This window comes from Poecilia reticulata, chromosome 8 (genome assembly GCF_904066995.2).
Source record: "Poecilia reticulata chromosome 8, P_reticulata-male-v2, whole genome shotgun sequence".
NCBI lineage: Eukaryota > Metazoa > Chordata > Actinopteri > Cyprinodontiformes > Poeciliidae > Poecilia > Poecilia reticulata.
This window is the reverse complement of record NC_088837.1, coordinates 15637086-15778998: the sequence shown is the minus strand read 5'-3', so window position 1 is coordinate 15778998 and position 141913 is coordinate 15637086. Positions and strand designations below refer to the sequence as shown.

The 141913-nt window shown below is 38.9% G+C and overlaps 9 protein-coding genes and 2 long non-coding RNA genes across 19 annotated transcripts; 3 read left to right on the top strand and 8 right to left on the bottom strand.

Annotated features, from left to right (window-relative positions):
- Nucleotides 1–12933: 12933 nt before the first annotated feature.
- Nucleotides 12934–14388, bottom strand: socs3a (suppressor of cytokine signaling 3a). The gene is made up of 2 exons (XM_008403660.3): nt 14221–14388; nt 12934–13828 (listed from the first exon to the last, which is right to left on the bottom strand). The coding sequence occupies exon 2, from the start codon at nt 13743–13745 to the stop codon at nt 13140–13142; it is 606 nt and encodes a 201-aa protein (XP_008401882.2). The 5' UTR covers nt 13746–13828; nt 14221–14388; the 3' UTR covers nt 12934–13139.
- A 12842-nt stretch (nt 14389–27230) lies between these two features.
- Nucleotides 27231–32599, top strand: LOC145552565 (uncharacterized). Its single transcript, XR_014088652.1, has 2 exons — nt 27231–27447; nt 30978–32599. It is a non-coding gene; the product is annotated as an uncharacterized LOC145552565 (long non-coding RNA).
- A 1189-nt stretch (nt 32600–33788) lies between these two features.
- On the bottom strand, nt 33789–71883 carry cyth1a (cytohesin 1a). Of its 4 annotated transcripts, none has more exons than XM_008416204.3 (13): nt 71547–71883; nt 47190–47272; nt 44481–44545; nt 43001–43067; nt 42801–42919; nt 41454–41534; nt 41208–41320; nt 40156–40304; nt 39953–40065; nt 36520–36598; nt 36369–36437; nt 36083–36237; nt 33789–35733 (listed from the first exon to the last, which is right to left on the bottom strand). In XM_008416204.3, exons 1-13 carry the CDS (start codon nt 71563–71565, stop codon nt 35655–35657), a joined length of 1191 nt encoding a protein of 396 aa, XP_008414426.1. In that variant the 5' UTR covers nt 71566–71883; the 3' UTR covers nt 33789–35654. The 4 variants fall into 4 exon arrangements, with proteins under 4 accessions (XP_008414426.1, XP_017161850.2, XP_008414425.1 ...); XM_017306361.2 differs by lacking the exon at nt 71547–71883 and adding an exon at nt 66806–67264 and having other exon boundaries at nt 36520–36596; nt 39954–40065; XM_008416203.3 differs by lacking the exon at nt 71547–71883 and adding an exon at nt 58979–59273.
- On the top strand, nt 66116–67131 carry LOC145552564 (uncharacterized). The gene is made up of 2 exons (XR_014088651.1): nt 66116–66579; nt 66670–67131. It is a non-coding gene; the product is annotated as an uncharacterized LOC145552564 (long non-coding RNA).
- A 727-nt stretch (nt 71884–72610) lies between the features above and the next one.
- usp36 (ubiquitin specific peptidase 36) lies at nt 72611–87893 on the bottom strand. The gene is made up of 20 exons (XM_008416206.3): nt 87739–87893; nt 82773–83038; nt 82442–82663; nt 82196–82306; nt 80810–80912; nt 80662–80729; nt 80432–80502; nt 80258–80340; nt 80019–80130; nt 79758–79898; nt 79567–79667; nt 79348–79486; nt 78894–79259; nt 77424–77648; nt 76970–77094; nt 76251–76880; nt 75720–75925; nt 74907–75095; nt 74713–74828; nt 72611–74500 (listed from the first exon to the last, which is right to left on the bottom strand). The coding sequence occupies exons 2-20, from the start codon at nt 83023–83025 to the stop codon at nt 74369–74371; spliced, it is 3393 nt and encodes a 1130-aa protein (XP_008414428.2). The 5' UTR covers nt 83026–83038; nt 87739–87893; the 3' UTR covers nt 72611–74368.
- A 1862-nt stretch (nt 87894–89755) lies between these two features.
- On the bottom strand, nt 89756–99269 carry timp2b (TIMP metallopeptidase inhibitor 2b). Its single transcript, XM_081610059.1, has 5 exons — nt 98863–99269; nt 91412–91512; nt 91219–91327; nt 90972–91096; nt 89756–90885 (listed from the first exon to the last, which is right to left on the bottom strand). The coding sequence occupies exons 1-5, from the start codon at nt 98990–98992 to the stop codon at nt 90688–90690; spliced, it is 663 nt and encodes a 220-aa protein (XP_081466185.1). The 5' UTR covers nt 98993–99269; the 3' UTR covers nt 89756–90687.
- A 7997-nt stretch (nt 99270–107266) lies between these two features.
- LOC145552563 (galectin-3-binding protein A-like) lies at nt 107267–111604 on the bottom strand. The gene is made up of 6 exons (XM_081610058.1): nt 111336–111604; nt 110579–110679; nt 110289–110492; nt 109973–110107; nt 108841–109120; nt 107267–108754 (listed from the first exon to the last, which is right to left on the bottom strand). The coding sequence occupies exons 2-6, from the start codon at nt 110655–110657 to the stop codon at nt 107680–107682; spliced, it is 1773 nt and encodes a 590-aa protein (XP_081466184.1). The 5' UTR covers nt 110658–110679; nt 111336–111604; the 3' UTR covers nt 107267–107679.
- A 1755-nt stretch (nt 111605–113359) lies between these two features.
- LOC103468848 (galectin-3-binding protein B) lies at nt 113360–116438 on the bottom strand. Of its 2 annotated transcripts, none has more exons than XM_008416215.3 (6): nt 116283–116438; nt 116059–116149; nt 115638–115841; nt 115327–115461; nt 114747–115035; nt 113360–114658 (listed from the first exon to the last, which is right to left on the bottom strand). In XM_008416215.3, exons 2-6 carry the CDS (start codon nt 116144–116146, stop codon nt 113569–113571), a joined length of 1806 nt encoding a protein of 601 aa, XP_008414437.2. In that variant the 5' UTR covers nt 116147–116149; nt 116283–116438; the 3' UTR covers nt 113360–113568. The 2 variants fall into 2 exon arrangements, with proteins under 2 accessions (XP_008414437.2, XP_008414436.2); XM_008416214.3 differs by having other exon boundaries at nt 114747–115032.
- Nucleotides 116439–116544: 106 nt separating this feature from the next.
- On the bottom strand, nt 116545–124475 carry cant1a (calcium activated nucleotidase 1a). Of its 4 annotated transcripts, none has more exons than XM_008416211.3 (4): nt 124318–124475; nt 118720–119382; nt 117555–117758; nt 116545–117472 (listed from the first exon to the last, which is right to left on the bottom strand). In XM_008416211.3, the coding sequence occupies exons 2-4, from the start codon at nt 119357–119359 to the stop codon at nt 117102–117104; spliced, it is 1215 nt and encodes a 404-aa protein (XP_008414433.2). In that variant the 5' UTR covers nt 119360–119382; nt 124318–124475; the 3' UTR covers nt 116545–117101. The 4 variants fall into 4 exon arrangements, with proteins under 4 accessions (XP_008414433.2, XP_008414435.2, XP_008414432.2 ...); XM_008416213.3 differs by lacking the exon at nt 124318–124475 and adding an exon at nt 124143–124310; XM_008416210.2 differs by lacking the exon at nt 124318–124475 and adding an exon at nt 121694–123349.
- Nucleotides 124476–126138: 1663 nt separating this feature from the next.
- On the bottom strand, nt 126139–131294 carry syngr2a (synaptogyrin 2a). The gene is made up of 4 exons (XM_008416217.3): nt 131065–131294; nt 128752–128989; nt 127550–127683; nt 126139–127461 (listed from the first exon to the last, which is right to left on the bottom strand). The coding sequence occupies exons 1-4, from the start codon at nt 131161–131163 to the stop codon at nt 127279–127281; spliced, it is 654 nt and encodes a 217-aa protein (XP_008414439.1). The 5' UTR covers nt 131164–131294; the 3' UTR covers nt 126139–127278.
- A 1169-nt stretch (nt 131295–132463) lies between these two features.
- On the top strand, nt 132464–141528 carry tmc6a (transmembrane channel-like 6a). 2 transcript variants are annotated; one of them, XM_008416218.3, is made up of 20 exons: nt 132466–132911; nt 133221–133345; nt 133419–133541; nt 133621–133770; nt 133870–134020; nt 134813–134900; nt 134991–135242; nt 135334–135491; nt 135580–135724; nt 137073–137216; nt 137621–137775; nt 138651–138741; nt 138921–139018; nt 139113–139208; nt 139287–139362; nt 139459–139592; nt 140302–140478; nt 140584–140662; nt 141085–141167; nt 141289–141528. In XM_008416218.3, exons 1-20 carry the CDS (start codon nt 132856–132858, stop codon nt 141296–141298), a joined length of 2391 nt encoding a protein of 796 aa, XP_008414440.2. In that variant the 5' UTR covers nt 132466–132855; the 3' UTR covers nt 141299–141528. The 2 variants fall into 2 exon arrangements, with proteins under 2 accessions (XP_081466183.1, XP_008414440.2); XM_081610057.1 differs by lacking the exon at nt 141289–141528 and having other exon boundaries at nt 132464–132911; nt 141085–141171.
- The last annotated feature ends 385 nt before the right edge of the window (nt 141529–141913 follow it).

Genomic DNA, 141913 nt, shown 5'->3' with positions numbered 1-141913 from the left:
CCCTCTTCCAGTTAGGCATAAATGGCAGACGGCCATATAAAAATATTATATGATAAGCAAATATTAGTTTAATTTTATAATATTCCCCATTAAATCTCATTGACACTTAAGCTCAACTGTCAGTATTGTTAGTGGTCCTGCTGCTCAGTCCCTTAAAAGCTTCGTCACTTTAACTACAGCAAAAAGTTACTCACACTTCTTTAAAGCTCCTGATGTCAGTAACTTTTACATCAAATTTCATTCAAATTCACTGGAATTTCTGATTGTTGCATAGAAAAAAAATGTGAAAAATTAGAAGGATACGATTGCTTTTGTGATCATATCCTGGTCGAGAACGAGAAAAAGCGTTCTCGACCACTTTTTCTATTTTTAGAAAAAGTCAGTGTCCCGGTAGCGACTGGACTCTATTACAGCACTGTAGCACATGACAGGTTAGACAGGTTAATCTCAGGTAATTTAATTTTCTTCCCAGAGATCAGCTTTCACTTTTTGAGTCTCTATTATTAAGCTGTCTGCTACTCTGAAACTTCGAAGTCTTCTTCTTTTTTTTTTTTGCCTCATGTCCCAGTCTTTAAAGTGAACTTTCTCACAATAATGCTTAAAAAAACATCAAGATTTAATGCTTCTCAAAAGCTTCTTGAATTAGTTCCATGTTTCCACGTGCTTCTCTTGATGTGGATTTAACTATTCACTCCTTCCACATGCACAACCTTTGCTAGACAAAGTTGAATATGACCTTCCAATAAACACTCCTTTGTCTCGGAAAGCTTGATAGGCGGGAATACTTTTCTGATACTGGAAATCTGCATGAGCACTACCGGGTTATTATTACAGTTACAAGGAAGTTACAGGAAAGATAATTTTACTGATAAGAAGTTGGAATGTCCACATGACTTTACTACATGTCGTATACAGAGATAAAGGTGCCTTGAAGCGCCAATAAAGAGCAGGTGTTCAGTCCAGCCAGCTTAATAAATCAAAGATTTCTTGAAAGCCTGGATGCATCGGCCAGATGGCTTTCTTTGCAGATATGTGCGTTCTTTTACAACAACAGAGATGTTTGCTTAGCTCAGCATGAGGATCGGTACATAAGAGGGTGTTTCGAAGCTCAGCAGATGTAAATGAGATTATATCTACTAAGCAGGGTGCGCGCAAATTTTTCAAACTTAGTTAATGTGGCAGCTGAAGGCCCAGCGAGAAGACATGTGTCTAGTCATCTACTATGAGACGTACCGGCTTTGATGAGGGGTCGAGAAAACTCAGAGGAAATTTCTGAGGAACAAGGTTGTTACTTCACATGTGATGACTGTCTGCCTGCCAGCTGCTGCTCTCTATTTGATATAGTACACCGCTGCCAGACAGACTGGGTGTTTTGGGTTTTCCTTTTGCTTGTGGGTTGTGTGGGTGAAGCTGAATGTTAAACAGCTCTTAATTGAGCCCTGCTCTTAATTATACAGTACTTGGCCTTGTTATAGGAAAAAAAGTAGGAAGTACTTTTTTTTTCATTTGAAAACCATTCAGTCTCTTCAAACCGCTCCACCAGCTTGGCAAGAATTTAAAAAAGTTCACTTCTTTATACATTAGCTGTTGATGATAAACTTGGATTCACTGCCAATGTAAAGGAGCAGCTCACATACTTGACTCAGCACATGCTCGGTTGCCCTGGTGATTTATGCTGTCAGCTCCTAATGAATGGAGCTGACATGAGTGTTCTCCACTATACACGTCACTATCCTGATGTGTAAAAAGTCACACCCCGTTCCAAAACGAGACAATCACAGGAACATTGCGCAATTCTTGAAGTATCCCACTTTTGGCGAGAGACTGTGGAATATGGGACATTTCATAAAACAATTCTGGGAAAGAAATTGTATCAGTGTAAAAACAAACATGCCAATGCCAAATTAGATATGGCGATATCACAAGACCCAAACAGTTGCTAGAAAACATCTATTTAGGTTGATGGATGTAGATGTTTTTTTTTTTGTTTGTTTGTTTTTCTTAATTATCTTAAATTATTTAGCAAAAAGCAATAAAGAAGTAGTAATTTTCATATCTTTTTACAAAAGAAATCACTGTGATTATGCAATAGCAATAAGTGTAAACACCATCACAAATGGTTGATGGTAAAATACATCAAACATAGAAAATGAAATTTATCCTGTACCTTTTATCAAGCAAGCCGTGAGAGGAAAAACAAAATACGTAATAATAATTTTGTAAACTATTAAACTAACTCTTTGTTGAAGCCTTATCTGATTCAATTTAAACCTTCGGTTTGTTTTAGGGCTCTATTGTCATCCCACATCCTGACTTGGCAATATTTATCCACATTATCTTGTAAAAGTTCTCCAAATCTCTCACATGGTTAGGGGTAGCTCTCCTTTCTCAGCCACAACGTATCTGTAAAAGTACGTTCTGGGTTCTGGTTAAAACACTCCAAATGTTTTAACTGAGGCTGGATGTTTTCTTTGGAAGAAAGCAATTCTGTCTTGCAACTTTACTCCTTAGTCCTGTCATAAAGCTATCATGGGACGTAGGCATCACATATTGAGCACAACGTTGCTGTTGTCCTTCACTGTTGCTGTCAACCTCTTAGCAGACCCCCCCCCAATACAATCTTTTTTCTTAGCTTTCTAGAAATTTCTACCTTTTGTAATGTCCCTGTAATTCCAACTTTTGTTTTTTTTCCCCCCAATTGAATACAGAGTATATTTAATTCAGTGGAACTTTGTATTTTTCTACTGAATGATACTTTTGTACAATGGAATTCCTTTATCCTCTTTACTATCTACATTTAACCATGCTGTTCACTGAAGCTAACAGTATCAAAGCAGAAAAATCCTAAGCAGTTAGGCAATCTAACTATACTTTTTCTGATAAGCCTATTCACAAAGATTACGCAATAGACTTCTGAGGAGCGTACTGACGTATCGGTTGTTCCCTTTTACTAATGCTGTGTCATTTCACTCTGCTTCGTTTAGCTGTGACTCAGAGGGTGTTTCCCAGCAAAAGGAGTGGCAGGGATTTCTTTTCAGCTGGCGTTGTTTACATGCGCTTGATGGCAGCTACGAATAACCAATATCTGCCATGCGGAAATATGCGAGAGAAAGAAACCATTTCAGTGGCTTATGTGTTCCAGTAACTTGGTGTCTTTTATTAAATGAAACCAAAACAAACAAAAGGTCATTTATAGTAAATGACTTTTTTTGGGGGGCTGGGGGGATGAACACATGTTATGTTACATATCTGTTGAATCCAAATCCTGCTTCAATGAACCAAACCAACAATCACTGGCTAGACACTTTATGTTTACTTTCTCTGATGTTATACAGACCTTTTTGAACTGTGGCTACAAAGGATTAAAAAAACTACTCTGTAGTACTTTGAATCAAAAGTACACTCTTTGAATTTGCTCACGTTTTATCATGTTATAACCGCAAAGTTCAATGCCTTATGTTGGATTTTTATGAGGCAAACCAAAACAATGTGTTGAACAATTGTGAAGAAAAATGGCAGCAATTATTTGCATCCAGCCCTGCATTATTAATTAAACAACCACAGCTGACACACCGTGCTGTACACACAAACACCCAGCAAGAAGAAAATTCCTTACATTGTACATCCATGTCATTTAAAAACTGAGTCATTGTCATCCGGTTAGTTCCCTCCTCTTTTCAGTGCTTAATCTGTAATGTTTTCCCCCTGAGTGGTTTCCCTAGTTGAATTTTAATCAGACCAATCAGCAAACAGAGGAAGAATTTGTGAACGATGACAATGATTTTCTGCACTGTTTTAGAATTGTAGTCTGCCTTTAGTTTAGCAATGGCAGTGGTAGAAGTGACAGCAGCGATGGTCTCTGTTGACCATACTTCCAATTATTGAACTAACATTAACAGTCATCTCATTCGGTTCTGCGTTTCTCTCTGCACAGTTGGGAAAGGTTGTTTGCACTGCAGGCAACAGCCGAGGGTTCAGACTCTGTACAAAGTAAAGCGCATTATTCAAACCAGTTTGAATAACATTTAATGATACTTTAAACATAATTGTCAGAAAAGAGTTTGGACAACCAAAAAAAAAAAAAAACACTGTTAAATAAATATTTGCAGAACCAAGCATAAAGGGAAAGAAATAATGAGATCCAATTTAGGTTTCCTGCAGTGAGTCATCACTTCTGCCAGCTATACAACCAGAGCTTATCCTTTATATAAATGTCCTATGAAAGATGTGATGAGATTGAAAAGGCTGCTCCCATTTTTGGAGCAGTTCATACGGCTTTACCACTCATCACAGGCAATGCTTTACAAGCAGTCTCTACTTTTGCAGCATTCTCTCATCTGTTTATCTCCCCTTCTTGGAAACCAATAATTCCCAGTATAAAGCTTTAAGTTTCAATATCATTTAGCTGAAAGATGCTGAGGTAACCGAGGATTCAGCATCAAAGAAAACCGTAAATACAAGAGTACGTATTTATGGGGTTACAGTGACCAGGAACGGAGAGGAGAATTAATTGTAAACTTGAAGACCCATAAGAAGAACAGGACGAGTGTGTGCGAGAAGAGGCTTAAAGGGAGGGATTTGCGGGTTGCGATGACTCACAGCCTCTCCCTGGTTGGCTCAGATATCTGGCATCTGGAGCTCATTGACTACAGGCTCCATGGTAACCAGCGGTTGCGGAATTGTAAACAGACTGAGAGACTGGAAAGACGAACGGGAACCAGACTTTTAGTGTTTATTCGCAGCGTAGTCAAGGGCTCCGGAAGGGCAATCAGTGTTCTGCATACGCATGGGCTGAGGTCAAAAAGAGCAAATGAGGGAAAATGCAACAAAAACAGACATATCACGCACTACAGATTCTTCTTTATGGCTACTTTTATGGGTTAGAGAATGATGGTGTCCCATAGGAGGGATATAGCCCAAGAAAAGAAACTTTCAACCAGTAAAATCCCATATGAAGCAGCAAAGCAACACTGATTTGACTAAATTTAGAAAAAGAAGACATTTTCCAGGCTGGCACACATGACAAAGACAAACGGTAGACAAATAGAGAACAACTTAAAGTTCAACTGAAACTCAAAAAAATAACCAAATAAATCCAGAACGTAGTAGTTTTTAAGTACAGCTCTTCATGTGGGTTTGAGTTTTGGTTGATTGACTTCTTTGTCTCTTCAACCACAGAAAGTTTCTGTCTTCACATCTGAGCAGAACTAGGGATGGTCTATGAATCTCTGCTTATGAAGTCTTATTAAGTTGTTGTCTGGTGTTGATACTCTTGCCACCATCTGTGATATAAATGTGTGTGCCTGGTCTCAAATGTACGCGTTTACTTGACTGCTGAACACATGGATGCAGACGTGGTCTTTGACACATCAGATGTCATTGTAAGTCAGCATTTTCTAACACTTCAAAGTAACGACTGTAAATCTTCAAACATGTTAAGCTATGTTTAATAAGGGTTTTAATAAACATAAAGTCAGGTTGATGGTTACAGCAACAGGCCCCATGCAAATAAAAAAGTCCCTAAAATCATGCCGTCTTCCTTTTTGCCCAATTCTTTGTAGATGTCTGCTGAGAGCTGTTCTTTTTTTGTGTGTGTAAAAGACTGCTTAATCACAAGCAGTGATTAAGCAAATGTGGAAAATTAAAGAGAATAAGGAACAAAAGACATAGAGTTGCAAGTATAAAACAGGAAATTCAACGAACAATTAGAGCTCAACAAAAATAATAGCCAAAAGTCGAACAACAATATGTTCTGTTTTCATCGTGTTCCAGGAACCTACTTTGCATTGGTAAAAATAGAGCTGGTTTAACGGTAAGCTTCCGTTCCTGCTCAGTAATTCAATAATCAGAAATAACTAACGCAAGAGCAGTTACTGGGTGGCAACATTTTTTCTAAGTACTTTCTAGTCTTTTGAGATGTTGAATAACCCAAATTAAACAGCACTATTCTTAGATTTAATTCAACATTTTGTATAATAGGTGTACTGTGGTGTTGCAAGGGCAAAGCACAACCCGTAGTCCTCAACACGGCTGTCAGAGGCCTCATGACTTTCACCGCATGTCTCCTCCCTCTCTCATTCTCGAATTAGCACTTATGTCCTTTTGTTTTCAAGGTATTTGGTATTGCTGAGGCTGACACTGAATAGTAATCTTGTCAAATTTCTTTGACAGACAAATATAAATAAATAGGATGACTGCATGGTGTGACACTTTGGACCAAGTAATCTCAGTGCTTGTTACAATAAAGCTTACAAAATAATGTGTGAGCGCTCCAGAGGAAATACAATTTGGTCCTTTTCTACTTGCCTCAGGATCTCCCATTGCACTGCAAATAAAAAAATAAAAAAAAACTTTTACTCCAGAATCTATCCAGATGTCAGTAGCTAGTTTATTTCATGAGATTATGACCAAAGAAGCAATTAGATTAACAAATATTCAATAACATATGTGATAATGACAAATCTTAGACTTTTACCGAACAAGATCTGACCTTCTTCGACCAGACCACTGATACAGCAAAATTACCAATTTCGGGTAAACTTGAAAATAAAATAAGTTGTAATTTAAGCAATTGTATTTTTGGCTTACCATGGTCGTATGCACTACCACCATCTCTGACTTCCACAAAATTGAGTAGTCAGTTCCTGCAGTACTAGCTTGAAGTCAGTAGTTGAATCATTTGACTTCACTCGTGTATCTAAAGCAACCACAGAACCAGTCACACTCTTTCTCTAACCCAGTTTGCAATAATAGCTATTTTGAGTTTATCCATCACAATAAATCACAATAAAAGTTATGGTTATTACATGACAAAATATACAAAAAGCTAGAGGGAATTAATACTTAATTCAAAGAGTGATGTAAACCTGAAAACCTGCATAATTTGCTATTTGGTGTAAAGTTTCAGGTTGAGAAATCTGGAAAATATTCTGGTCTGATATTCGTTGTGGAAGAGGAGGCCTTAAGTTTAATTGGCGCGGCATGATCGCAAAATTGTTTCGCAAACTCAAAGCTCCATATTTGGTGCTCTCTCACAGCAAGATCTCCTTTGTTTTTATCATAAATCCAAGCAGCCACATCTCATGACTCGAGTAAGGAAAAGTGAGGTTTTTTTCCTTGAACGGTCAACTCTGATTTATTGCCCTGACTCACACAGAGGAACACTAGGTGTTGTGGAGCTGTGCTCACATAAAGACCCTGAGGTGGCTAGACCTATTTTTACATCTACCCTGTTTTGTTTCTGTTAGGACTTGACTAAATAGGCTTTGACTTGGCCGTGAAACTAAGAAAACCATCAAAACAGTCCAACCTCCGCACACCCAGTCAACACCAAGAGGTATTTTTCTTTTTAGCACTTCTCTTGAACCTCTTTGTACAGACTTGTTTAATAACAACACTAAAATTAGCTCATGTATTTATCTCTTTGCTTCTGCTGGAGAGCTGGTGGCGTAACCATGCAAATTATTCTGTATTCCTGTTCATCTTACTTGCCTCAAACTTCAACTTAAATTACCTGTAATAACTGATATCACCTGTACATGCAGAACCTTTCACAGCTGTGTCTTCTAAAGAAAGAAATGATAATAAATTAAAGCAAACATGTCACCACTTGCCCCTAATGGTTTCATTAGTACTTCTGTGGGAGTGCCGGTTTAAACTGGTACATCAAGGCTCTAAGTTTTGTAATTACAACTAAGTCGCTGTTATGGATGGATTTTCCCAGCCTCGGGCTCACATTTGCCATCTCTTTTTGTGTGACAAACTCATTGTTCTGTCATAATGTAAGCCAGACAAAACTCTAGGAACATCAATCAATTCTATCGGTGATAAAAAGTCCTAATTTTTTAACATGTCAAATTATGACATAAAAATAAAAGTACTGTATGTGCAATCAGAGGATTTTAAACGTGTCAGACTGTCAACAAGATTACTGAACAATTACTAGAACCTGTTTCTGCCCTGAAACACTCCTGCAAGTAATTTCACAAACTGGAAGAGTAAATTGCAGATGAATGCTTTATTTTAACCTAACTTATTTGGAAGAAAGACAATAATGAAAAAGGAATTCTTCCTTTATTAGGTCTTTGTTGTGGGTCAACTGTGTTGCACGTTTAACTGCAGCTGCAGAGGGCATGTGGGTACTTCCTAAGAAAAAAACATAGGAACTGTGATGGTTTCAGATTGCCATCTCAGACGCCTGCAAAAGGCTCAGGGTGTAACAATAACATATTTGTGAATTGTGTAATATGACACAACAGACCTCTGGGCTTTTTCTATGGAACTACAAGATCGCGCTCTACCAGAGAATTTCTCCTGATAAACGAGCAAAGTCAGCAGCATTCATTGCTGTTCCACAGAAGGCAAACCGGTTTAAAACTCTGAAAGTGGATCTGTGTTACATACAAAAAGAATATATGCAGTGGTTTGCAAACGTCTGCACATTCTGCCACGACACAACCTCAATGTGCTGTGTACTGGGAATATACATATGACAGACTAACCCAAAGTGGTGCATAGTGGTGAAGTGAAAGGAGCAGGAAACACATTTTGCTTTAACGCTTTTCACATAAATCTGAAAAATGTGGCATGATTTTTATTTTTTTTCAGTTCTTTTTTCTCTGTTATACAAAACTTTAGGAACTTCTTGATTTCGTTTGGTCCAACGAGACCACATCTGCACAAATTATGTTTAATATGCAATGTGGTGGAAACTAGCAATGCACATCAAATTGTTGTAGGGATGATTTTCTTCAAGAGGAACAGGAAAGCTTGTCAGAGTTTATGGGAGGATACATGGAGCTAAATATGTTGGTTCCGAGAGAAAACATGGAGGCTACAAAAGATTTGAGAGTGGAGAAGATGTTCACCTCCAAAAGTACAGTAACCCTAAATATATATATCCAATGGAAGGTGTCACACAAATGTTGACTGATATCCTCCATCCGATCTGGTTGAATTTGCGCTTTCTTATAAAGGAGAATAGGTAAAATATCTAACTGCAATGGTCTTTTGAGACATACCCACAATACTTTTTAGCTGAAACAAATGCAGTAAAGAATGCTCTATACATTCTTTTGAATCAACTGGGACTAATGTCGTAAATGTTCCATATTTATGACATTTCACTATTTAATTTTTTTTTCATTTGGGAAAAAAAGTTAAAATGCATGTTTTCCTTTCCATTCCAGAAATATGCTCTACTTTCTGCTTCTCTGTCATATACGACCTTGAGGAAATACATTCCTGTTTTGTAGCTGTAATATGTCAGAATGTGGAAAAGTTCAGGATGTCTGAATACATTTTCAAGACGCTGTGGCATTGAACTCTTTGCTAATCTTATGAAAACTTTTCACGAAGACGTACAACTGAATCAGTCATGTTTTGTTTTTTTTATGGTAACTGCTCTTAGTTCTCTTTTGTGTTTTGCCTGCATGGACCTTAGCCATAATCACAGTCTAAGGATTTATGTCCTTACCCTTTCCAAGAAAATCATTATATGGGCTATTTCCTGATAAGAGAAACCAAATGAGTAACAAAACAGTTTAACTGAAGAGAAAAAAGCTTAAGTCTTGCTTTTTGTAATATAAATTTTTTTATAGGGAGTAGTGATGCTTTTAGCTTGTTTATCATTTTAACAACTAACAGTAAAGTTAATGTTTTACTTTGTGCAGTCTTGTGTAATGAGTATATGGGTGTTCAGCTGAGTAATAAAAACAGACTGGAATCACAACTTGTGATGGGAAAAACTGTTTATCTGAATGTTATCAATCTCTAAGATCAGGACATTAATGCTGCAGTACGTAGCTTTTACAAAAATATGTTTTTTACATATTTGTTAAAAGTGCCACTAAGTATTCACATTATAATATGAGCCAGATAAAATATGAAAAGACCACGCTCCTCTGCCTCCAGCCACTGCTACTATTGTCTTCTAACGAAATGCATTGCTTTCAGTCAAAAACAACCAATCAGAGCCAGGAGGAAGGGACTAATGCTGTCAATCAATCTCAGTTATGCACTGCTCAATGTGTCAATCGTGGAGAAACAACTTACCATTATAGAAAAACTCTTTATCCGTTCATTTTGGTGGCCACGTTAACTAGCCTGAGCATTCATCGCAAGATCTGTTGCAGTGAACCAGAAACAGGGGGACAGTCTGAGCAGCTCATACACAAGGGTGATTGACAGCAATCAGAGCCAGGAGGGGGAAGATGCCCCTCCTGGCTCTGATTGGTTGTTGATGACCGAGCATGCTATTTTTAATATTTGGACAATATTATTCTGTTTTTATGTACATTTGCTTTATTTGCATGATCTCTTATTCATATTTTTTGCTTTTACTATTTCACTATGCTGTCAGTACACCTGAATTTCCCCACTGGGGCACAATAAGGAAATTATTTTTCTATTTATGCAAAGATGGGAAGCATGTGCTTTTGCTCAGTTAGAAATTACAATGATGTATCTCTTGCAACAAAATATAGTAGAAATACAATTCTAACAGATTCATCATTGTGAGGGATATTATAGGCTTTCTGATCAAGAATAGGGTTAGAATGTACACCAGATGAGAGAATCAAAATAAATAGGCTGCACTTTAAGTAAGTAAAAAGTGTAGGACAGATAAGTAGTTTATGAAAATAAGGTGAAAGTATGCATTTAAGGTCAATCAGAAAACGTGTAGCTCTCACTTTAAATAGTACATTTTAATAAACTTTATATATATGGGGAATGTGAGGAAATAGGTGTTTTGTAACATGGGAAAATCAACTAATACTGGGAACCTAAACAAAAGTGAACTTAACCATTAAACCATTAAAAATGGGAAAGCTAATTGCAAAACTTGGCATGAAGGAAACTGTCTTAGCAAATTCTTTCTTAGTTATTTTGTCTGCTTGCACACCACATTCTGTACTTCCTTACGATGCTGCGTTGCTCAGGTGTACATGACGGCATGTGCTGCAGATTGTCTTTAGTGATAGCACACATCGTCCATAGAAGCGAGCAGCTCTGCAGCTTCATTCCTGCTCATGTTGCACAACATGAAAACAATACACCCTTCTGAGGGTCGAAGTTCCATCGAACTGACGTGTCTGTGTTTGCATATTTTTGAAGTCTGCTGAATGGTGTGCGAGGTGGTGGACATTCTCAGAACCGGAGTACTGCTATCATAATTTTAGACTACTATCAGACGGTAGTGCCACTACGCTTGTGCTTGCACTAGCATGTCAGGTTATGGCAACACCTACAAAGAAACCAGTGAGTCACATAAGAACAAAGAACACGCCTTCCCCTTCTCTAGAAAACTAGATCATAGCCTGAAAGTTCTTGGGTATTTTGACAGAGATCAACATCTTTAGTAATTCTAATTGTTCTCCTAGTTATAAAGGACATTTATAACTAAGAGAACAATTTATATCTTGATCCAGTTTGTGATAAGAGAGAGGTGTTTGCCAAGCGTCACTGAAAGTACAGCAACACGTTGCTGTGGTTTTCTTTAATTCTTTAAGGGTTAAGGTATTGCTTAATTTAACATAAGGGGGGGTGAGAGGGAAGTCACAAATTCAGAAGAGCAAACTTGTGGCTTTGTTTCTGTGGCAAGGAAAGTTCAGCTGAAAATGACGTAAACGTAGTTGCAGGTCGGGTTGAGATTCTAAGAGTAGGATGACTTCAAGTCAAAAAGTTCCATAGAATAAATACAAAGATGTGAAACTGTTCCTCCTGCTGCCAGCGCTACAGTTCTGTGGCATTTATTTGTATTTTTCTTCTCATCATAGACTCATGACAGAAAAAATGCACTTTACAAATGTTCTAAAACTAATAAAACACCTGCTTAGATTTAGTAAAGGCAGTCCTTACAGCTAAAAGGTATAGTGCAGCAGATAGGGGAAGGAGGAAGCTGCTGGGAAAATAATCTTTTCACTACATTGCTTTTTCTTGCACCTCACTTAGTATTTAACCACAGGGATAGTGGTTAAATACTTCATATATTTACTTTACTGATTTAAAAACTTAATGCCTTAGATTCCCATCATGAAACCTGTAACTGCAGACTGTCTGTCTGTCACTCAAGAGCATCCCTTTAATTTATATAATTTTGGTCATTTTCATGAGAGCACAAAATATAGATAAACAATGAGAACTTGTTTTAACAAAAATATGACTTTATTATAAATTAATATAGTTAGACAAATATAAATACGTGCAAAGTTGTATTAATCTGCTTGCTTTGTCAAACTTCTCAGATATCTTCAAGCATCCACAGCCATAATTTAGCTGACAAAAATACATCTTTAAAAAAAAGATCACACACACACACACACACACACCCACAAATAAAACACAAAATATACAATTTCCTTGTGTAAACATGGTATAGAGAAAAGTAAATACTTGATCTACTCCCCTTATATAAAAACATGATAACCAATGTTATAGTTCATCTACAGGCACTGGATATGTTCTTCTCTGTGCCACACACAAAAAAAATCTCTTAGAACAGAGTTGTTCATCTCTACTCTCTTGTAGGATACTGTCTGAGTCAGTCGTTTTCCAACACGCTTCCATGTTGTTCTGGCAATTTTTTTGGCATAATCTCCCATCCCCCTGAAGCAACACACAGACCTCACATTAACATTTTTGTTTAATCCTGACCCATGAACAAAAACCACAAGCATCCACAGTATCTGTTAAGCTCTTAGGCTTCCGATGTCTGGGAACCTTCAGCTGCAGATCTACGGGTTTGCTTAGAGCAAGTCCGGCCTCGGTTGAAGGGATCGTCTGCTAAGGCTTTTGTTCATGATCTTGTCAGTCTTTCAGGGTGCTGATTAGCATCAGCAGCAGGGCAGGAAAGTTTGTGTCATCACATACTAGACAGCTGACTGTGAACTTCACTCGAGTTCTTAGTGAGTTGTATGTCATCAGTGAGGCAGAGGAGGATGGCATGGCTTATCTCTCTTTTCATATCACCAGATCACAATGCTGCTTTTCTCATTCTCCTCGTTGTGTCTTCTAAGAAACTGGAGAGGATCTGCACTTTCTTTTGCTCCTCTGGGCCCGATTCAGTCATCTCTGCTACATCATACATGGGTGTCCTCCCATAGCTGTACTGGCATCATCCCGTTTTCATTGGCGTCAGTCTAGAGAGCAATCTGGTATTTATCAAGGTAGTCTTGAACTTTGCCAGGAAGCTTCTCTTTTATGCCTGAAATGTCCAAGTCTTTGTTAATTTTCTTCCTGCAAAGGTGTTTCAAAGGTGAAATGGATAGGTAGAGTGGTTTGACGAGCATAAGAGGCATCCTCTCCCCTCCAGCGTTGATGTAGTAGACAAAACCCGATGTCCCTAGTCGGATATAGAAATCGACTAGCTTGAGCACACAGTTGAAACGGGGAGCTTTTTCCACATTCCCGGGATCCGTCTGCAAGTGGAAGGAGTCTTCCTCGCAGACTATGCGCAGATTTTTGGTGCCGGTGTTTGTCTTGACGCTGAGGGTGAAGAGGTGCTGTCTGTCGGAGCTCTCCCGGATCAGGAAAGTACCGGGCGCCTGCCTGGACAGGACAATGCCGGCCTCCTTCCCAGTGATGGCGCTCCAGTAAAAGTCACTCTCTCTGAGACCACGTAACGTCTCCAGAACCATCAGAAACTGATCCTCTGAGACGAAAGTCTTGTAGTGGTATTGCTTCTGCATCTTGGCAACCATAAAGCAGTCGTCGTTGACAGCAGGGTTCTTGCTGAACGTTACCATCTCTCAGAGGGTGGAACAAGGAGGTGAGGCGAACTGGGGTCCAGAAGTTTGCTGGATTTTGTGTATGTAGAGGAATGAAGAACCTGAATTTTAAAAAAAAGAGAGAGAACAGTTGTTTTAAATTTCAAAAATAATAAAATGTCTAACTTTGTAGGAACCTCAAGCCTAATTATTTATATTTTAATTATTTCTTAATAAACAATTAAAAGATATGTTTCAAACCTGACCTGAAATAATAAAAAGCCACCTTTAGATTTAAATAACTTTTGGGTAATCTGTTCGCTGTGATCTGCCTTCAGGATCGAGCCATCTCGGTCAGTTCCAGTAAAGTCAATGAAATCCCCACTGCGCAATTTGCATGCCGCTGCCGGCTTCTCTAAACACTCAGACCCGGTCAGGTAAACAGCCAAGACATGATATAAGGCTTGTTTAAAAATCCAGATCCGAAGTCCTAATAACAAAGAACGATCCTCACCTTAAAACTGGTTCTCCAGACGTCGTTATTTTATAATCCAAGAGATTTGGCGAATGCTCTTCGAAGTTCTCTTGCACTTTATTGGCTTCTTTAAAGTTTTTTTCTCTCTCTCTCTCTAACATCCAGCTTCTGCAGTTGCCTTTTGTTCTACAGAGCGAAGGGCTGAGTGAAGCAGAAAGGTGAAGAGGGACTCATTTATAAACAGTTCTCTCTGGTAAGGCTCCGCCTCCTCTTCCAGTAAACTCTTCTTGGCAGATTGACAGGAAGCTTTTTTTGTTTTTTCTCTTTTAGGATTCCAGCTCTGAGAAGTGCCCTCCCCCTGCCTGTTCACGCTTTAGGAGGAGCTGCAAGCAGCAATCTATTTACTTAGAGTAATCTAAACTCGGGAGGGGGGGGTGGAGGAGTTGTACACAGATCATTTAAGATTTCAAAACCTTCTAAATTAAAAGAAATACACATTAAAGGTGATTAGATAGCTTTTGTTCGGGTTTTTTTTTTTTTTTTGCTTCTAGTTTGGGTTCTGCTTATTATCTTTAGAGTGAGGTAATGATTCACTCCTGCAGTTTTGTGTAATCGGTTTCTGAGAAATTCGTGGTAACGATGGCTCACACCTGCAAACATGAATGTGCCCTGTAGGGGGCAGACTTTATGGGAAATTAAACCAGCCAGGGACGGGTAGGGTTAGTGTTTATTCAGTGTTGCCAGGTTGATTTTCAACTGCTTTCCCTGCATTGTTTCGGCAGATTTAAATGACGTTAAAGTTTCCGTAACTTTTAGAAATGACTCTCACGATTTCCCAATTTAACTGTTCAACCAAAATGAAAACATGGATGTTTTTTGCAAGTTCTCTTCCAAATAGATAAATATATGAGACAGGAATCAATTAGGCTTGACAGTGTGACGACTGACAAGTGAAGTGAATAGTAATATTTCTTCATGGCACCTGTCAGTAATTTTGGCTGCAAGTGATCATTTAGTTTTTAAAACTTCAATTTGCTTAAGAGGTTCATGCTGGTTCTTGTTGAAAAGGAAATAGAATTTACTGTGCATTACAGTTTTGTGTGTGTTTGGATAAGAGCAGATTATTGGGTTGTGCTGGTCATAATGGGGTTTTTTTTATTATCAATGCACATATGGTTAGATTGGTTTAGTTTTGAGGTTGAACACATTTAACAGAATTGAAAATATAGACATTATGGATCTGTTTTTAATTGATAAACAAAATACTATGTCAAAAAATACTTATACCCATATATGTATTTAGTGGTAAAATCTTTATTGGTATTACAGCAATCAGACCCCTCTTTGAATGACTGAAAAGCTTTTTGAAAGTAGATCATTGAACTTCCACGCTGGGCAACTCCAAAACTTTAATATTACTCCTAGTCAGAAGCAACATTTTTGGTGAACTTATACAAACTGACTGCAAAACTTAATGTTGGTGTTGCCCAAAGTAGTTTGGCCAAGTTGACAAAAGGGATTTTCTTGAGAATTGAAACATCATCAGTACATGCAAACAAAGGAAATATATTTGCTTTTCCTTTTTTATTGACTCTTCGGTACTCAAACTGCACATGCCAGTTCTGGGAATCTCCGCCCTTGCTGGTAACCTTAATTTAAATTTTGACATTAATCTGTCCACAAAGCTTCCTTTATTGCCACTTCCCTATATTTACTCTTTTTTGTACTCTTTTTTTGTACTCCTTTATGAACGAAGCAGTTTTTGAAATGAGGCTTGGTTTGACAATGTAAGTGTGACTGAAAGTGTGCTCATACATTGCTTTTTTTCCCGTCCAGCTGACTCAACCATGACAACCATAAGTCTCAGGTGATGACTGTAAAACAGATCGCCCTCCCCAGACTGCTGCCTGTGGCATTGTTTGATCAAACAGACAAAGACCTGGTAGGGAAGCCTTGGCAAAAAGTGTGGGAATTCCCAACGCAGCAGATACAGGACAGCTTTTGACGTTTTGTTTTTTTTCGTTTTTTTATCATAAAATCCAGCGATTGTAAGTCAACACTTGCCAGACGGTGTATCTACATAAGTGAGTCAGGTGTTCAGACCCAGTTGGATGGGGGGAGAGGAGGGAAGTGAGCCGTGATAAGCTTCTAACAGCTCGCATGTTTCCAGAAAATCAACTGTGTCATCAATGTGAGGCATCTATTTGGCATCAAAGGCCTCCCTCTGGGTGCTGGAGTCAATGGAAAGAAAAGGAGCAGTTAGTCTGCTTGAGCCGGGAAAAAGAATCCTCCATGCTATGTCTTAGCTCATCGCATGGCCACGGAAACCACTATGGGTTGTATTACAGTATGCTGACTTGGCTTGTAGTACGCGCTGTGCTGTAAAGTACACTTCTCATTGAGCAGAGAAGAGAGACTAAGTGGAGCAAAGACGAAGGTTGTGTGTTGAGTATGTCCTCATGTCCAAGCTTGGAGGCAGACACAGACCATCACGTTACTGGTCAGACAATCAATATTTGTGACTGAGAGTCCTGGTAGTGACTTGATTCCTAGATTCTTATTCTAACTGTTTGGAAAAGTAATAAATCCAAATCTTGCAACTGCATTCAAGGTTTGTGATTGTTTTCTGTCGTGCGTGGCAACAGGATTTCGCCTAAGCTGGAGCTTGCACGACAGCTTGCTGGTGTAAACCGCTGTTTGGTGGAAAAAGCAGCTGTTTAGGTTTTCCCACATTGACTCAGAATTTACTCTTGCTAATGATTCCCAAAACCCCGTTGGGGATGAGGGACCAAAAGCACGTCTTATGACAGGAAAGGGCCATGCAAAACATGAAAATGTCCAACCAAACAGTTTTGAACTGGATGGTCAAGCAGAAGGGGGATTTCTGTGGCGCTGACAAAAGGTTTGCTTGTGTTTGAACAGCTGCTGATGGAAATTCTGAGTTAAGTTTAAGTCAACAGTTTATAAATATCTAATTTTGCTGGACTAAATTAAGAAGGAAATATTTTTTGCATAAAATTCTAACCAAGCGAGCCACTTACAACACAGAGGAAATACAGTTTCTCCCACGTTACTCCGACATGTTCAGTTACAGAGCTGTCACTGATGAGCCAGCATGTGCCAGGAAGTTCCTGCCGTATCAGTCGATCTAATTCCTGTTAACTCTGCTTGATCAGAGCACTTCCTGCTTCTACCTGCGCTTGTGTGCTAATATCAGAATGTGTCTGCTTTAGAGCATTTCCCCATTCATGTCTGCGTCACTCTGAAACTTCCTTGTTTGTTCGGCAAGACCACTTCTTCCACTTAGTCAGTGTTGGTTTCCTGTTAAGGTTTTGTCCTACTGTATATTCTGTCTTTCGCTTTGTGTTTCTCTCCAACATCTATTTCAGTTGTCATGTCTTAACTCCTCAGATGAGAATGCCACAGCGTTCGCACGAAGCCCAACCCAGTTCTTCAGGGGGAGATCATGGAAACACAGCATGACTTATTACACATCAAATGACTGCTAAAATAATTTGGGTTTTCCTTTCTTTGTGAAAAAAATATGTATAAATGTATATATACATAAATATATCTGAATCACATCTAGAGTTATTAGATAGAAGAAACCAAGGGTGAAATGACCATTTTAGATATGTTCCAGTAACACCATGTTAGTGATTATTGAAAATGATTTGTTTAAAGTTGTTTTGATTTTATCTTAGACCAAAAATGTAATCTAAATTTATTTTGTGGCGCTCATTTCGCAGGAAGTATGTTCTCAGTGTCACATGTTTTTCACGTGGCACTCTACTTACGCTATACATTTGTCAGGGCTGGCTTCCAACTCATCGTCCAGACAACTTATTTTCCAAAGAAGCCAACCATACACCCATTAGCAACAAAGGTAGGCTCAAAGCTTACATATCAATAAAGCAAGACTATCTTTTTTTTTTTTCTGAAGACATGACACAAAATACATGACCCGCATTTTGTGTCCATGTTGAGCTTTTTGTGCAGCCCATGTGGATTCCATTACCAGCTTGAAAGTGGTTCCCTCGTAAAACTATTTTTATCCCCTGTCTTTCATCTCCTTTAAAAATATAAGCATAAAAGCTACAATCAAACCTCATCATCTCAGCTTTAAATCATCTCGAATAGTTGTCTTCACATGGAGAAAACTCAGGCCTGTGGAAAAGTCGCTACCATTGACTTTTTTATATGAAATAATCATTTCCTTTTTATAATGGAGAAAGCATCAAAACTAACATGGCCCAGTGTAAAAATGTTAATTCCCCTTTGTTAAATCATAAATTAGTTTTGATTAACATATATCCATAAAAAGGGCCAAAGTTACTTCTAAGGCTTTGGCAGTGAGCCACAGTGAAAAACATGCACAAATGGAACAACATGGAACAGTAGTGAACCTCTCCAAGCAAAACTACCCTAAAAAGTGCACTGAGGTCACAATACAACCAAGAACAACATCCCAGGCAGCACAGGTCAACCTTGTCTCAGTTAATGTCTACGTTCATGATTAAACAACAGTGGAAGGAACATGGCGGACATCGTATCCCTGGGAGAGTTTGAACATTAAAAGTACTGGTGCCCAAAAAGACCACAAAGCCTTGATGATCCCCAGGATTTTTGGAAAAGTACGGAAACAACATTGGAAATTTTTTTGGTTCCAGTTACATCTTCCATAAGTTTGAAACATTTGAGGAATAAAATACACCAAACCTACAGACAAAGATATTCTTCTGTTATTATTCTGAGGCTACTTTGATGCTTCTGGATTATTTGCCATAACTGATGGAACTATGAAGTTTTCTCTTTTCCAAAAAATCCAGGGAGAGAATGTCTGGTCATCAGTTTGTAAGCTTAACTCAAGAACTTTTGGTTCATACAACAAGACAAGGATTGAAAGAACAACAGCAAGTCCACCATTAGATATATTTTAATGATTTAAAATAGAAACTAAATTAAGGTTTTTTGGCTGGTTCTAGACCCCTGCCATACTGAAATCTTATAATTCTGCAAAGAACAGTGGAAAAAAACATTATTTTATATCTACTCAACTTGTTTTTCTCCTAAAATTAAACTTTACTTGATGTTATGAATCATGTAGGTGTGACCCAAAACAAAAAAGCAGAAAAGACATATTTAACGAAGCAAATACTTTGTTTCAGCATTGGAAGTTCTTAAACATATCATTTACTGTCTTACACCATGTTCTTGCTTTGCTTGTTGTTTGTCGCTGCTGCATTTAGTAATTTCGGGCCAAGTTTCCATACTGTTAGCAAATGCAGCGCTCGCCATTCGTCTTACATATCATCTGGTGTCTATTTGTGGCTGCAACAGCTGTCTTCTGGGAAGTGCCAAAAGCAGAACAGAGAGCAGATCTGCTTTGCAGTCGCAAAATTATTCTAATATTTAACTGCAGCCTTTGCAGGGAGGGGACTTGACAAAATTACCCTCAAAAGTTAGTTTTTTTTCTTCTTTTTTTTAATTCTCTTACATATAAAGTGGTTAACCACAGAAACACTTTCAACACAATTTCTAAGAATATTTTGAGAAGTAATTTTATAAGTTTTATTCCGATATTTCCTGGTTTACTTTTAATTGTTGGCGCAGTCTTGCCAAACATTCCAACCGCATGAGCTTCTCTAGAACTGAACTGCATCGCATAATAGCCCCTTTGTAAAGACTGGAGCTAAAAGATCTTTTTGTTAAAGATAGCTTTAGCATAGAAAGCCTTCTTGTACGAATGCCTTTAGTTAAAGCAACAACACAACAAAATGGTAAAAAAAGTTTAAACTATTGTGGTGAGATGCATTTCAAAACGCAGTTGCCTTTGTTACTATTTTAGCCACATGACAGAGTTATGAACTTCAGATGGAGTTAGATCTGTTAATAAGCTTGGACTCAAAGCTGTAATTTCTCAGAAAGACATTATTGAGTTTCTCCAGCCTTTAGTCTATCGACAGATTTATTTTTTTATTTTTTCCCAACCACATGTACAAATGGAATTTCTGGAATAGGAACATGTGACACTGACAAAGAAGTTAACTAATGCAAATGTAGCCAAATAGAGCTTGGCTTGGCATCGACTATGTCATTATTTCCCTACGCAAGGAACATTGTGTTCTGCACACAACCTCTGTCTTTACAGGAAAAAAAATACTTCACTCTAATGTTACCAAAAAAGGTGAAATTCATCTAAACATTCACCTAAACTGCACAAAAAGATTAGCTAAAAGTTTACCTAAGGTATGTTGTCTAACATATTATCAGGCAAATAAGAGAAGGGAAATGTTGAACTGCTTTTACTGCGTAGAAAGATTGTAGTATAAAGTTGCATAAATTAATAACCCTGGCTCTTTTTAAAAACTTTGTCTGCAGCCATATTCTTCCTAATTGGACTTCATTTGACTGATAATAAGCATACCATTTGTAGTTCAAGACCTAAAGTTGCCAGACAATAGGTTATTGAAAAGAGGAAGATTAGAAGTTATCACAACTTTCAAGATTTTGGGGCATCAGTTGTCCTGTTTCCTTTGCAGACAATGCCTCGGAATGTTAGCATTCCATATTTCTGATCCATAGCTCTGATCACACAGCATTGCTCTGCTGTTTGAGAGTGCAGTTCCTCAAGGTAAAGCACAAACTAACCTTATCGGTGCTACCAAAACTCTCACTACTGATTAACAAACATGAATTACGACGGAATTGCACCTTATCCACCAAATCATAATGATCCACTTCACTGGTGAAATATGACTGAATACAACTAGAAGACCTGGAAAAAAAAGGCAAACTGGAATCAAATCATGCGCAAAGTGCATAATCTGATTAAGATTTTTTATTTTTTTTTGCAGTTTACCATAGTATATCTTCTCAAAATACACATGTCAAATCCTATAATCGTAAACTAAGGAGCCTGTGCAGACTGTAGATACAGTTTAATTGACACCCTGTCAGGAATCATTACATTCGGAAATGAAGTCTGAACTGCTTCTGAGCACTTTATTATCCGAACATGTGATCGCATCACCATAATGGTTCAGAGGGCGTCTCCACAGAGTGCACATCTGCTGCGATCCCCAAAGCAACAGGGGTTCAGATCATGATGACAAACATTCTGATTGCATCAGTGCAGATAATAGAGCTGGCCTACTTCTGCCTGCCTGTCTCTGTTTGCATATTTCTGCCAGCAGTGACTGGTTATCTGCATCAGATCCATTGGAGGCAACAAGAGCCAATGGCATAATTGAAATCTTAAAACTGGACTTTGAGCCGCACAAATCCCCAACATACTCTTTTTTTTATTAAGCCAGTTGTAAGAAATCCGTTTAGCCCAACAGTGTGGAAACATGCAGGCAAAAAAACAAGACAAATGTGTAATGGAATTATATTCCAGCTATCAATTTGCATAAACATATGCAAATACAGAAACATACACACTTCCTCTGCAACATAGTGATCGTAATTTGAGCCTGCCTTTTGCCAGTAAGCGTGATATTTTCCAGATAGAGTTAGTGTGTATGGGCTGGATCCTCTCTGCAGTTCCAGATAAGGGTGGTGATGCCAGCTCACAACGTTTGCTTCCTGCAGTACTTTGACCAAAAGGTCAATTAGATGGGACTCACTCAAAAAACGTCCAGCAACACTTAAAAAAAAAACCTAAAAATAGAAATAGTTTGCCTTTAAATCCTGATTGGGAAATCTTTCCTTCATGTCCAACGTTGTGTGAAGTTGCTTAGATACTTTAGTCGCCAAAACATCTGTCCTCCTAGCTCCTCTCTCTAAATGACTTCAAATGTGATATGATTCAGTCTTCACTGACCTTTCCCATGATCTCACTGCAGAGACAATGAAGTTGTTTCCATGGAAGGAAACAACTTAAATTGTTTAAATTTCTGGAGTTCTGCTATTTGATTGAGTAATAAAAGGGCACTATGTGCCTGGAAAATACATAATGCATCACTTTATGAACATTAAAGTGACTGTTGGGGCAGTTAGTGCTTTTGTTTTCCCACTTATTGACATGAGCAATCTCATCTCTCTTTAACCATCTTAGCTACAGATTCAACAGTTGATATGAATGAATATCAACTGTGTAATCTTAGACCAGCCCTTTCTTTGCCCTCAGGATGTGTGCAGTTCCACACAACAAGGACAACATTCTTTGTCAGAAAATCCTGTGTAACTTGCTGGAACAGAACAGAAAGTTCTTTTACATTATGTCTCTAACACTTAAAGTCTAAAGTATGCATAAATAGTTTTTTTTTAAGACCCAAAATCACGCTGAGAATTAGTCATCAACCTTTAGCAGCTACGGCATTTTGTCTGCTCATGGAAACGTGCAGACGCACACACATCTCTGGCAGTCTGTACTGTATGATGAAAAATGATTGTTAATCATACATAGAACCAGGAAAAAAAAACTATTGTTAAATGTCCAACAATCTTTAGCATGTGGCATCATGTAAATGCAGTATTAAGGCAAAGAAGACAGATTTCTACCTCTCAACTTATTTGGAGAGACAGATATCCTGTGCTGCTCCTCATCTGCAGCCACTAATTATGTGGTCTCAGTCACAAATTCAACTGTGAGAAATCCTGACTCAGCTGGAGTTTTCTTCAGCGTCCTATTAAGACGAGAGGTTGACTTTTTGAGAAGAAATTTGAAAAATCTCTCATTCAGCCGCACTGTAAAAAATTTTTTTTTCTGATTTATGGTAAGATGTCATCATTCTATCAAGAGTAAAGATAGGCTGGTCTCTCTAAGAAGACATCAACATCAAGGTGAACTTTATTGTCCCATCAGAAAATATGTTGATGGTCCACTATTGCACATCTCATATTATTAAAACAGATTTTAATAATCTGTAATACATGATAGACAGTAGACATTTAAGACTTGGATTGTAGTGGAATCCATGTAACTGACTTTGACTCCGAATACATGATCGATAGAAACTGACTATATTTCTGTATGAAAGAAAACACGAACCCCACCAGAAGTAATGTTGGCAGAGTTACATCCATGTGTGGCCTTGCTTTGTCTAACTCAGACTGCCATAAATAAAGAATGCACTCAAGACATCCTCCAGAAGCATTTATTATTATTATTATTATTATTATTATTATTATTATTATTATTATTATTATTATTATTATTATTATTATTATTATTATTAATTTCTTTTATTTTTTTACCAATAATCCAAGTGCAGTTTTTGTGATTTGCAATCATTTTCCAGGATAATGGTAGCCTGGCAACTGCTTTCCTGTGCAGTTGTGGTCAAAAAAAGTTCTGGCTTTCAGCACAGTCTCCTCTTGATTTAGATCATCTCCAGTCGATTTTTGACTGGACCAATCAACAAACTAGAAAGACTAGTCGTGAACGATAACATAAATTTTCCACACTGCTTTAGAATTGTAGTCCGCCTATAGTTTTAGCAACGGCAGCAGAGGAAGTGAAGTGAACGGAGCCAATGGGACCATGTCGGCCACGCTTTCAAATATTGCACTAACATTGACAGCGGAGGATGGTTGTTTACAGCGTAGGCAATTTCCGGTAAGCTTCTTAGCGTTGTAAAATTTCAAACTTCAACACAATCCATGCCTCCGGGAAGCAATCGCTTCTCAATAGCCGAGAGCCCAGAGCCTCTGTTCGGGACAAAGTGTAATACACAGGGCTGCTTTTTACCAGGCGAGCATAATGGAGCATTTGTTGCAAAGCAAAAGTGTCTCCAGAGTCCATAGACATTGTTGGTTCATGGTCAGGATACCCAAGACAAAAAAAAACCAAATACCACTGAGATCCTATTTTAGTGAAGTTATCTGTGAAAAGGTGGGGCAATACCAACATCTAAATTAAGAATGGCGTCTGACAGTTAGTTCTTCAGAACAAAGTTTGATATCTGTTGTCACTTCCTCCAGTCAATCTACTTCTCATGAAACATTTTGTGTACGCTGACTCTGTTTCAGCTACCAAAATACACTCTTGTTATATGGAAATCACTTAAAATTACTGCTCCTGGTTACACTTAAAACATAGTGCTGCCAGGTGTCTGCTGGCATGCTTTTGCAATGAGAGAGAGGGCTACCTGTGACCTTAAACAAATGGGAGAATTTTCCCCATTGAGAGATTTTCCCAGTTAGATCTTTATCAGCATGAAGCATCTTCATTTGTTGTGATGGAGCACGACTGCTGGATTGAGTTTCAGTCAAGAGCATTCCTTCGAAAACCTCAGTTTCACTGTTTCACTTTCCCTCCTGTCAGATAGTTTCCTTGTTCTTTCAGGTGCGCCGTGTGAAGTGTCACGTTTAGTAACCTCACTGTGGAAAATGTCACAAAGCTCACAAGAGGCACACCGCAGTTCTTGAGAAAGAAATGCAGCAACGTCGGAACAGCACATTATGTTTTGTGTTTTTTTACAGTTTGTTCCTGTAGCTCTAATAATATGCTATGACTGATCCTATGTTATATTCCTCAACGAAAGAAGTCAGATATAATTGGAGTGGCGACAATGTGAGCAGTCATTACTACAGCAATCAAGCCGTTAAGCAATCAAGCTTAACGGTTGAGTGTTTGTAAGGATTTTGTCAGCAAATTTTAAGTTGGGTTCAATCAATTTTTTTCATCACAATGTTTATTCAGATTTACATTTTAGTCAACTAAAATATACATTTATAGATCAGCGTATCTCAACCCTTGGCCCTCAGGTTTCGCTTTAGACACATTTAAAACATGAAGAGTTGCCAGGATTCAGAAAAACTTCCAGGAAATAGTTTTTCTACACTGGGGTAAAAATATTCATCCCAGGAAATAATTTTTTTTAATTTGAAACTGTTTGAATTTGCTTTTTCAGTAAAAGGTTAAGACAATTGCAAGCAGGACCTGCATTTTATGCAAAGACAAAGTCTAAATTGGTTCTTTTTCCAGCTTGTTTCACCTTTGTCTCATTTTTATCAGTTGATGAAATGTCAGTCATTTTGGCCATGCTTCTAGTCATTCAATTGAGACTAAAATAAAATGTTGTTGTGCTTTGGGACAATGACACTAAAGGCATTCTGATTCTGAGTCCTATTCAATTTTCATCTTGTTTTGCTTGGCAAAAAAAGTTAGCTTTTCCGTCGACAAAAGACACATTGATCTAATCTAAGATTCTTGACACTTCAAATTATGATTTCCATGTGGACTCCATGGCCGTCTGAAGACACTGGATTGTGGGAAATTAGGAAAACCTCAGCTTCTACTTTGTACTTACAAGATAAGGTTTTACCTTTTGCTTCTCCTGGCTCTCCTAACACAATGTCAGCTTTAATCAACATCACATCTGCGGTGTGATATATGACCGACTTTGTATATGTGTCCATATGTGTCCAGTTTCTGATCCTCTACCATCAGTTTCAGCATCGCTTGCCAGTCACATTGAAGATTTAAAGTTTGAAGCAAGGTTTTTTTTTGTACAAGATTATTGAAAAATATTACCTCACAAGACATTTTTTTTGTGTGTTTTTTTTTTCTCCTTCTCCTTCCTCAGTTATTAATCTTTGACAGGTTGACAGGAATATTTTGCATATAAACTGCTGCTTGAAGAACTACTTCCTTCTGCCTCCCTGCAAGCAGCACAGTTCAGCCTGCTGCTTGCAATTTGAAGATGTTTACACTTTTCTTAAGTCTATGAGCCCAGAGCATATCTGTTTCTTAGTGCAAAAGATTAGAGTAGTAGAGACACATTATATATAGAAGTCACGCCTTTAAATTGCTTCAGAATACATTTCCCTGAAGTCTGCCAGTCCATTTTGGGTGTGATGAGCTCATAGACGTGGCACGAAGCAAATACACTTCAGGCCTTCAGGTCCCAACACACTTTCATGTCAACGTTAAGAAAATAAACTCGTTCGTCTTAATGAGGCTTATCGTCTTGTGGTGACAGAACCCTAAATCTGCAGTTGACATCAAAATAGAGCGAGCCTTCATGGGTGTAGTATTTCCATGACAACTGCCTCACCCATAGGGTTGCAACTGCTGTAGCTTTCCCGCTGTTGTTTGGAATTTCCAATAGATCGCATGCACTAAGATTCACAATAACCAAAGGATTCCGGCAATCCTAAAAATCGCATGTGAAAAAAAAAAAAAGAAAAAAGAAGCTGAGCAAAACACTGAGGCTACACAATGTTTTTTTTGTGTGTGTTTCTAGGAGATCAAATGCCTCGCATTCCCTTCCTATTACTTTGAAAAGTTTGACTTTGCAGCTGTGAGCTCCTCTCCAGAAATATATCGTTCCACATCTATGATGCTGTGCTTGTTCGTACTGACGTTTATGTTAATCCTGAAGGGTTTTCATTGTGAAGCTGCTCATTATCCTATGCAGGCTATACGCTTTAAACCGTATTAACTTTAGGCTGTCCCCGAAATATCACCTCTCAGAACATGTGACTCAGCTAGTTCTGTTATCTAAATGCAGCAAGTTAATACAAAAGAATATGAGCACACCACACTTCACAAGAAAGTGTCTGTTCAGAATCAGAAGTGAGAAAACTAGTTTACCGACAAGAAAATCAGCCGTTTGGGAATGCTTTGGATTCTACGGAATAGAGCAAAGAGAAATTCCTTCAGATGCTAACATTAGCTGTCAGTTACCTGGTCCTAAAGCAGGTAGGGCCAGACAGCTGGTCCTAGAGCAGAGGTTAACTAAAGCAGAGATCAGGTTTGACAATGAGGCATGCTGGGAGAGGAATTCTTTTGGTTGGAGACACAAAGCATCACTATGTGGAAACATCGCCGTTTCCAGCGAAACAACACAAAGAAAGCTGTGGAGCAGCTGTGAATCCAAAACAAATTCTATCTGCACATGCGGTTTGCATCATATCTGCTCTATGTTTTTGTTTGCTTGGCAGAGCTGATTAAGGAGCAGAGTATTTTGACATCCAGGCACTTGGAAACAGAGTGCGTACCGGGGAATAAACCAGTAGATTAACTTGAACCCACGAAAGACTTTGTTAAACAGCCCAGTCCAAGTATGCTGTAAAAAAGACCCTGACAAGCTTTGTCTCTGGATGGAAAAATGTCTGCAGACTTTAAATGAAATCGTAGGAGGGCGGAGGAGGGGTCGCAACTGCTGTAGCTTTTCCTCTAAGTTCAGAGGGGGGAGGGGAGCATGCAGCTGGATGCAATCTGCAACTTTGCTGTCGTGTCCAATTTAACCGAGGACATCAGCAGAAACATGTGTGTCTAAAAACATTGCACAACACACCGCATGCAGACTCAAGGTAAGCTCGTTAACACGCTGATGGGAACATTCTTTTCACGCAGGTAATTGTTACTAAAAATGGCGCAAGGTGATGTCACCGCTATGGTTTGCCTGCAGATCTGCCGCATTTCCCATAAGGGACTGAAGTTCAGATAAACATTACAACACCCAGGTCGCATCGCTGCAGACAAAGATATTATCATGGTACTGCTATGTTTTGTTTTTTTTTGTTTGTTTTTTGTTTTTTTGCTAATACCTATTCATCCGCATCGGATGCTTGGAGATGAGAAAAGCACACGGTATATAATTGGAATGTTAAGAACAGACTCTGATTCCTACAAAGCAGCTTTCAATTGAGCCAGCTGTAATAAATCTGTCACGGAGATGAGCGCAGGTTCGCTGAGAGGTGCCATTTACCGAAAACAACTGGTCAAAAAGCACGGGAAGTGGAGGAGGGAGAGGGGGAGAGGGGGGGAAACATGGAGTCGGAGCAAGAGCGAGTGGTCGTGTGCATGTGGGCCCCGCAAGGAATCATGTTCTGGTTATCTATTTGCACAAAAGCACATGCAGATGTTGACATATGCGCTTCCTCTGCAAGATGGTGGTTGTAACGTAAGCCTCATGTGTGCCAGTAACCGCGCTGAGCTTTCCTGCGTGTTTATGGTCACTGATAAGGAGGCTTATAACAACTTGCGACAGGTACTGGACGGGACTGTTAGCTGGATCAGAGGGGATTCACCTGAAAAATAGTTTCATTTTCACTCCCTGATAATAATAATAATAATAATAAAAAGAAAAAAAGCGTCATTCCTTCATGCCCCACACTGGCAGAATTTCCTGACTCGGTTACATGCGCTTGAGGATACCAGCTCGCTTTGATCCTTATAGGCCCTCCCTGTCTGGCTGAGCGACTCCACATGTGAGGGCTGAGTCCTCAGTGACCTTGCACAAGATCTCCCTCGCTGCAGATGCCAATGAAGTCATACCGGCGCGTATTGTTACTCGTGCAGGTGTCCTCCGTTTCTGAGCTTTGCTTGAGTGAATTGTTCTTTTTCTCTCCTCTGTCATCGCCTATGAGTATCTGTTTCCTCTGCTCTAATAAGATGCCAGCTGTATCCTGTTTCTTTGGGTTCCTTCTTGGCTTGTTGACGCCGGTCGCTTTTGTTTCGACTTTGCGACTGGAAAAGACGTGGTGACAAATGCGCCATGATGCCGTCATGTGCTTCCAAGTTGCGGATATGGTTCACAGCTGATGGAAACTCAAAATGCAGTTTCTAATCAAATTCAGATAATACATAAACCCAAAGAAAGAAAGAAGACAGCAATTATCCGTATTGCTTCTGCATCTTTTTTTTTTTTCATCACATTTTTTCCCTTTCACTAAACTTTCCATTGATCTCCTTGGGCATTATGTGAATAACCAGCAAATAACATTTCCTGCTTTAATGTTTTTCAAATATTCTACAGTACTTCAGACTTATCAACTCATCAGTTTTAGCTCACAAAAAAAAGAAAGGTAGCTGGTTCTAAAGTAGAGATTAGAAAGGAACTCTGCAGTCCCCACGCCCTGCTTCTTTCTGAAAGGCATTTCCTTTGTCCCTCCTCTAACCCGGCACTCCCTGTAGACAGGAAATTCATCTGGAGTCGCTCCAGAGTGCTGCCTCTCTTCATCCCATTTTTTACCCCCAATCTTAACTTCACAATCTTTGGAAGGAAGGCACAGCTTGTCCCCAGCCCTCCGTCTCCTGCATGTAAACAAACACTGTGCCTGCTCTAGAAGTCTCCCGTAGCTTATCCACATCCACGCTGTTCCCATCTAGGTTTTCGTGCAATTAAGATGTACGAGAAGCAACAGCGAGCAAAAAGATAACAAACAGGATGGTTCACCAGGACGTTGAGATAAAGATGCAAAACCACTTGAGTGGTACAAAATGTGCTTCTTTGTCACACGCACACACAAAAAGGATTTCCCAGAACGAGAGCCACCCACATTCCTCATTTTCCCACTGGGACAAACAAGCTTCTGTCTTTTTTTATTTTTTTATTTTCCGCCCGGTTGCCACATTTTTTTCTGTATCAGCAACTCAACAACCGCAAAATGTGAACAAGTAAAAGACAGATCCGTCTTTTGCTTCTGCAAATCAAATCAACGCTGCACACAGACAGCGTCTAGCTCCCAACTCGATTCTGCTCAGTAAAATCCAATTTTTTTTTTTTTTTTTTTTGCACCGATTCCAGTCAGGAACAAACATTAGCATGACTGACAGAGGCTGAATTACTTCTCAGCTATAATCGTGCAGTTACCGGTAACTGAAGTTATATGCGCCGTGTGTGTGTGTGTTTGTTAAATTATTTACAAGGTCCTGTAATTAGCTGCAAAGGGTGGTTTACAACTGCTCATAAAGTCTCTTATTTTGGTCGCTGTGGCTGTAAAAGAAGAGAAAAGAGAACTCTTTAACAGCACAATGTCTTATCTCTCCGCTCTAGCATCTGGGTCACGGTGTCACAGAATGAACAACAATTACAGCTTCTGGGAAGCTATCAAGAAAGAAAAGTAGTCTTTTACTGCGAAAATACCTCCCATTTGTTCATTTGCATTGCTGTGTTGTATGAAAAATGAACAATTTATTTCATTGACTGAAAAAAGCAGTTGTGACTTTTTTTCTCTCTCTCTTGAAGCTAAAAACGTGTAGATATTTTGTTATCCTCGAACCTCACTTAGATTGACGCATATGAAAAATGCTGACATTGTTCCACTGTCTTTTCTTTTTGTAACCGTAAACTGCACGTGCATGCGAAAGTCACAGCATTGTAATCCATGTACAGTCGTGTGTGAGGCAGAGATAAAGGTAACATGGGGGGGGTTTGTGGGAGGAGGAGGTAAATACGAGACTTTGTTGTGGCTGCTTCAAAACGCCCTTTCTCAGAAGTCCTGCCCTGTGGATAAAACTCGGTGTCCCCTAGCCGAGCGGGAGGATTCCTGAAATGATCTGAGAAGGATTTTGTTTCCAGTAAAGCAACAACACACCCGCCGGCACCGCAGAGCGTGGAATGCATCCACGACGTGATGCATATCTGAAAATAAAGAAGATTTTTTTTTAAAAATAGGAGCTGAAAACTGCTACCTTAATTTGTCTGCTTAATGTTTGGCTGTGCATTAAGCTGGCTGATATTTGAACTCGTAGCATGTGTGAGCAATGACTCACCTGCCAAACTCAAAACATCACGTACGGACCTGAAATCCAAAAGACCTGTAACAGCAAGTTCTGTGCCGATATGAGCTGGATTGTATGGAAACACTCAATAGTCGGTGCTGCATGACAGAGAGCATATATGTGCAAGCTTTTGTGTGTGTGTGTGTGTGTGTGTGGGTTGCATTCTTTGTCCCAGTGTTTGAGAGAAGAATGGCCAGCTAAGGCCACGGTGGGGTGCCCCTTTCCCCTGCAGGGGTGGGCTTAGAGGCAGGGGGGGGAGGAGGGATTCAGAGCTTCTGGGAAACAGTCTGGGCATAATTGGAACCTGACTGTTCTCACATGTCTTCACTTACAGGAGGAGCTGGTGAATCCTGTTGCCTGACCTCCAAGAGCTGCAGCAGGCCCAGTCCTGAGTACTGAGATTCTGACTGTTTTCAAAGGAAGGAGCTCAGGTGACCTGGGCCGGTTTACCTTTGTGCATCCACCCGGGTACTGTTTGTTCCCGTGGGTTTTATTTCAGCACAGCACGAGCTCGCTCCTGCCATTGTTCGTTCCACTCGTTTGGTGCAAGTCTGAGCTTCTGTCACGTTCCCGTTCACACAAAGACCTTAACCACAAAAGGAAGATGAGTGCTTTCGCGTGCAGAATGAGAAAAACAAAGACTTCCCCGCTTCTGCAGCTTCTTCGCAACCACCACCCATTCTCACTCTTTTGTGTTTTATTTGTCTCTCTCTTCCTGCAGCAGCGTGCCTCTCATTTCCCATCAGCCGCAGTCACCTCCTAAACCCTGATCTGTAATTCTCATAAACATCACTTTCATCCTGTTTTACAGCAAGAGATGCAAAATATTGTTGAAAAGCGGCTATGCAAAGATGAATTACGGGTAATCATTGGACTTGTTTTTTGTTGTTTTTTTTCAGAAATTGTGTTTAAAAAGCTTCAGTTTCATTTGAAAACTACATGCACAAATGCAAATGAGGAATCTTGGTCTTTTCAATGCACATCTGGAACAAATTGCTTTATAATTTGCACCCATGTTCTCGCTAAAAGCTGAAGGCAATGGACCATAGTGAAATATTATACAAACAAACAGTGATCCATTTAGGCTCTTTGTGGGCATGGTTTGGTTTTGCTGCCTGCTGATGCTCAGTCACAAGGTGTTTAAAGGACTTTTTTTTTTTTTAGATAAAACAACATCAAATGGAAGTGCAAAAAAACTCACAGAAAACAAAATTTGATGTTTAAATACAGACTTTCATAAGCAGCTTTTGATTTCTGCAGCATGCATTCCTGCAAGTGCTGACTGGGAGGTTTTCAGATCCAGTCAAGACTTTGTGGAGGATTTTTTTTTTTTTTTTTAACGCTTCATGCTAATGAATAAAATATTGCAACTCTATAATTTCCATAATGTGCTTGATATTTAGTTAAGGCACTTCTGGAAACAAAAGCAGCTTTCCAAAAAAACTTTGGAACACCTTTGCCCTGGAAGCCTCTTCCAGTCTTCTTGGAAAAATCATTGGAAGTGTCCAAATTCAGCCCTTTTCAGTCAGGTCTTTTCCACAGTTATGGCCTTTTCCTTACTTTATTTAAAATCACTCGCTTGTTTTTTTGTTCTGGGTTGTTCTTGGCCGGCATAAAGGCAGCTCCAGAAATCCCAAGGCTTGTTTTTCCTTCCCCTCGACTCTGACAAAGTTCCCAGTTCTTGATGCAGGGAACGTAAACGCTGTTAAACAGTGAAGCTTTTTTGAACCTGATTGCATGATTGATGTTAATATGGTCTATCTTGCTTTTTTATACACAACTTCAGACAGATTAGTTTCTTGCTTTTTACATTCTAACATTACTTCTGGTACTTTATTAGAAAGAGTCCGTTTGTCCTACTACGTGCCAGAAGGAACTCTCTACTCAATTACTCAGTTTGGTTGAGCAAACAAAGCTGTTGTTTCCAAATTTCAAATAAAAATGAAGATTTCTGTACTTTTGTGCATTGCTCGAGTTTCTCTTATCTATTTTCCCGGATCTGCTGACACAATCTTGACTAACAAAAACAACTTTTTTTTTCTTTCATTTTTTTTGCAATTTCATGCATTAGTTTACAACGTCATAATCATCAGATTCAAATCATCAGACTTTTTTGCAGAACCATGAGACTGAAGTAGGATGACAGCAAATTGAGAAATCATTTCTTTGTCGTCAAGGGGGAACAATATGTACCTCCACCCGAGTCTGAACTCCTATGCCATGTATTTACGTCCACTCATGCTCACATCAAATCTCTGACCAGCTTCCATGTCCCTGCTGAGTGAAAGCACCGACATCTGGTTTGGAGAAAATATCGGACGTCTCCTCCAGGTGCTGCTTTCCTTCCACTTCAGAATTAGGCATAGCGTTCTGATAGCAAAATCATAATAAAATACCTTGAAGCTTGAGGTTTTTAATTGCTTATTGGACTAATATATATATATATATATATATATATATATATATTTTTTTTTTTACAAAATTCTGAACTTTTAAATGTTGAAGCACTTGGCAAAATTAAACCTTAAAAGTCCCCAAAAACGTATAATGACTCAACTCACTCCAAGAATCAGTCAAACCTACTAGATACTAATAGAAATTATTGGAGTGGATGTGACTTCATCATTTCTAACGTGCATTCTATTGAAAGGTAGGACAGTTAATGCCTCCGTTTCCTGCACGACTGTCCCATTGAGAAAGTCGTTTCTATTGATTACTTTTCCAGGCATCATTGAATATGATACACCTTCACTTGTAAATATCGACCTTTTACCCCGCTGCGCCGAAATTTTGTGCCATAAATACTTTAACAAGCAAGCCTGTGAGGTAGTATGAAATGTTATGGAGCGGTAAATAAAGGCCGGGTTTAAACAGCAACAGAAGGTAGGATCTTTTTATTTGTGTGTGGTTGAAATAATACTCGCCAAAGGGGGGGGGGGGGAGGAGAGAGCACATGATTCAGTTTCAAGGCTGCCCTCAAGTGGAAGTTCAGTTTTCAAGGACATGCGCATAGACGTAATATTATTATGTCTGGATATACAGCGATATTCTCGATCCAAAAACATGGGGGATTGGCCTCATCCTCTACTGCCACCTGCTGGAGAATCTTATAAACTGCAGCACACAGATTCCATAAGAGCCGGTGTTGAGACAAATGAGGCTTTATTTCAAATTGAGTAAATGGCACTGAATAAATCTGAAATACTATAACAGTGTACTAAACAAAATAATGTCAAAACTAACAAAACTCAGGACAAAATGCCAACTATATATTTAAATATGTACAACTTTGATAAATAAAACAATACTGTTGAGAATTTTGACCGCTCTGCATTCTTTCCTAATCCTCTTGGGAGCAGTCGCCGAAAGGATGACAAACAGGAAACTGAACAGATAATCAACTCTGGACAAGGAAAAGAAAAGAAAGAAAACTAAATGTACAATTTGCGATTGTATTTTCAGTTTGTCACTGCTGCAGCCCTCCCATCCGCCCTATTTCATACAAAAAAAACATCCTGAGACGAAGTACATCCCACTCGTTTACAGGCATAGTTTAGAGCTTCAACAGCAACTTTTTTTTTTTTTTTTTACAATATGGCTTCCACACAAACAACCTGGAGTTTACAGTATTTTACAATGGTCAGAGGTTATGTCAAAAAAATAAAAAGCAAATGCTGCATCAAAAATTAAAAAGACAAACAAGAAGGAAGAATGAAAAATCTGTGCTTGAAAGGATAAAGAAAACTAAATCAGGCTCGCCAACCAGCAGCAATTCCAGTCACATTTTCTAAAAAGTGCCAAGCACTAACGTTCTCTAGCATTTAAATCTCAGTATTAGACAGTGATGCTGATCTTTTGTTTCATATAAAGTACAAAGAGTGTGAGAAAGCAACTAAGGCTCTGTCCACACTAACCTGGAAGCTTTGTAAAAAGGAAACCCACCGTCTGCATGGCAACGGAGATTTTTCAGAGCTCAGTTTGGGGTGTACAAGTGCGAACTGGATAACTGGAGATGATTAAGTCTCCCAACAGTCAAGGTCCACTTTGCAAATTATTACATATTTGTCTCTATTTATCCTTACGCCGTTTCAATAAAACTTTGGAATAATCAAATTGATCAAATTAGAAAAAAATAAATATCTGTTTTAAACTAAATGTCCAGAGTTGTGTTGCAGTGGGAAAAATGGAGCCAATAAATGTGTTTTGCAGACTAAGGTGATGAAGATGCTCATCTCTAATCCTCGTGAAGCATCTCCCGGATATTTAGAAAACAAACTCAACGATTCTGACTCAGAGAGGCGAGCTGTGTCGTGAAGAGCTCTCCATTGTTGTTTTAATCTCCTGAGTGGCAACTCTTTTGTAACAGGTTTTAGAGTTACACTTTCTTTAAAAAGAAAAAAAAAGGACTAAATATTCCAAATGGCTCCAACCCTCCATCTGAAAGTCTTTCAGCAGCTACTGCTGCAAGAAAGCTCTATTATATTCAAAGGCAGACAAAAAGAACTCAAACGGTGAAAGCTTTAAAAAATAGACACTTGTTACTAAAAGATATTAAAGCACATCAGAGAAGAGCTTTGAGGAATCTTTTGGTTGTTGGTGCCACACTTGAGTCAGACCTGCTGAGTAAAAACGACGTGTGCAAGAGGAGCCTCTTGTCAATATATGCAATGAATTTGAATAATGACTTTTTAAAGCTTTTTCAAAGGGGATTTTACCAGCAAGATTCCCTTCCTGCCTGAGACACAGAACCTCCAAAGCTGTGAGAGAAAAGACTAGACATTCAGACAGAAGGTTGGAGGAAGCTTTGACCCGGCTCTTATCTAAATCCCCAGCATGCTTCCTATTTATTTATTTTTTTATGGCCTGTAGAGTTCCAGAACCAATCCGTGAAGAATCCCTTGGAGACATCTGAGGGGGACCTCAACCGTGGCTTCTGCACCTACCCAGGTGGGGGAGGCAGAGAGTCAGACCTCCAGCCCCCTTTTTCTGTCAAGTGCAACGTCGCAGGAGCTCAGTGCCTCTTAATTGACGACACTTTCTTCTTCCTGGCTGCAAGCATCTCATAAAAGGGGTCCCTGCTAATAGCAGCTCTGTGGAAAAAGACACAGAGAAAGCTGTTGGCGGAAAAAGGCAAAGGAATAGTGTGCAAACTACTACACCTTTATAGAGCTGTAATAGTGACGGGTATCTGCAGATCTATGTAGTTTTAATGTATTTATTTCATATTCCTAGATTTTCTTTTCCAAATTTGTTCACAATAAAACAACAGACTTCAATGGATCTGCAAAATTTATGTGTGAACATTAATTTTAAATTGTGCAACACATTCTGAAGTGGATTTAGGTCTGGACTTTGACTGGGACATTCTAACATATTAAAATGAGGTTTCAAACTCCAGTTCCAGAGGGAACAAGCTGCACTGTAAGAAAAAGGTCTTACTTTATGCTGTTCATCCATTCATCTTTCTCCTCTGCAGTGGGGGCAGAGATGCGATAGAAGGTGTGGTTGCCCTCGACAACGCGTCCATCCGCCTCAGTTTTGCAAGCTTTTATTACCTGATCTTTGTTGTCGGGGATGAAAAGTTCAAAGCAATTCTGCAGAAATAACATGGACAGAATTCCAGAACATGAAAATTACAATTCCAAGCTGCTGCCAAATCTAACACACTATACAGATCTTATCGTTTGTAATCTTTATACGCACCACTAGAGGGTGCACTACTTACAGGCTTCTTGTCCTCAACTTCCCTGATGCTCAGATTCTCCAACGGTATGATGCCTCTGGGCTCTTTGTCCTGAAAAAAAAAAAAAAAGAAATGTAAATGACTGGGTTCTACAGAATAACGTGCAACGGGATCTGTGATAAATGACACTCACTGTGGTGTACTCGAAGTAATAAAGACAGTTGTCTGTGAGAATGAACCATCTTCTCTTCCAAGTTTTAACACGGCCCCCTGTGGAGCAAATAGCCAGAATCAGAACGGCTCAGCGAGACGAAGAAACGAGGAGAAAGAGACGAGCACCAGAAGCACCGAGTGGAGCAGCAGACAGGCAGACGGATGTATGGACAGACAGACAGATGACGGCTCCAGGGGTCTCCTGTTAACCACACCGCTTATCACCAAGTGCTCCCCTTCACTAGACTTTATGGACATTTGAAAACTACTGGCCTCATAAATTAAGATTTACAGACTAAAACTCCTTGCTTTGCATCCCACCCAGCTTTAAAACATTTATTTCTCTCTGATTCACTGGGGCATGTACTTAAAAGAAGGCAGTCAATATGAAACATCAAGATGTGTTTTACTTTCAAATAAATTATGTCGACCACTCAGTGACTTGTATTTATTTGCAAGTAAAGACATAAACTAAAACCTGAATGTTCAGGATGGATTTTAATGCCAGGTTCAAACTTTATCTGATTTAGCAAAATAAGAGGTGCCTGAGGATTTGGTTTGAACCACAGGGGGTTTGGTGGGTAACTCTGCACTCACTGATCTATGGTTGACCTCTTTGGCCTCTTTGTCACCAATACTTCCTGTGAAGGGAAACCTGATTAGAGAAGCAGATGGACGGCTAAATGCTGGGATGGGATGCCGACAAACTGAGAAAAATAGGAGAGCTCGAGCCAGACAGGACTCTTGCCTTCTCTAAAGGCATCTCAGACTTGAATTTCCTGTTTGTCTAGACAAGAAAATCCCACCACCGAGGTTAGTAAAAAGAAACAAAGGTGTGCAGCACAACCCTTTTTTCTCCCCAACAGGTCAGGTTTAGAAACTTCTGTACAAATCAAAGAACACACTTTTGTCATCATATGACAGCAAAGACTGTATATGATATCCAATCATATTCCAGACACAACTTATGTCTAAGCTTAGTATCTACAGACATTGTTGACGTTTGACAGAGAGGAAGATCTGTGGCTCCTCGACTCGTGTCGAACAGAAACAAAAACAAAGCAGACCAACAGAAAAAAAACACAGATGCATAGGCAGAATCACAAAGATCATTGAGCCGTTTCCAGACAAGCCACGTCGGTTCCTCACAGAAAAAAAAGAGTCCCCTCTGCAACAGCATCCGGAAAGAGGATAAACCAACCAGCCTGCTGTTGCAGGAGGGGAATGTGGATGTTGTTGGACTGGAATGGAGCTGGAGAGGAGGGAGTAGCCCATGCAAGATAGGCCGTAGGAGGTCAAGAGGAAGCATGTTTTGGTTTTATACAACAAGCAAATGTTCATGTTTTTAACTCCTGCAGAGAGGAGGAAGCTCATAATTCTGGCAGATCAACCCAATTTGCATTTTTTGCGTGTTTTGCTTAGATATGCCAATTGAGTCCAATTTTTGCGATGTTCCCCCCACTCAGTTTTTTCCACTCCGGTCCACCAAAACAGGCTGCAACCACACTTTTACTCTTCAGATCCAGTTCTAGCATGAGATAAGTAGAGCAGACTTGTGCTGATAAAAAGATGCAGTATTCCCTTTTCATGCAACCACAGAGCAACTCTCTAAGGTTTTGGTTATTTCTAAAATCTTTTCTGTGCTCAGAGGATGTTAAAAAGGTATAATGCACCTTCCTAACAAAAAAAGGAGATCCAAGAGAGTGACCACCAGAGCATACAGAGGAATAAAAGCTGTTCAGCAGCAGCAGCAGCTCCCTGAGTTCGAGCCCAATAAGTGGCGAATGCACTCAGCGACCGCCCAGCGAAGATAAAACCCATCAGCTTATTGACATAAAAAAAGGAGACAAACATCTGAAATTTCAATTGAGCCAATGAAGAGACGAAAAAGTGACATAACCTTGTTTGAATCAAATTTAAAACATGAGAAACGGAACAGAAAGCATGGCAGACCACCAAAAGCACCTGAGAGCCGAGAGATGGACTAGCTTTTTCGGAAGAGCAGGTGTACATACCTCCTGAGGAAAGACAACAGCCAAAATCATGGGAACAAACAAACAAACGAAGAGGGGGAAAAAAAAACATAACAAATCAAATGGTAAGTAATTATATCACCACAGTCTTTTTTAAATCAGAGAGGTTTCAATGAACTGCTTTACAGCTTCCATTCCACAAGGGGGAGCTCCACTCAATGTGGATGGCTTCTGTAAAACACTACAAGTAAAAAATAAATAAATAAAAAATAAAAATTGAGGTTTATTTCAGTTATGTCAAGTAATTGACCTTCCACCGTGATTATTTGACTCATTTCTCCCCATTAGGAGTCATTGGAAAAAGTAACTGTTCACTTTTTGTTACAGTTGGTTGTAAAGATTCACTGTGATGTAAATATTTGATTCTTCCATTCCAAATAGTCCAAATTCATGCAGGCCTCCTTGTTCACAGTGAAGCTGTACAACGGAAACATCTCAGAGGAAACAAAGATTGAAAAGTCAGGGGACAGAGAGGATGTGAAATTATTTCTATAACAGTTATTGGTACATGTATTTGTTCCACATTTTGTCACATTACAACGTCAAACTTCAATCTATTCATTTGGGATCCTAATGTGATAAACAAAGTCATCTAGAATTGTGAGGAGGAAAGAAAATTGATTTGTGGCTCAAAATGTATTATGAGTAAAAATCTAAAAAAAAAAAAAAAAAAGAAAATACAGAGTTGGATAGGCTGTACAGTCATGTCTCTGCGGGTTTGTATTAACAAAGCTCTTTGGGATGTTGTTTTCCAACCTATCCCTGCTTTAAAACTTCATCCCTAAACTATCTGCTGCATTCATGATGCTGTTTGTTCTCCAATCTTCTCAAACACACCTCTGAAAGCTTCACAGGATATTCATATTTATACTGAGATTAAATTACTCACAGCTGGACTTCATAATTAGGGGACTTTTGAGGGCAACTGGTCGTACTGGATTGTACTTGGGCGTATCAAAGTAATGGGGGTTAAATACAACATCTTTAAAACCATGTGTCGCTTTCCTTCTGTATATCCCAAAATCCTGATAAAAGGCAACATTTATAGTTGTAACCTGATAAAATAAAGTTCAAAGTGTGTGTTTACTTTCAAATGCATGCAATTCAGTCGCTTTTCCTCTGCGTGCTTGGAATGTAGTTTATGAAAAGATCTTAAATAATTGAAATGCCTTGACTTGTTCTAGTCTTGATTCATTATACATTAAAGCAGGCAGAGAGAGATGCCTTCAGGTGTTTTGCACACCTATTCCCATATGAACACTTGCACCTTAACACACACACAGGCACTCACAGGCCATAGAGCTCTGGAGAGAACGCTGCCAAAACAAAGTCTTCTATTGGAAAGAGCTGCAGAGATGTAATGCCAGAGTCTCAAACTCACCCAGCTTCAGCAGCCAGCCTTCTCTGTCCGGGTTGAAGAAAGTGTGTGTGAGGTCATTGCCGTCGTCCTCGGGAATTTTGAAAGGTTCATTCTTTATGCTGTCGTATAGATTCTGCGACAAAAGAAAATAAAGTTTGATGAAAAAAAAAATATATATGACAGGTAAAGATCACTGGGGGTTAAGTAGGGAAACTCTTTTCACCCTGAGCAGGTCTTCAGGTAGGTCTCCTCCGTCGTTGATGCCTCTGTTCATAGAGATGAAACGCTCCACGGTCGGCTTGTCCTTCACGTTGGGGTTGTGAAGGCTGGTGTTCAGCATAATGATGGCAAACGAAAGGATGTAGCACGTGTCTGTAACGCACAGCAACAGCCGGACGGTTTACAAGTGGGTGAAAAGTTAAAGTTCATCACAAACATGGTTCCACTGTATAATAATATGATTAAGTATGATTGTGAGCCTGCTGAGCTGAATGCAGCATGATTTTGGACACAGAGGAGTGGACAGATGTAGTACTGTCTGCGAGCAGAGTGGGCAGACCACACGTGGGCACTCCAGCATGCATGCACATCTCTAAACGTGCATCGAGTATGAACGGAGGAACGACACAGCTGACACAGCAGCACTTTATCAGCACTGCTAGGTTTGAGAAAGCACATTAAATATTCATATCCATCTGATGCATGTTAGCGCCTGATCTGTTGGGAGCATCGTTTTCCAGAAACCACGTGCTGAGCTGATAAGGAGCCGCTTTGAAATGATCTTCCTCAACTGGCCACCACGTCTTGGCCTTACAGTCTGTGTTTTTCTCATACATATTCCGACTGGGTGTGATACCCAGATGTAACAGGAGACTAAACATAGAAAAATGAAAACTGTGTGCACTCTGGTTACATTTTTTGCATGCCTTTTTGCATATTTCTGTGGAATTCTTAATAATAAAATCCTGTTTAGAATAAAAAACAAATCACACAAAGCACCGCAGGAGATCATTCCTGCCTGTAGCCATCAAATTATGCAACTCCCAACTCTGAGCGACTCCAAGTTTAAGTTTTCTCTGAACTCCTATATGGATTTGTAAATGTTTCCATATACATATATACTTTTTACCATTTTCTTAAATTTCATTTTGGTTATTAGCTTTCCAACTGTCATTTTTCTCTACGAGATCAAGAAAGTATATTCAGATATTGAACATACCGTCTAACTCACATTTTTTGTAAAGCTGTGGAGTTGTAGCAACACATCAAATTTACCTGTGGACTGGAAAACACCAGGGTTGCACTGGCAGTAGCGCTGAGCGAAGGCTTCCATCATACGGTCGATCTTCTGGGCTTCTCCCGGAAGACGAAAACTCCACAGGAACTGCCTGTTATGATACAAACTTTAATCAGCAATGTTCTCACTTCCTCTGGGAAGCAGATGAATTTCTTTGCCTCTGTGTTTTATGAGACTAAAGCTAACAGCTGCACCCTTGCAACTTTTGAAAGTAGACGTCTTACCTCAGGGCCTGAACCAGGTTGAGGTCTGTGAACTCATGAAGCTCCACAAAAGCATGGAGGACTTGGATATTGAATTCATCTCTGATGGAAACAAAGCCAGATAAATGTGTTACACCAACGTAGTGAGCAAATCAATACTTATTTAAAATAAATATTCAAAATGTTAAGAGTTATCCTAACATTTACCTCCAGAATTTCATAATCAGGTAAGCAGAATCGGCAGATCTTTAACTCGAGCCAAATATGTTTTGTTTAATCAAAACATTAAAAAAATCCATTCTTGTTCCAGTCACTGGTAATTTGCTCACAGCAAGAAGGCTAGAAAAATACGTCTAAAGCTGTTCTAACATCTTGCATGTCTTACTGAGAAATTTAAATTGGCCTAATCTGGTACGAGCAGGGCAAAGCTTTATAAAAATCCAGGAGTAAGAAATTGGCAACAAAATTCACAATTTCTCTGTGCCCAAAGAAAACTGGTAAACGATATTGGTATGTAAACACCTGAGCATTGTACAAATTTATATACGCAAAAGAAAAAAAATTTAAAATGTAAAAATGTAAGCTTAAAGATGTGTCTGTAGACTCCGTTTCTGACCAACTTGAAACCAGTTGAAAACATCAGTGTTATAAGCGATACTCCCCATGAATCCAACAGGAGGGAAGATGAATCCCCCCGCCCTGCTTACTTATCATCCAAACTCGAGCATGAGATCATCCCGCCCTTAAAATCTTTTAAAGTAAATGATCTCTCCTTTGGGATGATGACGAGGCTCTAAGGAGCTAAGCATCATATCCAGTCACCACTTCCAGTGGACAAATGACCACCAGAATCTCAAGACTCTTCATGCAATGAAGACATCAAAAACTTTAAAACTTGATAATCCAGCAAGGGCTTATAGTGGATCCCACTGTGAACATAGACCTAATTTCCCATCAAACCCTGAGTAGAGCAGTCTGGACATTGATCACATTCTATACTGATGATCTTTTCTCTCCAGTGAAATCCTTAAATACGTAAAACATACGCATTCCCAATTTCTGAGTCTCTTGGCCCATCACTTGGAATGAATGAGTGTACTAACCAAAGACATGTGGAGGACTGTTGAGTAAGTGGCACTGTCCTGAGACAGTGCTTGAAATGTGGAACCAATATCCAGTGTTTGGGAAAGGAAGGGGTGTGGGCCTGACAAAGCGGAAACAAAGCAATAGCATAGCTACGCTCTCTGCATTCAGCGCTTTCATCTCTCACAGGGATGCACAGGGACGTGTGCTGCTAAAGAGAGATCAAAAGCAAAAGAGCGAGATGTTTAGAAAGAGCAAAAAGAGGAAAGAAAGAACTCTGCTGACCTCTCTCCCAGATAATCCCCGATGGCTGTTTTGTTCAGACCCTCGCCTTTGTAGAGGAACTGAGCAATGTTGTCGCTGGTGTTCTTCAGCAAGTCATTCTCAATCAGGAACTGGATCCCCTGAGGAAGAGACCAGACATCCAAATTACACACTACACGTTCAAGCGTGAGGGGAAGAAAACTTGTTTTTAAGACACAAACCTTTTTGGGGTCCATGTTGAATTTCTTTCGGCCCATGGCCACCTGTTTGTTCCTCTGCATATTTTTCCTGGAAAGTCAGCAAGGAGTAATGTCATCAGCTGTTCTTGACAGCAACACAATTTGTTGTAGAACAGAGATTAATTTATGACATTAAAGCTTTGAGGGGGAAACATCTAAAAAGTGTGCATTTGTATATATTCAGAACCCCGATACCACTAATTATTACCGCAACAGCTCACAATTAAACATTTTAGCCTTCAAGTAAATCACTATGTGATGTGTAAAACTAACACTAAACATCATCCTTAACATGCCATCCCTGTGGTGAAATTTGTTAGTGGCAGCAGTAAGCTATGGGAATCCAATTTTGAATGCATCGCAAGACATGAAAATTGTTGTAACCTGATGTGCTTCATCCAGTTTATAAGTTTAGGCTCTAAATGAGTTTTTGCAGATTTCTACTTTGCTACTGCTTTTATTTTTATTCCCACACACAATTATGCTCTACTTTCTGTCCGTTTGAAACAAAAACTCCCAATAATACATTAAAGTTTGTGCTTTTACTGTAATCATTGTCACAAAAAGTGAAAAAATATTCACAACTGAGAAAAAAAACAAAAAAAAAAAAAACAGGACCAAGAGATTGATGGGATTATGTCCTTTGCCAAAGCAAAACTAAAAGTAAAAAAAGTCACAAATTATTTCAACAAATTGTTCTGGTTCGATCCTGGTTGGTGGAAAAAAAAAACAGCAGGGAACAGGCAGACACAGTAAATTTATTCAGTGTGAAGTGTCTTTCCCTCTGACATTTTTCTTTCTGGCAGGGGCTAGTGATGCCGTGCCGATCAAGTGAGATGTTAAAAGGTTGAGCTGCATATGGGAATGTCTCATTTCTCAGGCTCTGAATAATTCAGGGGTCAAAGTGCGCCTCGATTCTGAGCTGAGGACACGTCATCGCCTCCTTTCATTGACATCCGTGTTCCTTTGGTTTTTAAATGCCAAAGTCCAGCACTCATCTTGGCAGTGATAAGATGAGCTTTTCGGATAGATTTTTCTACATTTAACACATGCAAATCAAATCACAAGAAAGTACGTGGATCCTCCGTGGGTTACTGATGCAAGTGGAAAAGTGTTGGATGGAATTTTTCATAGCTGATAGGATCCCCATCCACTTAAGTAGACCAAATCCCAGCCCCTCCTTCTCCAGAGACCATCCATTGTCTGCTTCTGCCAGTACACCCACTGCATTATTCAATGAGGCCTCCCATCATGGGGGGTGTGCCTGATGAAACATTTAAACTGCCTTAAAAGCAGAGCCAATTTATGGAGGACATTTGGTGTGATGGAAAGCCCAACTTAGCCATCAAACATGAATAATTGACAGCTTCATTTTGCTAACTTAATAGAGGGGATGCAATGAGCCAGCTTAGGCAAAACATTAAAGGAAGAGTAAGGTCTGCTTTTTTTTTTTTTTTTTTACCTCTCTTCAGTGGAGCCGAGATTCTCAATCTCACTGGTCACTTCTGCTATCTCATCCTTCAGCCGCTGTAAAGAAAACAAACATCCGTCTTAAAATACAACAAATCATCGGTCTACCAATATCACAGTGAGGCACAAAAGGGTGTAACCAACACAAAACAACAAACACAGTATCTAAGAAAAAAAGTTTCCAGTTTTCATGGGTGCAGACCTCATAAGGCAATAAACTCGATATAAACCGATCCAACACAGTGTATAAGTGGATTATGCCTTATGATGCGCTTTACTGATGGCTTTAGAGACTGATTTTGTCGATCAAGTCGATTGTTCTGGAGCCAGACTGGTGAAATGGTGATAAGACCATGATGATGAACATGATGTCTGCTTGATGAAGGAGTGGAATATTAGAGTGCAGCACATATAATGTAATATTTGTATATTTTAAGCAAATTGAGAACGATTTACTAGAAGATTAATGAGACTGCACCAACAGACGGCATTCCATGCATTTGCATCTAGACAGTCACCTGAGCAGTCGACCAGGCAATAAGCGGTCCTCCATTTACCACCGAAGTCTATGGCTGCACAGTATATCACAAGCTTACTGCCATTGCTACAGAAGCAAATGCAGCATTAGAATCACAAAAGACTACTTGTTTTGTGCTACCAGCCCCCTTTTTAGTACCAACTTCAAGTGTGGTGAGTTAGTTAGGCTTAAAACCCGACACCAGAAGACTGTCTGTCAATATCTCAGTCTCTGGCTTTTTGCCATTATCAGACAAACACCCACAAACAAAAGCTCCATCTCTTCCATTGTTGCGTCATCATGTCGATCACGTCATGCAAACACAACATGGTCTCGTACAGTGGTGCTGCCCACTGTATGAAAACCCCACTCACTTGAGTTGCTACGAAAAACCACCCAAAGTGGAACAAACTTAAGCAAAGATGAGCCACGCTGAAGAGGTGTTAGTGGAAATGAACCGAAACACTGTAAAGTTAAATGTTTAAAGACATATCTTTATCGCAATATTCACCAACAATGTAACATGTGGCATGTTTTTTTTTTTTAATGAAACAAGAAGAAGTTACAAGAAGTGACAAGTTAATCATTGTGTTGACAGACGTGACCAATAAAGGCGTCTTGTTTTGACAAAGTAGCTGGCAAGATGTGACTGATTTCTAAACAATGTGAGGATAATACTGCAACTGGCTAACAGTTAGCTACTAACAATACTAGATCTGCTTCAGAGGTACTCGGTGGCACAAATGAAACAACTTATACAGAGTTTAAGGGGCTTGTGATGCACTGAATTATCTCTAGTTCAAAATCTAATCTTTAACCAAATACTTTTACAGTGAGTAAAAACTTTAAAAGTTTGCATTATGTGAAACATTTAATCTAGTCATGAAAACAAACACTCAGACTTTAAAAGGTTCTTTTGGCATTAGAAGCACCTCAGAATAAGACATATATACTATATATTGTATATAAATACAATATATAGATGAGTTAACCCTGAACGAAAATAGTCTACACTAATTACAGACCTCTTACACTTGATTTATTTAAGAAAGCAAATAATCTTGTTTCTTCCATAGAAGATTTTCAGAAGCAGTATGCATAGTAGTACTCTTAAAATCTACATTCATTCATACCGTGCTTCAGTGATTGTAAATCATTCATTGTGGACAATAGTAACTTAGCAAAGATAAACCACGAAAGGAACATCTGTGTTTTCAAGGGCTATGCAATCACAACACATTCCTCAGATGCTTCCCTAAACCAACAAAGACTGTCCTCATGCAGACAACTACAGGGGCTCTGGTGGGCTGAAACACAGGAGCAGCAGAGAGATGGGTGTGAGAGTCACAAAAGGGGAGTGGGGTCAGTATGCAGACAACTGAGGGGGTCAGGAGGGAACAGTGGCAACAGTGGTGTTGAGAGAGGGAGGAGGGGGAAGGGCAGCGATGGTGTCCCGGACTCATAAAAATGAGGTGATGGATCCCACCTCCAGAGCCCACAAGGGTCAGCAGAAGTCAAGTCACCAGAGGTCTGTCCCCTGGGTGAGATTTCCACTTACTATTTACTCCTGGTTACCGAGTCACAGGACTAACCTGATGCAATCTAGAATCAGCTACTGCACATGGGTCATGGAAAGGAAGCAAATGAACCACATGTATGGAAATTTAACAGAACTGATTTGACTGTAGAAATATTCCACTGACCTTTTGTTTACATTTCATCAGTCATTCGCTTGTTTTATTTTACAACCATTTTAAATTTAAAAACACATTTAAATGATCTCTATAAGAACTCGTATAGATGGATACACAGAGGTTTGTTCTTTTGACACCTAGAGGAGAGAAACGGGTGAGAAATGAGGGGGAACATTTCTAAAGGAAATGACTAGTTAGTAGAAAAAACCTCACATTCCTCAGGAGTTCATAAGACAAATAATAAAAAAAAGAAATAATCTATTCTGACTACAAAACAAATGCATTTCAGGCAAATAACTTTTTATACATTTTTTCATTTCATAGTGTTCTTGTTGTCAAGTTAATCTTTTTCCTACCAATACGAAATTACTGGGGGGGTTTTCAAAAAAAAATATTATATATATATATATATATATATATATATATTGATATATAATAATATATTTAATACATCCCATACTATCAGAACCATGTCTTTCTTGTGGATTACCTGAATGTCCTCCAACAGCTCTTGCTTTCGCCGGCGGATATTCTCCAGCTCCTGCTGCTCCGCCGGGGTGAGATCGTCTGGAACTGGACGGAGATAAAAGAGAAGATGAAAGGTTAGCATCGTTAGGCTTATCTGTACACGTCTATTCCTAAAGTATATCCCAGAGGAGTGCTTCAGTGATCCAAAATCTGATTATACTTTCTAATTTCTAATCTTTTTTTTTTTTAAACCAAAAGGTGAATGCAAAGCCGAGGCAAGAAACTTAGAGAGCAGCAGCAGAATGTAACAGGTCTAAATAAAAAAAGCACAACAAAAGATGATTTTATGTAGTAAGAACTGTGTTAATCCATCTTCAGTATAAAGAAATAAATGTTAAATACAAGAAATACTTTAAACCACCACCCAAATTGGGACACAAATCTGCAGCAGTGAGGTGCGATGTTAAGAGTGACAACTGAAAAAGCTCAGAGAAGCTCAGTTGAGCTCTCCAAGTGCTTCTCGTCTTTCTGTCGCTCTCGCAATATGGGCTTATAATTAGCTTGGCCTGTGCCATCAGAAGCGCGTCCCGGTTAAAACACAATGTGCCTGTGCGTGGGTGCTACCTGCACAGAAAGCAGCATCAGCACTCTCTGACCACGGACTCATTTTCAGTGATTTTACTCCTGAGCTGAAGGCGATTCATTTTACTTTTCGCTCTTATGGACACAAGAATGACTTCTCCTTTCTAAAAACAGTATTGCACCAATCGAGGAAGCAGAACTCTACAACTGGGAAATCATTTGAATTTTAATATTGCGAGCATATTTTTTCCTGATTCCAAGCACAAGCCCTGCCCTTTGACCTCTGCTCTTTAGAAACACAGCAACAGAGTTGAAAGGTTAGAGGTCTGGAGCAGAAGCTTGACCCAATGGAACTCCAGAAACATTTAACAAAGCAATGGTTATAAAGTGAGTGCGAAGAATTGTCCAAAACTGAATTCACAGCTTTCCATAAAAACAGACATTCAGTCCCTTTTCCATCAATCCATTAAATGAACTTTTCACCTTTAGTGAAATCTGTAAAGGAGGTTACTTATTTTTAATAACAGGAGGCATGTGAGTCTGAGTACCTTGAGGCAAATACCCATGACATTTACTGGAATGTCTGTTAATGTCTGACTAAAGGATAATAGACAATGGAAGTGAGGACTCAGCTAAGGCCTTTCAGCTGGCGGTTAGGGACCTAAACACAACCATATTTCCTTCCTGAGGCATAAAAGGTTGACCTTTCACACTTCCTACCTTTACAGCATCATCCATAAAACATTTCTCAGTATCCAAGGAAACCAAGGAGTTTGATTTTGCTGATGCAGAGGACTCAACAGGATGTAGAGAAACCAGAACACATCCTATCAAACGGGGCGAGGACGCCTCAGGACAAAAGTCTTATAGCATTTAGACAAGTTCTGTTTCTGGAAACATGACTGTGAAGCCATGCAGCAGTCAGGCACGACACAAGGCAACCACAACATTCCTGACTCAGAAAAAGAATCAAAAACTGAGGAGACTGACAGGAGACGAGCAGCAGAAAAGACTATAATTTGGTTCTGTTGGGGAAGAAAACGATAAAAAGTGAGAATTTGAGGATGAAATGTGTTCAAGACTAAAAGAAAAGGTCTTGAATAAAATCAACCGGACAGACAGTCAATCGGCATAAAATAATCAACATTATAAGGAAAGGAAGAGCCCTTTCTAGAGTGCTTGAGCCATAGATTCTCAGACTGGGGCTTATTTCCCACAACTCAGCAAATGAGGGGAAGCTCATCTAATTAGGTAAGAGCACCGTTCAACTCTTAGTCTGCAAAGTTCTGCACTGACTAGGCAAATAAAAAGCCCCATCTCTAAAAAATAAAGCACAGTAAATAAAACAAAGTGAAAATAAAAAAGCGAGAGACTAACAAGGAAAAATTGAGAAATGAAGAATACACCATGCTGGGATTCATCTTTATTATTTGAATCATGTACTGACAAGGCTGTTTTCCTCATCCCCGTCCAAATCTAAACTGGAGTCTCGAATGCCTCAGACGCAGAAGTGGAAACACTGTCAGCATATCAACAGGGCAAGAAAACACATCATTCAGGTGAACTGTGTGTACTATTGCTGCAGGAATGCACAAAGACCAGGAAGCTGTGACATGAAACTGCATATCCACACCCACTGTGCTCTTTCCCCCACTGTTCCTGGCATTGTGTCAGGAATGTTCGACAACTCGACGTTAGCCAAACTTCTCTTGCAATTTTTTAATAAGTGTAAAGAAAACAAAAACCAAACAAAAACACAAAAAGAAAATATTGGAGATTTACCAATCGCTTGGCAAGTTGTTGAGTTTGTCTAATTTTTAATTGATCGGCAGGTCAAATGCTGAAAAATTCAACCCAATGCAAACTTAAATGGCTGAAAAAACATTTTCAAGCCACACCTGACCTGATAAATAAAATACCATTCCAGGTCTAAACCAGCACAGTAGGCTCACATGATTGGTCAAGGTCTCCTCTGATATGATGCATCATCCTGAAAATCCAAATAAATAAATAAAATTCCTCAAGAGAAGCACACTCTTCCTTCTTTTACTTTGTACAGCAAGTGCTTGCGGTTTTTTTTGTTGTTTTTTTTCCCCCCCTTGATATGCGATTTATTTACAAGTAGAAAGAAAGAAACTGTGTTCCCCAATCAAACTTAAGCTAGCTATTAGTCTTAAGGAAGTTATTGGGTAAGTGCCTGATTGGCTGTTTTTGCACTTTTTCAAAAGGCTGCCTCAGGTTCGCTTCAGATGTGCGTGGAAATATGATTGCTAATTTCCTCCTACTGGAAGTGACTAAACCCTGATTTTCAGAGCGAGTCTGCAATATGCAAATAAAGCTCTGAAGTCTCTTGGTTTCAATCAGAGAACTCCATAAGTCAAACTTACCGTAAGAATAAAAGCAGGGCACTCGTTTTAAGTACTCAATAAGTCCTTAGAAATCAAAAAAAGGTATGTAATAAGTATTCAGTGACTCATTTTACAGTATAATCTGACTTTTATCCCGGTTTTCATTATTTCAGAGTGCTCTTCAAATGTATGCCTCAAAACAGTTAATACAGTTTTCCATTCTAGTAATAAGGATGCTTTCTTCAGCCTTTCTGCACCTTAACTACTGGAAACTGATTTCTTCATCTACTTAAATACGAGCGTCACACAGTCAAATAAGAAAGACCGTATGCCCTAAAGTTTTGCATCTTGGAGTATTTTGAGTGTTCTTAGAAAAAGAGGATCCATTTTTAGTGAGGGCTGGGTCAGCAGAGAGGACTGCGGTGGGTTACATCAAGGGAGATATCAATTATAGCGCCGTCTCCCGCAGCGGGAGAAAGCCACTAATACCCATCCTGATTGCCATCCTGGCAGAGGAGGCAGACGTCTCATTTCCACCCAGATCACAGAAGAATTCTCCTCGGAAAATAAGGAAATTAGAATTCTGCGAGCGGAGAAGATCCCCCCCCCTTCAGCCTCCCACCGCTCCAGATGTGACCCAAATTACGGAGCTCTGCTCATCACGTAAGGTACAAAAATAAATAATTTTGTAAGTAAATAATACTTACAAAATTATCTCTTATATATGCAGCTACCTTGAGTGCTTTTAAAAGTATGTTTAATAAGGTGGGATATGAAAGCAATGGCATTTATAAGTGAAAATGTTTATACTGCAACACTATACCTACATCTGCTGACAGAGCAATTATGCATCGAGAGCCATTTCTGCGACCATGTGTTAGTTAGCTCGCACTCTGATTGCATTTGGATGAAGTGCACAACACAGCAAGCAATCCTCTCCTCACATTAGACAAGCTTTTCTTTCACGTATGTGAGGCTGAATAACATCTTAAAAGGCCTCAGCACACTTTCCATTAGGCTTGATTAGAGCCCTCCATACCATCTCTACCATGCTGCTCAGTCTGCCTCATTAATTAAACATAACAAAAGAACATCAGCTTCTTTTGTTATTTCCTACCAATGTCTCTTCTGGATTTTATTGTAAAATCATTATAGAAGTACAGATGTCGTCTGGTAACGGTTATCGGGACGATTTTTGCCTTCCATGGATCAGAGCTACTCTTATGCTGCATGACGTAAACTTTTGATCAGTTTTCTTTTAAGAAATAATTCAGCAAAATCACGTTTTATATCGACTGCTCACTCACACAGTGTGACATCACCTCTGGTCCCAACATGAGTAATGGATGACAGCAAGACAAGAAAAAAAAAAATTATACTGTATCAATAGAAAAACCAGAATTAAAAAAATATATAAAAATCTGTGCATCTCAAATTAAATCTGTGTAAATAAACTGGGAAAGTACATTTGTACTTTTTATGATCGAAAGGCACCAAGTCCACCAAGTCCACCAGCCAATCGGATCCCTTCGACAAAACAGATTGTTCCGATCGCAGCAAAACACAGACTCCTCTGTGATAAGATTTACTGAATTTAGCTGGAAACAATCAATAGTTCTCATTCGCCATTGCGCAAACATCTGCAGATAACAAGCTGATAAACTCTGGTAGATTTTTTGCTTTTGCAGTTTTTATTGCTCAAGCAAACAAAACAAGATGTGACATTTCATCCGAGACTGAATCTCATTATTAAAGCTAATCCCAAGGGTGCTCACTCATATCCTTAAGATACACACACACAAACATTACTGTTCTAAGAAAGAAGGAATTGCACAGTTTAATGTGATCAACCAAAAGAAATTTGTCATCTTTGACCTTTAGGTTCAAAGATCCAGGAACTGAAAAAATGTATCTGTAATGAAAAGTAGCTTGGATGAAAACTTAGCATCGAACTTGACCTGGCCAGGGTGGGTGTATCTGAGGTGACAGGGGACTGCAGGAGAAGGAGCCCTGTGTTAAGCCAGGGAGGCGTGGGTCAGTGTGTGGCAGGAGAACACGGAGTCAGTGGGAAGATCACAGCTCCTTCTTTGTGTCTGGAAACAGTCACATTCCTCCAGAAAGCTCAAACACAGGATTCGAGTTTCTGTACTTCAACATTAGCATTTCAATTACTTTCTAATGCATTCAAATGAAGACATATCTTTCACTGTTCCAGTGTCTAATCTGGAACAGAGAAGACACTTTCTAAATTCTAAGGAATCGAAGTTAAGAGTTTTACACCTTTCCCATCCCCCCAACTTCATAAAGACAACTGACATCCTCACTGACAGCAACCCGCTGTCCAGTTATTGGCCCGCTGCACCGGTGCTCAATCATCCCAAGCATCAGTGACTGAAGTGCCAACAACAGGCCTTCTCAAACTGCAGCAATCCAGGCTGGAGGATGACAGGACATTCATACAGATAAGTCAAACCACAAGTGGTCAACATGATTTCTGTCCTGGCTTTGCTGCACGGCATGTATCCTCTCTAAAGCTTTATTTATTTAACAAAGTCTAACAGTTAAAGTAAAACAGGTGGTCATAAAAATCTGGACAAGTTCCCACAGACAGACAACATAAACGACATTGTGAAGAGCAGCCCAAGCACAGAAAGAGGTTTCAGTGCAAACCTGAATGAGATGTTCTCCAGTTTCCCTCCTCGGCTCTTCCTTTTACCTCTGGTGATAAAGGAGTCAGATCCTATTGCACAGACATCCTCATCTAGTGGCGGAGGGAAGGAGCCCGCTCCTCCAGGCAGGACCACAGATAATGCTGAGGTTTCACAGCTATCAGCTCTCACAGTGAGCTCGCAGCACGCTGACACTGACACAGTCCATTTGGGAAGGAGGCTTCCTCACATACTTTGCTCCCTCCTCTGCCTCCCCGCTCACGCTTTGCTGTCACCAGCGCCAACATGAAGGCTCCACCCAGTGGTCATTTCGCTCCTTGCCTCCCCGCTCTAGGAAAAGTAACAAGGTCCTAATAAAAAGCTAAACAACTATAATAAATGATAATGGCGCCATGGGTAAAGATATGTAAAAAAAAACAAAAAAAAAGACTTATAATTCCAAAAAAATAAAACTCACACTAAAATAAGAGTAAACAGTAAATCAATCACACGTTAAGAGATAAAATGTTTTTAAATGGTCTAACATTTCAAAGAGTTTATGATGCCATACCTAAATGGTCTTTAGAAGTGAAACAGTCCCAGAGAAACACAGAACTTCCACCATATTTAACAACAGGCATGCACCTCTTTCCCTCATGTTCATCCACTGTTTCACACCAGACCCATCAGTAGTGCTTAATGGCATCTTGGTTTGTTTTGATCAAACCCCACTGGTCCAGTCAAAGTCTCTGTAGCAAACTTGTTTACGTTTGCTGGACCGCCTCCCAAACAGAAGGTTTGCATGCAGATTAAGAGAGTTACTAAGTTTTGCATCTTTTGCTTTCTGGGAAATTGCAAGCTTGATGAAACTCTCTGATTTATAGCGATAAACATTTAACTGCTTTCCTTGAACCATGTTTTCTTTTCCATTTTACGCTCTGTCATATTTATGACTCAAAGGCAACAATTACTAATGAGTTTTCACCTAATGAGTAATTGTTACTAGTGATGTAACAATTACTAATTAGATGTTGGTGGAAAGTCTGATCCATTTAAAGATGCAAAGTCAGAATATTCAAAAAGCAATTAAATTACATTAAATTAGGAATGCCAACACATTTGTCACAATCTGAATGAGGAAGAAGCGGAAATTGTAAATACTAAAGCATAAACTCTGCTCCACAACTAAGTAAGAATAGACATCAAAATATGTTTTCAGGCAAACAACCAAAAATGTCATTTTGTAGACTCTCAGTGAAAGCTCTTCTTAAACCAAAATGTCTGTGCAGGCCTTTAATTTCCTGACCACTCGTCCTCCATCACCACCCACACAGAGCTAAACAACACATTCTGTGCTGGACTCCAACTGGGTGTAAGAAATGACCCCAATGGGAACGTTTCTGCTAAGCAATTGTGCAATGTTCTCAGGAGTCTCTGTCATAGACCAAATTTTTACAGCATGAGTGAGACACTGGCCCCCAGGCGCGCCTGAAGCACGGAGCAGACGTGAACAGACGTGGGAGCTTGCCTCATGTCTGCTTGGAGACGGATGAGTCAAACTGGAGCCCTCTGCTGCGTCGGCTGAACCTCACCGCCTCACAGTGACAGAGCTTCCTCTGTCTGGCGTCAACATGTGGATAGCGTAGTTACAGTTCACACTTAAGGTAGTGTTAACTACCATTATAGCGAGTACTTATGTGGGAAATAACACATCACAGCAGCAGAAGGCTTTCCTCTAAATTACCTCAAAAAACCCATGAAAATAAACAAGCGTCACCAATTCTGAAAACACAAATGATGTCTTTTCACACACAAGCAACTATATCAATAAATAGAAAAAAAATATATGAAATTACATTGTTCAACGCAAGAACTATTATTTAGTTAAGCTGCCACTTTTTGTAGCATCCTTACACTGATTAGGTTTATTTCTGATTGATTTGATTTGCTTATGTTGCTACATCTACTTTTTTTTTTTTTTACAAAGACACCATTTATGTTAGTCAATAAATGAGTTTGTATTATTATTTAAAACTTTGATTAGGTCAAAGTAAGCAAGAGCCCATAGTTATAGTGGTTTAGGTTTAAACATCCCCAGGAATGGCATCAACATGGCAACAAGATGCAGCGGCAAAGATTCAAAACATTATATTAAGACAAATTTAGAAAAAATGACGTGTTCTGCATACTTAATTATTGTTCAGAGGGTCAAAAAAATTAAAAAGAACATTTTCAGTTTTTAATTCCCATTAAAAAAATATTATTCCTCTCGCACAGATTTGTTTTTGCGACCCATGTGTTTTTAGGTTGGTAATCTTTTTTTTTTTTTATCTGCAGGCACCACTGATAGAGATATGACCTATTTGTTTACATTAAACTTTAAAAGACTAACACTGAATAATGTACAACAGGGCTCCTTTATTGGAACTATTTTTTTTTCTTTTGCCTTTTCTTCTTTAGAGATCAAAACGAAAGTCTGAAATCTGAGACAAGGATTTCTAATGTGTTGAGTTCATGTCTGCTTCCTCACTAACCACAAGCACAACATCTAAACTTGGGTGTTTTTACAGTTCCCGTCTCTTTAAAAAACCAACAACCAGCATCTTATAAAAAATCTAAAATGCGTATATTTTATGGCATCTCGTCTTCCAAGTCACAGACATGCTTGAGAATAAGTGGGGGAGAAAGGAGGTGTGTTCAGACAAAACGGACACCAGGACATCTTGTCCCGGCGCGGGACGTCAAAGCTGCTGTGCAGGAATGTGAGGACCGGAGGATGTGAGTGGGTGGGAGCCAGAGCTGGAGAATGTATAGCGAGGCCTGGGAACTGTGCAGCTCCAGTCTAAAGCAAACAGACATAAGGCTCAACTTTCTAAAGCTGCAGCGACTTCATGCCTACAAAAACACACGCACACTCATGGCTATGGACAGTGCAGTAAAGCTTCATTTAATAATCTGCTGTTTAATTTGCATTAACTGTTTTCTATGGAGGCTTGCTCTATGTTATCCCTCAAAAGCGGAAGCGTTGCTGCTTCCCACAATGCCTTCTTTTGTCCCACTGATGCCGTTAGCCTCGATTTTTATCAGGGGACATCCTATTGTCAACATCCTCCTGTCCGTTAGTCACACACACGTCCTACAACCCATGATGTGAAAGCTGGAAGATTAGTTTTAGTCAACGTGAAGCACCGCTGTACATGGTTTCAGTTTGTATCCTTCTTGCTTTTCTCTAGAAGTTTTCACCCACACACAAAATGCCGAAAGTCATTTCCTGTTGAGGCCATTGTCAAACTCCTGGCTTCCTGTTTGTGCACCGCTCTTTTTAGTTTGTTGTGGAGGAGTAAAAGTTTAAATCACAGGAGAGCATATTACAAAAAATGTTCTCTCCCGATGGCAAAAATCACGTGCGTACTGAAAAATAATAAGCAAAAACAAAAGACTGCAGAATCACCACAAAGTAGCCACACAGCTCAGGTGATAAACAAAATGCATTGTTTCTATATCCCGTCTTTGGCCTGAAATTGTTTGCAAAACAAATAAAAAAAATCTTATTCACAAAGAATAATTTTTTATGCAACAATGTACAAATTGTATAGTTTCAAAAATCTAAAATGTCTCAGAAAAAATCAGTTTCAGCCTAACCAAACCATAATCCAGTACATTTGTATTTGATGAACACACCTCCAGATACTTTCAATCTAGTTTCTGCCAAGCGCTATTTTGAATCTATGGGCTGTAACAAGAATGATAACAAAGGTCTTACAGGAAAGACATAATTAGAGGCGTGTCTCTACCTGCTGCAGACAAACCTGAAAGTCACACTCATCAGCTCTGAGACCAATGAGTGACATAATGAACAGCAGCAAAAAGAACCAAGAAAGAACATATTCACATTTTCACAGCACTGAAATACTTCAAAATGTTGTTTAGCATTAATATGCTGTGTGACAAATGACTAGAAGTTCAGGAATGTTTAGGAATGTTTGGAGAGGGGACGATAAAGCCTGTTATCCCAACTAGATGAATCATTAGAGAAATTCATTCATTTAATCAAGCTTGGACTTGTCCCACTGGCACAATAGTTTCTAGGATATTTTATACATAAGATTACAAATAACAAGGGGTGTAACGGTTATGCTTAAATCATGGTTTGGAACATAAAAAGGCCTAATTAAACCCAAAACGTATCATCATAATAAATCGTTTTAAATAACTTTGCCTTAATTTGAAGAGCAATTGAAGGTGGTACAGAATTGAATAACTTGTCTTATAGCGGAAATACAAAACGGAGAGGTTATAAAATGTTAGGGAAGTGTTGACCTGATGTGACTCGGCGTGAAAACTAAATGGCTTGTTGAGAAGCCAGTGTTTGGTGGTATCTCAGGTTTCCGAAACTATCAGATGAAGCACGGGAAGTATTTAGTCCACAAACCAGCAGACAAAAATGATATAGACTCTTTGTGTATTTATCACTTAACCTATAACCCTCATGCTAAACTGTGCACTGGTGACTAAAAATAACCTACTTGTTCTGAGAATCATCATAACCTCTTGTTCTTTCCATTAGTTTGGTGTGAATACTAGCCAACTGAGATTCACAGCTTGTCAATGCATTGACAGAAACAACATAATAAAAACTGCAAAAACAAAACAAAAAAAAAACATTTCCAGACTTTACCAATATAAAATAACATCTTAAAAAGTAATTAAAGGACCTATTTTCAGATTATTGTAAACCAACTTTTACAACAGGGTAAAAATAGAGTGGATATTATGAGCCATCTGTTGTTTTGTACAAGAAAATATAGCAGGGAATAAAGACATTTAGTAACTATGACTGCTGCCAGTTTGTGTTATTTTATGCTTGCATAAGGCTTTCATGACACTAAACATTTGAATTTCTCGCATGTACTCCAAACACAAGATGTTGATTTAAACACACCTACATCTGACTGTAAAACAGACCGAAACACATGACAGCATTTGAGTCCTGAATGTATCCTCTTTGTCAACAGTGCAGGAAACCAAGTAAGGATTAGGCTCCCAAACAAGAAACTAACAACATTTTCCTTCCCTGTCCATTAAATCCATTTCCCACTATGGTGGAGAGTGGAGGAGGTAAGCCACAAGATGCAGAAAAAAGGCAGAAATGTGATTATAGGGAGATGATGAAGATTATCAAACTACCAGGGCATTAGTGCCAGCTACAGTGCACGGTACCACAGGACCCATTAGAGCTTTCAGCTCCGTTTATTAGAACACCATTAGAGACAACTAGTTTAACCCCCCGACCACCCACTTTAAAGTGGCAGAGACAAATGAACTCAACGGGAATCGACCGCTCCTCTCATTGGTTTGGCTGCGACTATATAAAAAGAGACAGCTGTATGTGTGTGCCAGCCTGGTTCACCGAGGAAGGGTAGTGTAAGACCAGGAGAACAAAAGGCCAGCAGCTTCGACCCGGATCAGTCAGAGGTTCGCTATTATCCAACGTGATTAACAGTGACGCAAGTCATGGCTGCTAATTATTAATGTTGCCAGGCTAAAACCAAGCCAAGGAGATGAAAGAGGCCTTCTGTCTCATACCGAGGAGCAACCCACTCACTCATTATGGTGACACAATAACACAGCATGAAAGAATGTTGTGTAAAAGCTTTACAACCCAAATGTTGCAATATTAACAGTCTATATATTCCATAGGCTTATAGTAAAACCATGTTAAAACAACATTGACTGTTACATTTAGGAGAAGCTTAGTCCCACCAGTTGCTGTGCATTCAGGAAACAATGCTGTGGATAAACTAAAAGAAAACCAATAGATATTAAAAGTGTCTGCTCATGTGGAAAAAAATTGCACTCGTCATTGTTAGACAATAACAAGACGATGCTTTACCCAGAATCATGAATAAATCATGAACATAAACAAGAACATGTATGTTTTAGCGGAAAACAAGAACATAAAGGCACAGAGAACATTACGGCAGATTATTTACATTTTTGAGCTTTTAAATGGCTAAAACAGAGAATATTAACACTATTAAATAACGTGGAAGGACTGTGTAAAAAGTGGAAGAGAAACAGAAGAAAGTCAGCAGACATTATTCACATGTATTTATGAACATACGACCTCACACAATTATGACTTTAAATTGACATGTAGGGTTTTTAGAGGTGCCATAAAGACATTCTTGCGACCGAAAATGTCGCTCTATTACATTTTTTTTTTTACTCACCGACTCCTTCTTCCGACTTTAACACCATGCTGCTCTGTCAGCAAGTCCGCGTCCGCAGAGAAAAAAGTTTCTGGAGGCTTTCGAGAGCAAAAACTTTTACTACTAACCACTACCGATAGATTTACGAGTCTTGAAAGTTTTTTAAGTAACAGATAAATAGCGTAAGATAAAGCGAAGTGAAAGCCTGTTCGTAGTAAGAACCGTACCGCCGTCAGACCAAAGAGAGTGGTTTCAAGGTACTAGACGGACTTTTACCAGCCCTTCCCTCGTCAACCGAGACCAGGCGTTTGTTTTGCGCCAAGTCAAATGAACAGTCAAAGCACAACACTTCCTGTCGGGCTTTTCACAATGAAAGCGTACGCATTAATTCAGGGAAATGCCTTTGCTAGAGCAGCAGACATAAGACATCGCACTGAAAATACATACAAAAAACCCAAATGCACAGTACGGACAATACAAATACGCAAAAGAGAAGCACACTAATATTTAGTTTAATAACAAACGTTATGTAAAATTAGAAGGACTGTGTATTAAGTAATAATATTCAATTAATTGCATTATAATGAGTTTGATCATTTCAATTTGCATGATTGTTTTTTCTTGTTTCTCTGTCTTTCCAACTAGCCTCTGTTTCTGAAGGACAGTTTTGCTTAGAGACTAAGGTCTCTGAAACAACAAATTTTATTTGTTGTTTCGATGTTTTGTTTATTTATTTGATAATTTTTAAAATGTCTTCCAGTTCCAGTGTTAAATGTTCATTAGAAATTAAAGTTTATTGATCTTTGAGAGAGTGTACTTGCATTATTATACCATTACCATTATATTATCACAATAACTTCTGGGGTAATTTATTGTCCATCAAAATTTATTATTGACATAAATTAATGTGAATGGATTAAATTATATAGCCCCTTTCCAGTCAGACTGGAAAGGAACTACATAAAAGTACTCAACGTACTTACAGTGCAGCTATATTCACTTATTCACACTCACATTATAAACACGTACATTTTTAGATTTGTGAGTTTGCACATTTCCCTTCTGTAGCAATACATACAGACCAATTGGTTACGGAATTCATACTCTTACTTTGAAGGGCAAACAAAACTTCCGGTTTCAGTGTCTTTTCTGGCACAGATAGAAACCAGTAGACTGGTTATGTGCTTGATCTGTTACTCTATCTCCACTATACTATCGCTTGCAGACGCACGTACACACGCATATGTGCACAGATCTGTTGTTGGGAGAGGACTGATAGGGGGCAGGGAGAGAATAAATGACACACACACACACACACACACACACTCTCTCTCTTCTGCAGAACTCATATTTGGGCTCTCCACTAAACCACATCCGTAAAGCAGAAATCTGTGCCTTCAGACTTTCACCTCGGAAACAAAAGTAAGAAAATAGCATCGAAATTTGTTCAGACAAATATAAAACTTGTAACCGTTTCTGAACACCTGTTGAATCAAATTACTTTTATGCACAAATTATAGAAGCCACCTGCATTTTTGTTTTTGTTTTTTACTTTCCCCATAAACTCAATGGACATGAGCCTATATGAAATAAACAAAGTTTTGGTCATATAAGATATAAATCACAAAAAATACAGCATATTTTACACTACTTAAAATCCATCTTTATCAAAGACACTACTCTAGATACCATATTAAACTGTTTCACATTTTGACCAACCAAAATACTTTAATATATTTTACTATGTGTGAACAACAAACACAAAACAGGCATTACCTGTGAAGTTGAAGGGCAATGATTCATGGTTTTGAAAGTCATAAAAATCTGAGTGTGTTGCATTTGTGTTTAGTGCTCTTCAGTATGGTAACCCAAAATGGTGGTCAAACCGCCAACTGCCCTCAGAAGTAAATAGTTAATACTTCTGTGTTCAATTTAATGTCCAGCTGTTCAGCAAAGTCCTCAAAAGTTTGGTAAAGAACATCAAGTTGCAGAGATACACAGCTCAGGTGGGAAATGCCGTCAACAGAACAGGACAAATATTAGTTGGTCACTCCACAACATTGGATATTTGGGTGGCAGACAGAAAACCATAAGAAATATTTGCAAAATGCCATTCTCCATATAGAATACAAAGCAAAATGGGGAATAAAGGTCAGTCTGGTCATTTGAGACCAAACATTCCAGTGATAAATGGTAAAGGGTTTTTTTTCCCTTCAAGATGGAAATTTCTTGTCTGAACTAGAAAAAACTGAGGCCTTTCTTTTCTTTTTAATGAAATAAAATAAATCAGTTTGTCATTTGGATAACAGACTAGCATCTGCACCAGCTGGTGCTCTCAAATAAAAAAAAAAACCTGTCTCTACCTGTTGATTAAAACAAGAGGAATGCAGCTCACCAGCCTGAGTGAGGCCAGGTAGAGGCAGACAACCTCTCTGTCCTGCATTTATTGCCCTCTTTCTTGAAATTGTATTTATTCATTTGTGTCCTGTAAAAACAGCTTTGGCAAACATTATGGTGGGTTTGGTCATCTTGCAGTGTCACATCAGAAAGAAAGTACAAAGTTCCTCCTTTTGCATTGTTGATTTTATTGATCTGCTTTTAAAGATGTACCTGTTTTTGAATATAGTCCTCCAACTTCTCCATGCTATCTTTGCTCCAGACTCCTTATCTACAAGATGTGACTGATGCAGCTGTGTGCTGCAACCTCTACAGCTGACAATGCTGTCTGTGTGAAAACAAACTCCTTCACACAAAGTTTCCATTCATTGTTGCTAGTTCATGCATGCCCCCAAGCAATGCTGCACAGATGGGCCTAAACCCCAGAACAAATGAAACCAGAGAGCTGTTTGACCTTCACATGAGAAGATCAGGAGTTAATTATAAACACACAAAGTTTACTGTCTTCTGCTTCTTCGTGAAGAGTAAATGTGACGTTAACAGAGTGTTTATGCAAACATTCAATCATCGTCATTCTGCATTGTCAGGCAAAAAGGGTTTTATTTCCAAGCACGTAAAATGATGTAGTTTGCAAACAATCTTTGCATTTTATTTGTATTAAGGGTTGTTTTTTGTTTTATTGAAGGAACAGCCATCCTATATTTTAATAAACTGCATGCTAATTAATTTTGAAATAAATATCTTACCAACAACTTTTACTGCTAAACCCGAGGGTTTCTTTTTTCTTTGGATTATAACTGTTACCACAAACAACTCATTGTCATTATGTTACGGTGCAACATAATGACACTTTGGAGCAATCCAGCGTGAATGTACAAAACATAGATTCCCACACAAACACTAGTCACATTCAAATTAAAAGAATACATGAAAAACAATAGATGATGCTGATAATGATGATGAGTTTAACGGGAAAAAAAACAAACAAACAAATGTAAAATCAGAAAGATTCAATTTTGGTGGGGGGGGTTTCTGCTAAGAATTTTTGACTGATAATTTGTAGGCTTGTTTTTAACCCTCAACATTAAACAGAAAGATGCAAACAGCGCCCTCTGCTGATCATTTTTTATTAACTGCGAAATGTACACCCCTGGTATATTTTGTAATATTTTCTGTTCAGTAGTTTTTTAGTTGTTTTTGTTTTTCTTTGTATTTGTAAACAAACATATTCATAAAAAATTTAAAATAAAAACATTTTACTTAATTGTTCACATTGTTTTATGACATTTCAGCTGAATAAACGAATATATAAAATTATAAAAAATAATCAGAATGTATTTATCCATTTATTTTTTTTCAATATTACTGGTTTTTGGCCATTTTTCTTTAGAAGAAAAACAATTTGTTGTAACACTAAAAGACAACAGTCAAGTTGTGTAACAACGACCTTCATTTTGTTAGGAAACAATTGGACACTGCATGCTCTTGGGAAATTATATATATGTTTTGGAAATATATTTTACTCTTATCAAAATAAAAACATATAAATTTAATTTATTTTATTTTTAATTTATTTTCTCATATGGAGGACCGTAATACATCCTACAAACAAAATGTATGTAAAGAAAATCTGCAGAGCAGCAAAGCAAAGACCAATGATGACACACAAAAAGAAAACAGTTTGCATGGCAAACATTAGCTCTGCCTGTAGCTTCGCTGCCCTCCACATGCCTCACCACACGAGCTGATTTTGAAACCACCGCTCTCAGTTCATAGGTGCAGTAATAAGACCTTTGGATCAATGTAACCTATAATTTTGTGCATGTGTGTGTGTGAGGGGAGGGGGTGATCCTGAAACAAGAGATGTTCTAACCCCAGTATCACATTTCTAATGATGGCACAAGAGTAGAAAAGCACTTTGTGGGTGGCCAATCACATCACGGTTACACAATGTGTATTGAATGGCACACCTTTTAGCAGATGCTACCTGCCTTGTACAAACATACAAAAATACTTATGATGAAATCAGCCTAAACAAACTTTTGCAAAAGGATGTAGAATGCAGAGAGCAGAAAGTCTCAAGTAAATGAGAGCAGCATTGTATTGGGCGTAAAAGTCAAAGCAATAAGCAGAATAAAAACATGAGAACACATCTTTAAAATACAATACATGAGTTTCACTAAGAAATAGGCCTTTTGCTTCTATGTTCATCATACACCATTAATCAGGTCAGGAATGTCAACGGAAAACCAATCATTTTTACAGACATACCTATTGCTGAGTATCGAGCTGTTTGGGCCAACTTCATCTGTTTCAAGATTCCCACACATTCCTGCTGGAGGCGCCTCAGTGCCAGACTCTGCCTCACTCGCTATCTGAAACGTATCAGACTGTGTGCTAACAGAAGAAGACAGATCTTCGCTCTGAGGAAGCAAAACACATGTGATCTGTCCATTTACATTAGATATTTCCTTTACTCTATCCCAGTGCACGCATTTACTAATTAATTATCCTTACTACATATTTAAATAATAGGAACTGTGGAAATTTTATCTGCATAAATCATGCTCTGGACACCTTAAAAAGGGATGAAATTAAACTTTACTCAGTTGTTGCTTTCATCAAACAACAACTAGAAAACACCATTATGTTTCTGTGGAAATGCTGTTTAGTTTACATCACACAGGAGGCTGTAGTTTACTTTTGACAACACATCCAAACAAGCTACTTCTACAGTTTATTTGTAATTTAGTGTCATGAACATTAGCATTGCTAACTGCTAACTGAGTGCTAACTGAGGCCTGAGATAATAATAATTGTTTTTTTTTTTTTGGTAATTCACCCTAATTTAAACTTAGGGTGAATTTGCTAAGAAATTCACTCTGGAAGCTATGTTGAATATATTCCACCCAATAAGGAAAATTTTCACTGTAGAAAAAATGACTCCAAATTGTTTTGCATTCGCTTTACAACCACTTTATGACGTCTCTGTCTTGGTATTATGTTAGCAAATACCTGTTCGATTCAGAGTAAACTTCTGCTTTTATAAACAGGCGTAAACCTGTTGATGATTAGTTTATTATGCGCATAAATTAGTTGCAGCTTGCTGATGCTTCTGTTTCAATACCCATGCCTTTTTGTTTTTTTCTTTTTTTTTTTTGGCTTAACGGATGACGACAGTGTGAATTCAGTGTGTGCTTTTTCAAATTTGGGTCCAGATTTAAATAAATAGATATTCCTTACTTTAGTTTGAGGCCAGCTGTACGGCTCAAGAAATTACACCTACACAAAAATGAACACATCAATACATATTTTTTTTTATATCTTAAGTGCAAGCAATACTTTTAAAATCCTGAGAAGCAAAGAAAATAGACAAACACACCGAGTACAATGGCAGTAAAAAGATGACAAAACATCAAGAAGAAGACCTAAACAAAACCTTTCAGAGAACGACCACAAGCTTGAAATACAGCCGGCAACAACTGACATCACCACATGCTCCTTTGCGACAAGCTGATCTGGCAGAAATTTCTGAACACTCGCTGCATCTGACAGACTTGTGTGAGTCTCCATACAGATCAGTGTCCTCAGCTGCCCCCAGAGTCGGCACTCTAATAGGCTCCCCGCCAGAGTCTCAGCAAATGTTTCACAGTGCACCTGTCTCACAGCCCAGATGGTGACTGTGTCGTTATTAGTCAGCGAAATTATTAATATATCTGTTGCACGGGACGCGATGCCCAATATCAGCATGCTGAGTCACGTAATCCCTCTGATGGTTGGTCTGACATTTGCATCTGGGAAGAGGAGTGATACGCTAAAACACTTTCCAAAAAAAAAAGATGGGAGATGAGGTCATTTTTAGGTCAGTAAAAAAAAATTCTTAAAACATAATAATGGTATTTAAATAGAAACTGTTGTGGCCTGAAGATGCATAAATGCATCTGCAACACTGGGTCATTTATTAGCAAAAATTATATGGAAAAAGTGTTCAAATAAATAGATTTTGTATTACAGTTGCATGCTCTATAAAAAAAATCTGCTCATTTCCCTTATGCCTTTGTATATTTAACCCTGTTTTTGTTGAAGCCATAGCATGAGGTCATCCAGTTAAAGTAATCTTCTAGAAATCTTCACACAGGAACTACAATAAAAAATAGATATTCAAATCACTTTATAAAAGAAGACTAAGCTATTTGTCTAAGCTAAGCTAGGATTGAAGTGGTTGTGTGCATTGTTACATTACGAAGAAAAATGGTGAAGCTTCAGTACATCATCCCATCTTTGAAAAACGGGAGTGCCAGCATCATGTTGTGTGGTTGACACGCTTCAGGAGAGATCAATGAACTTCACAAATAGGACATATCAGAAAGAAAGAACTTTATTTGAAAATCTGGAAGGAAAGAAATGGGTCTTTCAAGTGGAAAATCAGCCCAAGCGTAAGTAAGTGAACTACAACTTGACTTAGTGTTTTGGAATCACCACAAAGCTCTGATCCACTGAAAATTTCAAGGCAGCCCTAACAAAGGTGTGTAAGAAAAATGGTTACAAACTTGACTACGTTGCACCACTTCTGTCAGAAGGAACCCTGATTTAATATCAGATACCGGGAAAAAATGTAAAGGGATTATGTAAATACCAGAAGCTCACATCTTTCAATTTCATAAGCTTTCACAAAGGACATGGAAATTCAGCTCAACTCAGTTCTTAAGCAAAAAAAAAAAAGAAAGGAAAAAAAACCCCAGATGACATCTCCGTCAAATATCCAAAGCTAGAAAAAAAAAAAAAAAAAACCCCTCTCCTCACATACCCGGCGCTGCTGATTCAGGCCTTTTGAAATCACACAGACAGCACCCCTCCCCGCCCAGTACGCACTCCATCAGCTGATTCGCCACAACAACCCGACAACAAACCTGCTGCAGTCACGACAACAAACAGTTTAAACGCTCCCAGCGGAAAACCTGCAGTGACCTGGAAGGCAGTTGCGACACTAAACGACGTAGCTGACACGGCAGCAGGCACATCCGCCTCGTCACCATCCAGTTCTGGGCATTACCACATGATGGGGAAGTGGCTTCAAGTCCAGCAAAAGAATATTTTTTTTCAAAGAGAATAACAGATATTTTCTTTTGTGTTTTGCTGTTTACATCCGTGGCGAGTATTAGCTGTACATGATGTCAACATGACTGTGGAGATTAGTAGTAAAAACATCACCTCACGCTCTTTAAGTAAGTGTGCACAGGGTTAAATCGTGACAACAGGATTAAGTTACCAGAATCTCCTTCTATTTTTGTCTGACCGTTTGCTTCCATCTCCAGGGAAGTTGTGTGTTCGTGCCAGCGGTAAAGCGGACAAGCCTGAACCGTCAATTAGCTGCTCGTCTAATTGTTGAGTGCTCAGGACAATGTTACTGTGATATGCACTTTTCTAAATCCTGTTCTGATGTCAATTTACCTGGAGGCGTCTTCACAGCTGGGCACAAGAACGTCTGAAGGCTGGACACACATAGCTCGCTCACCGTCCCCATGGCCTCAGAGAGGGATTCTGTATCTGTGTGTGAAGTCGCCGTTAGTAGCCGAGCTGCTCCTTCGACACGCCGCTCAGCTCGGTGAAAAGGGGAAGTTCAGAAAACCTTCAATCCACACTGTGGCTGTTGACAGTAACTCCTTGTCATAGAGAGACTCCCAACTGTTTCCCTGAGTGGCTTTGCTTCACTTAATCCCCGAGTCGGATGACTTCTCTGCCCTCCCTTGCGAAAAAATAAAAATCTCTCACACTCACCAACTTTCTCTTCCCCTTTGATTAGAATGTGCAACTTGCTGGGATGCTGAAATCACTTCTGCTTTCTCCCTCTTCCCCCTTTTTATGTTACATGTCTTCGCCTCAGCTGTTCTCTCTCTCGCTCTCAGTCTCTCTCTCTCCCCTTCTCAGCTCTCTGTTGCTGCTTGGTATACAGGACTATACTCTATCAGTCAGTCCTGTGTCACACTCCCCACACTGAAGACTCAAATGGAAAAACATGCACGACCTTCGCTATGAACTGTCAGCAGCTAGTCCAAGCAGATTTTGATTTCAGTCTTTGGCCTCTGCGGTTTTTCTCATTTTCTTGATCTCAAAAAGCTGTATTCACCTCTAAAAGTAACGAAAGCTTCGAGATATGAATCGCACAGGCAATCACACAGTCATACAGCAACGCAAACGGTGTTTATAATCACGAAACAATTTGGCGTGTTTACTCACTTCACTTTACTCTTTGGCTGGCATTATTTTTCCTGCCACTCTGAATCAGCCTGCTTGTCAGTCGCACAAACCATCCCCGACACCTGAACACATGCTTCTCTCTCTGCCATTAATCAATTCATCAACTCATCCCTCTTTGTCAATCACGCTTGTTTCAAGGGCGACACAGCATCGACTTGGTTTAGGCAGCCATTACTGAAAGCAGCTTTTTATCATATTTTTTTGTACAGTGTGCACGAGTGTGCCAACTGTTGTCGCCCCTGTTTCATCGCCAGAGGTCCAAATGCTTCAGTTTGACCCTGGCATGAACTGCAATGGCTGCTTTTAATGCTTACAGCTGCACATCACCCAGAGGTACGACACACAGAGGAGTCAGCACTAAGGCACATTCCAGTTTTATTTAGGGTGAATATTTTCTGCTTGAGCTTCAAAAGACACTCTCAGCAGATAGATGTGAATAGATGGTGGGTCTATTCACGGATCCACATATTAATACTTTAAAAACCTTAGCGAGAGTCCAAAAGACAAGCAACAGTGCCTTGCAAAACTGACCAAGTCTGAAAATTCTGTATTTTAATCGAGCCTCTTTTACTCCTAAATGGTGTAGCCAATTGCCTTGAGAAGTCACTTAATCTGCACATTGAGTCCTGCTGTGTATAATATTAATAAAGCTGTTTTGTGAATGCCACCGAGGTTTGCAACATCAAGACCACACCAGAAAGGTCAAGAATAAAGATGTGGAGAAGTTGAAAACATTATAGCACTAAAAATTGACCAAAACAACGGCCTTCCACCTAAACAGGACTGGCAAGGAGAATATTGATCAGAGAAGCAGCTGAAACTCTGGAAATGCTATGGTTGGCAAAAAAATGTATCTCCCTGAACACACCATCTCCATGTTAAAACCTGGTGGTGGTCGCATCATGTCGTGGAGGGGGTTTTCTTCAGAAAAGACAAAGCTGGTCAGACAGGGATAAGGTTAAATACACAGTAAAGAAATTGAAGAAATGCAGTTGAGAAGCATATTTGATTTTAATTTCCAATTCATCATTATGTTTTACCTTGTCTTAGCTAATCACATAAAATCCCAATCATAACTTTTTGACAAATGGCTGTTTTGATGCACTGGACACTGAGACATTGTTTTCCCAGAACTGCATCATCTACAATAGACAGAGATAAAATAAAAATAAAAATAAAAAAAAATATGCATAAACTTCTATTTATATGTTTCATTAGGTCTTGTTTTTACAGGTACCGGTAAAAGGAATGGAGTAAAATGCATCGCAAACCAATACGCCTGGAATTTGACAGATATTTGATACAGCCACACCTCAGTGATTCATGTGCTGTCGCACTAAGAGACAAACATCATCGTTTTCGACATGAGCGCGGTGACAGAGGTGTGATTTCCTGCATGTATGCAGAGCGTGAAGGCCACACAAAGCCAAGCAGCACATGCCACCAAGTGGACAAAATATGCCATAGCAACACTTTTGTTTCCATTACAACAGCAACGCTGACATGTTTCTGGAGCCTAGCAGACGACGTTTCCTCATGTCTAATAATATTGGGATGGATATGGATATGTCCCCTAGAGGTTCTTCACGCAGGAGGAGAACTTTTCCTCGCTGAATATAAAACACACAGAGAGCTCCACTGATCTGTGTTGGAGGAACTCCCACACATCAGTCAAATGCTAACACCACCTCGGCTGACTAACAACTGGCCGACAGGAGGCTGATTCAGCCCCGCTGCAAATGCATTCAACTGAATATAACACTTACAACAGCTATTGATTATGATCAAAGAAAACAAGAGTATGTGGTTTAAACTTTAGCTATTGGTGTGAGATTTACTGTGGTGTTTATTTTTTTAGGAAGAAGTCCCTTTTAAATCTGGTTTAATAAGTGGAGTTCTTAAAAGCACTCAGGTTTATTTTTAGAGTTTTATCTGATCTGATTTGAGGAGATTTGACAGAATGTCTGAAGCTGCAATTCTTTTTGAATCTTTTTTGGGGGTTTTTCAAAAGATGTGTCACAAAAAAAAAAAATTCACAGATGTGATATATTTTTAGAAATGCTTCAAAGATTAGAAGAACGTATCAGTAATGCATTGTCTTGCAAAAAGTACTCGTACTACTTGAACATTCACATAACAGCAATAAACTTCAGTGGATTTTACTTGGCTTTTATGAGATGGACTAACACAGAGAATGGAATAATTGTGACATAAAAAGGAAAATGATGAAGAGTTTCAAAACTATTCTTTGTGTAAAAAGTCATTTGAGCAGGTAACAGTAAAAATAGTATGCTGACAGAAAACTAAAACACCTAACACACCAGTCTCACTGTAGAAAATAAGAAAATAGTGGTGGCATCAACATGCTGGGGGGGGATACACAGAAGTTTCTTGTTAGGAGGTGACAAAACATGAAAGGATTCAAGAATGCATTTGAAAGAACTGGGTATCATATAGAGTGCATCATAATATATAGATTATTACATCTCACCTTGTCAATCACATTGCAGATAAGGATCAAACACAGAGAGGCAGAGAGAAGACACCCATAACCGCATTTACCACACCTACCTGCAAATGTGGAGCTCCACGCCTGTGAACTGATGCACCATTTCCTTTGTACGTACACATTCTATCATACAAAGAGAAATGGGGCAGAACTGACAGGTGCAGGTAAGATGGCAAAACGCAAAGAAAAGATAAAGCCACTTTGACAGCGAGCAGCTGAAAGCCTTTGAAGAGAGTCTCACAAACAGAGCTGCACCCTGATGAATTCAGAGGGAGAAGTGGGCGTGGGGGGGGGGTTAGGGCAAAGGCACCGAGCCACATCGGCAGGGCAGGACAGGACATCAAACAACATCTACAACTTCAGACGCGCAAATGTGTGGTGTAAGTCTAACATAAAGTACAAGAAAACCTGTGAGGCTTGGCAGTCGCATGCTTTCTTTTATAGAGACAGAAGCGATGACATGACTTGCACTTTGTGCCTTCGCGTTCACAGTTTGACAGGCACAGTGACTAATGTCCTTTCACCTTCACCTCACACTTTTGCTGGTCATTATAGAATTGTTAACTAATTCATTAGATGCTTTGCCAATAGAAAAGACATGAAGAAAAGGAGCGCCTGCAAAAGCAATCTCAATGCAACCTTTTCCTAAAGCCACAGGAAAAAAAACCACAATCTACACTTGGAATAAGTTCACATGCACTCCTTAACGCATTAAAAACAACACATTTCATCTTAATTTAGCAATAGGTTTCTATACTGCCAGCTGTTGTTTTCCTCCCGTCCTCCTGTCAACACTGCATCTAAAGAAATCCTGCAATGAGGCCACTGCCAGAGCTTCTATTTTGAGAAGCACCAAGCTCAGAGAAACTCTAAATAGCTAAATAATTGACATGATGCTCAATCACAGCCTTCACTGAGCCGTCCTGCTACCTCACCTCATCGAGGCCTGACATCATCAGACAGGTCATCTCATAAAATGAAGTCAGGACTTTCCAGTAAAACATTGGTGACAGCATCACCGAAGGCTATGTCATCCTTTCATGCCCTGTGAATGATCAGCGTGAGTTCAGATGAGCAGGGAAGCAACTTTTAAGCCGTGTTTGCGCCGTGCTGTCAGAGCTGCGGCGTGATGCTCAATAATTCAGCATGCAGATCTTTTTATGTCTCAGTGGCTGTGCATTCCACAGAGGCCACCTGTTTTAAGGGAAGCTTATGACGGGCTACTGTATAAACACACGCACTGAAATCCACTGCGGATAACGAGACTTCTGGTTTGAGCATTTCTTAGTACACATCACCAACGCGCACAGCTTTATGGACTGTGGCATTTCTGACTGGCACCGCATACCACGCACATAGCTGTCAGAAACATGCATTAGATTAGTATATGCATCAAAGCTGAAAGCCAAAGTGTCAAAGACAAACCGTGACTCTCCCCCTCCATTCCTGGTGGTCCTGATGCTGCCGTGGGGCGTCACTGACCGGGGGATGCCGCTCTCTGTCGCGCCCGGAGCGGATCCAAACACCTGCCTCCCCTGCTCTGTTACTTCCTTCTTCCTTCCAGCCCTGCTCGTCTCGCTGCTGTCCTCCCTCAGCCTCCTCCGGCAGCAACCTTGAGATCCAAGTTCACCGAAATCTTTTTTTCCCCCCCCTTCTTCTTTACTTCTGTTGCTGTTACATTTGCCTCGCTGCCACTCTGTTTTCAGACTGAGATATGCGTGTTTTGTCCGGTGTTGGGTGCTCGCCGATCCGCCTCCTCACTCGGGAGGAACCGGGCCACATGCTGGGCCCCTCCCACCCCAGATGTGATGTCACGGTCCAACTCACCTTTAACTTTTCTCAACACTTAAATGCATCGCAGAGCATCTCTGCTTGCATAAGGCAAATTAAAGTATTTTTGTATGGCAAGCGAATGCTTTTTAAAAATGTTTTATGAGTACGTTTCATTTAAAAAAACCCCACAAAACTATTTTTACATTAGTGTTCTGTAATTCTTTAACATGCTTTTTTTTAAATAAATTGAGCAGTCCGTAAAAGTTTCCGTATAACTTATTTTGTGCCGCTTCGTCACACACGAATATACATTTTTGAATACACAACTACTGTGACTTAATGCAGATTTTTTGTGTTCGACAGATGGATATTTACGTATTAGCATAGAAAATAACTAATCAGAGCAATTTTATTTTTGATCTTGGTATGACAATTTGCCACAAACACACATTTTCTAAACTCATCTGTTAGTCAGTGTCTAATGACATCACCATGGGATGACGGCATGTGAAGTCTTAGAAAATCAAACCGAGTTGTAATTTTGATACTGCAAATAGAAATACAGTAAAAGTATCCTACTGTAAGACAAAACATGGTGACATTGCTGTAAAACTAAATTACTCAAGAAAAAAATTCAAGACTGTATGCAAGCTATATTTATAGCTTGCATACATATAAATATAAAAGTGTATTAATAGAAATAAAAAAAAAACAACTCACAAAAGTCACCACTTTATTGCACCTTTTTACTTAAATGTATTGTGGTAAGAGCTTCTTTCATTATGAAAGTTCCCATTCCTGGTCAGAAAAAAAATTTACGGTGCAAAACACAGAATCGTTGCAAACATTCACGCTAAATGTTCCTCTGTGCCTCTTTGAGAGTCATAGCCTACGTTATGATTTCACAGTTGACAAAAAATGTCCTACAGAAGTTAAGACCGCTTCAACCTCTCCTGCTCTGTATACAGACTACAGTGACAGAGGAGAACTTGCATGAAAACAGGTTAAGTCTTATACACAAACACATTGCAGGTAAATTCTCAAGTCAACATCCATCAACTGAGTATTAGCACATTAAAGATCTTTCTTTTCTTCTTTAAATTAGATATTTATAACATTAAATCCTATAGGTGTTGTAGCCAATTCAAGGCAACATCTCTAAAATGAAAAGAAATGCATGGGCAAATCTTTACAGCATTTAAGGGTAGCACAGGTAGCACAAGACGGACTGTACAGTCTTCTACGTTGGCAAAGCGTTTTCATAGAACAGGTTTTTCTACGCGTTTGTGCCCCCCACCCCAACAGTACCCCAATTTGAAGTCGTTTGTATAAAACAGTTTCTACAAGATGTACAGGATGCAAACGTGGTGGTCCAGGTAGAATGGTTGCACTGAAATGAAACAGGAGGAGGAAGGCAGGTGGATCTGGACACAGGGTTGACATGGGATACAAGAGGTCCGGGTTCCTGAGTCTCAGCCCAGTTTTTACATGACTGGCGTGATGGTCACAAAATTGCATAGAGATAAAAAGAAATGATCACATCCAATTCTGATGCAGTCTCTAAAATAAAATACAAAAGTGATACTTATTGTGGGAGAGTTGTTGTAGAGAATGAGAAGGTTCCATTTCCACACCCGAGGCCTCCGGACAAAACAACCGAGATGCTCAGTTTTAGAAGAAAAATTAAACTTGATCAAATAAAAAAAAAAAAAAAGACAGACCTTTTTCAGTCATGCGTATATACAAAAAACCTGGCAATTTCAACCATTATTTTACCAACAAATAGCAGGCAAAATTTGGTCCAAAATAATAATAAAAAAAAAAAAAAACACGACAGACGGCACCAACTTAAAACCATTTGGGGAATACATTAAATATATATATATATATATATATATATATATATATATATATATATATATATATATATATATATATATATATATATATATATATATATATATAAAAAACGTATTCCCCAAATGAAAACACTTAAATGCCTGATGCCTGAATAATTTGGTTTAGAATATATCAAGGAGGAAGGTTAAAACAAAGGTCACTTCTTTACTGTCTAAACTTGAGAGCCCTTATGCCTGCAGAGACCGCGTCGAAGTCGGACACAAGACAGCCAAAGTGTTACAGTGAACTCCTCATATTTATACGGTGTTTATTTCATTTCAGAGCAGTTTTAACACAGCAACTAAGGCTTAAACAATATGGACACTTAGCAATTAAAGTGACACAGATATATGAGGATTTTTTTTTTATGTTGTTAATGAGCCAACAAAGGCAACATTTTCATATTTCATACTTTTGGACTGGTCAGACCATCAGTGGGGATGGCTTATGGCACAAATTGTTCTCCTAAATTTGGGAAACGATCTTCAACACAGCAAAGATGAAAACAGGAGAAAGAGGAGGAACAGATGTTTGGTTTACAGTGTGGCTTGTCCAGCTTTCCCGTCGGCGAGACCTCAGCGTCGCACTCCGAAAACTCGTTTCGCTCCGGGTGTTACCGACCACTTGTTCCGCCTGTCCTGGATCTTCTGGAAGATGCTGTTGCCGCTCCTCCACTTCTCTCTTTTGTAGTTCTTAACTTTCTTCACCTGAGCATTAAAAAAAATAAAAATAAAAATAAAGGAGGTCTTAACACCCAACTAACTAACTGCCTTGTTTTTCAATTAAACTGTACGGTGTATGTGTCACATTAAAGATTACATTTTTATTTTATTTTAAGAATCATAAACATGGCGGAGTGTGTGTGCACTTTTATTAGGAGCTACTGCACAACACTGGTTTCCCTCAATTCTTTCCTCACCTTTCCTCTGTCAAAGTCCTCATCCCACTCATCAATCACCGTGTCACACATGGCACTGCGGACATCTTCAATCGCATCCCTGCTGACAGCAGAGACTTCGCCGTCCCAGCCGAGGACTGGAGTGAAAAACACACCGACTTGTTAAAGCGTTCCAAATTTTTATTTCCAAACACTGTGACTTCGGGTTTACACACCGTTGGCTCCATAGGCTTTGTTCGTGGAGTTCTTGAGAAGCTCTTCCACAACGCCGCTGCTCTTTTTCCCGTCCCAGCCCGCAGGAACGACGTGGTTCGAGGTGTTCACAGGAGCGCTTCCATCGGCCGCTGGAGCCTTGCTGCGTTTGTAACCGTCCCTCACCTGGCTGTCCCACACGACCACCGAGGCTTATCATCATCAGAGAGAAAAAGGGAAGTCAGACGAGGTACAGACAGGTAAAAATGCATGTTATTGACTTTTGGTGCAACACTGAGTCACCAAACCAACTGTGTTTATTATCTTTCAACATTTTGGATAAATGGTGCGGCACCATATATCCACTCACAATCAATTGTAAAACAACAACAAAAAAAAACGAAACCAGATATATCTACGTCCAAGTTTGCAATTACGGCTGCAATAAACAGTTGATGAATAAATAATAATTTGTCGACATCAATATTCAGATACACATGATTGTAATTGATTTCTTATTCACAGAAATTATTTTTTAGCCACTTCAAATAAAAAAAGTGAGATATAAGCATATTATTTTTTTCCCTTTAGAATCACTTTCATGTCTGAACCAAAAGCTATTTATCTTTAAATTCAGCTCAGTCTCATCTTAAGCTGACACTGTGAATATTTGGGCCATTTTTCTTGTAAATATAAAAATAAGTGCATTACTCTAGCTTTTTTTATCTAAGGAACATTGATTGTTTAAATGATGAACTAAAAAATGTGGCATAAAATGATCAACATGAATCATTACGTTGCGCAACAGAGACGGTTTTCTGTCATAAATAGCTCACCTGTACTTTCTTTGCCAACTTTTCCGTCCTCTGTGGAGATCTTTTTGGAGGCAGGTTCTTCTGCTGACTCATCTTCAGAGCATTTTCTCGCTCTTCGCTGCTCTTCTTTTAGCTTCTTCTTTTTCTTCTTTATGGTCAATTTATTGTTCACCTTTATTAAATCTTCTGCATCGTGACAGATGTCTGCAGTTTTCGTCTCCGGATCCCTGTTGGAGCACACAGGAATTTAGGAGTTCCATAAAGCAGATGGAAGGGATGCGTCTGAATCGACTCCAAGTTTGTAAGGCAGAGCAAATTAAACATTTATAAGGATGAGCAACTGATGTGCAGCACTTTATGAAGAGCTGAGTAATGAAACACAAATCACACGGGATCCGTTTCACAAAACGAAACTTTGCTGGAAGTCTAAAAGCTTTAAGCAAGTGCTTAGAGCTTGCTAGAAGCCAAAGTGGCTGATCAAGCTGACAGTTTGATATGGAAATGCTAAAAAAAAAAAAAAAAGATAATTTAAATTTATAAATTTGCACCCACCTTTCTGACGTGGGGCATCTGGAGTTTATTTCCTGCAGAGATGCCTCCTGTTCAATCGTTTTCTTCTTTTTCTTCTTTTTTTTCCTCACAAATTCAGCTTCCTGTGGTTTCTGATCTGATGGCTCTGCATCTGAATGAGGCGTGAGGCTCCATAAGCCGCTCTGACACCAATCCTCTTGATTCGATACATCCAAATGTGACTGGACGAACTCCCTCTCTTCAGTTTCTTCCCCATTGTCCCCTTCGAGTTTCCGCTTTTTCTTCTTCTTTTTCTTCTTCTTGCCATTCTTCTCGTGCGCCAACTCTGTGGGGCTGGACTGTGTTGAAGGAGCCGAGGATGGAAAAGTCTCTTTATCATCCTCCACCTCAGAGTGTCGCCTTTTCCTCTTCTTTTTCCTCTTCTTTGGGCTGACGTTTTGAGCCAGAGGGTCGAGGTCTGGCTCTTGAGCTGCGGGGCCGAGGTTGCTGGAAGACTTGGGGCTCGTTGGGTTCGGACTGTGAAGGCCATTGGTTTTGTGAGAAAGGCTGGCTTTTGGTTTTTGCAGTGTGGAGAAAAGTGGCTGGTTGTGAGATCCACACGAGTGGGAAAAAGATGATAACTGGGCTTTAAGAGGATCAAATGGACTAACTCTGGGGAGGGGGGAGAAATATAATGAACGATTGTAAGTCCCAGAACAAGACATGTGGGAACTGAAACAAAAATGCGGATTTTAACATACCTGTCAGTGTGATGGGCTGAGGTGACGGCTGGGGATTTAAGTTGATTTTGATGTTTAGGGTCAGTGGGCAGCTGCTTTGGCGAATGGCACAGAGCATCAATGTTGCTCAGACTCTGACTGTAAGCCTGCAGTTATCGACATAAATAAAAACTTGGTGGTCTAAAGAAAAATAGCCATGAATGTGACAAAAAAAAAAAAAAAAAAGGAAGAAAAATCATATCAGGAAGACGGGTGTGGAAGAGACAAGATGGCGGGAAGAATGCCAGGAAGAAAAGGTGTGGCAGAGAAGAATTAGAAATGGTTAGAAAAAAAGGGGAGCTAAAGAAAAAGAAGAGAAAATCTAACATGGTTGATTAGACAGATACAGCAGGCAAAATCAATTATTACACAAAGTAGAAAAAAAAAACTTGGAATATTTGCCTGTAATCATGCTCAGGGATCATAGAAGACTCACCTTCTTGGCTGAGAGAGCCAGTTTTTTGGCAGGCGGTGGAGACATGATGCTGGTGGCCTCAGATGTGATGTTGTTGAGCGCCGGGGGTTTTAACTTGGCCGTCTTCTGTTCCTCTGTGCTCTGAGAGCGCTCCACGCTCCGGGCCGGAGAGGCCAAGCTGCTGGAGCCTTTCCGAGGCGTGGAGGGCGTCTCTCTTACCGGCTCGCTTTTTGGACCAACGGACTCCTGGCAAAACAAAGATGTAGGCAGTCTTGCTTTTTTCCTTAATGTCACGCAAACGTATTGCTGCACTGTTCTCTTTCATCCATTTTATTATACACAAAAAATATATATATAACAATTTCTATCAATTCAAACTGACAGAGTCAGAGCTATTTTTAAGTTTTTCGAAAGATTCTCAACTGGAATAAGCAAAAAAAGGGAAAAATGTATTGCAAGTTTTTTGATGGAGGTAAGAGCTGAAAGAACAAGGAATTAATAATTTTGCACATAACTAAAGCCCTCATATGAGAAATCTAGATTTAATTATAATTAAGATAATTAGACAGGACTTTTTATAACATAGCAGAAATCATTTCACTTGTCAATAATTAACTACTTTTTGTTCCAATTAAATTCATTAAAGTTCAGGCACTATATCTTTTTATCTTTATATCTGTCCTTGCAATGTCAGTGTCTGCAATATTCATATTGCAAAAGACTGTTTGGAGTAGGTGTGAAATGATTAAGCAGATTAATAATTTATCAAAGTAATCATCAACTAAACAAGTAATCGATTAGTCGTTAACTTTACCATAAAAAAGGCCAACTGCTTAAGAAACAAAACACTCAGAGAAGTAAGAAGAGATAAAAAAAATTATTTTTGAAAATATGTTTTACCCAGAACTAAAGTGGTTTTAGCTTCACCTTGTTCAAGTTCTGTAAAAAAACATTTCTGCCATTAAGCACCTTAGACATACACTATATTGATAAGCTTTTTTTTTTAAATACAGAATCACCCTTAACAACAAATGATCAAAGGAATGCTTTGTTATGGCACTATAGCCAATAGCATGTTGATTTTCTTATTTTAGTACTTGTTTATTTGCCTTTTGCGACATACGTCTAATATTGTATGTAAAGGCTTAAGCGGTTAAATAAAAAAGAAAAATCTACAGAAATGTGCCGATCTTTTTATCCAATTAATCATCAAAATAATCGCTAAAATAATCAATTACTCAAATTACTTGCAGCAATGTATGGATAGTTTTGAGGGCAATAATTGTTGGCTCATGCATATCAAGTGTTCTGAACTTTGCATTCTTCATACTAATGTGATATTTAGCCAACTGGATGGGGTCTCAACACTGTCCAAAAAGCTATAGACAAAATGTCATCATGGCTATAGTTACCGATATTATCAGTTTCACTGTATTTTCATATATTCTTAAGCTCTACCTCAACATGACAGCATTTTCAGTGGCTTTGTACCTTTGAGTCAGTCGTGTCAGCAGAGGAAGAGTCCGACAAAGACTTGAATGAGGTAGATGCTGCCATCCCTCTGCCCTCTCCGCTTTGTTTTTTGTCCCCCTCCGTCCTCGCGACCCCGTTGCTGGAAGGCGTGGGCGTGGTGCTGCGGGACTGCGCCTGGCTCTGAGGAGAAGGCTTCTTCACCTTCTTGAAAGGCTCCTCTATGACCGTGGGTCCGCCCGGCACCTTCGGCGCGCCGTTGGACGACGACGACGTCCAGTTGGAGAGCCTGGGCTGCGGCTGGGAGTTCACGCCGTTCCTGGAAACGGGCAAACCTAGGCCGCCATCCATAGACTGGATCTTGCGCAGCTGTGCAGGCTCAAGTTTCTGAGGAGGAGAGTCGGTTGAGATTAAATGAATCCACTGAAATTTAAAGGAGGCAGACGGCGATAACTTCGCGAAATGGCTTCGACACCTTGGTGACTTGTGGGGAAGAGAGCGGCCCGTTCAAGTTCGCTCTCTTTATCTGCTCGGACGATGCGCTGTTCTTCGCAGAATGCAACATTCCCTGCTTGGTGGTCTGGCCATCTGCATTCTTCTTTGACTCGGGGATCCTTAAGATATTGCGAGATAATTCAACACCGCCCCCGGTGGGTATAAACACCTGTTCTGATCGGTTTCTGCTCTGTCTCACCTCAAGTAGAAAAGCACGTAAGCCTGCTGGTTCAAAACCACTTTGATGTTACTGGAGTGAACCATTGAATCATTCATCTGGTACCATTGCCCGTTGCTCGCCTGGAGGAAGGGAAGGAAGGATTAAACTTACACTAGACATGAATTCCTTAAATATAAAGCAGAATAACACGTACATATATTTAAGCTTACCTTGACGTAGCAGTAGTAGTGACCAGCATGACAGCTGTACCCAGAATGCACCAAGACAGCATATAAACCATACATAACGGGGTCGCCTGAGCTCTGAGACATGTAGGGGCGGATGTTTAAAAATTCTGGATAACCAACGTCCTACAAAGGAAGAAAATTAAAGAAATAAGACCACTCATCAATACGCAGCTGTTCCAATAAGTACAAGAGTATTACACTAGTATAGTAATAAAAATCAATTAAATAAAGAGTGACGTTAACCTTTGTTATTTTTCCTCCGCTGAAGTTGGCAAACCTCTTCAGAGAAAGGGTGAGGACGTTAGATGTCCGGTGGACAGTGAAGCGCTTGGTGGCCGGCACCTTCTTTTTGCACCTAAAGAAAACTCATTTAGCATCACCTCTTTCCAGAAATTAATGTTCAGAACAGAAGCCCGGCATTTCTTCACAAGCTAAAGATGTATTTTTTAAGCACGCCATCAGACTGAATAAATGCCACTCACTTGGCACACATGTAGGCATTCTCTCCACTCAGAACGTCTGGTTTGACAAACAGCTCCAGGGCTCGCACTATGTTTGCCGCTTGCTGGGAGATACAAACGCACATATTTACCGTGACGCTGTCCAACGGTTTCATTTACATGGAAATAAATGTCTCGTTAAATCACGCAACAAACCCGGATTTCCACGGCAATGTCCAGGTAAGGGTCGTACGTGTCTGAGACACTTTTGCAGATGGAGCATTTCACTAAAAGACAACAAGCAAATACAATAGCAAAATTATTTTTGAGCTACTTTGGGTCAGTTTATCACAGAAAATCCCGATAACTATTTGATAAAGAATGAAGATTTACAAAAAAAATAAAAAAATATGTGGAAAATAAAAGCTGAAAGAAGAAAACCCTACCTCTTGACCTGAGGTAACCTCCAAAGATCTGGTGAACGAGTGTTGTGGCTTGAGTTTGTCTATCGAGTCTACAAAACAGGAATGGAACAAACTGTAAACCACACAGCAGCTTTCAGAGCCAGAAACATTTAACAATGACAATACGTACTTTGGGTATCCATTGAGACAGGCTTTCTGCATGGCGTCAATGGTGTAGCGCAGGAACTCATGGGCGTCTTCTTGGCTTCCAAAGCGAAAATGTCGAGCGATTTCTGTGGGAAACAGAAGTGCTTCTTACTTTTCTGCCTCTTTAGTCAATAAGCATGACAAATAATTCAGGTAGACTGAGAAACATCTCTGTTTCTCAGTCTACCTGAATTCAGTCAAAAAAAAAAAAAAAAAAGATTCCCTGCATGTAGTAACTTGCTACTGAATAAATGGAAGCAAAACAGGCTGTGCAAGAAGTAACTGTTTTGCTGAAAGATACATTTGGAAAAATAGCACAGTGCCAGAGCAAAGCACACACTTTTGACAATCACGAAAGTCCCACTAGGACACAAAATATTTTAAAGGAAAAACTATTTTTATGCCCTAAAACTAAGAGAAAAATATTTATTTTTTATTGTTTCTGATACTTTTAAAGTAAACGTGAACTTCCATGCAACTGGTAATGTATAAGATTCACTTTCATCAGCCTTACCAGAGATTTTACTTACAAAAAAAAAAAAATAATCATGTCAGTAACTTCTACAGACTTGCCTCTTGTCCACACAACAAATCCTGCATTAGCGCTAATGTAGCCGCAAGATCTCTGTCCTTCTGTGGTCTCCTAATTGAAAAATGGGAGACTTTAAGCTGGCAGATTTCTAATGTGTTCATCACCACATCCCCAGAACTACAACATCACTCACTGATGGAGAACTGAGTCACACCAGAGTGGGAAATAAGAGACAAAGCACTTATGACCAAGCTTGTGCACTCATAGTAGAGAAGGGATGAAATCAGCAGGGAGTAGAGTTGTAACTGTAAGATTAGATACTGCAAAACTCAAGTTACAGAGTGCTTTTCCAGCTTTTAGCTAATAAAACGCAGACATATTTACATTTTAAGGCTAATTCTATGCGAGGCATACATTTATTTTCACAGCATATCAGAGTTTTCTCAAGGCAGCAACTAAACATAAATGGAACTACGCATGAGTCCAGGTGGAGGGGAGGAGAAGCGGGTAGCTCGCACATTTTTGTGCTAAAGCAGCTCCTCTAAGCCTGCAGTCACAAGGAGACAGAAAGGGCATTGGGGAAGGAGGGAGTTAGGAGGTAAAGAGGGGGAGGGAGGGAGAGAGGGAGGCGCAGAAGACGGAGACAAGGTTGCAGCAGCACAAGGAGAAAGCAGAGGAAGCCGGGCACAAGGCTGCAGCGAAACTACAGCACATCAACGTAAAGCTCCGGTAATGTGCTGGAGTACCTAATGGTTTCCAGCACATGTCAGACTTTCCACTCTGCCTGTCTGAGCTGCTCAGACAGACTCCTGCTGAGTTTACTGAGGGGAGTCTTACTTTTCAGGTCCCTGATGAAGGAGACGGGCTTAATGGCGTTGCCAGTGTTGGCGAAGGCTTGGATGATATGGTTCTGCATTACACAGATCATACAGAAGCCTGACTGGTGACCTGAAACAATAACAGCACAGAGATACATTTAAAATCAAGTTTGTTTGCAACAAAAGCTTAAGAAAACGTCAGCAAAATTATCAATATAAAACACTTTTCGAGCTAATCAATGTCCAAACTGACAGAGGTACTCACAGGCCCGACTGTGCTCCTTTGAGAGCAGGTAGTTGGCGAGCGGCGGGGTGTAGGTGAGACACTGAACGGTGGAGTTGAGGAAGCAGGTGTTTCCAAGGTTGTGAAGACCAGCTCCCACCCTGTACACACGCTCCCACTTCAGATTGAGCTTGTTGCCAGGAAAGAGCATTTTCTGCGGGGCCGGGACCCCGTCGCCCTGGCCGCTGATCACATTTTCAGATGCTGGTGGAGGAGAACGACAAGACACGAGAGCTGAACTCCGAGAACAATTACCTTAAAACATGAGACATGGAAAACTCTAAAGAATCCTCCGCTGCGTCTGAAAGCTCACCTTGCCTCTTTATTTGAGCGGGCTCTGCGGCTTTCTGCCCCGCGGCGCCCTCGCTTCTGGGGTTGAGGATCACGTACTTGTTCTTCAGGCTGTCCAGCTGGTAGGAGAAGCCCTTGCTGGCGGGCTCAAACTCGATTTTCTGCAAAAGCACCTTCTTGGCGGAAGAAGCAAGCAGCTTGTTGAGGTCGCCATCGTCGCCCGTCTCCTTCCGACCGGGTTTCAACGCCTCCTTGAGTTTGTCTACTATCGGCATCGTTGGAACATTACTGCAGAGAAACAAGCGCAGCATCGCATCAGAGTGGGTGGCGTCGTTTTAGTAGGTAAACACTTTTTAAAGGCATCTTGCTCAAGCTTAAAAATAAATCTGTTGTCAAAACAGAAGCCAAATTTGTCTCTCACTACTTCTGTTTAGCTTTAGTTCAGTGGCTACCTGCAGAAGTAGTGTTTATTATAGGAGATAAGCCGAGTGGATCTGAAGAGCCAGCTGGCTCTTGACAGCTGTCCTCTACAGTAAGAGTAGACATCAGATGATACAAACATGTGGCAGGAAGAACAAGGAGCATTTGCAGCTCTTCACGAGGTGTAAAACTATGGCTGCCAACTTACATCTACACTAGTTTTTTTTTTTTAATGTTATGTGCATTTAAATGTCTTAAAAAAAAATAGTGATCTGGGGCAATAATTACAAAACCACACAAAAGGTATTAAGAACACTACAAAAAAGAACAAGAATCTAAAAGGTGGAATATTTGGAAAATTTTTAACACACTGTCAAAGTCTTTGACATAGTGAAACTATGGTCAGCTCCAATTCTTCAGAAAGCCAAAAATAAACCATTAAAAAATATGTTCAAGACTAAGGAGCAGATTTACAAGTTGGGAGGCAATTCACAGTTTAAAATATACAAATTCAGAACTACTGGAAAATATCTTTTCAGTATCATTAAGTGGAGTCAAACGGAGGATTCATTTGAATATTGAACTGAGAAATGTCCAACATAAAACTGTTCAAATTACCATATAAACATATGAGTATTATACAATATTATTATGCAATTATTGTTGATGTTTGTTATTGGTGCTACTTTTGTTTTTTGGTGAAATTGAAACAAATAATGATTGGGTTACTGATTAAATATTATTTGTTAAATGTTTGCACATGTAATAAATATAAGATTATGCTTCCACCTGCTAACTTGAACATGTAAAGCAAAAGTTGACATCATGCTTCATTCTGCAAGTATTTTGTTGTGCAAATTAAAATAAAACATAAAACGAGAAACCACTGCTGCCATCTTAAATTTTAAATGACAAAAACACCTGCTGATTCAGGAAAAACAAAATGGCTCCACTAAAAAGATCATTTAAAGTCTACATGTTAAAACTACGGCTCTCAGACTACAAGAACTAAAAAAATTATAGTCAATACTCTATAATAAACAAAACCAGGCACCCTTTGTTTTCTCATTTATTCGACTGTGTCACTGAGATCCCATGAGTGTGGTGAAGGCCTCTCAAAGTGAAAAGTGCCTTGTGCGGATGGTACACACACAGACACAGAAATTGTGCTCGTTAGAGTGGGCAGTGGCGTCATCAAGCAGTAGGAGGGCTGATCATCCACTGTATGCACAAGGACAGCCTGACCTTCCCATGCAGCTGATACTGATACAAGTAAGAGGAACGGAGCCCGTGGGGACCCAGATAACTGCAGAGTGGGGAACTATTACAAAAAGAGCAGGAAAACTGATGTGAACTAAAACACAGCTCTCAATACATCATGGCAGGGTAGAGACTTTTGGAGCTACACACCAGACGGAGCAGTAATCGTCATTAGCACAAGTACCTCACAGCAATTGGGTGCCAGTTTGATTCTCCAAGTTCTACAGGGTTTCATTTGGACACTTACGTTCTCCACAGTCCAACAACATTTACATCATGTAAACTTGTTATTCTAAGCTATCTTTAAAGACTGTGTGTGTGTGTGTGTGTGCGTGCGTGTGTGCGTGCGTGCGTGCGTGTGTGCGCGTGTTAATGCATAGTAGTTTCTCTCAGAGTCAACGATGGACCAGAAACTTGCCTGGGACATGTGAGAGCTGGATAAGCTTTAAGCCGTCTTTAAAAAAAAAAGATAATCGTTCATCAGTAGGCAATGATCACATTAGAAAAGCAAACAGTCCTAATATCATCGTTGATTGTTGCAGTGACAATATCAGTTACAATTAATCCCATCACTGCTTTTTCCCTTAATCTCAATGTTCCCGTTGCTCTCCGTCAGCCTCATTCTTTTGCTTCAATCAAGGGGATTGAAAACCCATCAGACTGGCTAATTTTATTGTTCAGAAGAGGAACATGATGCATGTTCTATTAAACAACCAATTACAGCATCAGTCATTTTAAACTATGATATATCGAAACTACAATGAGTTTCAATATCTCATTATCTCAAATACCAGCTCACATTGAATATATTAATTTATTGGATGAGGCTTTTGTCCAATTCTTTGTGCTTGTTGGTTATCGATGTTTTAATCAGTACCATCCATAATAAGGGATCAATTGCGCACTACATTACACAAAAATAGCTACATTAGAGGTGATTTAGTATCACCATTTTGGCATTTTTATCAAGGTTTTAGGTCAATATGTGTGTGAGCTTAAACTTGATCATAATAATAATACTAATAATAATAATAATAATAATAATAAAATGCAACAACCATGCAGAGAAAATGAAATGTACTCATGTCAAAGTAGCAACAACTCTGATTCAAGTATGTAGTTTGGCTTTGTATAAGAATTAAACACACAGGTATTTGCAATCACAAAAACATGTGCTTACACACACACTGTCCCCCACAGCCATCATCTGAAGATGACCATTAGTTTAATCTGACTGGAAGTACAAACCCCCTCATTTTTATACAAAAATCTTTTGAGTTAATTTTTAAATCAGTCATTTCATTATCTAAAAAAAACAAAAACCTGATGTTGCAGAAAATTACATATTTTAGAAACATTTGTGGTCAATGAAGACTGAAGGGAAAAAGTGAAATGTAATTTTCATTCTATGCAGTTTCACATTGTTTCTCATTGAACCACATTTTCCTACGCTCAGACTGGGCAGCTGCCTTGCAAGATGCTAATAAACCATTAGCATCGTCCATAAACCTTAATATCCAGGTTTATGGATGTTAAGGATATCCATAAACCTTAACATTTATGGATATCTATGGATACATTCCTCAGTAACAAAATACTCATTTTAAGTTTTATTATTACTTGTATAAAAGGGTTTCTTAAAATACAAAAAATAATCAAATAAATCTAAGTTGTTTTTTTTTTTTTGTTTTTTTGCCTATCCAAGGTCAAGGTTCCATCAAAAAATGTAAAACATAGAATAACAAAACATGACATTTTGGCTCAATGACAAGCAGATGCAAGTAAATTGACTAACATTTAACTGCTAAAAAGGCTAAAGATTTCCCAAATATTTCTTAAACATGACATGTCACTGTAGCCGTCTTAACATTGTATGATAAATGTATCATTTATTTAAACTTTTAAAACATTTTAACATATGGGTCAGAAAAAATCAGGAGGACTTAAATTACAACATAATCACTGTGAAAAGTGATTTTAATGTGTTTTAAATAATCCATTTGCACATTTAGATATTGTGTTAAAATAACTAATCTACCATTCACACACACACCGTGGGCAATCCAGCCTACCATTTGTAGTTTTATCACTTTTTAAAATATTTTGTTGCAACCTACTGTAAAAATCTCCTCATATTCTCTTCAGCTACATTGTACACAGTCAAACAATCCCTGCTTTAAAAATAAAACTGTCCTATAATCAAGAAGGCCCTTCTGTAAACCAGTTGCCACAGAGTTCAGTAACACTTAAAAATGCTGTAACATTTAATGGGTACTGTAACTCAAGAAGCAACTAATCCCAACCATACCATCAGTTAATGGGACTTGATTTCATTCATCAGCATCACATTAAATTACTAATATTATCCCAACATCCCAAGTCAATAATAATAACAATTATAATAAATTACATTTACCAAAATCTGGTGAAAATGCAAAGTTCTATGGTAAAAGACTTTTTAGCTGAATAAATTACTACCTTAGAAATTTTCCCGTTTTAACTGAAATTATTTAACGTAAAGAGCTCCTTGTTTTAATTTTAATATCTTGTAATTATCCTATTTTTGTGATCTTTGGATCATGTGAAAGATATTTCATTGGTGCTAAAAATAAATCTATTTGTTTTGACGAGCAACTACTGTTAAAATACAGTGGAGGTGAGAATAAAAATCACATAATTATCTGGTGCTATGCGCTACATAAGTTTGGTGTCATTTAATTCTCATTTAATTTGCAACACTGAAGTTACATGACTGCAGCTGAGAAGCCACTACAGTAAGCTCGCTAAGCAATCCTCTTCGCTTACCAATTCTAGTAACATGCCGTTTATAGAGTTTATTTATTTAGATAATTATTTAAATTGATAAAGCGTATATATTAGCTGAGGCTTGAACAGCTTGTGTTAACCATCTGGACTCAGCACTCCGGCGGCAGTCATTTCAGCTTCTATGCTAGCTTGCTAACTGTCGCTCCCAGCAGTATTTGGCCTGGATGCTTTAAAACACGAAGACATGTCTTAGCTTAACAACCTCGCTACTCTATTTTTCGGTACATTGCCTCTCTTCTGAAGTCCGTTTCGTTTTATACAGTAGTGCGTAACGTTGCTGAGGGAGTCAAATTTAGCCAGCGAGCTAACTTAACGTGGCGACAACCTCCTGCCTTCCTGAGCGCTGCAATGTGGGTTAGCATGTAGGAGTCCAGATTGCTAACAGTCTCTGACAGCCGCATTCATGAGTATAGGTTTGCAACCAGACCTACGATAAAAACACACAACATGCATTACATAAACTCACGCATTTGTTCGCTCACCTTTGGTTTAATCGGCCAAATATTTCTCAACAGGGGTATGCTCTCTCAGCTGAAGCTACCGAATCTGGTATTTTTTGCCCATGCTGCATTATGAGGGGGCGGGGTCAGGATTGACCGACAAGAATCACGAACCTATCACGACACAGACAGTTCCGTCACACAACATGTTTGTCCAATCAGCGCTTAAGATGACGTTGGGCGCTCGGCAGAGAGCCACACGTGACTTCCAGTTCTCGCTGTTTACCATTGACGCAATCGGCGCGATGGATGCTTGACAAGTTTTACAGTGACAAAAGAGCAAAAACGTGTGGAATTGAAGGCAAGTGGTATTATCATATAGTAACTGGAGGAAACTGTTCTCTGCAGATGTCCAAAATATAATTATTACTACTTAACAGGAAGATTTAAGCCTTCGAAAATATAACTCATCATGTACAAAAAGAACACTAAAGAAATATTGAAAGTCATTCTTTTAAGAATACAATATACTTCTACTTATGTTTACATATCTTCATATAGCTAACTACATTGCTCCTACCCACAGAGAACATGTTTTGTGAAATACATTTTTACTAGAGAAATTTGCATCTCAGACATGACCCCTAACAGATATCTATTTCATGGTTTTAAATATAAAATACGCAGCATTCAGTCAACATTACACATGCGATTTCTACAACTTTTTGTGTAATCATGATTTGGAACAATCTAATTAGAAAACCAATGTAAAAAAAAAAAAGAATTCTGACGTATGTGAACCACATAATAGTGTAAATGGTAGAACCAGAAATTCAACTGTCTGGAAGAACATACAGCAAGAGAACGTCCAGCCATTTGTCTATGACCTAAAGCTCTAACATCCTTGGTTATCCAACAGAACAATGATGTGGACCCCACCTGCTCCTTTGGCTCTTGACACATTTTATTGGATAGGAATAAAAGCAAACATGGTTCTTTGGATAGGTTACTGACTTAAACTAATGTTTTCAAATCAGAAAACAAAAGATCCTGCTATGTTTACTTCAACCATGTGTTATCAAAGGTTTTGCTGAGCCTAAGTAGTGTAGATGGCGCGTGATGCTTGAAATAGAGTTCAAGCTTCACCCGTAACCCAGCTGCAAATTATACTTGGTGACTGGAAGGCTAGATGAATGCAAAGCCATTAATATAATATATCATGGAAGAATGATGTGGAGCGTGACCTGAAATGTTGGCTATAAATATTAATAACTCAATATTTATGTGTAATATACATATATATTTGCCATATATGCCACTAAATATTGTGAAAACAGGCATTAAACTTGAGGATTTTTTTCCCGGATATCCTACAAATGATTTTTGCCTAACCATTTCAGTTTTGGAAACATTAAATTACTATTTGTACAACTGGGAGTCTTGATTTACATATACATCAAATTTAATTCTGACACATACAAATGTCATTCGGAAAGGTTCTTGACAGAAATCTGGTGCGATTATATTCTACACTGGCCTGCCATAAGCTCTGCATCATTGAACTGAGAAAAGTAGCAACCCTTACTGGTTCATTACCACTTTAATATCTCCGATTCCCTGTGCAATTTCCTGTTCTTCGAAGACTCTTTAGTTGGATAGCTATAAACATATTCAATGCTCATTATAGTTTTATTGCAAGTTAACTGTATGTGTATTTATAACATGATGGGTAAATCCAATAGTTTTAACGCACTACTGTACTAAAATGAGTAAAAATGATGAATAGTAAAAAAAAAAAAAAAAAAAAAATCTCAGATAAACTGCTCTTTTGGACACATGATTTGCCTCGTGAGGCTTGATTTTCTGTGTTTGTCACTAGGGGGCAGCATTTTCCTACTACAAGGTCCATTGTTCCATTCTGATTCAAACTGCTTTCCTGGGCAATTAGTTATCACAAGGTGACGCTTAATTTCTGCTTTTACCTGAAATGAAAGAATTTAATCTTTCACACAAGTGCTTAATTCATGCATCGACACTGAAATAATCAATATCCAGCACATTAACACAGCATTTACATTTTAATAGCCAAATGTACAAAAACGGTCTGAGCTGGACATGCATGCAAAAATCTTTTGCCTCCAAAATCCCATGTGAAACCAGCACAAGATATCACATTGCAAAACACAGAAAAAAAAAATTATACAATTTTATATTATTAAAGTCAAGTGACAACTCAACTATTTAAATTCTTTTCAGCATTTATGCAAGAAAAATGATTGGTTACAAAACCTCAATATGCAGCAACCCTAAAGGTTGAGTCAGACATTTAACACTGATCTCGTTTGTCTTTTTTAATACAAAATCTGCATATTAAACTAATACAAAATTTGTTTTTCCATATTTTTATCAGTGACATTACTTGCCAAAAGAATGATCAGAATGTGCGCTTCTTTGTATAGAAAGTTTGAATAAATGTGTCACTTGCCCACTGAAAGTGTTTGTAAAAACAAAATGGTTCTCAAAGTGCATTTTTCTCTGTTCTGACAGATGGGCCGGGGGCTGTGGGGTTGCTATAAACTTGGAACGCCGTGAGAAAATGTCAAGTTTCCGAAGGCTGCATTAAACATTTCCATCCCACTTTAAATAAAGCAAAATTTATTCATTACAGATGTGAAGCACATGAGGATAAATACTATAAAATGGCAAACTAAACAGATTATTTCAGCTGGAGAATAAGTGGTTGATGAGGAAGTGCTTCAAAAAAGGTTGAAGTGGGGAAAGGTGCAGAGTTTTTCATAACATGCAACCTGAAGTAATTAATAGCTTTCCTCTTTCCAGAGCTCCCACACAACAATTAATAATAAAAAAAGTCTACAAGGATTTTTTTCTTTTTAATTTCTTTGTGTGTGTGTGTGTGTGCGTGTATGTATGTAAATGTGTGTTGGAACATTTAAATTGCAACAATCTTCAGATTGTTCCACAAAAGAGGAGTTATGGATCTTCAATGTCCAGGAAATCCTTTCTGGGTGGCACGCTGCCTCTGTACCAGGCGCACGAATCATCGTTCCTTTTGATGCAAGCAAAGTGCTTGGCTTGCTCCCCGTTCACCGTCTTCTCAATCACCCAGTCTGTCCAAAGGCACTCCGTCGGGCTGTTGATCATGCAGGGGATGGAGGTGCAGCGGATGATCTGAGGGTTTTAAAGGAGACTGAAGTGAGGAAAAGCTACTTTTAGATATAGTTTAAGTTTATCAGAACAAGGGAAAAGTTTTGTACCCTGCAGTCGCAGCCGGTCTCGTAGCGTTGAGTCAGGCTCTTCTTCTGCATGGCGCTTAGGGCCTCCCACTGCTCAATGAAGTCACACAAGGTGATGTGCATCGTCCCATCTGTCTCCAGTTTACCTACATTTAGGGAAATAACGTAGAAGAAGATATTCTAAATGTCAAAAAGGGACGTACAGATCCATTTTGAACAACGTTTCAAATGTCAAAACATATAATTGGGGCTAAGGCAAACATAATACCAGTGATGAGGTACTCCTTCTTTCCGACAGTGTCCAGAGTCACTCCACACACTGCTGAAGTTGGTGCAGTGTAGATGGCATCGATATCCTGAGTGGGACCTTTGAACATCTGAGGATTCAAACAGCGAAAAGCAGATTTACTATATTGATTATTTGTAGTCATAAAGAGAATCAAAACAGTTTGCCCTCATACCTTGATCTGTTTGACATCAAACCGGATACGTTTGATGGGATTCCCGTAGACATCGTTGCCGCTCTCAACTTCCTGCATTCCAACAACCTTTGCCCTAATAACTAAACAAACACACACACAAAGCAACCCAGATGAGCATATTTTATTTCAAAAAAGGACATACAATGACAATGCTTGGCTAAATGTGAACAGTATTTTTTTTTTTATTTCAACAACATATCTGAAGAACGTCATTGCCACCATTTCATTTGGCAAGGGAAGACAAAAAAGTCGGTTCAGATCAAAGATGCATTAAAGTGACTTGAAATCTGACTGAGGTGGAGCTGCAAAGAAGAATAGACCAAGTATATATATATATATATATTCAGAATCTATATATGCAAAAATGGTAGAGACATAGACCCAAAATGTTCTACAAGTACTTGGACTTGAAAGCCAATTTTAAAACCAATTCACACAAAAAAAGTTCTGGATACTTATAAGAATATGAAAAGCATCAAAGTTTGTTTGTAGAGTTTTGAGTAGCATAAACATTCAAGGGGCATAAACATTCACGTTTGCAAGGCACTGTATATCTGAGGGCTCACATGTGCCAACTGCTGAGAAGACAGAAGCACATGAGTGTTTCATCAGCTGCAGTCAAAGAGAGGAATGTGTGCTGCCTGCTTGTAGGTTCTCAGGCCTAGTTAGGAGGAAGCCAGTCAGCAGTCTTTGAAAAGCTGAACAAAATATCTTCCCTTTTGCCTGCCTGCAGGCCTCTTTCTATCGGCCGGCTTTGCCATCTGGATAGAGGTGCTGACGTGCAAATCAAGCACTTCTTTTTTATTTTTTTAATGCATGTTGCCTCAGCTCCTCCCTCGTGAGCTCAGAAAAAAAAAAAAAAAAAAAAAAAAGCAGCTCATATCCTCAGTGCAAAATATGGCACCAACTGGAACCAAATACCTCTGGATTACCTGCATAAAGTATTACTGTAAATTCCTAACACCACCGCAAAAGGAAAAGGCTTACAGTTTACATTTTTAAGAGGGGGAAACCAGCGGCAGAGTTAATGCTAACCAGATGTTCTTTCTCAAATTCCAGTTTGGTCTTTGCTTTCTCAAGGTGGCAGCTGCAGATTTCCGTGGATCAACACTTACCTACTGCTTTACCAAATAAGATCAACTATTTAAATTACGCCGTCTCTCATAACTGAGCCAACTTTTTTTTTATTCCAAGTTTGTTGAAAACTCTCTTTTTTTTTTTTCCTTTTTTAAGTCTGTTGCAGACTCGAGCCAAACAGCAATCATTAAACTTTTCATTGTTCCAAAACAGCTCTTAAGAATGTTTAATGACCTTATTTTATGTTTGCTCTGAGATGTCAGCTGTCTCTGTGCTTTTAGACTCCAACCAGAGCTTAGATCACTAAACTACTGAAGATTGGAGAAAACTTTGCTGCTGCTGAGCAACTATAAAGCAAATGAGAGTAGATCACTCAACCATCATCCTTACAGCAATAACATCCTTGTAAGTACAGAACAGAATTTATTACTCTGTAAGATTCGAGTTGACAAGAATGTTCAGATTTTAAATCGTCCACCGAAAGCAGTTGTTTTTAGCAGACACATTAACCGGACAACGAAAAAAGCATTGCTCACGTCACCCATGGTATATTAAAATATACCATGTTTATGAGGAGAAAAACTATTGTTTGAAGTTTTCCTCACCAGCTGTTCGCTCTGGAGCCCATGCTGAGGTGCTGAGAAACTCTTGGAAGTTTTCTGCCCCAGCAGCAGATTATTGATAATCCTCTTTTGCTCAAATGTGCAGAATTATTCAGATCACTGCTGGTAAAGTAAAGTAGGACGGATGCAAAACGCATCGGAAAACCATAATAGAAAAGGAAATTGGAGCACGAGACTAAGGGGAATAAAAACATGAAGCTGAAAATATGTGTGGGCTGCAACTTTTTATTTAATTCTGTCATAGTGGATTGAAAATTAGGCTGAGCTATATTATTCAATTAATCCCCTCCTCTTACCTCATATCTACTTTAAAGTAATCTGAAGTGTTTTTTTGAGGATCAAGGATTTATCATACTTAGAGATTTTATACATAAATCAGAACAAACTAATTAGTTTACCATAAAATAGATTACAAGTGGCAAAAAAAAACATTGTTTTTCTTTAGTCACACTGCATCTTGTTTCGTTAGGATTTAATCAAAGACACTGATTAATTTCCATGTCTAACAATAATTTTTCAAAAATATTAGAGATAATTTAAGACTTAGGATTTAATCAGAAATTTGACTCCTTTCTGTAGTGAAAAGAATGGTCTTCAATGCAATATTTTAGAACTGACTTTGTAGTATTTTGAGGTTAAAATTTGGGGTAGAAGAGGTAAAAAAAAACTAAAACAACTCCAAGTTTCCAAACACCTGGGCAGGTCAACCTCTGAGCTAAAGAAGATTGTGTTGACTAGATTCCATTAGATGCTCTCAGACTTCCAGCATGTAGCTGTTTTCCAACAAAGAAGTTGTCCTATTAAGGGGACTAGTGGTTTACTTGTTTTCCTCAAGTTGAACATTGATGCGTAAAGAAAAAAATAAACCAAAAATGTAACCAAAATCCAACTAGATGATCAGGCTTTTTTGTGATTTTTAAAGTTGAGTCTAATCATGAAGCTATTATATATCGCCGCAATGTTTTTCAGCCTTAATACCATTTGAAAAACATCATTCAGACTGAGGAGTTTTGGAAAATTGATTAGATAGGTGCAATTCAAATATATGGACAAACATCCAAACAAGAAGCTTTTGATTATATCAGCATTGCAAGTTCTTAAAATACCTACATCCTGAAGATTTTGGGATTTTTTTTGAGGAATAAGAGTTTCAATCGACATGAGTTAACGTCTTGGCAAAAGCGTTTTGAAAGCCTTGATGGAAATAAATGTGTAGAAAGTCAGATCAGTGGGTTTGTAGCCACTAGAAACAGAAATATAAAAACAACAACTTCAAATACACACTTTCCTACCAACCATTTAAAAATAACGTGAATTTAGCCAATATCATCATTCATTCATTTTCCTATCCCGGTTTGTTTTTCGTACCCAAAGGTTGGGTAGGGAGAATGTGGGAGGAAACCCACACAGGAACGGGAAGAACCTGCATGCATACAATGTCCGCTTATGTTCTGGAGTGACAGTGCAAACCATCACACCACCATGTTGCCCACAATAATCACCAAAAACTATAAAAATGTGTATTTCATCACTCCCATACCACATTGTGTTTTTCTTTTCCTCCTTTTGCTGCAGTTGATTTTATATCCTTTACTGGTACACAATTTATATACATCTCTCCTTGGATATGATAATTACTGAAAGAGGCTGACAAAGCCCCTTAGAAGGCTGTGGAGGTTTACAAAACTGGGAACTGAAGGAAGCATTGAATTTTCCCAGTTACTCAAACAATAAACACAACTTTTTGCAAAATGGTATCGCGGTTATGGGAGTGGGTTTTAGAAAAACCCAAAAAGGCGAAAAAAAGAACATGCATGTCATGTAATTGCACCTGTTTTCCTCTAAAAAGCCACAAAGGCTGAATGAAAGAAACATGAAAGAGACTCACAAACAACTCTTTCAGTTCTGTATGTGCATAAAAAAAGAAACTTTTTTTTGTTTTTATGACACAAAAATCCCTCTGCAAATTAAGTTAGTGTGTGTGTTTTTTTTGTTGTTTTTTTTTAAATCAACCCTTCTGATCAACATCAGGCTAAAATGTAATTTTATCAAGCTCATCAAATGCATCAAATGTCCAAGAGAGATAAACAAACACAACAGTAAGTGAAGGTAACAGAAAATGTTGTCAGGATTTTGACAGACTTTCTCTTCTGCTCTTCATAAAATAAACAGTTTTCCATGCCGACTCACAGTGACAACTGACCCTACTCTGCAGACCGATGCAAGTTTTTAACTTGTTAAAAAGCGAGTAAAAATAAATAAATCAATCATGCAGTGTCATGGGTCCAGCAAGGAAACATTTTCCACACATCAAAGTAAAGTCGTTTAGAGCTGGAAGAGTGAAAACTGAAAAGCCTTTTCAAGACTTGCCTTTTCGTAGGAAATGCAGCATGAGTCAAGTTGGGCAACCGTTCTGGTAATTTACAATTACCATAAAAGTAACAGGAATAAAGCATGATAATAAACTAACTCTGAACTGCCCTTTGCAGATGTTACCAAATGGTTGCATATGTTGTTTTTGAAGGCAAGTCTCTCAACAAGTTTCCTGAATAAATCCAGAGTCTTATTGCTCGCAGGACGCGCTGGAGAGGAAAAGAAAGAAAGAAAGGAAGTAAAGATTCCTGGTTTCAGTGTCAGCACTGTTTGCACAGCTTGAATAGCTGTGTGTTTATCTGGGAAGCAAAGTTTAGGCTCAGTTCTGCTTTCATGGTCTCAAATGATTCACCCTCCTTGTACAAAAGGGAGATGATGGTTTCTTTTTGCTGTTGTTTAATGAAATAAAGAAGTGCAGAAGTGCATAATGAGGACACCATCTGGCTCCTGAACATTCTTCTGCCTCAGGCGAAAAGCCAGGACATGGATTTTCATTTAATCTGTAATGTTTTTGAGACATCCTCCGATATGACAGGATAAACAGACATGACGGGGTTCTAGCTAAGCATTTAGTTTGCTGTAATTGAGTAAGGATGACACACTCCAATAAGAAAATGGTAACTGCTTCTAACAAGGACTGTATCAGTGGATTGTGCCTCTCATTGCCGTCACTTCACTGCAGTAGTTCATCTTATAGTGAAATTGTGATGAAATGTTTTCATTTCTCAATTTTTTAGGATCCTTTACGCAGGAGGTTGAGCAATTGGCGTTGTAGAATGTTCTGCACTGCCGACATTCTGACCTTCCCTACATCTTGGCAAATTAAGAAATTTGAGGTTTAGCAAATCTGCATACCAAGCTCGTTCTATACGGATACATTACTCTCAACATTTCATCTTCACATAAAAGTTCTACAGCTCACAAAGCAGACCATGAATCAAATTAAAGCACTAAGAAAATTCATAACCCTTCTGTTTAGTGAGTTCGACCTCCCAGACTATTGAAGTTTAGATTTTTTTTTTTTCTTTTTTAGGGTCTATCCATGGTGCTGAAGCTGCAGCCGAGGTGTCGGCGTCACTGTCGTGTCAGGACCTGACCTCAGAGACTCTGATTCAATGAATCAGTCAGGAAGTTCAGGTGACTATCAGCATCTTGGCTTAGTCAAACCCAGACACTGTCTGGGTTTAAAAAATAAATAAATGCCTTACAGAGACAGTTTTGTTGGTTTACAGCCACAAGCGTCAATTGATTTTTTGAGACCAAACAAAATAGGGTACAACAGTGAAATGAAGGGAAAATGATACATGGTTTTCAAAGTTTTTGACAATTCCTCTTTGGAAAACTGCTCAGACTCAATCATACTGAATATGGACAGACTGCAAACATTATTTGTCAAGTTTTACTACAGATTAATACTTGAATTTATATCCGTAGTTTGGCAGATGCATCATAGGAGACACGAAAATGCTATTACGTAAATCATTTCCTGTAGCGGTGGTTTTATGAGTAGAATTGTTTTTCATAATTTAAATATTTTCTTTCATAAATTGTCTACATTTAGCTTCACCCATCTTTTCAGCCAATTACTAAAGAAAAACATGCAAACAAAATAATGCTGCCATCACCTTGTGTGTCAGTAGCGTCTTCAACATGATGTTCCAGTGTTAGTGTTTCACTACACAGCCTTTTGTACATTGCTCAAAATGTTCAATTTTGGTCTCATCCGACGACAGTAACCTTCGTCATTCAAAGGCCAGCATGTTCCGACAGTAGCCTTTGTAAGTCTCACCACAGAACAAACAGTTTATAACTTTAATGCCGTGGTTTTTAATCTGGTCCTCAGCATCTGCTGTCCTGTATTTTTGAGGTTTCTCTGTTCCAGCACACCAGATTCCTACACGGCCTAAAGAAACTGCAGACGGGGAGCTTTCTTTCAACAATGTCTCTCTTCTCACGACTTTTCCAAAGGTCAGTTTTGTGGAGTGCAAGGGTTAGAGTTGACCGGTTCACAGGCACTTACACACGAGTGACCATCAGCTTCACGGACACGTGACTGGCTCAATTTAGGGGGATAAGTGCAAGATTTTTATTGGTAAAAACTTTTTTGCAAACATGGAATCATTTACATTGTGTTTCACCATGATGTGCTACTTTGTGTAGCTCTGCCACATAAAAGTCTATTAAAAGATATGGCTGCAAAGAGACAAAATGAGGAAAACTTTCAGGGGTACGAACACAGGAAACTGTAAAAACAGCATTCAGAGCAGATTTAAAATGATCGTACTGCAAGTAAAAGCCAACGACATAAGATTTAAAATGAGTTTCTTTTACCTACTCACAATGATTAAACATGACTAACTCATTTCAGGAAGAGAGAGGGGGCGAGGGCTGACTTAAAGTCAACAGGTAGCTAGGTTGATACCTGTAATTAGAGGTGTTGGGTTTTTCCCACTGTAAACCTTATCCAGCAATGGCAAAACAACCATTTCACACACTGGAACATTTCACGGAATGATGCAACCACGTGAGGAAGTAAAATCGTCTCCACGCCACAGTCTGAAACATTCATGCCCTGTTCCCCAGTTATCAAACTGCTCCAAATAAAAGACAAAAAGAAAGAAGCAAAACCAGCCTTTCGTTGGCAGTAAATTCTTCAGGACAAAAAAAAAAAGGGTTTCTTTAATCTCCATAGCTGAGGAATCTCATGGCTAAGGAAAATTCACTAAATGAGTAAGGAGGGAGAGAGGGGAAAGAGGGTGGGCTCAGAAACCCTAATTCAAATAACAGCACAAGCTGGTCCCTGTTAGCTCAAGGTACTTCTTAAAAGGAAAAAAAAAGAGCAGTGTTTTGTAAAAGGCAAAATGTTTACTTCACCTTTGGAAAATGAAAGAAAAAAAATAAATAGCCAACAAGGAATCTTTCATATGTTGTCAAATCTCTACGTTTGCACAGAATATCAATGGGAAATACAACAATATGTCAACGTTTTCAGACTTCAGAGATGATGAGTGTGCCATATAAACACAATTAAGACAGAGGAAAAAAAAACTTTCCAGGAGATTGGCGGTATTTCTTTAAACTTCACTTCATAGCAAATGGTTTGAAAATAAATGAAAAAGGAGAGAGTGCAGAAACCGCAAGTGCAAGATTCAGGAACATCAACAGATGATTAGCTGGTTAAAAGGGGAGGGACATGGAAAGAAAACTTAATCCTCCCACTTTTTTTTAAAACTTTTTTTTAGCGTAAATAGAAAGTAAAGATTCTTTCGAGAGACAGTGGGCGACTTACGTGCAACATAAACAAATGCATCTTTCGCTTAATAGTTTTATTAAATGGTAGCCGTAAAGTGAACTCACCGACGTCTGAGTTGCAGAATGCCTGTTGAGGATGCGCAGGGGAGCAGCTGCAGGCTTCTGCCATTTCTTCAACGCGCCACAGAAACAGGATCGCCAGAGCGACCAAACAGCTGTTCATTGTGCAGCTCATCTTTAAAAACTTTCAACTTACAAAGTGGGGGTTTAGAAGAAGGAGGTTGCGCAGTGGAGAGTACCCAAAAGCCTATAAGAAAGAAGAAGTGAAATGATCCCCTGCTGTAGAACAGACGGTGCAAACTGACTGTCAAAAAGTAACGAGGCGGCCAGTGGAGGCGAGTAGAGGGTCTTTCCCGTTGCAAAGCCGATCACACTTGATCCCTGTCTGTTTTCCACAAGAAGAAAGGCGAGTTTTATTTGCAGGCATCAGGCTCCGCCTCTTCTTCAGGGCGGCGAGCTGAGAGGTCAGGGCCTCCCAGTTTTTCACATGTGAGGGCGAACTCCGTCAGCTCCGATCTGACGTACGTCAGTTACGTGAAGAGGCCGGATAATTAAGTCACACTCCAACGTCTGACCTTCTCCTTTTTTTTTTTTTTTTTTTTACATACAAAAGAAAAAAAAACTGTATTTCTTAAATCTATGATTTCTTGAACTAAACTTAACCTGTGTCCCGTCGATGACTGCCTGGTCTGGTCTCCCTGCTAATGTAAATAAATAAATAAATAAATAAATAAATAAATAAATAAATAAATAAATAAATAAAATAATAATAATCTTTCTGGAGTCTGCACGCTTTGTGCATATATTTTTGCTCATAAACCTGAGGTGGAAAACAAAAGTTGTCTTTCTTTTTGAAACACTGATATAAAGACTATATAAGCTATTATGTTTTGGGTTATAACGATTGATTAGACATTTTAAATTGGTTTGAATTTCTTTTCCCCACGTTTTCACATGAAATCACCAGGAAACAGAACCAAAAATTTGATCCCTTTTGTGTAATTCTAGGTTCCTTCACACCTGAACATGAACTAGCGAAGTAAAAGTTTGATGACGTCATTGCCCATTAAAATGACGAGGATATGGTTTTTAGCAATATTTCCTTGTCCATCCATACTCGTGAAAATTATTTTTTAAAATACATCTCAAGTTTTAGTAGTCAGCAACCAGCAAGGAAGGTTTCTGTCATGTTAAGAGCAGCTGAACAAAATTGTCGTAAATGTGCTCTGATATTTGTTTTACACAAGAAAAGATAGATAAATTTAAACAAACTCATCAGCACAAAAGAAGTAGATATGATTTCTAACAGTCTGACACCCTCAACCTGTTCTAGTAAAGTTTGTTCTTTCATAATGTGATATTACTGCCCATATTTTGATAAGGTGCTTTCGACATCATCAGTGATAGCCATTGATAAGTCTCATTGAATTGTGTGTTTATCTTAAATGTTCTTGAGTCATTTGAATTTGGTTGCTGGATTTTTTAAATATTTTCTTTTAATCAGAAACTGATTCTACTCCAAACTACAAAACAATAAATTACATTTAACTACAGTTTTCTTTCTGTTTTTGGTCAAAGCTGGATGAGCATAAATGTAGATTAAGACTCCTTTCATAATTAAAATTTAAAAAGGATCCTGCATCTGAAAGTAAAAACAAACCAGAATTTTCTCTTATTCCGTCATCCTCCAAACCTCAACCGGCACTAATGCGTCATCCGTCGTGACATCACTGCCCATATATGGTTCGGTTGAGAGTTTTTGAGTGCATGCTCAAATACCCTGGAAATAATAAAATAAAATGAACAAATACATCAATATTCTCCTCTAAACTATATGTTTATGACATATTCTTGTTTCCTGTATTGTTTATTTATTTTTTGTTTGTGGTGAAAAATACACGGAACACTTTTGAATTGAAAAGAAGAAACAGCGCCTCTTACTGATACAGTATTTAATGTCTGTCTAAGAGTATAGGATTTGGGTTTTTTTCTGTTTGCTAATGATTTTGTTTTTCATCATTTTAAACCTAAAACGAAAATCTAAATTATTTTTCTTTTACTTTTGACGTCATTAAATAAAAATGCCTTGTTTTCTTTTTTCAACATTCTGAAGATTATATTAAACTATGCTTACCATTAGTGCAATAAAGATTAATATTTAAAAACGTAATATTTCATGATGAGTAACTCAGCTTATAAGACAATAAATTTCTCTTTGCTGCTCTTTGTAGTTTTTCTTGAGTTTAGTTGTTTATTTCCTTCAGACTCGTCTATATTTCTTCTCTTGACTTTGCCACTTTTTAGATCACGTGAAAACAGTAACATCAGACAAAGACACAAGAAAGAGAAAACTATTAATTTGAAATTAAGTAACCAAACCCGGCCTGCAGTGAAAATGTAATTCTTTCCTTGTTAAACCAAGAATAAACTGTGATTAAACACATGTTATTTATGGAACCGCACCCTGCTGATTACTGCCAGAAAGGTGGAAACAACAAATCACCAGACAGAGCCGGTCTCACAACATGACAATACGGTAAAAATATGGTACAAAGTGAACGTCCATGCCCCAAGCTAAAGAAATTAAAAACATAGTTCTTCATTCGAAAAACATTTTCAAAGGCTATGGGACTCGACCAATCCACTGTGAGATTCATCGTTTACAAATGGGGGAAAGAAGGAGCAGCAGGATAACCAGATTGGTACACCTGTAACAATTAGCCCAGGACATCACAAAGAACTCCAAGCAACATTTGACGCATTGCAGGTTTCATTAGCTTACTTCAGGTTTCAAGAGACAGAAGAAACAGGAGAGCTCTGAAAACTAAAACACGGCTGACCAAAAAGAACGTAAAGGTCCATCTTTGTTTGTTATTTGTTTATTTGTCTGGGGACATGTACCAAAACCTGAGTAAGTAAATACCATCGTATTCATCACTGAAAGCTTTGAGACAAATATTCACGACTATGTGTCCTATTGGATTTTGCTTAACTATCACAGCATTTTCGAAACAAATAGAATAAACAATATACAAACAGTTTAACATTGTACTGATAGAGAATATGCTCTATCAGTAACATTGAGAGACAATGTTACCTCCTCAGAACATGAGCAACTAGCTGTCATTCATAGACCTGTTCATTTTGCTCTGAAGCAGATTTAAAAGGAAAAAAGCCACAACAAAAAAAGATAAATGGCCTGTACTTGTTTAGGGATCTATCTAATCCAAAGTGCCTCACAAAAACATTCAGTCATTCAAACATTCAGTGTTTGAATGTGCGTTCATACACACACTCACACGCCAATGGTGGCAAGCTACTGGATTATAGCCACATCTGCAAACTTACAGAGGTGAACTGGATGACTCAAATACTTTTCAAAAGAGTTATAAGAGATCGTTGGGAAATGAGAGCAAAGTTCAGCCAGGCGGATTTATGAAAAATCAGGAGGTCTGTGTACCTGGATAGTCTATAGCTCTTCTAAAGCTCCTAAAATGTAAATTTAACGAGAGTAGGTGATATTATTTTAGAACGGTTATTGCCATTCTTCATGCAGTCGACTAACAAACAACTAGAAGGGATGAAGCTTGTAAAGAGCAGAAACAATTTCTTAACGTGGAATCAGATCAAAAACTTGCATTAAAACCAAACTGAAAATGGCAAATATCAGCATCATTTTTATAAACTACAAATTGTTACGATCTGTGTTTTCTGTATAGTCATCTAGGGATTTTCTGTGTTTAGTCTTGTTTCCCGGAGTCTGTGTTGTCCTGTCAACCCTTGATTGTTCCCAGGTGTGTCTCGTCCCCTTGATTACCCCTGTGTGTATTTAAGTCCACCTGTTGTCTCTCTCTCTTGTCAGATCCTTGTTGCACGTCTATAGTCTAACGTTGAAGCTCTCCAGTTGTACTGTGAAGTCCTGGTTTGCTTAGCTCTCGTTTCAGCCTTCAGTTATCAGTAGCTACCGGTATTAGCTGTGTGCTAACTCTCTGCCGTGCTGCCTGTTCTGGACTGTTGAGCTGTCTTCATTAAATTCATCATCATCTTCATCACAACCTGGGTCTCGGCGTTCATTCTCATCCCATGACACAAATAAAGATCATACTCTATAATGGTGCATGCAAATGATCTGTAGATGCAATAATAATAGTAATATCCAGCTTTAGGTGAGGTTGTAATTAGGATACCCACAAACTAATTTCCTTTTAAAATGGCTAAAATAAATCCGGCACATCAATCCGGTGAGCAACACAAGGCCAGGAAAGTCCTGGGCGGAGTAAAACCTCAGATTTTAATCTCGCTGAGATGCTGTGGGGGGACTTGAAACAGGCTGCACACACAAGAAACCCCGCAAATGTCTCACAGTTGAAAGTGAGGCATGACGCAAACTTTCCTTAGAACTGTGTCAGAGACTGATAGATGGCAAGAAGCAATGCCACTAAACCTATTCCAGCCAAAAAAATGGGTAAGACTAGTTATTAAGGATTAGGATCTCCCAGTGCTTTCCGCAGTGAGAATATACATTTTTGTTGGTACTGTTACTTTATTGAGTAAAACAATGTCTATTTTTTAATAATTTACCAGAGTCTATAAACAATGACATGTTCTTTGGTTTTATTTTCCACATTACTGTAAGAATCAGCAGCTGTGTTTGTTCTACTATCTTTGAGAATGTTTTTACTGTAATCTTGAATAGTTCCCCTCCCAATAATATAAGATGCTGAGTAACAACCCTCATCCCACGCAGCAGTTATCAATGATTTGTTTCAGTGAGAGTGTTAATGCATGTAGACTCACTATCAGGAAAAAAAAATAAAGATCTCTGTAGGAGACTTGGCATGTTGGTGAAAAGTGACATCATCTCCTCATGCTTAATAGATTAAGTCTGGTAAGTCCCTCAGCACATGCAACATTAAGGCCTCCATTTCTCAGTAGACGAAGCATATTCTCATATTCTTACATTATTTTTATTCCGAGACGCATGGACAGAAGTAGACTGTTCGTTTATTGGAAACTTCACCTCTTCGACAGTGCCTCTGGAAGATGAGGAATTGCTGTGTGTAATAGTGCTGATGATTGACAATAAAAATAAGAGAAGGGAAAAGATGGAACAAGGACTGTGGCTGCTTTTGCACGCTGACCTCATATTTGGCCGCTGACTGTCAGTGGTCTCGCCACTCTGGCAAATATTTCCACTGTTTTTCATAGTTTAGCAGTTTTCCTCGGTTCTTTTCCACAGGTCTCTCTCTCTCGCTGGATGCTTGACTAAAAACTCGCAAAAGGATGACACAATCAGTGCATCGTCCCTCTTGTGAACATCCATTTCACTTACCCGAAAAAGTGGTGCCAGTTATATTAGGAAAATTCCCAATAACTCGAAAACAGAGTGGAAGTTACCAGAAACAAAAGGCGTATCAGGGACAATAACACAGACATCAGGGTGTGATGCAGAGATCAAGAAGCACGAAAGGAAGTGACACATCCCACATTGTTGGGAATTTGCTTCTGTCTCACTCTGGAGGTTTACTGGAGGCAGCGGAGGGGCACCAGACGCCGCCTTCGGGGCAATAAACCGCCTGCCCCTTCTCGAAACATTCAGCTTCCTTTTCTCAAAGATGCTGGAACACCCGGTCAACAAGCTTCTTGAAATGACCTCGCAACCTGACCATTCTGCGTGTCAGGTTGCGTGTGTGTCTCATCTTAGACACAGCATTTCTCATGATTCAAGACCTGCATTATTATATCAACATTTGGATTTAATTTTGCTGAAATAAGGTGGATTTGTCCAAGAAGTGCAATGTAAGCAGTCCCCCTTCTTGAAATGCTAAAAAAGGGCCTGAAGCTGGCCCGGTGAACTGGCCCTTATGCCTTAAATTACAGACTTTCTTAGCCAGGAATAGACTCCAAAGGAAGAGCTCAATAAGGCATAAAAAGAGGGTCTCATTGTGGGGAACGGGTGGGTGCTGTGGTAGAGGCCCACATCCTAACTCACGCCTCCTGTTCCCGGGTGCTTGCACACTTTGTGCATGACCTGACCATTTTGCAGCTTTTCAACCAATTATCCATCCATAAACACGGGGGGATTTCCGAAGATTTTTCCATTCATCAGTGCAGCCGTACACATACGAACAGTGACAACACAGGACAGTGAATCAGTCTTAAAAACTGCATGAGGGGACATAGTGGAGGTGGGAAAACATCTGCTTTACAGATCCTCAAACAGTAAATAACACAACCACATCACACACTCAAGGGTCAACTGGTTTGACCTGCCTACAACCTTGGGTCAAACCATATTAGTCACTGTGAGTCTGCTGAAAGGGATCACGGTGTTTCCTGAGAGCCTTCACGGTGTTACAATAGATCTGTTGTTGGGCAATTAACAATCACGCTCGCAGGGACTTTCACTTTTACCTCATGAACATCTGTAAACGTTCGTACGGGATTACTTAGTCATTTCCTCTGCAGAACACAATAACACCAGTCCCTGATTTGCAGCCATGTTGAGGGCAGCTCTTGAAATAATTTGTAATTTAATATGCTTTGTAGAGTTTAAAAATGAGTCTGAAAGAGCCTTTAAAGGGCAAAGAGAAAAGACATTACCTTTCCTGAAAATTGCGCCGTAAAGTTCAGACGAACTATTTCTTTCCAGTAAAACCACCATGACCACCTCATTAAAGCTGATATCTGTTTCTTAACTTGCCATATGCTTTTGCATTTCTGAAAACACTTGTAACACGGGTCCAGATGTGACAAAGTGGATCGGATCTCATCATCTCTGTAAGATATGTGTGCCACTTTTAGTAACCGTCTTGGTATTTACACATTATTTTTTTTCCTGAAAGGGACAGATACACAACAGCATAGACAAAATGAGTAAAACAAGTGTTTCATGTCTGTATAATGGTGCTTACAACGGGAGCTAATTTGCAGCACTTTTTCTGTAATGTACGTATGCACTGGGAAGACTTGTAGTCGAAACCAGAAGTTTACATGCAGCAAATGAAAAGAGAATATTTTTTTTCTGACTGTCTGAAGTTGAATCAGAACAAACTTCTTGTTTGGTGTGATTTATTCATTTTCGCATTAGCTGAAAAGAAAGCCTTAATGTTCCAAAATATAGTAAATTACATAATATTATATTAGCTGCAGACAAGTCTTTGCATCTTTGTTTGCCACTTTTTGGAAATAATCATACATTTAAATATTTCAGATATAACAAACATTCTGCATGTGTGTACAGATTTGGTAGACGTGAATGCAAAACCGAATGCGAACAGTAAAAGTTTTCTGTCAATACATTTTGTTACTCTCTTTGTTCCTTGTTAGGAATCCTTTTCATCTTTATAATCTGTGTTGTTTGCTATTGGGTGTGTTTGCTCATATGTTTGTGTTTTGTTGTGGCCAGCTTGGAAAATTGAGAAATTTTGGAGTTCAACTGATGAAACTACATGCAGAGAGTCATGTTCAGAAATGCCACTCAAGAGAATTTCACAATTCTGGAGCAAATCAAACAAATAAACAGACATGACTTGTTGAATGAAAAATTTTGTGGGTAAAGTGACACAAGAATTCAATTATGATGAACAGTTAGTCATACCCCAAATGATAACCTATAATGAAATATCTGAACTTTTTATTATGGTTAGTTTCTGAGCAGGAATTCCTCACATCCAATACTCTCTCCTGTCTCTGACTAATTCACTTCTACTAGCTTACATCAGACTGGTGGAGCCGTCATGAATCACATTTAAGCATAAACAAGGATCACCTTTTTGTTGCATGTGATCAACTAGTTTTTGCAGTCACCGACACATCTTTAGTCACAGTATGCTTACTTTATAAACCACATGTCCATGCATGCAGGTGAGACTCAGTCGTGTGTAGCTGAAATTCAGGAATGCGAGAAAATGATCTAATATTTGTTGAAAGCGTAACTTCCTTGGAGGATTTGATGATTCATTGGGAGAAAACTGTTCAGCTTCAGCTTTCTGGCAGACAGCTCAAGCTTTTGGGCCTAAGCAGACCGGTATTTGGACTTATTTATAACTTCCTCCTTTTCAAAAAAAAAAATTGATGAGCAGGATTATGTGTTTCAATCACAGACAAACAGGCTTTTTTATAGTTTTCCTCACTGATACCTTTGTATAGTAACATGATTAGGACAAGTAAACATGCTACCAGTCACTATAGGTGATGGTGGGTGTGGAGAGGGATCATTTTATACTTAACTTAAACTGAAAAGGATATATGACCACATTGCAGAAAAAGCATTAAAATGATTTTCCAAACAACTCATTGCAAAATTCTCAAAGGGGCTCTCTCTTGTTTGAGAGCCAATGTCTGATCCACCACACCTCTTCCTTACTATGAGCCAAAAATCTACTATGTTGTTCCCAAACAAGTTCTTTTAGTTTCAACTTTTCTGAAGCATGTAAAGAAAAAGAAGCAGCAACACTTTGATGACATTTTGAATCACTTTAATTGTTTCCCCAAATGAAAGATATGATGCCGATATTCATTGAAATACAAAAGAAAATTGTTGTAGGAACAGAAAAGAACATTTAAAAGCAAATTTGCTATTTGATTTAAATCAGATAAAGAGTAATAACACAAAGTGATCATACTACTTGTAATTATATTTTTTTAAGATTTCTGTTGGCTCTAGTGGCCTTTATTTGAAAGTGCCAAGACAGGAAAGTAGGTAAAGAGAGGGAAAGACATGCAGAAAAGATCAAAAGGTCGGGATTTGAACCTGTGAAGGCCGCATCGAGGACTAAGGCCTCGTTATGTGGGCTGTGCTTAACCCCTGTGCCACCACTGCACCCTGTAATCATCACTTTGTCATTTCCTGTTATTGGATCACACAAACTCTGGTCTCACCGCAAATGTGTAAATGTAATTTTCGTCAGGACAGGGATAGACAAGAGCCGGATCAATGTGAGCCATGTTATTGTGGAAGGCCTGGATCTGACAGATGTACCTATTCTGGCATGTCAGCAAGATGCGGTTGTCAAAGCGGATGTTACGCCTCAAATTGTTGTTCTGCTGAGACAGCTTTGCTGCGGGAACTGAACTGCAACGCACACCTTCTCTTGAACAATCGTCACTGGTTTTGAAGACATTTGCTGCCCAGGTGACCTTGTTGTTCTCACACGCAGCAATGCCTTGGAGAGATGTATAAAACGTTATTTGTGAAGAGGGGGGAGGAGTATTGTAATATCGGACATAAGAGCCATAACCATAACCATAACCATAGCGTTGAGAGTTGTAGTAGTGTCGTCTTGGACTTGATGACAATTTTGGTGAATCAATAGCAGTACTCCAGCTGTTACCTGTGTAGATTCTGGGCTTGTAATCATCATTCTCTCGGTCTAACTGTGATTCGGTCAGAGTGCTGTAAAGTGCAATGAACTGATATGCTTTCAAGACACTGTCATGATATAGACCCCTGTGAGCACTGAAGAGAAGAGATTTGGTCTCCAGCCCATACAGCTTCTCAGCAGGAATCATGGGGAAGCGAATCAGACGGAGCAAGTTGGCCTGGTTTTCTGAACTCAGGGAGCTTCCATTGTTTGTGATCCAGCTTTCAAGAACCTGCAGTACAAAATACTCATCAGGCACCACTAAATCTGAGCGAGTGAGGAGGCTATGAAGGAGCTCCAGAGGAAGATCGGCCCAAACAGGGGAACCGGTCAGGTTTTGGAAATTCCAAGCCATGTACTGGACGCAGTTTTCCTCGAGGACCAAGTCCTTTGACTCAACTGCATATTTGTAAAGTGAAACTTGGGAGTAAAACGAAGCATCATTGGGGAGACTTTTAGAGATCACCCGACCTACATCCTCTAACAGTTTCCTTAATCCAAACTCTGAAGCAAGCTGATGGAGGCACATCGCAGAGGAAAAGGTCACATTGATCTGACGAGTATAGAGGTACCTGTAATGAAACAGATCATAAAACATTTTTAAAAGAACTAAGTGCTTACACAATAAACACACAGGCATAAATTAAGTTCGGCGTACCTTATTATGGAAGTGGAATATGACTGGCAGTTTGTGTTGACAGACACTGTGAAGTTATTTTCACCAACTGAAGCATTGAAGTAAGGGTATAACATGAGGATAGCTTTGTGTGCACAGATTGTATTCGTAGTCTCTTCTGGGGTGCCGTCTTCTTGTTTGGTTCCATTTGAGGTCTGGAATGTGATCAGGAAGTCACAAGCGGTACCACTGTCATGGATTTTTCCGAGATCCTCTGAGAGGGTGGTGCTGTGGTCCAGTGAGAGTACAGATTCCTTGTAATCTGAGGACCAAAGAGGCAAAAAACATGTACAAGGAATATATTAATAGTATCGTAAGAACAGCTAGAAAAAAATACCATCATAAAATATTAAACAATAATTAAAACAATATTTAAGAAATCCAGAACATAGTGATCAAAAATAGTTAAAAACATGTTAACCAAAATATATTAGTATTGAGAGTGCAGAACAAATTCTTAATCCACCCACATCTGCATAGGGAGTTGACACTGTATTAGACAGGAATGTGAGTTCAATGTTACATCAACGTGTAGTTAAAAAAAATCATTTAAACTGTTTTTAAATGTACAAATAAGACGTACTGACTGTCATGATATAGATATATGCTGATTCTGGAAAAGGTTCTTGAAGGAATTTCTAAACTATTACTGTTTCTAACTGGTACATTTCCAAACAAAATGAAAGTAGTAAAACACGTACCTCTGTATAAAACTGGGAATTAATACCACTTTATGAACAACAGACATGCCTTGTTACTGCCTTGGTTCTCCAAAATTCTAGAACATTCTCTTAAACAAACAGATAAATTCATTGACAAAAGCTCAAATAAATAGCAATTTTGACACCATGAATCATGAATCAGACGTGAACTTTATCTCAACAGGGGCAACATGTCAAAATGGAAGAAGAGCTATCTTTGTGACAGGGAGCTGTTTGTCAAGTTGCGTGATTACTGTTGTTTTTGTTTGGACATTACTCATGGCGTCCACCAGAGGTCAGTATTGGATCCGTATTATTCATTAACAGTCTGTGTACTCTCAGAGAGTGAAGTACAGTGGAAAAAGAGATTTTGGTGAAATGAAATGCATGTTTTCATATTAGAGTTAACATACTTTGTGAGTCACAGATAACTCCAGCGTCCTCATGATGTTCGCAGTCATGTACTCCCCAGCCACTGAATCTACAAGACATAAGCCGTTGCTCCTGGCCACTACAGCCGACGTCATCAAGCCAAATGGGTCCTTGTGCTGTATTAATGAAAAAAACAAACAAAAAAAACAATTATTAAGTACTTAAATTTTCAAGAAATTACAAAAAAATACAACATGGTGTGAGATGAGCTTATAAGTAGTTTTGAAGTTACAACTCTCCATAGACAGCTGTCCTTTCACTGCCATCTGGCAGAGCAGGACTAAAAAAATAGGGTACCTTGTCCGTAGCGTCCTCCAGTCACTGCATCTATGGCCCCCTGGAAGTTCAGTTGACGACAGACCACCTGGGCGTCAGACAGGCCCCAATCGTCGTCACACACCGATCCCCATTGCCCTTGATGATAAATCTCAACACGGCCCTCTGAGGGGCTGCTTGAGCCAGACAGCCTCACATCGCCTTCCTTTGGCTCACGGCTGCTTCCTATTTAGCAAGATCAGACAAAGGCTTGAAAAGCAAATATCTGTCATTTAGTCGGTTAAGATGCATCAAGGACCTAAAGTACTTACTGTGATTGTTGAGCACACATTCTCCTTCAGGGAAATACAGAAGTGCAAGAAATATTGCTGCAAGTAGTTTTGTGAACATGTCCAAACTCTAATGTAGAAATCTAAAGAAAAAAAAAAAGAGAGAGAGAAACATGCATTTAGACGTAATTTACATACGTCTTTCATCAAATCTTATTTTCTTTTACTCCAAACCTATTGAAACATGATGGTTTAAATGGAAGATGTATTGAATTGGTTTCTGCTGCTCGGATGTTTTTAATTGGATCAGAAGGAGCATGCTAAGATATGCATAGAGTTTGTTTCTAAAGAGAGGTACTCTGTTGGCAGAAGTTGTAGCATATGCATAAGACTAATTAAAGAAATTTAAAAAAAAATAGGACAGAGAAATATGAATAGTCTATTTATGATGTAAATACCTGCTATTATTGAGAAGATAATTGGTGAGAGGTGTTAAGCTTCTTTGGATTTGGATTTTTTTAAAGTTAAAAATCTTGACTAATGCTCATTAGCTTTTAAAGCATATGTTATAAATGAAAAATGATAATTTTCTGAACTTTGCAGAAGGATTTTAAAAAATATAAAAGATTAAATGCAATTTAAAGTCAAACACAAACCTCTATGGTACTTTCTGACAATTGCATTTCATTTAAAGTGAAAATAAAATAAATTCAACAATCTTTTTCTTTATGTTTTACTGCACTGGATAAAGGATATCCAGATTAAATAATAAATCGATGTCCTATAAAACAATACCCACCTTCAGCCCTCTGATCTTGATCCTCTGGAGCCGCCTCTTTTCAATTCTGCAAGTCAAACTTTTCCCTGTGAAAGTGTAGTTAAAAACAAGGGATGCCGAATATATATGTTCTGTCACCAGATTTGTCACTCCCCCAGCTTTCCCAGCAATTTGTTTTAGTGAATTTATTAGAGTAAAACCGTTGTGTTTCAGTTTAGAGACCTGTCAAGACCTGTTTAATGATGGTCATGCTGAAAATGTCATACTGGAAATGTTGTGTAGTGACATGTACGTAATGATTACTGATAAGGCTCAAAGAATAACAAACACTATTTTCACTTTCAGATTGGTTTAACTGAGACTTCACCTGGGGAAGTTTTTGTAACACTAAACATTTCTTAAAATTTAAACAAATTTAGAGAAGTAACTTAGAAAAATGAATTGTTCAATGAACATATCATACCATTTCAACATGATGGTAAGTAAAAATGCAAGTATGAAAATGTAAAGCTTTTCTCATTTGCTGTTGTGCATTCATCTAATCATTCTCAGCATTTGCAAAACATTAAGTGCATTCTCAGAACAATTCATACAAACAGCAAAGCACCACTGATTACCTGTTTTTCAAAGTCATTTGTTCATCTAAGAAAATATCTGTCTTTGAACATGTTAGTCCCTTAGAAAGGCAAATCCTTGCTTCATTGTGTTGCCAACAATAGTTATTAGTGATGTTGTCAATATAAAAGTGGAAGGATGTTCTGATGTGAACTATGGCTAAGGTTTTTCAAATATAATCTGTTAATCGCCTGTTAACTGTGATTATATTCCACTAATTTTATTCACAGATCAATCAAGAGGTTTCACAACCGTTTGTGGATCTGTCAAAACATGTTTGGAGGTTGTTTGAGAAACATACTCTGCACTGATGCGAAAGATTCTGGATTACCAAAAAACCTTAAGAAAAATTGATCAGCAAGGGGGACAAACAGTTTCTCACATACTTTTATAACATATCAGCCTGGTGTGTAATTCATAGACGGTAAATCAATCAAATCCTGGTCCTGTGTTGACTGAGTAAACCCACCAACAGGCATGGTGTTGCCCAAGGACACAATGACAAAGTTGGGCAGAGGAACTGGCAACCCACCGATTGCAGGACAAAATCCTTTCACCCTCAGATCTATAATCGCGGTGTCATTTTATACACCCAGAGCCAACATCCATTTTTGCATGTGAGTCACCAGATTGCTACAGGCAATTTCATGTAAAACCACTTCCTTGCTTACTTGTCCATGCAGGCAAACCTGAATGTTGTTGAGAATTGATGACTGTGACAACCGAAGATGTAAGAAGACAATTAAACAGCCTCATTAAACACAACCCCATGGGAATATCCCATGTTCCAGTTTATGAGGAAAAACACACTATGTTCAAGCAGAACACAGTCTTACTGGAAATGTCACATGCACTTAATTATTATTGATACGGCCCAAAGAAAACAGCCACTATTTTTTAGTTTCAGATTGATTTAACGGCCACTTGAACTTGGACAAGGTTTTGTAACACTAGATACAAAACACACAGGTTAAAAAAAACATATTTCTTACTTACTTTTAAATGTTTTGTTGTTCTCCTCCAACCAATCAATTTTCTTCTGTATTAGTCTCACATATTTTATTTTGGGAAAACAATTAATGTGGTTGTAATCTAAGTGCCGCTACTACATTTTTCACATGCTTATAAACTGAGAAAATGTTGGACCGTGGTGAACCAGGACAATCCGGACAACAAAATTTGTACCCAACTTTTGCACTTTTGGACTTCAGGAATAAGAGAAAGTAGCCAGAGAGAATCTAGAGATGTATGGAGATAACATGCAGAATCTATGCAGAAAAAGCCTAGGTTGGGATTCAAACCCAGGATTTATTGTTGCAAAGCAACAGGGTCATAATAACAAAAAAAAAGTTCACAGTAATGCAGCTATGAACCAGGCTTTGAATTTCTTTTCACATTTCATAGAACATAAAAAAAGTCAGACTCAGAAAGGCTTTCTTTTGCTTTATTTTTTCTCCATAACAAAAAAATATAATTGATTGATATGACAGATACATATATTTTTATTATAGAAATTACAGATCATAGGAATCACTGAAAAAAAATCATTTAATTGAATTGGCTTTGAATCAGCTGATAATTATTGATACAAGGCAATTGCTCTGTGGTCATTATTTTCTGAAACTCCCTTTTCATTGGATCACACATACTCTGGTCTCACTACAAATGTGTAAGTGTACTTATCATCAGGACAGGGATAGGCAAGGACCTGGGTGTCATTTGTGCTCACATAAGCCAGGTCGCCTTTGAAGCCTTGGATCTGACAGACGTACTTGTTCTGGCACGTCAGCAAGAGGCGGTTTCGAAAGAGAACACCACTCGTCGACTGATACTGGTTCTGGAGAGCCAGTCGGGCTGCAGGAAGTGATTCACACCGCAAACCCCGCCATGAACACTCGTTCTGCGTTTTCAAGACATTTGCCTGCCAGGTGATCATGTTGTTCTTAAACAGAAGGCTGCTGTGGAGAGGTGTGCTCAGTTGCTTGTTAGGGGATTCAGTAGGACTTGGGTAATAACCACCATAACGACCGTAACTATCTCGGTAGCCATAATTCACGTATTGGTTTTGACTTTGAGATGAGGAAGATTTTGCCCCAGGGACAATAGCAATACTCCAGGTCTCACCTGCATAGATTCTGGGCTTGTAATCATCATTCTCTTTGACTAATTTTAATTGGGTCAGATTACTGTAAAGTAGAACATTGAACTGATATGCTTTCAAGACACTGTCACGATATAGATCCCTGTGAGCACTGAAGAGAAGAGATTTGGTCTCCAGCTCATACAGCTTCTCAGCAGGAATCATGGGGAAGCGAATCAGACGGAGCAAGTCGGCCTGGTTTTCTGAACTCATGGAGCCGCCATTGTTTGTGATCCAACCTTCCAGTGTCTGAAGTAAAAAATACTCATCGGCAACCACCAAATCTGAGCGAGTGAGAAGGCGACGAAGGAGCTCCAGAGGAAGATCGGCCCAAACAGGAGAACCGGTCAGGTTTTGGAAATTCCAGGCCATGTACTGGATGCAGTTTTCCTCGAGGACCAAGTCCTTTGACTCAACTGCATATTTGTAAAGTGAAACTTGGGAGTGAAAGGAAGCATCATCTGGGAGGACATTAGAAAACAGTCGACCTATGTCCTCCATTAATTGCTTAATTCCAAAGTCTGAAGCAAGCTGGTGGAGGCACATTGCAGAGGAGTAAGTGATATCAGTCTTACGGGTGTAAAGGTACCTGTGAAGAAAGAGATTGGGGAATATATTTAAAACAAGAATGAATTGCTTTACGAAGAAAAAAGCATAACCCATTAACTTCAGTCTACCTGATGAAGGAGGTAAAATATGACTGGCAGGGTTTGCTGACAGTCACTGTGATGTTATTTGCCCCCGCTGAAGCATTGAAGTACAGGTACAACATGAGGATCGCTTTGTGTGCACAAATTGTCGTCTCAATCATCTCTTCGGTCCCATCGTCCTTTTTGTTTCCACTGGGGGTCTGGAAAGTGATCAGGAAATCACACGCGGTGCCACTGTCAAAGATTTGACCGAGGTCATCAGAGAGGCCGATGCTGTGGTCCAGTGAATGTGTAGAGTCACTTAATGTCACATCATCTGGAAGCAAACAGATATCACAAAGAGCATTCGACATGCAGGAAACTGTTCTTTAATGGGTCTTTAGCCTTAAAGACTCTGGTAATGTCTCTGTTGCCTTTAAAACAAGACCAGGCCCATTGCAATCTGTGAAACACAAAAAAATTTCCTGCATAATGGAAACATGAAGACCACCAGAATATTGAAAATATCATCAAATTCAACCTAGTTTTTTAAAAGAATGAATAGCAGCAGTTAGATGATACAAAACATAATTTTCCACATATATTTGGAATAAATTTTCTAACTTACTTCTTGATTCACAGATAACTCCAGCATCCTCTTTATGGGTACAGTCAGTTTTTCCCCAGCCACTGAACTGGCAAGACACAAGTTGTTTCTCTTTCCCTGTACAGGCAATATCATCGAGCCAAATGGGTCCAGACGCTAAAATGATTTTTTTTTAAATGACAACAAAAAAGAAAAGAGGAAAGATTTAAAATAAATCTTTTTGCAATGCAAAAAGCTGGAGAAGTGAATTGAACTGAAATTACAACTCTCCATTGATAGAAATCATTTTACTGCCATCTTGTGGAGGGGAAAAAAAAAGAAGTACAGGACACCTTTTCCATAGTCCTTCCCAATCACAACGGATTTGGCTCCGGGGAAGTTGAGTTGACGACAAACCACCTGGGCTTCAGCCATGTCCCAGCTGTCATCACACACTGTTCCCCATTTCCCATCATGGTAGATCTCCACACGTCCCTCTGAGGGGCTTTCAGAACCAGACAGTCTCACGTTGCCTTCACTTGGCTCAGAGTTTCTCTCTAAAAGCAAAACGTCCAAGGACACATAGTGCTGTTAAACAAATATTCACAGAGTCTGAAGTTTACCCTGAGCTCATGAACAGCCAGGGCACTATCATCCTACAGCACATGCATGACAATAAGTTGTATATTTACCCACAAAAGCAGTTTTTCTTTTTCATGACTGCCAACATTTTTGTTTTGTCAACATGAATGACAAACCATTTCAGTGACTTACTTAGAATGTCAAGTCTGTATGCTCCTCCAGAAACACAGAGGAGAGAGAGGATGAAAGCAACAAGTAGATTTTGTGGGAACACGTCCATATTCTAGTGTCGAAAAAAAGAGAAATATGATACATTGACTGGGATTTAAGTCAAGTAAACATAATTTCTTTCACACTATATCAATATGTAAAGCTAAATGTCTGTATATAAAGTCATATCGAATACAGACACCTACCTTTGGCACCTCTGAACCTCCACTGTGCTCTCCAGCTCAAGGGTAAAGGGAGAACGTCGAATATATACTGTCGCTGCAGTCCACTACTCCCACCTTCTCCCCTAAGTTTCATTTCGCAGCAAAACAGAACCAGCAAACTGTTACACAACTGTTAGTGGATCTGAAAGTTGCTTGAGGACACAATTTATTATTGACCACGTCTCGCCAGAAATGTCTGGCTATCACATGCACACTCGAAGTAAAAAGACAAGACTCTTAGGAGCAGAATCAATATTTTACTGTAAGCTCCCCCTCCCCCCACCTCCCGCTCCATAAAAACAAAACAAAAATATCCCATACAGCGAATTCCAGTTTTATAAAAACATCCTTCAGATTGTTTTGAGACAAAAAAAATATGTCCAGAGTGTTTACATTGGAGCAAAGAAGAGAAAAACAATGTTCTGAGTGTACAGTGTGAGCTTGAATTTGCATTACTTACTGAAAAAAAAAAAGACCTCACAGCTTCATAAATCACTTTTATGTATACATTCATTACAAGAAAGGCTACAGTACTGTCAAAAGCCACATTCCATCTTCCAGAAAACAAGCTGACAATGCTCAAATGGTCTTACACAATTCCCAAACTCACAAGACAAACATTTTTTTTTGCAGACCAAGTCTTAAAGTCTCTTGTCTGCAATGAAGACGACCCTTTAAGGGCTTTAGTGATGAATTTCCAGGAAGCAGCAAGTGTGGCAAGTTCAACAGTGTCTGGATTGTAAACAATCTTCAACCACAGTGCAGTGGCTTCAAGACTAAGAGTCTCCAAGTTTAAGCCTTCTATATAAACTCTAAACCTTCGTATTTCACATCGCCAATCTCAGTCTCAGGTAAGAGAACGCGTCCGTCAAGAGTGAAAGCTGTGATGTAGGTCGCGATCTTTCCCGCGTCTTCCTCTGACTTGAGCGCCAGAATTATTTGGTCATCTGTGTTGGGGATGAACTTGAACGAAGAGAAACCGTGCGTGGGGTTATGTGGCCCCACCCGGCTCACTTTGATGTCTCTGAAATCTGGCGAGCAGCTCAGGACGAGGTTGGTCCCGCGGCGCTCATCCGCCGTCTCCTCGTAGCGCTCCTTGCTGGCGCGACGTGGGAGGAAAAACCATCGCTGAAGGGTGTCGCTCCAGGCGGCCGACTCGTGAATAAAATATCCTGCGGAGATGAATGATGTGTGAATGAAGTAAAGAAGAGAGGCGGAAGTGGATTGGATAAACAAGGAACAGAGTTTCCTCACCTGGCGGCTCAATCCCCGCAGCTGCTTTCATAGATTTGTACCTGGGAACCCAGTTTTCGTGCTGCACGTCACCCCGGAAACCCACCACTTTCACCCACTCTGGGTTGTTGTTGACAAACTCGCCCTCAGTGGTCGTCCACTCTTTCCCCAGGCCACCAATGTACAGGTGTTCATCCTTTACTGCCAGCCACTCAGCTTTAAACCCTGCCAAGCGAAAGCACATTTAATTTGACATTTAATTGAATTGTTCTTGTGGGCAGCTGCAAGTTAACAGTCAAGTTGCACAGTATCAATTTTAGTGTAGATAAGCAGCTTTAGATCATGACGATGCTAAACTGGTTTCATCATAGAGCCTGGTGTAGTTTATTGCAAACTTGAAAGTTCCTGTTTTTTCTTTTTTTTTCTGAATGCCCTATACAGTTTTCTTTTTTTTTCATCTTGGGTGACAGCTTAGGTCAAATGGTATGAACTCAGACAAAATTGGATGTTGCAACATGATCCTAAACTGATATTAAAACTTGTTAGATGATGAACAAATTTAACTTTGACTTAATAAAACGTTCCCCCAATCTGTTCAGAATTTGTGGACTGTGGTCATAAAGGTCACAATTGTGTCAGGAACCCATCAAATGTACATTAAAGGCAACAATTCTGCAAATATCCTTGCTGATGGCTACAAAACCCACATGGCTGAGGCACAACTTGTTAAACAACACTTAACCAAATATTTTAAGGGTTAGTGTGTGTTTGAATGTGATCCAGAATTAATCATTTTGACTCTTTGTAAAAGGAGCAATAAATTCAGACGTGTTTATCTCTGCAATTGTGACTCAGTGGGTAGAGTAGCTGTCTTGCAATCAGCAGGTTGCAGGTTGCAGGTTTAATTTTAGGCCTCAAGTTGCCTAACTTGTACAAATGTGAATGTGGTTCTAAGTAAAGTATAAAGTTTCTTTCTCCCAAAGAGACTTTACACTAAATTTTAAAGCGATCTTGTCTGATAACTCTTTGGATGTCTGCCAAACAAAAACCTTGAAAGAACTTTAGAAATTCCTGGGGAACTATTAACTTAGACCACGTTAACAGGTCAGGATGCAACATTTGTTCTTGGAGGTACCAACTAACAACCTTGTCAGAGTACTGCATGATAAAAAGTCCATTCTTATACCTTTCGCAACATTCCCATCTCCATCAGTCAGGATAACCCAGGGCACAGCCTTGTCTCCGTCTATGTGGTAGATGATACCCGTTCTGTCGTCGACGGAGTAGAGTTTTCCATTGAACACGACCAAATCAGACAGCTCCATGCCCCTGCCCTTCTCTGACAGGTGACTCTCCAGCACCACTTTGTCAGCGTCCCATTCAACCGCCACCTTGTCTCCACTCTGCGACACCAGCAGGTACCCCCTCCGCATGTAGCTGAACCACGTCAGCTTCTTCTCGCTGGCAGAGTTCGTGTCCAGGTCCGCGATGACCCCGATGCGATAGCGCATTCCCTCCGATGTGCGCTCAGGGGCAGTCAGAGGGTAGGTGTCGTTGTACTGCGAATCGGTGTCCCTGACTGCGCTGCCGGGGCAGGGTCTCCAGCCCTGCGAGCCGTACGAGCGGCCTGAACCGAAGTGCATGAGGAGAAGCAGAACGAAGGCCAGCGATACGGCCACGGCCACGATGGGCCTCCACTTGAGCCGGAACCGAGGGTCGGTGGGACTGGCCATGGAAGCCAGCATGGGGAGGCCTCCTACAGAGATACGCAAAGGGTTCATAGGCTCATTCTGCTCCAGTCGAGTGTAGCCTGGAGGTGCGGACATGGAGGACGGAGGCCGAGAGCGACCTACGCAAGAAGACAAATTACAATTCAGACATTGGCATTAAAAAGACACGATCAAAAGGTCTGCATGTGCAGGTCAACAAAATAAAAAACTCTGATTGATTTAACACACCGAGATATATTTAGCTAATGCAACCCAAAAATTCAGTTTCTATAGAAGTGATTACCTGCTGCAATAATACTGTAATTCTCACGAAAGGAACCTCGACCACATTTTGGTTTTAAATAAATTGATTTAAAAGCAGTCTGACATTTGCATATTGGAAATCCTCTTCTGATTGCTCACATCCTGTACACTAGCTGAAGCCATATTCTTCAAAGTGACGGGAAATGAACACTTTTTCATGTATTACACAACATATAATAAATGCCAGTTTTACATTTTTGAAAGGAGTTATTTAAATTACTTTATTTTTCAAGGATACTTGAATTCATTAAGATCCACATGTAAGCTGGCTCTACAAGTAGTGAATGGAATGGTTGTTCCATTTCCAAAAGTTTTATTCTTATTGCTTTGTTTGCTTAATGTCCCTAAAAATATGCCAATTCAAATAACAGCCTTAAGAAACCGAGCCCAACTCCTAATTTGCGAGCAACAGGTGAAAGGACAAGATGTTACCATGAACCCTAAAAACATATTTTAAGATTCATATATTAGTTATTAGTTGTTAGAACTACTAACAATAGAGAAACAAATAATATGTGCTTCACGTAAAGTGGATCACTGCATTCTACAGTGTGATATTTACTGCTCCACAGTAAGAAAAGTAAACTGATTTTGTTGTCATTAAGTTATTTCATCCAGACATCCTTTCAAAACACGAATACGAGTTACATACTCACCGCCTTCTTTCTGGGTCTGTAGTTCAGACTGTATTCAGTTAACTTTTTCTTGATTGTACGCTCTCATAAGTGTGCTTGTTAAAGCACAACCAGGAGCAGGAAGAAGACCAGCTATGGGCGGGGTAAACATCAGAGCAGCCACCAATGTGCTTTGTCTGCGTGGATCTTAGGAGGAGGTCATATAAATCAGAGGCTCTAACCGGTAAATCAGGAAATACGGCTCTAGGCGTGTGAATTACAAGGTCCAAAAGCAGACACTGGTCGTTTTTCACTAAGACTTTACTGATTCTTTCAATTTTACTTATTACATTTCAAGTAAGATTTTGGCCCGTTATTTAAAGAAAAGATGAAGAGAGACTGAGGTTTAAAAAAACCCCAAAAAACTGGTTCGCCAAGGAATCTCTTCAGCTGTTTCATGGGTTTGTAACTCAAGACAAAGCCCTTATATAATGCAGAAATAGATATAGAAAGATTCTAAAATCATCAAATAACTGATTTTCTATATTCAAAAGGAGAATCAGGTTGTCGCCAACTTGTTGCTCAGCAGGAACCAGCCTGAAAACCTTTCAGCATAAAGCTCAGACACAGCTCTGTAGTTGTAATCAGTGCATATGAAATCTGTTGATAGGTATCAAACTCAATCCTGAAAAATAAAATGTATGAAAAATCTAAGAAAAAAAACTAAACAAGAAAGAGCATCTAATAAGCGTCTAAAAATACAGATTACAACCAAATGGCGAAATAAGTCATCTCTGTCTTGTTTAAAATGTCACTTACTTTGCTCCACCAGCTGCAGTTCTTTTAAGTCGTCTTATTTCTTGCTCTATCTGTATGTGTGGATCCGGTGAGTTGAGTTGCTGTTTTCTTATAGCAATTTCCTGCCATTAAGATTAACACCTGTTCTCTTGTCTTTCCCATTTTAAAAAATGGCTAAGAGAAATGGGCCTTTTCACATTGTATTTGTATCTCAGGGAAAAAAATAAATCATAGGTCCGTACTTACATTTACATTTACATTCATAGCCTCCCTGATTTAAAAATAAATAATCATTCAATAAGCTCTCTTTTTTTCCTCACTTGCATAAAGATTTAATGATCTGAATAAAGGTTGAAGCCTTAATTTGATTCGAAGTTTGTTTTTCAATTTACGAGGCGTGACACACCACAGAAAGCTGCTGAAACAGCCCATAAACTACTGTAACCCTCATCTCAGCCAACAAAGATAAGGAAACTCAAAAGTGCATGTGTGCCTTCAGATTTTAGAGAGTCTGTAACATTAAAGCTGGGTTTACTTCAGTACTAACTCAGCCTGAGGGTATGTGGCATTTTTACCAAGACGAGACCCCGATCTGAAAGACCCTTTCATAGAAGGGACCTCAGTCAAAAAGCAGTGCGTTATATTTCCGACATCAGGCGGCCACTCCGACAAATCTGCCCACCTCCACTGAAAGCTGGAAAAAAACTCAGCTTACCTTTTCGCCTCCGTGCCCCAGAGTTCTTAACCTGAGTCATTAAATCTGCTAACGTAGGCCCTCGCAGTCAAATCTGAGCTCCAAACTCCCTCTGTGCTCACTGACGATCTGCCATGCAGCCGTGACCTGCAGCCTTTTCACCACAGCGCTTGTGAACTCTGCCTACACTTGGAAGATTATGACCCGGTCCAAAGGGGCAGCTCCGACACTGGAGAACAGCCTGGCTCATTCAGCTATCATTTGTCAGAGTAATCCATAAATCGCAGGAGTTAGGGAGGCACTTACAGGCTGAACTAGAGCACAACCAGGTGAGAGGTGGAAGGCGGCACCTCGGACAGGAGAAAACAAATGCAAATCTTTGAATGGACTTTACATAACATGGCAGTTGCTGTGATGCAACCATTACTCGGACAGAGGCCACAGATCACTCTGGTTGGAGCAACACAGCTGATGTTTGTGGCCTGCAGTACCCTCTGTTAATTACTGACACACTCTTTCTAGGCTTTGGGTCAAAAAATATGTTCTCGCTCATAATGAAAGGACACACAATCAGTGAGGCTGATACGCTGAGAAACAATAAATGCTTTCATAAATTATTAGCCAAATATCTCCAAGTGCAGTAGTTTTTACCAGGCAATATTACAACACAACAAAACCTAAATTTCCAACATTGTTGCATCCACATATGGGTGTGTGTGAGACTCTGGGGATGAGGCCAACACGCACATGCCGGCCTGCTACAGAGACATTAAGAAAATGTTTTGGTTTTACTGTTGGTAAAAACCGACCAATCAGCACCAAATTAGGAGGGAAAACACATGAACATAAAGAGGCAACAAAACTTGTGCTGGTTTGATATGTTCTGCAGAGGCTTGATCTTCCCTCAGAGCAGAATCGCAGTGACACATGTGCATCTCTACAAAATATAGAAAAAAACAAAACAAAAATAGAACAAAACTTCTGCATGTACTTTTTTTAAAAATCTGTAATTAAATTCCTGAAGTCATATTTGAAAATGACATGCACACCAAATTGACACTTAAAAGTTTACACTTCCAACATTAGGAGCACAAGACACAACAGCGGTTTGACCATCAGCTTGAAATACCACAATCCGCTGCATGACCCATGAAGGTCACACAGATACAAATGTCCTTTCATCATGGAGCTACTCTGCCACCAAAGCTTCTTAAACTGGCTACCTTTGCAGAATCTATTAGATACAATTTTTACATTCACTCTGCAGGTCACCTCCTGCAAACTAACTTTAGGAATCACAAGCGTAAAAGGCACAACTCTGAAATACTATGGGTGATTTTACAGCCAAGAAGACATTATTTCAGATATTACCCTCTACTAAAAAAAAAAAAAAAGGTCTTGCTGCTGATTGGGAACACCTATGACATTGATTTTCTTTTCTTTTTGAAGAACACATAAATATCAAGTACCGACATTTTTATTTGTTGTTGCTATTGCTTGCAGACAGGAAATGTAAAGGTTAATTAGATTTTTATTTATTTATTTTACCTAAGATGACACAGAAAAGCAGGTATGTGTGTGTTGTAACCATCAGCCAAAATAAAGTTACTGAAAAGTAATAATTAATGAAAGTAATAATTATTGCTCAGTTGTACACCATTATTATTATTATTATTATTATTATTATTATTATTATCATTATTAGCCCCACTCTCCCAAACATGCAAACAAGAACAAAAAAATTGAAACTTAAATGAGCACCACCATCACTATTACAGCAACACTGTCTGCTATCCAGCCGACTGACCCAGCATATTTCACCTGACTAATTAACCAGGAAAGATCAGTATATCATAAATAAAAGTAATAAATATATATATAGCATTATTAGAACTGTAACACATTATTTTGGCATCAAACAACAAACAGGTGTCGCTTTTCTGTTTAAAACGGAGGAAATTGGATTATGTGAAACATTTTTGCTGTTGAAATAGAGCACATAGTCAATAAGGTCATAAACAGTGGCCCTTTTGGGTTGCAGTGGTTTGTAAACATTCTCTCTTCATTTGCTTTTATTCACAACTATTGCAATCAATAGGCGTTTGTGATTGCTTAAAATGTGTAATATCCAATTTCATAAACTGACTGTTGGTTTAGTAAGTTCAGTAATTTAACCTGAAGCTACAAATCTCTACAAAGGGCAGCATCACTAAAGCTGATGATTCCAAGATGTGAGATCCTACTTCCTAAAACTAGGATCAGACACATGAAGTGATGCAAGGAACTTCATAGACCTGGTGTTGTCCAATAGGAGGGCTTTGCTCCAGGAGGTTTCGGGTTTTGGATCCGGGAGACATTTCCGTTTTATTTATAGGCAGGCCTATAGATACTAGTGTTAACACCTGAACTCCAGCAGGTTCATCGAGAGTCTCAGGAAGAAAGGAAGTCTGTTAATGTTGTATTCCCTTACAGTTTTGTAGATGAAGGGACGGATCTCAGGGACTGCCACACTCGCACACACGTATGACTATAGCTGGGTTATCATGTTTGTGTCCTGCCAGAGTCACGGATTAGATACATAGATGCTGTGACGAATCAGATGACCCCTGCGATGTTTCGAGTCGTACACCCTCCTTCAAACTCACCTCAGATATTAGATTTTCACCAGGTGACAGCAATCAGCGGCTTCGAGCACTTCAGGTGTCATCGTCGCGTCGCTTCCTCCTTCTCTCTTACACAGACAAAACTGTCGTTACTTCCTCAGTGCCGATGACGACAGCAACGTGTCAAGTGATGTGTCGGTCTCGACCGAGCCGACAAGATATGCCTGTTCATTTATATCACGCCGGATACTACATTTTTGTAATTTTTCCTCGAATATAAATATTATTTTAACCATTCATATGGTTAAAATTGATCAGTATTTTTATACGATCAATATTTCTCATAAGGATAAATCAGAAGTTGGCAGAAGCAAAGTGTCATTTAGGTTCAGACGGAGCTGAGCCAAATTGTTTAGATCTCTTGGAAGGGCCGGAAATCCCATGTCATGACGCCACACAAGAGCTAGCGTTGCGTTCAGGTTCTCTGGAAAACATCAATCTGGGAAGTACATAGTACTCCATAGAAGTAAGCCTTCGTGGTACAAGGTGAAATCAATTCTTTGCTTTGTCTCAGAAGAGGGTAGACTACCCAAAAATTGTCCTCAAGTTAAAGTAGCACTACAACAACATATTTTTACAAGTAAAAATTAAAATTACCCATCTAAAGCGCTACGCAAGTACCTGTAAAAGAGTTTTCTGTAAAAAGATAAGCAATTTAAACCAGAAACTTATTTTTCAATATTCTTATTAAACTAATATTTAAGTAATTTATTATTATTATATTATTACAGGGTGCAGTACTTCCATTGACAATATGTACGGTATATTCACAAGAAATAGCACAGCTATAGCAGATATAATAATAATAATAGCTTGTGTCTCATTTTAACATGTAGGTGTATCTTGTCCATTTTTGTTTAAAATAGTGCTCTTCATTCAGTGAAATTACTCCGATATCAATTAGTAAAAGAGCAAGACATTTGACACTAGTGTAGCAATACTTCATAGTAATATCCCTCAAGTAAGAATACGACGTAGTAAAATTACTTTTAATTATTTTTTTTCCCCTAAAAATATTTCTCTGGTAAAAATAGCTAGTCACTACACACCACTGCTTAGTTGTTTAGCATGCCGTCACCCACTTCAGTAAAGACCTTGTTACTGACAGGAATCTAACCGCAGAACATTTTAGACAAGCTAATTAAAGAAAAACAAACAAACAAAAAACTAAATAAATACATAAATTAGCACGACATGTGCCAAGACAAATAACCTGGAGCCTGGAACAATGCTTCACCCTAACATTTGAATCTTGAAGCTAACCACAGCTCAAATGTGGCCTGAGCTTCCTGTTTTTCATTAACATCAATGGCACCTATTGTGGTGTGCCACGTTGCTGCTGCAGCCTGTCTGCTTTAAGGTTTAGCAAGCTGTGTTTGAATGAGGCATTCCTCATATTTCAATTGCTGCAGATTATTTCAGCTACAGTTTCCTCTACATCATCTTGAACCAGTTCACCCATCTTCAGCTGACCACAACAGGCGTCTTAATTCCATCTGGATATCTAAATGCATTCAGTGACTGCCATACTATTGGAACACGTCCACAAGAAATTAAGCAGGCATGCCTGATGATGTGGCTAATGAGTGTATGTCCTATCATTAATTCTGAACACAATTGATTAATTGCAAGTTATCAATAATGCTGGGTCTCCTTTCATTCAAAAGAGCTTCCTGTAGAGCTTCCATATTACTCAAACACAGCTATTAAAACAGACACAGTCTTTTTACAGTTTAGGAGTTTCCCCACATTCACAAACACAATCCCATCTCAAATATTTGCACAAAGAAACTGCACAGGATATCAATTATGGGCTGACCAAGAGAACCCGGAAATGTTTTTATTTGGCAAACCCCATCTGATACAGAACACTGGATAAGGCAATTGAACAATTTATTTTAATGAGAACAGTGAACATGTTCAAAAAGTAATCAAGAGGAGAAAAAAAAACCTGGATTGTCATGTATCTGTTTTTAAAACAGGATTAGGTAAGATAATAAATATATCTTCAAATTTTCCCAAAAATCACAAACCTTCCACAAATTTACCTTCAAATGTCTGCTAAAAATTGCTAATCTAAACTAAAAACATGCTCACCAGCCAGTTCGGGCAAAATGGAAAACAACCCAAAAACTAAAGAAAAATAACAATCAATGTAAAAACAATAAAGTTACAAAAAAAAAACAACTACCCAGCTAAAGCAAGATCAATTAAACTGCCAATCAAAGAAGACAATAAATCTTTGAGGATTAAAGTTTTTCAGTGGTTGATCATAAAAAAAAAATACAGTAGTTTGAGAAGAGATATTAATAAAAATAAAATAAACTGGTGACTACATTATGTGCATTTGCCATTTCATAAAACATTTGCCAAGGTAAACTGACAACTTATGGTTATGGAACAGCTGCACATTAACACCAGAATACCAAATTAACATACTGAACAGCAACACATCTGAAGAAAAACTTCACCTTCCCATTTTTAAAAAAGCAAAATGCATTTCTCAAGGAACATATAATTCAAATCACTTTGTTATCATTTGACACAAAAACGTCTCATTTGTACACAAAATTGAAACCAAGAGAGCTGTGAAACTGTGGCAGGTGTCTTGGTTTAAAGACGAACATTGGTATCTTACTTTGTCCTAAAGCGTAAAAAAAAAAAAAAAAAAAAAAAAAAAACAGAAAAAAAGAAATCTCTCCAGATTTCTTTTCTTTTTTTTTTTTGTCAAATAGCACAACACAACATCCACCGTACAATGTGCAACTATAATGCAGCAAACTAAAACTCAGTGCCCAAAAATATGCAAGAAAATGGGAGTGCTGAAGACAATCCCCATTTGGAACAAAACCATTGGCACATTTTTTTTATTTATTTATATATATAAATTTTTTTAAGAAGAATCCCCTCCCATTAGGATTCATCTGTGTGAATCTTAGTCCTTCAGTAAGTTGGAGGTTGATACTCCCCCTGTGGCCCTTGGTTGTTGGAGAAAGGCGCTTGCTGGTAGCTCGACGGGGCAGGTGGGTACGGAGAAGAGTGGTCCTGGGCGGGGTCTGTGTAATCCTGATTAAACTCACTCACTCCCTGGCGATATCTTCCTATCGCAAAATAGGACAAAAGAGCCTGTGGAGAGAGATGTCTGTGTTAACTAAGTGGAAGAGGTTTCAATCCCTACAAAATCCAAACAAGATCAAATTTGTTTGAGGCTCACCCAGGTAACGATCGAGAAAAAGGAGAACGCGATGACGGCCCTGGCGGCGTCTGCACTGACAACATCGTTGTTGGTTTTGACCCACTGGTTGGTCAGGACACAGAAGCAGATGAACCAGAGCAATGTCCAAGCCCCTATTTAAAAGAAAAAATAAAAAATAAAATCAGGTTATAGGTAGGATAAAATATGCACGTTTAAAATGTAGGTAGGGCACAAAATCCTGAAAATAAATTTTTTTCTATTTTATCCATATGTTTTACACAAATACAGTGAGAACACTCCACGTTAGCACCACATATATGTCACAAATGCAGTTATTTTGATATCATTGTACGCAAAATCAGTTTTGCAAATGACTGCTTGGTTCACTGGTAAATATAGTAGAAGATATTTAGGAGGGCAGATGTGAGACATGTGATGTAAACGAAGAACATTTGCTCTTAGTTTACACTCGTCAACTAAGGTGTTTCTAAACCAAATTGCAAAATTTTCATTACGGCCAATTAAGACAGATTTAAGAATGAGATTTTATCCATCTTGTGGCTGTGACTGCAACTAAACTAATGTAGCAAGACAACATTATATAGTTCAGTCTATTTAACGCCATCAATACTTTCTAACACATAATCTTTTCTAATATCATGCAACAGTTCTTGACCTTCTCTTTGAAATCAAAAACATGAACTTTTTTTTACTAAACTTTTTATTAGGGTTCTGAGCCCACAGGAGCGAGTGGATGGCATTGGCCAATGCAAGGGACGGCTGTTCGCCTGCTCGCTGCGGAAGTAGCGCTATGTTAAAAAATATGCGTTTCAGCTCATAATGCCAAAACTAGAAGTTGCATCACCAAAATTGATGTGGACAAAGTTTCTTAGAAAGATTCTCCAACAGCAGAGCCACTGCGCAAAAGTTGTACATCTGTAAATCTATCAGTCCCCCCCATCTGGTGGGAGATGGGGGGGGGGGGGGGATGCCATGCTGGGCGAGGAACCCATTATAACTGCTTGCTAACTAGTGCGAAAGGATTTTCCTGTACAGCTAAATTTACTGTAGAAACTGAACTACATGATTGAAGATGTAGATTTGAGAGAAGGCTGATAAACTTTAACTTGTTGGGATGTTGTGACCATTTATCATACACGTATCTCCTTTTTTGTTTAATCTGATACAAATACATAAAAAGGAAAAAAAAAAACAATCACCTGAAAAGGTTAGATCTCCAACAACGATGTATTTCCTCTCTTTGGCATTACTGATGTTAGGAAAATAGGCGTCCAGTAGCAAGAACATGACACAACCCAAGAAGGCCAGGATTCCAATTCCCACTGCATAGTTGCATGCACTGTCGTTATTGTTGAACATGCATTTGGTTTCTCCCGCTGTATGTGGGTTAATGTAGCCTTCAGCTGTTATGCTTGCAAAAACCACTATGGAAAATACCTGCAAAAGAACAAACAAGCAGGGTCAATTCCTGATAGGCTTCTTGTGTAGCCCCATAAAAAGTCCCCAAAATACCCAATAAAGAAAATGTGTGCTGCCTGACGCAGCGGTCAGCAGACCGTGCTTGTTAAGTTTCAATTCCTGCCAGGTTTTAACAAAGATATTATTTTTTGAAAAAGAGGAACGAGTCTGTAAGTCACTCCAGCACCTAACTTATAAAATCATAAAAACGTCATACCTCACTGTCTCTACTATTTCTTCCCATCTGCATTTGTGTCCATAGTATGGCTTTTTTTTTTTTTTTTTTTTTTATAATTTAAGAGCACAGAACATATTTTTTCAAAGCCCTTCACTTCAGTAATTTATATAGTATCCATTTCTTAATTGAACATCGCTGACCTACATTTGAGAAATGGCTAAATGTCATTGTTTTACAACCCTATATGAAATATAAAAACAAAATATGAAGAGTTTGGGGGATTTGTTTGTTTTGCTTTTTTAAACAGAAATATCCAGCTATGTGATGAATAACCTGTAGGGTGGCTCAGTGGTTAGATCTGTTGCCTTCCAGGTTGAAATTCCAGTCTCGACTCTTTTTGCATGGAGTTTTCATTGTTCTCCCTGGTTATATTCAGTCCATGCACATGACTGCAGGGCTAATTATTCACTCCAAGTGGACTTTAGGTACAAGTGACAAATTCTGAATGTTGCATACATTTTTAATTCGGACTGTAGCGACACACTAATCTCACGATTAAAAAATGATACACGATGTTCTGGTCACAATACGATATATATATCACAATATTCAGCAAGAAATAGGATCTGATATTTGATACATGTTAAAGATTTTCTGAAAGATTTTAGAGTGATTTTTGTGATATTTTGTTACTGTTCCATAGACTTGGACTGAGTTAATTGAACTGATGGTGTAATACTGGCGTAATAAATGTTTTTGTTATACATTTGCTTTGTATAAATGTTAATTGTGTGGCTTTGTGTATTTGGTTATGCAGAAAAGGAACCTTTGTCTTTTCTGCATAAAGACAAAAAATGTGTCTTTTTTGTAGATCCGTCCCTTCATCTACAAAACTAGATAAATAGATAATATTATATTTATTATTAAATAGATAATACATGAAATTACCTATTTAACTTCATTTTTTAATTGATTGTAACGGGTTGTTTCATTACATGTCATTTTTAATGTACATGTGCAACTTGGGTAAAAAATGCCATGTGTGATAGCCGCCATTTAGTTCATGACAGGCCTCACATAAAACTCAAAGTAGGATTTAATGTATCGATACTCGCAGATGAAAAATCTATATTTTGAGGAATAAAATATTGATAAATATCGTAGAATCGATCAAATTACACAGCCCTATTTTTAATCAAAAACTGCATTTTGAGGCCACACATTATATCTTCCGTAATGCAACTTCCCCTGTGTCAACAATAACACATTTGAAGCTTTGAAATATATTGGGATTTTTTACAAACTGTTAAATGTGAACAGTCAGTAATCAATTTAAAGTCGATTGACCTTTTTACATGCTCTGAAATGCTCCTCCTATGTAAAGTTCAACTACACTGGCACAGAAAAGCAAAGAAGAAGAAAGGCAGGCAGGCAGCAACAGATGACGCTGGGAAATTTCTCAGTTCCTGGTAACTACTAACACGAAACACAGCAATATGTGCAGAAGCAGAGCTACATGTTTTGTTTCCCTACTCTTTTCTTCCCCAGTTAAGTACCATTAGTGTAGCTTCCAAGCATTAAGTAGACCACAAAGGTTGTCCCCCTGTACAGTATTTGTCTCTTTTACTGCAGTGACACAGCAGTGCACATGCTAGCCTCAAGCTACAATCAACTAACGACAACTTAAAACATATTATGGACACTTTTTGAAAGTTTATAATCGGCTCGTACTTGAGAAACGCTTAATGTGCAATTCAAAGCGCGCATACAGCCAACAAGCAGTTTAGTCTATACTTCTCTGTGAAGCCTGGAAGCTGACATATGTTAATAACCTTTAAGGTTGACAGTTGCTAACGTTAACGTCTAAGTCACTCACCCAGCTCAGGAAGCGCAGAATAGTCTGTGGTTTCTTCACAAAGCTCTCAAAATCAAAGGCCCCACCGGCCAGAGAGGCACCATAAGCATTGCTCTGCATTATTTCACGCTCTGAAAAAAAGCTGTCAGGCAAATTTACGACGAGTTATGAGCTCTTTCTGTCAAAGCTCGGGAGGAGTTTAGATCTATAGCAACCTACTTCCTGAGAACTTTTTTAAAGACCGCCCCCTTTTTGATGCGTTTACGATTAGCTCGGAAAGATCGAATCATTTAGCAAGTGTATTTGTTGCATTTTTCAGATTTAAAAAACAAAACAAACAAACACAAAAATGCCTTCACGGATACAATTCTTTGTATTTAATCTATACTTATTTCTCGGGCGAGTTCAATGTAGGAATGTCTAAATATCAATAAATGTTTCCAGGAACCAATAAACAGTGCAAAAGCACTTTACCATCGACCTTTGGGTTCCTTAACTTCTTCAACCACTTGTGGTGCGTTGTCATGTTTTTGCCTTTTTTTTTTTTTTTCTACATTGCTTACTCTGTGAAAAACACAGGAGGGTGCCACAACTGCGCCGCCCATAAAATTTGATCAAATATCGTATGATTTAATATCATGTCATTGTACACATGAACCTTGTAGCAAGAAGGTTCAGGATGCGAAGTCCAGCCTGAGGCCTTTCTGCGTGGGTGGTACAAAACAGATTGTGTGAACTTTCTAAATTGTCCATTATGTGTGTGTGTGTGCGTGGGTTTACGTGCATGATTGCGTGTCTGTGTTGCCCTGCGATTCACTGGCAACCAGGGTGCCTCCTGCTCCTCACCTCACCTAATAACTGCTGGAGATCATGTGCCATAACCTTGCGTGGACACGTGATATGCTGTATAACATTTTGGTCTTTGTCCTTTTGGCGTGATAAAGTAAGTTGCAGTTCTAGATTTTGACCACTGGATGGCAGTGTGCACTCAGGTATAAAGGCATTGCAGCAGATTCGAAGGAATTTCAGAATGCAAAACCAACAAAGATATAAAGTATTTGATTGTATTTAAAAAAATATATATATATATATTGTCATAATTCTTGCATACTGTTATCAATATTATTAGTGATAACATTAGCACTACCAGAGCACGTCGCCGTGGGGGACCCAATCAGTTCATGCATAAATTACTGAGTAAAGTTAAAACTTTAAACAAACTTGTTTAATGCCAGAAAAATAAAAATCATCAAAATCATAAAGTCAAATGCGCCACTTCCAAAACAAAATGTCAATCTTTTCATATTTGACACACGGAAACCTGCAGAGATATAAGAGACCCCAATCTAATAAAAAATATGACCAATATTATCTTATTGACTTGTTTTTCTGTAGTTTCCTCTGCACAGAACACGTCAAAGATGCAACGTACACTAATTGCAGATAAGCCGCAGCTGTAAGAGAGAAAGAGGAAGTGTGACTTTGTCTCTTGTTTAATGTTTTTGCCCTTTGCCCAGTTTATTTAGTCACTTCTTTCTTTTTTGGCATATTACTTATTGGCAGTCACTGATGCGCAGGCAGATATGTGAAAAAGCCGGAGAGAAGCATTTATTCTGTGCACATCACAGGAAGAAACAGAACCTTTTACTTGTTCTTGTTCCTTAAGCAGCTTTGCATCATAAGAAGGAACTGGTAAACTTTGGTGATCTATTTTCAGTGTTTTGATAATCCACTACCCCCAACAACAATATGCGGTTGATGTGGACTAAGCCAGTGTAAGTTTCACGCAGCAAACGGTGATCAGCATCAACCATGGCAAACGGTGGGAACTTCAGTGTCAACATTTGTGAAGAGGATCATGACTATGAGTAAGTTTTTTTTTTATGTATATATATATATATATATATATATTTAAGAACATATTCAATGTAAAACAGTATTAAAGGTCTTGACTCAAATTTAAGTAGACATTAAGCAAGAGGTAATGTTCCTTTAAAATCTTATCACTATTTTCTTTCTCCTTTTCAGAATTGAAGCATCAAAAGATTAAGTTAATTTAATGGCATACTTTAGTTCAGTTAAATCAAAGCTTTCTATCTATTATTGACAGTTATCCAGAAGAGCTTTGCTGAAAGATTGTGGGATATTTACTCAGTGTTATTTCCACTCGCTTGCAGAAACCTTGGAGAAAGTGGACCCAGTCGGGACTCTTTCCAAGTCTTCAAAGAACCAGCATGTAACGTTCGGGGGAATCCTGAAGACATACAGATGGAAATGTTCACGAAAAACTCAGACACGTCTGGTATTTACTCCAACCAAAGTTTTCAACTCAGAATATTGCTTAAAATGCCAATTAAATAAACAATGTTTTTCAGACAGTGAGTCAACAAGCAGCAGCAAAGAATCATCTAATGGATACCGAGTGAGATCTTTGCAAAGAAACAACTGGTCAGCCGCTACAAGGAGGGTACTCTCCTCCATGCCAAGTCGCAAAACTGGTTGGATAAAGCCCACTTTTTTGACAATTTTTAATCTACACAACTGAGATATTTACTGTTTCCTCCCTTACTTTCACAGGGTTACATAGTTCTGCAGGCATGGCTGTGCGAGCCAGGCAAACATGTGCACTACCGAAGCACCAGACCTCGTCCCGTGACTCCCTCCACATCCCCAGAGCCACCCAGGCTGATATCACATCACCAGAGTTTGAGGAAATCAGTACTGAAGGTAAAAGGAAGATATGAATTGACCAAATGGAAAGTATAAACAGGCAACACTCGTACTCTCTGGGCGAGGTGAAACTGTTTCTGTTGACGACATCCACAGACGAAGGAAATAATTTGGCTGATTCAGGCTTGTGGTGCGCTGAAACCAATAAGCAGCAGCTGGTGTCAGATCTCCGAGGCGTCTCTGAGGGTGAAGGCATGCGTAAGCTGCGAGCGATGCCACTCAGCCTGGCGGACAAGATGGAAATCAGGTAAATGGAACAAAGATCCCATTCACATATGGCACGGATATCCTGAACCAGCCAGTTATTAAACCGGGTGTGACCATTGTCCTAAAGGACAGCTTCCCACAAATCACATTTGGAGGTAACTAATGAGGCGAAGTGGGGATGAAAGTGTACGTAGGATCTCTTAAAAAAATAAAAGAAAAAAAAGTAGACTTTTCTGAAATGACTCCCCTTGAGCAGCTGCGTCACCTGGGAATCTCCTGGTAAAAAGATGTATAAGCAAGAAGGTGATCAGCTAAACTCTAATAATTGAGCTTTTCTGTGGAATTGTCATCAATAGCTTTAATTGTTTCATAGTTTTAGTGGCTAGAATTCTAAGTTAAAAAGGAAGCTCTTTTTAAAGTAAGGGTTGTTTTCATTGTTGGATATTATTTAGCAGAGAGAGTGAGAGTCGTTTTGTTTTTTTTGTTTTTTTTTTGTATTTGTAGGTTTTGCATTCCTTTTGGTGGCTGAGTAAATTTGCTGTGCTCACCAGGTTGTAAAGTCACTTCTGTTATTTACATGCCGTCACTGGCCGTCCTCATGAAGCAGATGTGATCTATTGCTTGTTTACAGAAATCCAATCGCATAACAAAAATGAAAACTCTTTAGGCCTCTAAAATGGGATTTAATTTTGAAAAGTTGCTGTTTAATTAAACTATTATCGCACTTGTTGATGCCTGATCTGAGCACGCTAATTTTGGAGTGTGAATAAAACATTGTGTGCTTTGTGCCAATATTTGGAGTAACCCATTTCTACTTATCTGTTTTCACAAGGAAGCATTCTTTTAGCCCTTTAGCTAAGAATTCGGTCATCAACAGGAACGTCCCTTGCCATAATCTTCCATGCATGTACCTTTCAAGGGTAGGTTAAAAAAGATTTGCTGCTCCTATAAGGTTTGAACTGTTTATTGGCTATTGACCACATGTGTGTGGTTTGTTTGCTCCCTTAAAGATGTGGCGCCATTGCAGATATACCCCCCGATTTTCCACCTCCCTCAAGTTGTGGCACTCATCCATGAAAAAACTGAGCGGACGTTATGGAACCGGAGTTCTCTCCTACTTCACTTTTCTCCGAACGCTCCTGTTCATCAACCTGCTTTTCTTCATTATTACCTTCTTGTTTCTGGTTCTTCCTCAAGCCATCCATCCTCCACCTGACTCCCATCGTGTGTCTTTCTCTTGGATTGGACTTTTGACCGGCATAGTGAGTTGGTTGTACTAAACTTTATTTGTTTCTATAGTTCGTATTTAACAAATTTGATCTGGAGCTTGTCTCAATGTTTCATCTTTGGCAGGGTTACCTTTCTCAGAGCTTGATGTTTTATGGTTACTACTCAAACATCACGATTAAAACTACGAGCATAACATCTGTGGTACCTTACTGCATACCAACTGCCTATGTTTTTACCATCACAATGTCCTTCTTTATTATCTGCATTATTCTGGTGTACAGGTTGGTATACAATATTCACTTTAACATATTTTGCTTTTTTTTCTCCCATCAGTTGTGTGTATCTAAAGGTCAATTTTCCTCCTTGCAGCATGTCCAAGTCTTTTGGGAAAAGTTTTCAGGTGTTCAAGTCCGACGGGAATCTGTCAGAAAACGTTTTCTGCTCCTGGGACTTTAAAGTCACCAAAAAGCCTTCCATCAGACTTCAGTCTGAAAAGATAAGCACTCGGCTAAAAGTATGCAACCATTTTATTAACACATTTGTCACAACAACAAATTTATACTCGCATTCTCGGCTTGTTTTCTTGCTAAAACTATTAGATTAATTCAGTGGAACTAATTCTATCACAGGAAATTTCTCACACATTTGTTTTCACACCTCTGGTTTTGTCTTGCTCTTTTGCAGCATTCTGTTTTATGTGAGATAAATGTGGTCAACATCTTGTTTGAGAATGATTTTGCCCTAAGGTTTGGATAACGCTGGATGCAGTCATGGGAAGTACGTAGCACAAGAATCAAATTTAGAAGAGTTATGTTTGAGTGGTCATTTTCTGTATAACTTTATCAATCTTTGCAAAGGAGTTTATCCTATCCTTGCAGCATTTAGTGTATTTTAAACAAGGTTGTGGTCTGGACTTTGATTGGACAGAAGGTTTCCTGCTTTCACATGACAGCCGTGTCAGTTGTTGCAAACAGGGAGCATGCGCCCATTTCCTTTCACTTAGCCTTTATCCACTACTTTGACTCAGAAGACCCAAAACAAATGCATTTGAGTCTACAGTGGCAATGTGACAAAATGTGAATAAGTTCAAAGATGGTGAAAAATTCTGCAAGGCAAAGTTCACAAAGTTTCAGTCATGTGGCTACAAAACAAGCTCAAATAATTCCTCCTCCACACATGTTTGACAGCTGTAAAATATATTTCTGCTAATACGCTTTTTGGGTTTTTCCGTACTGCGTACTATGACCAAACATCTCAACTTTAGTCTCTTTTGTCACTGATAAGAATGTTGTGGCCCAACTTGCAGCTTTGAAAACTTCATTTGCAAACAAAAATGTTTTCGTCTCCATCATGCCACCTAAAAATATGGAACGTAAAAGATGTAGCTTCTTTTTTTTAATTTATTGACATTGAGGTAAATGTACCAGGACACCCACTTCTGAAATGAACGCCAACTTTGGTGTTTTCTTCCCATTAGTGATCACTCTGACTTTAAGTTATAATCCTTATCATATCGACATGCAGCAGCAATCATTTCTCTAAGGTCTTAGGTGTCGCCGATGTCTTTCTTGGCATCGTGTCATCACACACCAGTTCTCTCCACACCAACTGAATATTGAAGCTTCTGTTTTGATAGCAGTACTTCTCAATTCATTAAATTATTTTCCCTCTTGAGTCCTGTAGTAGATACAGTTGGGGTGTAGAATTTTATTTCCTCTTTGCCTGTACTGACACTATTGTAAAGATCATTTTTCTCGTGTCTATATGTGCGAGAGTAAAACTGTTAAACACCACTGATGATGGTGGTTAACATTTATTCATTAGTTATCGGCGCCACCTCAAGCAGACTGCTTTTCCAACAGGAGCAGCTTTCTGAGCTGACCAGCGGAGAAGAGGAAAGGACTCTCATGCAGCTTTTCCGCAACTTCCTTGTGCATGTGGCAGCATGGTTCATTTGCCTGGCCAGCATCTTCTTCAGTGCCTTGGGCATCTACTTGCTTTCAAAGGTTAGAGGGAAAGTCAGAGACGTGACAGATTGCAAGTGTACATGAGAACTCCCTTGAGTCGCCTCACCACTGAGGCATGCACAAAAGACTTCCTGTCAACATTGAATTGGTTCTGCTTTTCTTTTCTGCAATGCGTTTTTATCAGAAGTATTTTTAACACCATAAATTTTACCATCGAATGCAGGGTACAAATTTCTCATGTGAAAAGACAGACGTTTATAAAAGCATATGTAGCTCTCTTCTAAGAAGTCTTTGCAGTGTTTCCTGTCTAAATGGGAACTTAGACAGACAATAAAAGGACTAGTAGGAAATAAAAGTTGAATTTGTATGTATTCTTGTTTTGTCCCCATCACAAGTTGCTCTGAACTTTATGCTCCTTGCTGTGAATTCTTCTCCTTCTACAGAAGGCCATTAGTAAAATGCATCAGAATCTTGATTTGCTGTTCATGGCTGCCGTGGTGTCTGGCTTCAACCTGCTGCTGCCTGGCATCTTCAACTTCTGTGCTTGGATGGAGAAGCACAACTCGCCCAGCACGCGTATTTATGTCTCCATCTTCAGGTGAGAGGCGGTATTTGACCAAGCAAGTCAATCTTATTTGTATTGCAACAAGGCAACTGAAAGTGCTTTACATCATAAAAACACAAAAAACAAAAGTCATAAAATAACATGCAGTCAGCATAGAAACCAGTGATGCATATTACATTTTGACAAGTTCAAATCGAAATCAATACAATTTGTATATATTGGTCACTTCTTCTGTTATGGTCCAAAAACATTTCTAAACGGGTGAGTTTTTAGCCTTGATTTAAAGGAACTCGGTGTTTCAGCTGCTTTGCAGTTTTCTGGAAGTGTGTTCCAGATTTGAGGTGCATAGGAGCTGAATGCCGTTTCTCTATGCTTCGTTCTGGTTCGGGGGAAGCAGAACCAGAAGATCTGAGAGGTCTGGAAGGTTGATACCACAGCAGACCTCTAATGTATTTTGGTGCTAAACCATTCAGTGATTTATAAACTAATAACAGTGCATCAAAATCTGCTTTCTGAGCTACAGGAAGTTCAAGCACATCACCCTGGTGGTAAAATCTTTACTGGTCTTAGTGAAAATGCGAGCTGCAACTTGCAACTCGCATTCTCACTAATGTGAGTTGCAGCTTTAGTGTTTTTTTTCTTTCTTTCTTTCTTTTTAGAAACAATGTATCATTTTCCTTTCACTGTACTATTACTTTCTGCTTTGGACTGTTATTTTAATACGACAGTCTGAAAAAGTTTATTGGCATGAGTACCTGAGCAAATATCTTCACGTAAATTCTAACTAGTCTTGCACCGAATAATAAATCCATTCTTACTGCAAAAGGAAGTGCAATGTTGTTTTATTTTGGTCACAGATGCCAGGAACCTTGTTAAATGGAGATGTTGTTTCTGTCTTGAACTCGCAGGAACCTGCTGCTGAAGATCTGCATTATCGGTGTGTTGTGTTACCACTGGCTTGGAAAAATTGCTGTGGAACAAGACCCTCAGGTTTCAAAGGTTATTAGCTTCCTCATTCTTAAACCTGTCAACACTAATTACTAATGTGAAACCACATAATTGTATCATAAAAAAGATCTATGTTTCTTTCACCACATTAACAGGTGATGTCATTAACACTTGTGGAGTTTTTTTAAATTTTTTTTATTGATTTAGTTTCTCTTTGTGTGTCTGCGTAGTGCTGGGAGAATTTTGTGGGGCAGGAACTTTATCGCCTGCTCCTGATGGACTTCATCTTTACAGTGCTTTACACTTTTCTAGGCGAGTTCGTATGGAGGTAAATCTGAGCTTCATCAGTCATGTAAACACATTGCAATGTTTTTGCTCGGAGGAAATGACTTTCAGCTCACAACATGCCGTCTACCCTCCAGGATTTTCTCCCAAAAAATATTAAGAAAGAACAGAAAGCCTGTGTTTGACATCGCTCGAAATGTTTTGGAGCTCGTATATGGACAAACGTTGACTTGGTGACTGGAATACATTTGAAATTGATCAGGTCATTAACAGAGCTGCCTTAAACTGATTTCCCCATTTTCTGCCTCCAGGCTTGGGGTGTTGTTTGCTCCTCTCCTCCCCGCTGTCCAAATTGTGAAACTGTTTGTGCTGTTTTACATGAAGAAGGTTGGCAAAGCACGTGTCATTGAGTCGTTTCCATAGCGCACGCATAAATATCCAGATGACATTCTTTCTCTTATCTTTCTGTTTTCATCTTCACAGAACAGCCTGATGCTCAACTGTCAGGCATCCAAAAAGCCCTGGAGGGCAACTCATATGACAACAGTATTCATTACTCTCTTGTTCTTCCCCTCGTTTCTTGGTGCTGCTGTTTTTGTTGCGTATACAGTTTGGATGTGAGTGCCATGTTACTTCTTGAATATATTGCTCATAGGCAATTTAGCCATTTTGCATAGCTGTGGCATAAAAACCAACAGGGGACCCATGATTATTCTTAAGATTTAATGTTATTTTACTTGGATTTAAAAAAGTGAATCGTATTTACATGTACATATTTGATTAGGGATACAAGCAATAACTTTAACACCAGGAAAAGAGTAGTTTTAATCAGTGGAAGTAGGTTTTTGTTCTTTGCTATGCAGATATAGCATAGAATCTTCTTTATTCTCCATTAGTCAATCGATAGGCTGATTTACTCAACAAATTAGGCTCTAATGATTATTCATACTTCTTGAGACTTTGAAAAAGACTTGTATTAAAACATCTTCACTTAGGCTAATTCAAGTCTAATCCAAAAGAACATGGAACAGATGTATTCGAATAAGGCCCAATAAAATCTTTCAAGGACTTTAGACCATCTTAAACCTGAATTACAACTTTAAAACATGAAAACTATATTGGAACCAAACTGAGCTAAACCAGAGATTGACGACCATAACCTAAAAAGGAAAATAATATTGTGTCCAAAACCGAAAGTTTGTGAAAGGAATAAAAAAAAAACATGCTTTATTCATTTTTAAATCCATTATCAATTAGCTTTTCAGAAGTAAATATTGTATTTCATGTGTATTGACCATAATCTCCCAGAATCTCTGTCCTTTACAGAATCAAACCACCATCAGAATGTGGCCCTTTTAGGAACCTAACCAATATGTTGGAGTCCGTGAAGCTGTGGGCCGAGAGGATGAAGGACTATCACCAGATTCTGTCTTGGCTCATTCGAGCATACAATGCTTTTACAGATAACCCACTCTTCTTGTTCCTTCCCTCTGGTGTATTTCTGTAGGTCCTCATAGTATTTCTGTAGATCCTCATAGTTATAACTAACCTAGCTTATGTAACCGTATTTTTAGGTCTAATGTTTTCATACTTTTCTCCCGTTTTCAGACTGGTAATATATTTCCGTATTCAGGTAGTAGATGGCCAAAGGAGAATCATCAGACGGTTAGAAAAGCAAATTGACGATGTAAGTGAAACCCTACTTTGGCCTAGAATAGAGTAAGTAAAACCTTGCCAGCATGTTGGCGTCCGGGAAAAATAAAACAAGGAAAACAGTATATTGTGAAAACGATATATTTTACTTTCACTTTACAATTATGAGCTATTTTGTGTTGACATAAATCTCAAGAAAGGGATTTGTTGGATGCAAATTGACGATGTAAGTAAAACCTTCAGTCTAGATTGAACTATGCAAGTTTTTTGAGTCTTCTATGTCTTCTATTGTATGGGTTGTAAAATATATATATATATATATATATATATCAATAGATTTTAGAATTGAATTCCTAGGTCTATTTAAGTCCCAATACTTGGAGCCTTTAGTTTGTGAAAAAAGCAAGACACCAGTAAACTGTGATTTGACTTAAATGTTGTTTTCACTGTATTCAGGAAGGTAAAGATAAAAAATTCCTCATCACCCAACTGCAGTACTTGTATGAGGAAAATAATCCAAATTCTAGTCATAGACACAGGTAAGCTGGGTTCACTTCCTTTTTGGAAATTCTTTTTGGTAATTGCAGAGCCTATCATTGCTAAAGGAATAACAAATTGCTTTGAGAACTATCATGCATTTGGAACTTGTTTTCTTTTCAGAGGAAGATGATATCACCGCCTTCTCATGCACGCTGGTCGTTAAACAGTGTTATCTCATCAGCGCTGAGATGTGAGATGTCTGGACTCTGAGAACTTCACTCATAAATGCCAAAGAAACAATAGAAAATGTAGCAACATGCTTTGTGAAGTTTTGATATACTTTGATATTTGATTAATTTACAACAGCAGGTTGAACTCTTCTGCATCTATTGTAAATAAAATGCTTTGTATACTATGTATTTTTAGATTCACTTTAAAGTTTATTCGTGTTTTATATAAAGCAAAAATACAATGTGACCGCATTGTATGTTTCTCCAAATGTGGCTTTATGCAATAGTCCACAAGAGTAATTCTCTGAGCTGTGAGGTTGTTCTAGAAATATTCCAGAGATGGTGTTTGCTGGTTTCTGCAGCAAATCATATCTTGATATCACTTCATTATTTTCTATGAAATAAACACCACAGACCCAGTCATTCAATAAATGTCAACCTCTTAGCTACAACACAGCTCTACATATTACTGATTGTAATTTGGGCAAAGAACAAGAGAGTAGATTGAATTCTACACATTACAATTGTACAACACTTTTTAAAACATGCATTGTCAAATAATTGATGGCCTTTTT

Bases quoted from the DNA above. Each gene is read 5' to 3' on its own strand.
- LOC103468848 (XM_008416215.3), bottom strand. From the start codon at position 116,146: ATGGACGTGTTCCCACAAAATCTACTTGTTGCTTTCATCCTCTCTCTC. The intron at 115,462-115,637 runs GTGTCCTGTACT...AAATCATTTTAG, and splicing joins TGGGAAGGACTATGGAAAAG to CGTCTGGACCCATTTGGCTC. The intron at 114,659-114,746 runs GTAGACTGAAGT...CTTTCTTCACAG, and splicing joins TATTTTACCTCCTTCATCAG to GTACCTTTACACCCGTAAGA.
- LOC145552563 (XM_081610058.1), bottom strand. From the start codon at position 110,657: ATGTTCACAAAACTACTTGCAGCAATATTTCTTGCACTTCTGTATTTC. The intron at 109,121-109,972 runs GTATGTTAACTC...TTTGGTCCTCAG, and splicing joins AGTTATCTGTGACTCACAAA to ATTACAAGGAATCTGTACTC. The intron at 108,755-108,840 runs GTACGCCGAACT...GTTTCATTACAG, and splicing joins TATTCCACTTCCATAATAAG to GTACCTCTATACTCGTCAGA.
- cyth1a (XM_017306361.2), bottom strand. From the start codon at position 66,878: ATGGGGACGGTGAGCGAGCTATGTGTGTCCAGCCTTCAGACGTTCTTG. The intron at 42,920-43,000 runs GTTTGTGTCTTA...TCTCTTCCTCAG, and splicing joins TCAACATGGACCCCAAAAAG to GGGATCCAGTTCCTGATTGA. The intron at 36,238-36,368 runs GTAAGTAGTGCA...TTATTTCTGCAG, and splicing joins AAGTTGAGGACAAGAAGCCT to AATTGCTTTGAACTTTTCAT.
- socs3a (XM_008403660.3), bottom strand. From the start codon at position 13,745: ATGGTAACGTTCAGCAAGAACCCTGCTGTCAACGACGACTGCTTTATG.
- tmc6a (XM_008416218.3), top strand. From the start codon at position 132,856: ATGGCAAACGGTGGGAACTTCAGTGTCAACATTTGTGAAGAGGATCAT. The intron at 132,912-133,220 runs GTAAGTTTTTTT...ACTCGCTTGCAG, and splicing joins GAAGAGGATCATGACTATGA to AAACCTTGGAGAAAGTGGAC. The intron at 140,479-140,583 runs GTAGGTCCTCAT...TCCCGTTTTCAG, and splicing joins CTTCCCTCTGGTGTATTTCT to ACTGGTAATATATTTCCGTA.
- syngr2a (XM_008416217.3), bottom strand. From the start codon at position 131,163: ATGCAGAGCAATGCTTATGGTGCCTCTCTGGCCGGTGGGGCCTTTGAT. The intron at 127,684-128,751 runs GTGATTGTTTTT...TCTTTTAAATAG, and splicing joins TGGAGATCTAACCTTTTCAG to GGGCTTGGACATTGCTCTGG. The intron at 127,462-127,549 runs GTGAGCCTCAAA...CTCTCTCCACAG, and splicing joins TTTTCTCGATCGTTACCTGG to GCTCTTTTGTCCTATTTTGC.
- timp2b (XM_081610059.1), bottom strand. From the start codon at position 98,992: ATGAGCTGCACAATGAACAGCTGTTTGGTCGCTCTGGCGATCCTGTTT. The intron at 91,513-98,862 runs GTGAGTTCACTT...GTGTTTGTTTAG, and splicing joins ATTCTGCAACTCAGACGTCG to TTATTAGGGCAAAGGTTGTT. The intron at 91,328-91,411 runs GTATGAGGGCAA...TTGAATCCTCAG, and splicing joins TTGATGTCAAACAGATCAAG to ATGTTCAAAGGTCCCACTCA.
- usp36 (XM_008416206.3), bottom strand. From the start codon at position 83,025: ATGCCGATAGTAGACAAACTCAAGGAGGCGTTGAAACCCGGTCGGAAG. The intron at 80,341-80,431 runs GTTTGTTGCGTG...TGTATCTCCCAG, and splicing joins ACATTGCCGTGGAAATCCGG to CAAGCGGCAAACATAGTGCG. The intron at 79,899-80,018 runs GTTAACGTCACT...CTTCCTTTGTAG, and splicing joins GCGGAGGAAAAATAACAAAG to GACGTTGGTTATCCAGAATT.
- cant1a (XM_008416210.2), bottom strand. From the start codon at position 121,733: ATGACTCAGGTTAAGAACTCTGGGGCACGGAGGCGAAAAG. The intron at 119,383-121,693 runs GTAAGCTGAGTT...CTTCTTGCGTAG, and splicing joins TGGGGCACGGAGGCGAAAAG to GTCGCTCTCGGCCTCCGTCC. The intron at 117,759-118,719 runs GTATAAGAATGG...TTCGCTTGGCAG, and splicing joins AGATGGGAATGTTGCGAAAG to GGTTTAAAGCTGAGTGGCTG.